This window comes from Brachypodium distachyon, chromosome 1 (assembly GCF_000005505.3).
Source record: "Brachypodium distachyon strain Bd21 chromosome 1, Brachypodium_distachyon_v3.0, whole genome shotgun sequence".
Classification (NCBI taxonomy): Eukaryota; Viridiplantae; Streptophyta; class Magnoliopsida; order Poales; family Poaceae; genus Brachypodium; species Brachypodium distachyon.
This window is the reverse complement of record NC_016131.3, coordinates 68008283-68149018: the sequence shown is the minus strand read 5'-3', so window position 1 is coordinate 68149018 and position 140736 is coordinate 68008283. Positions and strand designations below refer to the sequence as shown.

At 48.2% G+C, this 140736-nt stretch overlaps 9 protein-coding genes, 1 long non-coding RNA gene and 1 other non-coding gene across 25 annotated transcripts; 6 read left to right on the top strand and 5 right to left on the bottom strand.

The window, feature by feature from the left end:
- Positions 1–72848: 72848 nt before the first annotated feature.
- On the top strand, positions 72849–76498 carry LOC100837753. Of its 2 annotated transcripts, none has more exons than XM_024462359.1 (2): positions 72849–74301; positions 74699–76103. In XM_024462359.1, the coding sequence occupies exons 1-2, from the start codon at positions 72989–72991 to the stop codon at positions 74733–74735; spliced, it is 1350 nt and encodes a 449-aa protein (XP_024318127.1). In that variant the 5' UTR covers positions 72849–72988; the 3' UTR covers positions 74736–76103. The 2 variants fall into 2 exon arrangements, with proteins under 2 accessions (XP_024318127.1, XP_003561872.1); XM_003561824.4 differs by lacking the exon at positions 74699–76103 and adding an exon at positions 76128–76498 and having other exon boundaries at positions 72852–74301.
- A 1961-nt stretch (positions 76499–78459) lies between these two features.
- Positions 78460–83332, bottom strand: LOC100820838 (alpha,alpha-trehalose-phosphate synthase [UDP-forming] 6). 8 transcript variants are annotated; one of them, XM_014896849.2, is made up of 5 exons: positions 83024–83320; positions 80317–82864; positions 79664–79937; positions 79236–79579; positions 78460–78811 (listed from the first exon to the last, which is right to left on the bottom strand). In XM_014896849.2, exons 2-4 carry the CDS (start codon positions 82308–82310, stop codon positions 79244–79246), a joined length of 2604 nt encoding a protein of 867 aa, XP_014752335.1. In that variant the 5' UTR covers positions 82311–82864; positions 83024–83320; the 3' UTR covers positions 78460–78811; positions 79236–79243. The 8 variants fall into 8 exon arrangements, with proteins under 8 accessions (XP_014752335.1, XP_010228945.1, XP_014752334.1 ...); XM_010230643.3 differs by lacking the exon at positions 78460–78811 and having other exon boundaries at positions 79106–79579; positions 83024–83101; positions 83187–83332; XM_014896848.2 differs by lacking the exon at positions 78460–78811 and having other exon boundaries at positions 79106–79579; positions 80317–82861; positions 83024–83101; positions 83187–83332.
- Positions 83333–91462: 8130 nt separating this feature from the next.
- LOC100846644 (heat stress transcription factor A-9-like) lies at positions 91463–94213 on the top strand. Its single transcript, XM_014897571.2, is given in 3 exon segments — positions 91463–91992; positions 93117–93962; positions 93964–94213. Coding segments are annotated over 3 exon segments (1212 nt in total). The 5' UTR covers positions 91463–91662; the 3' UTR covers positions 94000–94213.
- Positions 94214–95228: 1015 nt separating this feature from the next.
- On the top strand, positions 95229–95299 carry TRNAG-CCC. Its single transcript has one exon. It is a non-coding gene; the product is annotated as a tRNA-Gly (tRNA).
- A 2929-nt stretch (positions 95300–98228) lies between these two features.
- On the bottom strand, positions 98229–99557 carry LOC100846142 (mitogen-activated protein kinase kinase 9). The gene has a single exon (XM_003558403.4). It carries the CDS (start codon positions 99484–99486, stop codon positions 98464–98466), a length of 1023 nt encoding a protein of 340 aa, XP_003558451.1. The 5' UTR covers positions 99487–99557; the 3' UTR covers positions 98229–98463.
- Positions 99558–102241: 2684 nt separating this feature from the next.
- LOC100846449 lies at positions 102242–108633 on the top strand. Of its 3 annotated transcripts, none has more exons than XR_002960399.1 (6): positions 102242–102898; positions 103013–103089; positions 103280–103385; positions 104095–104556; positions 105359–106437; positions 108104–108633. It is a non-coding gene; the product is annotated as an uncharacterized LOC100846449 (long non-coding RNA). The 3 variants fall into 3 exon arrangements; XR_002960402.1 differs by lacking the exon at positions 108104–108633 and adding an exon at positions 103857–103949 and having other exon boundaries at positions 102250–102898; positions 105359–105629; XR_002960403.1 differs by lacking the exon at positions 108104–108633 and having other exon boundaries at positions 102253–102898; positions 104095–104160; positions 104229–104556; positions 105359–105629.
- Positions 105988–116675, bottom strand: LOC100837451 (cyclin-SDS-like). Of its 5 annotated transcripts, none has more exons than XM_014897608.2 (9): positions 115911–116673; positions 115624–115794; positions 114507–114673; positions 113128–113256; positions 112860–113040; positions 112686–112730; positions 109291–109371; positions 109020–109201; positions 105988–106546 (listed from the first exon to the last, which is right to left on the bottom strand). In XM_014897608.2, the coding sequence occupies exons 1-9, from the start codon at positions 116547–116549 to the stop codon at positions 106426–106428; spliced, it is 1716 nt and encodes a 571-aa protein (XP_014753094.1). In that variant the 5' UTR covers positions 116550–116673; the 3' UTR covers positions 105988–106425. The 5 variants fall into 5 exon arrangements, with proteins under 5 accessions (XP_014753094.1, XP_014753097.1, XP_014753096.1 ...); XM_014897611.2 differs by having other exon boundaries at positions 106030–106765; positions 115911–116674; XM_014897610.2 differs by having other exon boundaries at positions 106030–106511; positions 115911–116674.
- Positions 109683–111868, bottom strand: LOC112268891 (pentatricopeptide repeat-containing protein At5g47360). The gene has a single exon (XM_024455156.1). The coding sequence runs from the start codon at positions 111688–111690 to the stop codon at positions 110296–110298; it is 1395 nt and encodes a 464-aa protein (XP_024310924.1). The 5' UTR covers positions 111691–111868; the 3' UTR covers positions 109683–110295.
- A 3634-nt stretch (positions 116676–120309) lies between the features above and the next one.
- Positions 120310–125287, bottom strand: LOC100845840 (peroxisomal nicotinamide adenine dinucleotide carrier). Its single transcript, XM_003558402.4, has 12 exons — positions 125057–125287; positions 124895–124983; positions 124706–124801; positions 124548–124622; positions 124251–124381; positions 123412–123466; positions 122639–122794; positions 122109–122177; positions 121916–122023; positions 121446–121514; positions 120780–120834; positions 120310–120626 (listed from the first exon to the last, which is right to left on the bottom strand). The coding sequence occupies exons 2-12, from the start codon at positions 124973–124975 to the stop codon at positions 120430–120432; spliced, it is 1092 nt and encodes a 363-aa protein (XP_003558450.1). The 5' UTR covers positions 124976–124983; positions 125057–125287; the 3' UTR covers positions 120310–120429.
- Positions 125288–126836: 1549 nt separating this feature from the next.
- LOC100845532 (nuclear pore complex protein NUP133) lies at positions 126837–134164 on the top strand. Its single transcript, XM_003558401.4, has 8 exons — positions 126837–127139; positions 127344–127468; positions 127568–129340; positions 129850–130565; positions 131406–131564; positions 131750–132068; positions 132537–132604; positions 133296–134164. Exons 1-8 carry the CDS (start codon positions 126964–126966, stop codon positions 133839–133841), a joined length of 3882 nt encoding a protein of 1293 aa, XP_003558449.1. The 5' UTR covers positions 126837–126963; the 3' UTR covers positions 133842–134164.
- Positions 134165–134765: 601 nt separating this feature from the next.
- LOC100844711 (conserved oligomeric Golgi complex subunit 6) lies at positions 134766–140374 on the top strand. The gene is made up of 11 exons (XM_003558400.3): positions 134766–135120; positions 135221–135273; positions 135601–135748; positions 135897–136004; positions 136339–136406; positions 136814–136937; positions 137047–137193; positions 137314–137574; positions 137654–137938; positions 138723–138866; positions 139601–140374. The coding sequence occupies exons 1-11, from the start codon at positions 134905–134907 to the stop codon at positions 140114–140116; spliced, it is 2070 nt and encodes a 689-aa protein (XP_003558448.3). The 5' UTR covers positions 134766–134904; the 3' UTR covers positions 140117–140374.
- The last annotated feature ends 362 nt before the right edge of the window (positions 140375–140736 follow it).

The following is a 140736-nucleotide window of genomic DNA, read 5'->3' as shown; positions in this document are numbered from 1 at the left end:
TGCCTTGAACTTTCGGTCTAGCTTGCGGACCTCCTCCACGTACGGTGCCATCTGCGGGCAGTCGTAGTCCTTGTTCGCCTGGTTGATCACGAGCTGAGAATCCCCGCGAACAACCAGGCGCTTGATGTCGAGGGTGATCGCCGCTCGCAACCCGGCGAGCAAGCCCTCGTACTCCGCTGTGTTGTTGGTGGAGTTCGCGAAGTCGAGTTGGACAGCGAACCTCAACTGGTCCCTTGTCGGTGACTCGATGACGACTCCAGCGTCTGCTCCTTGAAGGCTGAACGCGCCGTCGAAGTAGAGGACCCAGTGGTCCTCGTCCAGCTTGCCGGGCAGGCTGGTCTCCGGTTCGTTCTCTTCCATGCCCGTAGACGTCCATTCCGTGATGAAGTCCGCCAAGGCCGTGCTCTTGATGCTTTTGGAGTTGGCGAAGTGAAGGTCGAACTCCGAAAACTCCATCCTCCATTTGGCCACCCTCCCGGTGGCTTCACGGTTGGTGAGGGCCCGCTCGAGGCAGAACCCCGACACCACCGTGACGCGGTGCGCCTGGAAGTAGTGGGGCAGCTTGCGGGACGCAAGGAGAATCCTGAGAAGGAGCTTCTGTACTTGCGGGTACTTCGTTCGCGCGTCGCGCAGCACCGTGCTAACGAAGTACACCGGGCGCTGCACCAACCGCTTCCGCGGTGCCGAGGCTGCCGGTTCGGGGTGGTCCCCGAGTCCGAGGCGGTTGCCGGGGGCCGCTCAGCCCCCTGCCCCGCAGCGTCAGCCCCCGGGACAGCTTCCTCCCTCTCAGCAACCAGCACTGAGCTGACCACCTGGTCAGTCGCCGCTAGGTAGAGTAGTAGCGGCTCACCCGTCTTGGGGGCGATGAGGACGGGCGGCGATCTCAGGTACTGTTTGAGTTCCCGGAACGCCGCCTCGGCCTCGGGAGTCCAGTCGACTGGACCCTTCTTCTTCATCACCTTGAAGAAAGGCAAGGCACGCTCGCCCAGCCTGGAGATGAAACGTCCCAGCGCGGCAACACAGCCGTTGAGGCGCTGGACATCCTTCACCTTGCGGGGCGCCCCCATCTTCTCGATGGCTTCTATCTTGCTCGGGTTGGCCTGTATCCCCCTGTGTGAAACCAAGAAACCCAGAAGCTGCCCGGAGTTGACACCGAAGGTGCACTTCTCGGGGTTCAGCTTGAGCTTGATCCTACGGAGGTTGTCAAACGTCTCCCGCAGGTCATCAATCAGCGAGTCCCCACGCTTCGATTTGATGACGATGTCATCCATGTAGGCCTCCGCGTTGCGGCCTAGCTGGGGCTCCAAACATTCGCGCAGGGCGCGCTGGAATGTGCAGCCCGCGTTCTTCAACCCGAAAGGCATGCATGTATAACAATAACAGCCAACCGGGGTGATGAACGCTATCTTCTTAATTTGATGGTAGCCGGAGAAAGCATCCAGAAAACTCAGCAAGTCACAACCAGCGGTAGAATCAACTATTTGATCGATACGGGGTACAGGGATGGGATCCTTGGGGCATGCGCGATTAAGATCCGTAAAATCTACACACATGCGAAGCTTATTCCCTGCTTTAGGCACTACTACAGGGTTAGCCAGCCAAGTAGGGTACAAAACTTCCCTGATCGCCCCGGTAGCCTTGAGCTTGTCCACCTCTTGCTTGATGAAATCCTTACGCTCTTGTGCTTGCCGCCAAATCTTCTGCTTGACGGGGCGCGCGTCCGGGCGCACCGCGAGCCGATGCTCAATCACCTCCCTGGCGACTCCGGAAAGATCCGACGGTTCCCAAGCGAACACGTCGGCATTATCCTGGAGGAAGGTGATGAGGGCGCTTTCCTATTCGGTGGTAAGGTTCGCACCGACAGTGACGGTGCGTTCCTTGTCGCCGGCCTGGAGGGGCAGCTTCTTCACCTTGGTGGCCTCCTCCCGGAGCTTCTGCCCCTTGCTGAGGCGCGAGCTCGAGCCTGCTCCTCCCCCGGCAAGCTCTTGCGGGGTAGCACGGGCCTTCTTCGTTACCGGGGCATCGCCCAACAAGTTGTTGCCTCCGGCAGCGTCTTCGTCGCCGGCGTCAGCTGCGGCAGCGGCCCGGACGACTTCGCCGACGCACCAGGCCGCGTCCTTGAGGTTGCACCTGATGGAGAGGTCTCCATAGATGGACGGCATCTTCATCACGCCATAGGCGCAATGCGTGGCCGCCATGAACTTGATCAGCGCTGGCCGACCAAGGATCCCGTTGTAGGGCAATGGGGTGTGCGCCACGTCGAACACTATGTGTTCGGTCCTGAACGCTTTCCGGGACCCGAAGGTGACCGGTAGTGTGATGCGCCCCAACGGGCGCACGATCCCGGGGTTCACCCCCCGGAATGGGTCGGTGGGCTTCAGCTGTTCCACCGGCAACTGGAATTTTTCCACCAGCCTGGCGGACAGGAGGTTAAGCCCCGCTCCATTGTCCACCAGAACCTTGGTCACCGTCATATTGCTAATGATCGGCGAGACGACGAAGGGTATTACCCCTGAACCCAACTGCCGTGCTGGGTGATCGTCAGCGCTGAAGGTGGTAGGCACGTGCGACCACCTCAGAGGCTGTTGCGGCTCCGCGTCCGGCAACAGTGCGCACATGTCGCGGGTGAGGCGCTTCACCGCGGCGTGGGATGAGAGAGCATAAGCTCCCCCATGGATGCAGGCGACGCCGCGAGGCTCCTGGAAGCCCGGCTCGTCGCCTCCAGTGCAGTTGGACTCGCGCTGCTCCTCAGCGTGTGCCCTGTCGCGTCCCCGGGGTGGGCGTTCCCGCCCCGCGCGGGGCTGATTGCGTCCCCCTTAGGGTTCGTCCCTGCCGGCACCGCCGCCGGCAAGCCTCGGTCCCGCTTTGGGGTCGTTCGGGCAATCTCGGGAGAGATGCCCGATGTCACCGCACTTGAAGCAGGCGCCGACAGCGCAGCGCTCTTCTTGGCGCTGCTCCCGCCGCTGCTTGATCCCTTGCAGAACGCGGCAGTTCTGCGCGTCGTGGGTGGAGTTGCTATGGATGGGGCAGCGGGGCGCTTCGCCCTGCTTGCCACCAGACCCGCCACCCGGCGAGGCCTTCTTCGCAGGCCTCGCGGCAGGAGTCCCCGAGTCCGCTGCGAGAACTTGCTTCCAGCTGCGCTTGCGGGAACCCTTCTTCTGCGAGCCCTCGCCAGGGTTCGCGGCAGCCTTAGCTGCTAGCTCGGGCGCTAGGCGCCCTTCCTCGGCCATGGCGCATTTGTGCGCCAGGGCTTACAGGTCCTGCGTCGTCTGGATCCGATGCGTGCTCAGCTTCTCGCGCATCTTGGGATCGCGGACGTTGATGGCGAAGGTGTTGATGATGGCAGCCACCTCCGCATCCGGGATGGAATAGGAGAGGCTGGAGAAGTGGTTGACGAAGGCCTGCAACATCTCTCCCGGCTTCTGCACGATAGTGTGCAGCTCCGCCATGGTTCCCGGGCACTTATAGCCACCCTGGAACGCGCTCACGAACTGCTCGCCCAGGTCTGCCCAAGTGGCGATGGACCCGGTGGGCAGGTTGAGCAGCCAGGTTCACGCCGATCCTTTTAGGACCATCGGGAACCAGTTGGCCCTGACCTTGTCATCGGCGCCGATGGCGTGCATACCCAACGTGTAGGTCGGGAGGAAATCCTTGGGGTTAGCAGTCCCGTCGTACGTACCGAGCGCGGGCGCTCGGAACTTACGGGGCCACATCACCCGCCGCAACTCGCGTGTGAACGCGGTGCAACCGTCCTCCGGGCCCATGGGAGCGTCTTCCTGCTCCTGTGGGCGCTGGCGCTCTACCTCACTCCTGCGCCGGCGCTCCAACCGCGGGCGCAAATCCTCTTGCTGGCGGGCATTCAAGATGCCGCGCGCATCGCCCCCCGAAACGGTGGGTGACGAGTTCGAGGATCCCTCCGGGCCCCCGTCTCCTTGGCCTCCCTGTGGAAGGGAAGGATTCTCCCCCTGTCGCGAGGCGGGTGGCGCGTCCCCGAGCTTCGGGTTCTGCCTGTGGCTGGAGCCTACCGGGGCGCCCTCGCCTTGCGGCTGCTGGGTGGCCAGAGCGAGCAGCGCGTCTAACTCCTCGCCCCACGTCTCATGCGCCGGCGTGCCTTGCTGCGGTTCATACCGCACCATGACGCACGCGGCGATGATGGCTTGCGCTGGGGTTCGTGCGGGGGGCAGCCGGTTCCCCGAGCGGCTGCTTTCCGCTCTGGCCCCGGAAGCGCCCGGGCCCAACGCACCCGGGAACCTCCCTCGGGAAGCGGCTTCCCGGGAGGTGCCCAGGCGGGAATAGTCCCCGAAGCCCCGCTAGCCCTTCCGGGCTGGTAGCTTGCCGGACTGCTCGTAGCCGCTGCCCAGGATGGAACCTTCCCGTGAACTTGGGGACGGGGCCCACGCGTCGCGCAGCGGTGGTACCCCGGGTGCCACTTGTGCGACACATAGTAGTTGAGCGTTACTGATGTATAGGAGCACATCAGTAACGGGCGGCTACGATGCGACCGCCACTGATGTTCTTACATCAGTAAAGGGCGCGTGGCTCAGCGACCGTTACTAATGTTCTTCTATACATCAGTAACGGTCGCATCCCTTATGTGACTGATGCAACCGTTACTGATGTGCATGGGGTATATAAGGGAACCTGCCGAACACTTAGAACCATTGTTGCCTGCGCGTCCTCACGTAACCCGAGAGACCAGCTGCGGGTGTTCCTAACCCTAGCCGCGGAAGCGCCGCCGGATTTTAGCGCCGCCACCGCCTCCTTCCTCCTCTGCCCCCGCGCCTCCCCGTCCACGACCGGAGCCCGCCCCCGCGCCTCCCTGTCCTCGACCGGAGCCCGCCGCCGACGGCCTCCTCCGCCCCGAGCCCGCGCCTCCCCGTCCTCGACCGGAGCCCGCCCCCGACGGCCTCTTCCGCCCCGAGCCCGCGCCTCCCCGTGCACGATCGGAGCCCGCCCCCGCGCCTCCCCGTCCTTGACCGGAGCCCGCCGCCGTCTTCCTCCTCCGCCTCGGCTGTCCCCGAGCCCGCGCCACCGCCAAGCCCGACGCCCCCGCGTCGTCACCGAGCCCGCGCCCGTGCCGTCTCCGTCCTCCCCAGAGGTGCGTGCCTCCTCTGCCTCCTTCTCTGCTGTTAATTTAGGGATAGGATTAGGATTAGGGTTAGGGTTAGGATTAGGGTTAGGATTCTAATAATTTAGTTCACTGTTAGGGTTTGATTCTACATGTTCACTGTTAGGGTTTGAATTAAAGAGCATGATTTGAATTATGTAGCTATATAATTTAGTTCACTATTAAGGCTTGAATTATGTAGCTATATAATTTAGTTCACTATTAAGGTTTGAATTATCTAGCTATATAATTTAGTTCACTATTAAGGTTTGAATTATGTAGTTATATAATTGAGTTAGATGGGCACACATATTGTGAATTAAAGAGCATGATTTGAATTATGTAGCTATATAATTGAGTTAGATGGGCACACATATTGTGAATTTGATATAGGGTTAGTACATTGTAGGGTTAGTACATGGAGCCTTGCTGCTGCACATTAGCCTTCCTGCTTATATTGTTTAGCCTTGCTGCTTATTCAAGCCACCTTAACATGCTGTTTACTGCTGCTGCTATATAATTAGGTTCTTTATATGATGCTGTCATATATATTATTTGTTGCTGTTTATATGTTGCTGTCATATGTATACAAGTGTTAGCTTGCTGATTTGTAAGAGCATGATTTGTAGTTTGTCGTAGTGGATAATTGAGTTAGATGGGCACGCATGAGTATATGCATTATATACATGATTTTTTATATGCTATATACACATGAGTAATGAATTGTGGGCCCGACCATCGTGTCGGGTCATTCGAGAAGGGGCCGGCCATCGTGCCGAGGGGGTACATATGCGGGTGGATTTTTTATGCAGGTTTTGAACTCCTAGTAGAGAAAATTTGCTAGTTTTTTAGCATAGGTCATGCCGAAATTTTCGGCCGATACATATTTGATGGTTTTGATGGCATAGGTATGAAATGGACAAGAGTAGCCAGAACCCAGTTCTTGATCGGGAGGAGGTAGATCGTGTCGATGAAGAGTCTTCATCGGGAGAGCAAATTGCCATCTCTGACTCAGGCCCCTCTAGATCAGAAGAGCGCAACAACGAGAGTAACCCGCAACCTTCTGAAACTCTCGCTAAGAAGCCAAGGAAGAAGACGCTGAGGGGGAGCCACAACTTGAAAGAGTTCTGTTACGTGGTCACCCGGGACTCTGATAGAGGCCGCCCGCAGTCGCCTGAGAGGGCACAGAAGGCCTTCGCAACGACCTGTGGAGCCGTTGCACGCCAGTATTGCAAGATCACCGACGAGTGGGGTGACATCTCCCAAGTCGTTAGAGACATGTGCATCAAGGAGGTTGCAAGGAGGTTCCAAGTCACTGATGAGCGGCGCGAGTGATTCCTAGCGGCTGTCAACATAGCAGTCCGCAATGGACTTGCTAATTGGAAAACCACCGCTAGAAGGTGGATGGACAAACCGTACGAGACCATCTAGAAGAAATGGTCGTCGGTAACTGATGAGGCCGAATGGGAAAAGTTCAAGAAGGAATCGTCTGACCCTGCCTTCATTGCGAAGAGTGAACGCATGAGGGCGCTGCGCTTAAGGAAGCCTTTGAACCACAGGCTAAGGAGTGCAGGGAAAGAGGGGAAGAAGAAGGTCTGGCGCAAGCAGGACCAAATTCTCGAGGCGGCAGGCAGGGTGCCTCCAGTGCATGACATGCTAGAGGACCAACGTGCTAGAGAATATGCACGTCAGCACATGACACCCGAGCAGTGGGCGGGCATTGAGCCAATGCAGCCGCCTGTTCAAAATTTTACGGTAAGGGTTCACGTGCATTTAGTTGTTTTCGGCGTTAATTATGACACTCCTGATCCATATAGACTCACGTCCCGTCTTATATGATAACAGGAAAATGCCCACAAATGGGAGGAGAGCAGGAGGTCAGAAACCTCCGACAACTCCGTGCAGAGCAAGAGGTGGGAGTCGGCTGTGACCGCCGGCTTGCAAAAGGCGGAGCACACGGGCCGTGTTCTAGGAGAAGGCGAAGGGGCCTACTGGGATGATTATTTCCCGCCTGCTCCGAAGCGAAGCTGGGTCTAGAAAAAGCTCCCCGCTTCTTCTAAGCTAATAGAACGAGCTAAGGCGGAGGCGCGAGAGCAGGCATCTATCGTGTCTCAGGAGGTGTCGCGGGAATATGCAGTGCAAGCCGTCCATCATTTGGTGTCGGCATTGGCCAAAGACCACCCCGCCCTTAGCGCCATACTCGGGGGAGGAGTGGAAGGTTTGAGGAACCTCCTTCCTCCTCTTCCCCCGCGAAAGAGCACCCCGCTGAAGAGCAGCGCCGCCTCCGACACACGTATGGAGGATGAAGAAACCTACACCCCAGGTTACAACCCGGCTCCTAGCATGGACAACCCCCCCCCGCTAGCCAACCTTCCCCAAGCGAGGGCAGCCGGGATAACGATCAGGGTCCGAGCGACAACATCCTTGTAAGCAATCTTTTCAAACTCTTTTTCAATCCTTACCTTCATGAATAAAAATCTTACACACATATGCCTTCTTCTTGTTACGCGCAGGCACCAGTGAAGTGTCGTATCCACATTGACAAGCCTGGGAAGCCTGTAGGCGCCATTGGCCGCCTGATGCCCAGACAATCACCGCCACTGGTGCACCGCATTCTCATGAACGACGCACAAGTGAGTGTGATGGTGGACTCCGTCGTCGACGACCATCGGGATTATGCTATCGCGCTACCTTCGGAGGAAGGCGTGGATATCCTAGGCGGTTGTCCAAACTACCGAATTATGTGGCCTAAGAGCTTGGTATCCCTCTACAACCACCGCCGGCCCTCTATGACTCCATCTCCTTCCGCCCAGAAAGGTACTTCTCATTCGCCGCTCGGCCTTTCCCCTAGGATACTTCCTCCTGTAGATGCCGGCGGAGATGAATAGCAGGCAATGTCGATGCCTGCACAGCTCAAAGATAGCCAGACCACAGGGTCGGCACAGGCTGGAAGCGTCCCTTCCACCTTCTCTCTCTTGGGTGTCGCTGAGTCCATGGGTGGCCGCAAGATCGATGACAAGTACAAGACAATATGGAGAGTATCCAACGGAACAAAAATACTCGAGGGGCGGAATTTTGGACGATTTTTGTCTTGTTTTGATGAAAGATGATTTTTGGCAAACCAATTCCAGACTACCAACTCTAGTTCAATTCTCATACCGACTACCAGAATTGGCCAACTCTATTGACTACAAAGGGCCATCACCACAATCCTGGGCTAAGCTATATACTTATTTGGCATGGCAAACATGAAACATGGCCACGTTGGCTTCAATCCAAACATGGCTTCATAGCAGGCTTGTACTCCTCTATGCCACGGCCAGGGATCAGGCAGCTACAAGTGGCGTGGCACTACTACTCCATCGTTTTGTACTCCGACATACACCCCGTCTATCATCACGGGAGCTAAAACTTTTGTCCTCAAAAGTTATGTCCGCGGTCACCTAGCTAATTACTAATAACTTGGCTAATCTGATCAGCCGAGGTCCAAAACTGGTTTGTCGGAGTGAACCAAATGGTTAATTTGCCACGTGGCACTAACATGGACAATGTGGACCCAGCGGACACAACTGTAAATGTCCTTACATGAATTTGCACGGAACCCTACCGCAACATATCATCCGCTTGTTTCACCCCACGCAGCGGACACAAGCATGCTAATAAACCCCAATTCGAAGTGCAATCCTACCCCTGCTGATCTCATCCACATCATCCACCTTTGCCTCACATGTCGGCTAATTTTTTTTTAATAATACTTTTTTTTCATTAATATTAAAAATAATATGCAGTTTGAAATTTTTTAAAAATAATACAGCCTCGGCTTTGACCAAACCGACAGGCACTAGTCGGCCTGGCCCAAGCCGACAGGCCCCTCTCGGCCTCGGGCAGGCCGACCACAGGCGCAGGAACTACTCGGCATGGGCCAAGCCGACTGCCCATATCGATTTAGCCGACATGGGGCCCGTGGGGACAACGCGCTTGTTCTTCTTCAACGCGCGCGCGATCACCTGTTGTGCAGCGGGTTGGGGCTCGTGGGGACGACGTGCTTGTCGTCATCGTCGTCCCCACCGGCGCACGCAACGCCACGAACACCGGCGGTGGACTTGTGAGCAGCTCTGCTGCTCTTGCACCGGGTGTTCGCGGCGGCGTCGAACGCGGCCGCGCCTCTGCCTCTGGCCCTGGGCAGCGGCATCATCATCGTCGTCGCCGTGTGGAGCACCCTGTGATCAGCGCGCCTGGACCACGGCCTCCCGATGTTGCCCGCGCTGTCGACGGCGATGGCGAGCTGCACCACGACGGCGGCAATGGCGAGGCACAGGGCGGCGGCGCATGCCGGCCGCCTCCTCCTCATGGGTACGGCACGTGCACATGCGCAGTCTCTCTGAGCTTGGTTGGTGGGGAGGCAGAGGCTGCCAAGACAGGGGGATGGAGCTTCTCTGCTTCTCTGGAGAGGGAGCCGGGACACCGAACACGCAGCCGTAGCCCGCAGGCAAAAATTCCAAACAAACGGACTGTGGTAGTGTGGTTCAAAGAGCCGCTGCTCGTGGATGCAGTCGAATGGGCTAGTCGGCCTGGCCGAAACCGACCAGGCCTAATCGGCTTCAGCCAGGCCGACTGCAGTTAATCGGCCTGCGGACGTCTGCTGTCGGCTTAGGCGAGGCCGACTGAGCCTAATCGGTTTGGGCGAGGCCGACTGGAGCTAATCGGCCTGGGCCAGACCGAGGCTGTATTATTTTTGAATTTTTTTGAAAACAAGTATTATTTTTAAAAATGATTAAATAATTTGTATTATTTTAAAAAAATAGCCACATGTTGCCCCTCCTTTCCACGTCGACGCACAAGTGAGGCCTCCGATCCTCTTGCACGACTCTTATATCCTCCCATTCTATTCTTCACCTACTTGTTTAATTCCCTTCCCTTATCTCCATCGATCATCGCTTTATGCATGGCCGGAGCGGTGCACCGATGAGGGCAACGTGTCTATGATGTCGTGGCTCCATAACATATTCACCTAAACATCCACACCGGCTGGTGATCGAAACTATTCATTCGTACATATCATTCTGCGCCAAACAATAACCAGATGCACGCAAAATGAACCAACGACATATGTCTTCATCGGCGATCACATAGGGAAAACACAATTCTGAACCTAAAAAGAACACACCTTTTGTCGCACAGTAAGATTACAACCATCGACAAGGTTACATGACGACCATCTCAGTGATCATTGCCGCTTCGGTCGTCGTCATATTGAGCTTTGCCTCTCCAAAGTCGCCTCGAGTTCGTCGGATGAAGGGACTAGAAAGATTAGTCGACTGGTGGATTGTCGGCCACCCAAGGGATTTGATCTGTCTCTGTGTGCTTGATGCTCGGGGTAATTTAAGAGATGGGTCGCAAAGTTTGGTGTAATTAGGATTCGAGCACATCATGTGTAAACTCGCGAGGCCATCTGGCCGGGCATCTCTCCGTGTGGTGAGCCCCCATTGTCCTCCCGAATACCATGTTGTCCAATGGGCAATTAATGGGAGCCCCCATATGTGTGTCATATATGGGTCGTTGACGTGTGGGCCAGGCGGGCAACTTAACACTCCCTACTCTCTTCACTGGGAGGAATGAAGGAGGTGGACACAATTTGGACAAATGGGGGTTCTTCATTGGATCATTTTTCCTCCATGGAGCATCGACCCCCCAATTCCCCTAATGGACAATTTAGAAAGATTTGGGGATGCCCTTGGACCATTTATTGGAGAGGATTTAGGCCAAGTAGTGAGTGTTTCATGCCAAAGTTGAATGACCTGAAGAGAAGCAGCTATTTAGGTGCTTTTATTGATTTGTGTTTTGGTTTTGGACTTGATATGGTTAGAGCATCTCCAGCCGCGCCCCCCATTTGGCGTTCGGCGCAGCCGTTTTTTTGATAGGATTCCGCCGTGACCCAGCCGCGCCCCCAATAAGAACCCCCCCCCCCCATTTAACTAAATTCGGCGGAATTAAATGAAGTAGGCAAAATTTAACTAAACTCGATGGAATTTAATTAAACATAAAGTTTTTTCATTACATAATTCTAAAAAAAAAAGGCCGCCTAGTTGTCGAGGTCGCTGAAGTAGGCGAGGTACGCCTCGTCGGAGTCGATTTCGATCGGCTCCGTCTTCACCTCCGGCGCCGGCCTCTTCCCCGCCTTCTTCTTCTCGGCGGCCTCCCTCTCCGCCTCCTTGGCGCTCCATGCCAACGCCTTGGCGTCCGTCATGGCGAGGCCGAGGCGTTTTGCTCCGCCGCCCGCAGCCCCGGGAACTCCTCGGGGTCACCGTCCTGCCGCCATTCGAGCGCCAGGCGCTCGTACTCCGGCGCCGGCGTCCACTGCGGCTCCGGCTTTGGCCGGACTAGGTGGAGGTGGCCGTGAGGCGGCTTCGGCCCCCGTCGGCGGGAAGAAGACAGCCCCGGCTCCTCCTTGATGCGCAGCGCCGGCGAGGAGGCGCTACGGGAAGAGCCGGAGCCGGGGGAGCAGGAGGCGCCGGAGTCGCCGTACCGGTGCCTTCCCGCCGGTGCCGGTGGGGGTGGTGGGGGTGTCTCCAGGCGGCGGTGATCGCCGGCAGCGATGTGCGCGAGCACCGCCGCCACGTCTCGTCGCCGGCAGCCCTGGTCTCGTCGGCGGGAGGGTTTGGGCGAGGAGAGGAGGCGCCGAGAGGAGAATGCCGAATGGTCGCCGGTGGTCGTCCCTTTTTATATCGCCGAAATGCGAACCGACGGGCGTGTGAACATGGCGATAAACGCGGCCGCATGGCAACCGGCAGGCTACCGCCATTAATTTGCACTCGGGAGCCGAGAAGGGGCCGGTGAGAAACCGGTGAGGCGTTTAATTGGTCGCTGACAAGGCGGGCCCGCCGCAATAACGCGTTGCGCCGGTGCCCCCACTCGCCCCCCCCCCCAGTGGGTTGGGTTCGGCGTTGGGACGCCGGATAACTTTTTGAGCCGCGCCGGATGAAAAAGCAAATTGGAGAGACCGACCGGGTGGGTTTTTGGACGCCGGCGCCCCCAAGCCTGTTTAGGGGGCCTTTAGGGGGGCCGAGTGGAGATGGTCTTAGACGATGCTAATACTGGACACAAGAACACATGAAGTACTACTCCGTCTGAACTTGCAGTTGCAGGACCCATCTCTGTCTGACACTTTGACTGGACCGTGCATGCTCTAGGCTTCGTACGACCAAACCCTGAGGTGCCATAGCTAGGCTCACAGCTACGATGGCGTGCACCGTGCGATTTCGTGATGAGAAAACTCTTGGAGTTGCATCGTGCATTCGTGCAACGTCTCCAACTTCCCGCCTTGTTTTTTTTTTGACATCACAACTTCCCGCCTTGTTGATAATGCCTTTTTCTTCCGGGCATTTGCGTTGCGGGACCGCATTCCTTCCTTCCTCCTCCAGCCGCTAGCTCACCAAAAACTGTCTCCCTAAACATCTCCTAACCTCGCTGTCAAAAAATCCCTCTCAGGGCGCGGCCGCGTTTCTCACCGGGATGGACGGAGACGGAGAAGACGACCGTGCTTGCGACTTGTTGGTCATAGTTTATGATACTCTCCAGGTAATCTGTTGCCTAAGCGACCCGATTAGCATGTCCCATTTCTGCTATGTCATCCCACGCTTAGGCTCTTCATTCGAACGGGTTGCCAAGTTAATCGCCCCCTACGATCTTCCCTGTCTTCTGTACTTCAAGCCATCTCATTGCTCTCGCGGCTTAAGTTTGGAGATGACCGAAGCCACCATAATGCCGTTAGACCGTCCTTCCGTGCCAGCGTCTGTCAGTTGCGGAAAGAGCGGCATCTGGGCTGGTTACAAGCGCAACTGGGTAGCCGTTGTTTCTGGCCATGAGTGGAGTCTGGTTAATTTATACACTGGCGTGACCATCACGGTCCCGTAAATCCTAGATGCTGGGTTTCGGCACACGCCGTATTTGGAACGTCATTATGGATATGACATGGCGCATATCGCCCTCCGAAAGATATATTTTGCTCGTGTTCCAGAGGTGCGCGGCGGCGTGTGGGAGTACCAGCTCATAGCGGTGTTCGACAAGTTCCTCGCCGTGCTAGGTTATATGTTTGAGTGTGACAAGGACGTGAGGGACCATTGGATGGTCCTCAAGCACCCCTGCCTGCTCCGGCAGAGTACCTCGACGATGTCTGCATGGGTAGCAATATCTTCGCGGTCACCTCAGATGATGGCGATGTCTTGCTCTGGAATCCTAATCTCTACGGTTAGTTCAATATGCCACCGTTTATTAATTGCTCCTACGTTTATTAATCTGTGTTGGAGAATACAATGCAAGCTTCTAGAGTGTTCTCAATATTATAAGAAAGAAGACATTACTATGGAATATGCTAGAATATAAAATAAATAAAAGAGGGAACCTTCCAGTGTTTAGATATGTATGAAGAATTATGTAGAAGCTTTGGAATACTCTAGAATAGGAGTTTAAAATAAATAAATAGGAAACCTTTTAGTACCTAGATATTTATGTAGAAGTGTGTGGAAGGGTTTAGATATTTTGTATCAATGACTAAGATTTTGACACATATCAAAGATCCAATGGCCATGTAGTCCTATAAATAGAGGCCCTTGCCTCACACCTTGTGTAGTAGAGAATAAGGAAGTGAAGAAGGTGGAGAACAAGGTGTGAGCAAGTGTAAAGTGTGTATGCTCTCTCTTGTACTAATATTCCAAAAGCAATATAGTACTACTTTGTTCATATAAGTCTCCCGGTTAGGCCTTGTTATTTCTAAGTACTTAGTGCATATAAGTTGTGATTTAACGTGAGCGGATTCGCCCGGAATCACAACGGTCTTGTTTCAACTTGAGTGGCATAGCCGCCCGGATTCAAGACTTGCTTTAACGTGAGTGGCTCTGCCGCCCGGAAGTTTGCACTAAGTAAGTAGAAATAAAAAGGGACTAATCAACTACACCAAAGTAGTTGGTATAGGTGAATAGGCCCTCTCGTAGTGTGTCAGGTCCACCTCGAAATCTCTACAGTTGGTATCAGAGCAGGCGGTCCGGGACCGTCATTTGGAGGAAGAGTTGTAAGCACGGGATGCTTGCTTTGTTCAGTGCAACAAGAAGGCGCTGAGGGGAGACTCTGCTGGTGCACAGTCTGGGACTGTGAAGCTGGTCCGGGACCAAAGCTTACTTGACGCTGGGCGCAAGTCACCATGGCGGATCTTGCTAGCTCAAGCAGCGGGATCAGGAAGCTTAATAGCCACAACTATGGCTATTGGCAGACCTGCATGGAGTCCTACCTACAAGGTCAGGACCTATGGGAGGTCGTTGCGGGCACCGAAGCATTTCCTCCAGAGAAAGCTGATGCCTTGCGGAAATGGAAGATCAAGTCAGGGAAGGCCATGTTTGTATTGAAGACGACCATCGAAGAGGACTTATTGGAGCACATCCGTGATCAGAAGACACCTAAGGAGGCATGGGAGACTTTGGCGAAGCTATTCTCAAGGAAAAATGAAGCACGGCTCCAGCTCTTGGAAAATGAGCTCGCAGGTATCTCATAAGGCAATCTATCCATCAGTCAATATTTTTCGAAGGTGAAGGTTATTTGCCGTGAGATATCCCAACTTGCCCCGGATGAGAAGGTGAGCGAGGCTCAGATGAAGAGAATCATCATCCACGGTCTTAGACCCGAATACAATGGGTTTATGGCTGCGGTGATGGGATGGCCTACTCCACCTTCAGTAGTGGAGTTGTAGAATTAATTGGTAAATCAAGAGGAGTTAGCTAAGAAGATGGGGAGCATAACCATAAAGGAAGAAGAGGATGCACTTTTCACTAAGAAGAAGAGCCCACACCAAAAACAATGGAAGCCCAAGCCTAAGTGGACAGAAGGTGGGAAAGAACATCCAAAGGAGAGAATCAACTCTTCAGGAGGAGACCAACGAGAAAGACAAGGACCAAAATGGTACGAGAAGAATGCAAGAAGACCAAGTGATGGATGCTTCAATTGTGGCAAGGCAGGTCACTTTGCTCGAGAATGCCGATTTCCAAGGAGGTGAAATGATGGATGCTCCAATTGTGGTAAGAAAGGTCACCTTACTCGAGAATGTCGATATCCAAGAAGGCGTTATGAAGGGAATGTGGCCACTACAAAGGAGAAAGAGGAGATCACTCTAGAAGCATCCATGAGCGAAGAAGAATGGGACGCCGAAGCTGGATACTCTCAAGAGGTTGACATAGAAGACTTGGAGGAAGACATGGAGGTGCCAGCCCTTGCAATGGATGAAGAAGAGTTGGAGGAAGATATGGAGGCACCAGCCTTTGCGATGGATGAAGAAGAGTTGGAGGAAGACATGGAGCCACCAGTCTTTGCAACGGATGAAGAAGAGTTGGAGGAGGACATGGAGGCGCCAGCCCTTGCAGCAATCAAGGATCCAAAAATCAACTATAAAGATGATTGGATCGTTGATTCTGGATGCTCCAACCATATGACTAATGATGACAACAAGCTGCAAGATATGACCGAGTACAAGGGAGGAAAAATGGTGCTGACAGCCAACAACTCCAAGCTATCGATTTCCCATGTTGGAAAGACAGCCGTTCCAAGGTATGGTCCTCAACAACTCCAACTTGAGAGAGTCTATCACGTCCCAGGCTTGAAGAAGAATCTGTTGTCAGTACCTCAACTGAGAGCAGAAGGGAAGTATGTTCTGTTTGGTCCACAAGAAGTAGCAATCTTCAGAAGGCTCAAGGTGATCGGCACACCCATCATGGAAGGGAAAAAGAGAGACTCACTCTTTGTGCTCTCTGCTGAGTCAGCATACGTAGACAAGACTCGGAAGAATGAGACAGCTGATCTTTGGCATGCGCGGCTTGGACACGTCAGCTACCACAAGTTGAAGGAGATGATGGAGAAGCACGTAGTGAAGGGGCTTCCTGATCTTGATATCCGTACAGACACGGTCTGTGCTGGATGTCAGTATGGCAAGGCCCACCAATTGCCATACAAGGAGTCGCAGCATCAGTCAAAGGTACCTCTAGAGCTCATACACTCAGATGTCTTTGGCCCAGTCAAGCAAATATCACTTGGAGGCATGAGATACATGGTGACCTTCATCGACGACTTCTCAAGGTACGTTTGGGTATACTTTATGAAGGAGAAGTCTGAGACCTTTATGAAATTTAAGGAATTTAAGGATATGATAGAAGGTGAACTCGAGTATAAGATACGGAGCCTACGCACTGACAATGGGAGAGAATATTTATCCAATGAGTTCACCATCTATCTCAAGAAAAATAAGATAAAAAGGCAGTTAACTTGCCCTAATACTCCACAACAAAATGGAGTAGCGGAGCGCAAGAATCGTCACCTTGCGGAAACTTGTCGGAGTATGTTGCATGCCAAAAATGTTCTTGGAAGATTCTGGGCCGAGTGTATGAGGACTGCAGCTCATGTGATTAATAGGCTACCACAAGTGAGGTTGGGGTTCAAATCACCACATGAGAAGCTTTGGAGGATGAAACCAGCCATCAGCCACTTCAAGGTATTTGGTTGCGTATGCTATATCTTTGTGCCAGATCACCTAAGAACCAAGTTTGAAAAGAAGGCGAAGAGGTGCATCTTCGTTGGTTACGATGATGCTTGAAAAGGATGGAGGTGTTGTGATCCAACCACAGGTAAGTGTCACACCTCAAGGAACATTATGTTCGATGAAGCTTCTTCATGGTGGTCCCCTAAGAAAGAAGAGATTCCTGAATCACCTGACGTGGAGGAGGTTATAGAAGAAGAAAGAGATCAGAAGCTAGAAACCCCAAGTGAAGGAGAAAGGAACTCACCAAGTAAGACCAAGAGTCCGTGGAAGACTGGCATACACCAACCTGAAGAGCCACAAACCGAGGAGCATGATCAAGAACTTCGAAGATCAACAAGACCCAGGAAGCCCAATCCAAGGTACGCTAATGCCGCTCTTGACGATGAGTCTTTACCTATTGAGCCATCTTCCTATGAAGAAGCAGCACGAGGCCCTGAGTGGCAGAAGGCGATGGAAGAAGAGATTAAGGCACTAAAGGAAAACCAAACATGGGACTTAGTGCCAAAGCCAAAGGACGTGAAGCCAATATCCTGCAAATGGGTCTACAATGTGAAAACCCGAACAGATGGCTCAATTGAAAGGTATAAAGCTCGACTTGTGGCACGAGGTTTCTCGCAGGAGTATGGACTGGATTACGAAGAAACATTCAGTCCGGTGGCAAAAATCACAACAGTTCGAGTCTTGCTTGCATTGGCTGCCAGCAAGTCTTGGGAGTTGTGGCAGATGGATGTCAAGAATGCCTTTCTGCATGGAGAACTTGACAAGGAGATTTACATGGAGCAGCCAAAGGGGTTTGAGAGCAAGAAATACCCCGAGCATGTCTGCAAACTAAAGAAGGCACTCTACGGGCTAAAGCAAGCATCAAGAGCATGGTACGGAAAGATCGGTGAGTTCCTAGTACACAATGGCTTTAAAGTTGCTCCATCAGACTCTAGTTTATTTGTGATGGCCAAGGAAGGAAGACTAGCGATAGTTCTAGTCTATGTTGATGACTTGATCATCACGGGAGATTACTCCGAGGAGATAGAAAGGACAAGGGAAAATCTCTCCGTGAGATTTCAAATGAAGGAACTTGGTGAGTTAAGACACTTCCTTGGACTTGAGGTGGAGCACACTAAGAATGGGATATTCTTAGGCCAACAAAAAGTATGCGAAGGACCTTCTTAAGAGGTATGGGATGCTTGATTGCAAACCTATTTCCACTCCTATGGATCCTAACGCAAGACTTTAAGAAGACAAAGGAAAGAACTTGGAGGATGCAACCATGTATCGGCAACTGGTCGGGAGTCTTATCTATCTGACACTTAGTCGGCCAGATATTTCCTATGCCGTTGGAGTGGCAAGCCGATACATGAGCACACCAAAGAAGCCTCACCTTGATGCAATAAGGCGAATACTCAGGTATGTCAAAGGCACCTTAAATTATGGCATCCTATATAAGAAAATAAAAGAATGCCAGGTTATTGGTTACTGCGACACCGACTATGCCGGAGATTGTGATACACGGAGATCAACCACTGGATATCTCTTCAGTCTTGGATCGGGAGCCATAACATGGTGCAGCAAAAGGCAACCTACAGTGGCACTGTAAAGTACTGAAGCAGAATATCGATCAGCGGCAGCGGCCGCACAAGAAAGCACCTGGCTTAAACAATTGATGGAAGACCTTCATCAAACTCCAAAAGATCAGGTATGGATTTTCTGTGATAACTTATCCTCCATAAGGCTAGCAGAAAATCCTGTCTTCCATGCAAGGACAAAGCACATAGAGGTGCACTACCACTACATCAGAGAAAATGTCCTTAAGGGGGAAATTGAGATGGTGCCAACAAAGACAGAAGACCAGACTACAGATATCCTCACCAAGAGTCTTAACAAATCAAAGTTCGAGAAGTTTCGAGAAGCTCTTGGCATGGTCACCAAAGAAGCTTTGCATTGAGGGGGAGTGTTGGAGAATACAATGCAAGCTTCTAGATTGTTCTCAATATTACAAGAAAGAAGACATTACTATGGAATATTCTAGAATATAAAATAAATAAAAGAGGGAACCTTCGAGTGTTTAGATATGTATGAAGAATTATGTAGAAGCTTTGGAATACTCTAGAATAGGAGTTTAAAATAAATAAATAGGAAACCTTCTAGTACCTAGATATTTATGTAGAAGTGTGTGGAAGGGTTTAGATATTTTGTATCAATGGCTAAGATTTTGACACATGTCAAAGATCTAATGGCCATGTAGTCCTATAAATAGAAGCCCTTGCCTCACACCTTGTGTAGTAGAGAATAAGGAAGTGAAGAAGGTGGAGAACAAGGTGTGAGCAAGTGTAAAGTGTGTATGCTCTCTCTTGTACTAATATTTCTAAAGCAATATAGTACTACTTTGTTCATATAAGTCTCCCGGTTAGGCCTTGTTATTTCTAAGTACTTAGTGCATATAAGTTGTGATTTAACGTGAGCGGATTCACCCGGAATCACAACGGTCTTGTTTCAACGTGAGTGGCATAGCCGCCCGGATTCAAGACTTGCTTTAACGTGAGTGGCTCTGCCGCCCGGAAGCTTGCACTAAGTAAGTAGAAATAAAAATGGACTAATCAACTACACCAAAGTAGTTGGTATAGGTGAATAGGCCCTCTCGTAGTGTGTTAGGTCCACCTCGAAATCTCTACAATCTGCTAGTACTATGTCTTTGAGAGGAATCCCTATGGAAGATATCTGCTTTCGTCGGAATGGGTTCCGAAGAAGAACCTTGAAGGGGAATCTCTCTTCCTAGGTTTGAATCACCCACTGAGCAGGCGACTACCTGTTGTTGACCCTTCCCACGGACCACCGCTGGGGAGGCCGAACTGCGTCTATGAGATGCACGACTGCATGAGGCCTTATCCTTACTAGCGAGGTCCAGATTGGTATCGCCTGTGCGTCGACACGGAAACACCTTCGCAAGATTCAGTCGGAGGGTGGTTCAACCCCTACAAGGGCTCGACATGGGAAGATTTCTACTCGTCGTTCTAGTTTGTCCCCCGTCTTCTTCGCTGAATATAGTTCTCGGTCCTGTCGGTGAGGGAGAAAAATCCTCTACGACCTGGGTCGTTCTCCCGATACGGCTGGACCACATCCATCTATCAACGCCTGGCAAACTGAATCTCAAAGCAATCAACCCCCCCTAACCGCGATTCCTGGTTACCAAATGGCTAGTCCATTTCCATGCTTACCTAAATCCCTATTCCTACGTCGGAGCTCTTTCCCAGACCTTTCATGTTCCTGCCCTTTCAGCTCCCCACGACGGTTCGGCAAAATCCTGACGACGACGCGGCAAGATGGCCGTCGAGCAGCAAGACGACGGCACCACGGCAAGCAACCGTGGAACGGACATGGCAGCCTCTGTCTCGGACCCTTCTCTTCCCACGGCTCCTGCACCCATGGTTAGTGCACTAATAGTATACATCTACAATACGTAGTGTCCTAGCTGTCCAAACCCTTCCTGTTCTTGCAGGCTGCTAATCAAAACTCATCAAATGAGAAAAATGTCCCAAGACTTGGGATGCGATTTCTTTCTGAGGAAGAGGCATATAAGTTCTATAACTCGTATGATGAAGCCAATGGATTCAGCATTAGGAGGTGCCACATGAAGCACAGAGCAGATGGGACTTTATCTTTGAGGTATTTTGTATGTAGCGAGTCAGGTCTAAAGGGTACTCATCCAACACATGTAACCAAGAAAGAACAAGCTACTTCGAGGACAGCTTGCATGGCTCGTGTTCAATTTAACATCACTCGGGAGGGTATTTGGAATGTTTAGAAAGTTGTGCTCGATCACAATCATCAGCTAGTAAGTCCAGATAAGAGACACATGCTTAGATCGCAGCGTCAACTCTTAGATGCTGACCGCTACATGATTAAGCAAATGAGGACATCAGGAATTAAACAAGCTGAAATATATGATTTTTGTGAGCAATGGTATGGCAAAGATGGTGTGCCCTTCATGCAAATGGATTGCAACAATTACTTACGAAGTGAGCGCATGAAATATTTAGAATCCAAAGATGCACAAACACTAATGGAGTATTTAAAGAACAAGCAAGTTGAGCACCCTGCATTCTTTTATGCCGTGCAATTAGATGAAGGTGATGGTAAAATAATGAATATCTTTTGGGCTGATGGACAGGCTATCATGGATTATTCTGTCTTTGGAGATGATATGAAGCGACCGCCCCCTTACAAGGGTTCGATCTCTGTGCTTTAGTGCTAGTCCCTGGATCGACTCACTAGCACACACAGTTTCAAGATGTAATATCATAGAACAAAGGTCTCAATATTACAACGAATCATCCAGAATTTAAAAAAAAAGGTACTTACAACTCGCATAACCTCACGGGTTAGCTGGAAAGAAAACAACTGTTTAGCAGCGGAAAGCGAAAGGTACAAGGGCACATCAACACCACGGTGAGAGCGTGTTGGAATGTAGGCCCGTAATCCAACAAACAGAACGTACATCTTACTCGTCGTCGGAGCTTCCTGCATCATTAAAAGATGCAGCCGCTAGGGTCAATACATTGAATGTATTGGCAAGATTCACTAGGAGTTATAACAGAACCTACCAAGTATATGCATAATGTGGCAAAGTGGAGTTCAGGCTATTTGCGTGGAAGCAGAACATAAATTACCCTACTACAAAGGAATGTTATAATAATGTTAACTAATGGACACGGGGTAGACACACCCATGCTCCTATTAACCTAGAGTACATTGAAGTGGATTCTTCAAGTGCTCCTACCCTGTTCAAACCATTCATTTTATTTAAGAAATTGGAATGAGTGAGAGTTTCCTTACAGCTCCACATCTAGTTGCTCAAATTGTCCGTTGCCGGGGACACGGCTAAGTACTTAGTTTTGACGCTCTCGAGAGTTTGTACACATTCCCCACAAGAAACCGACGTGTTAATCCCTTGCTGTCCTCAGGGTAGAGTAGCAACGACATCGATTACGAGATTTTCAGAGGTAATTCCCTAAACCACGAGAGAATCACGCTCCCCCTACACGGCTACCTCAGTACAATTCTTCGGGTTTAGGTTCATACAACTTACTCTTGTCTCGCCAGAGCCCATATAGCATTGTGGTTGTACTAGAAGCTTCTAAATAGGAAACTAGTCCAGTCTCGGTTACCCCAGGTGGCATTCCACATTTGCAACGTAGGCGCTCCCCGAATTCACGGGAGAGTCGTCCATGGACGATCCATTCCTGAATCCACAGGAACTCGACTCAGAGGGACCCATAGAAATGGACCTGACGCCGCTAATCCTCAAAATCCTCAAAACAGCCCACCCAGGATGGTTCATTGAATTAGTTGTTTTGCCTTACATCTAACAAAACATTTCATATAGCCAAAGGCATAACAATATCATAATGTAGTTATTTTCCCCACGATACTACCATAGCTTAGCATTCAAACTACAATCGATGGCAATTTGGTAGCAAGGTAATGTCGAGGGTAAACTATACTACCTGGGATTTATAACTAGCATAGAGGTACGAGTAATAGTCCTATCAATGCATCTCTACCAACAACACTAATGCATAAGTATTTTAAAACAACAATAATAATGGGATATGATCAAAGTGAACTTGCCTTGTCCAAGGTTGTGGTAGTTCTCGCACTCTTCGCAACAACAAGAAATACACTCCACACAATCTAAAATAAAAGATACACACACAATAAACACAACATTCAATACAAAAACCATGCCATGATGCATATGCCAAGATGATGCACACAAAGGTTACTTCTAACGTACAAAGTTTCGTTTCTGTTTTGAAAAGGCTCTCAAAAGATTTGGACAGATTATACAACATCAAAGTGGTAATTAATATGCATGATACATGAATAGGGTTTAAAACAAAAAATTGTGCGGCTTTTGCAACATAGAGCAATATTTAACTTGCATGCCATGATTATACACAAAATAATTTCTTTTCTGGTCCTAATGGATAGAGAATAAGTTTAAATAATTTTACAGTAAGATAACATGTTCAAAACTATTTTGAAACCATTCATTCAAAATTTGAACCATAAACCACCATTCTGTAAATAGCTACTGTCTAAGTTATTCAAAACTGAAAATAAACAGTGCCAAAATATTCTACACGTTGAGACGATTCCAGAAAGGTGTGGATCGTAAATTTTGGACAAACGGTTTAAAAGATATGGGGTTTTGAAGTTGTAGGGGCTTTTCTGCAAAATTTCATTATCCAATTCGGCCGAAATAAAAAAAAAGAAAAATCTGCCACGTGGCATGGCGGGACTGGCCGGTTTCTAGGGTTCCGGCCGGCGGGCGAGCTCGCCGGCGGTGGCGCGGGCAGGCGGCGCGGGTCGGCGCGGCGCGGGCGAGCAGCGCGGGCGGGCGGCGCGGGCGAGCGGCTGGGGCGGCGCGCGCACGGCGGCGGCGGGCGGCGCGGGGCGCGGGAGCGCGCGGGCTCGCGGGGCGGCTGCGGGGGCAGGCGACGGCGCGCGGAGGGGCAGTGACTGCGCGGGGCGGCTGGAGCGGGCAGAGGCGGCACGGCGCACGCGGCGCGGGCAGGCGGCCGGAGGCGGGTGACTCGGGCGGCGGCCGGTGCCGGGGAAGATGGCCGGCGCGGGCGGCCGGAGGCGGCGGCGGCGGCCAAACGCAAAGGTGAGCGCGTCACGGCGTTCGGAACGGGGAGAGAAGAGAGGATAAGGGAGTGGCGCGGGCGGAAGCTCACCGGAACGACGGCAAAACGCGAAGAACGGCGACGTCCGTGAAGAACTTCGGCGAGAAATTAAATCCTAACCGATGCGAAATTGGACGTGGGGTTTGGGGGAAGTGGAAGAGGAGTTCGAGGGCTTCGATATGACGCGCGGGGTTTCGGATTTGGTGGCTCGTGCGCGAAGAAAACGGAGGTGAAGTCTTGGGCAGTTCGCGGGCGTGCGTGGCCGGATTTTTCGGACGGAGGTTGAAGATGACGCGTGGGTCCCACCGGTCAGTGAGGGTGGCCGGCCGGTTCGGGCTGGGCCGGTCCGGTCCGGTTTGACCGGGTCGGTTCGGTTCGGCCGGTTCGGCCGGTTTTTCCTTTTCTTTTATCTATTTTCTGTTTTTGAACCTCAAAATTGATTCGGAGTTCCAAATCACTTCAAATAAAATGCAACAAAATTTGTAAAATCATATTTTCATATGATCTAACTTTTGGAGCAAGAATTTTCTCAAAATAAAATATTTAAAAATACATTTGCCTATAAAATGGCTTTTAGGGCCCTTATGTTATCAAAACAAATTATTTTTCAAAATACTTTCAAAAGCCAATTATGGGATAGCTCTATATATGCATTAAATCCCTTTTTACCACGATACCCTATTGGGTTAAAAATGCAAATACTCAAGAGCAAGATCAAAGCCCAAAATCAAATAAAAGCATTTTTGCAAAAGGGGTTTTCTGGGCAAACTTTAGGGTTTTGAAAGTGATCAAATGCAAGGGTGACATGATGCTTATGATATGCAATGCATATGGAAAATTTTGAAAATTGGGATGTTACATGATATTTCTTTTGACACCACTTTTTCAACAAATAAGTTTCACATGCCATTCGCTCCTCTTATTGGTGTTAACCATCACAGACAAACTATTCTTTTTGGTGCAGCATTGCTTTTTAATGAAAGTGCAGATTCCTTTAAGTGGCTTTTTAGAACCTTCCTACAAGCTATGTCCGGTAAGCAGCCTGAAACAATATTCACTGATCAATGTGCTGCCATTATAAAGGCTATTGGAGAGGTATTCCCGAACACACGACATCGTCTTTGTTTATGGCATTTGTATCAAAATGCAGCAAAACACCTAAGTCAAGTAATCATTGACCATCCTGATTTTCTTAAAGAATTCAAGAGATGTGTGTTGAAGATAGATCAGTGGAACATTTTGAGAACAGATGGCATGAGTTGTTGGCTAAATATGAGGTTCTGGGAAATTCTTGGATAAACAATCCGTACAAGTTGCGTGAGAAGTGGGCTACTATTTATCGTCGATATTCTTTTAGTGCAGACATGACTTCGACTCAGAGGAGCGAAGGGATGAACAATGTGTTCAAGAAAACATTTCGCAAAAGACTCTGCCTTTCAGAATTGATGCAGGCATATGATAAGTGCACTACTCGTCTTCGTAGGACAGAGAAGTATGAAGACTACAAGTCACTGCAAACCATACACGAAATCCCATATTCATGTTCAGTTTGTTCCCATTTAGCAATTCATTTTGACTAGTGTATCTTCAGTTGAAAAACTGAATCTGCCGCTTGCTGTTATTGAGTAGCTGAATTCTGTAGCCTCTACCCGTTCAACCATAGATATTTTGTACATAAATCCTTATTATCTCTGTAGACCAAATCAATATCTTCGAGATAGGTCACTTTTTGCACACGACCAAGTTCATCCACACCTGTACATCATCCGCTGAAAACTGTATTTGCAGAACCCTGTTTGTTGAATAGCTATCTTTGGTAAATCATATCTTTTGACCAGTAGCTCCGATTGGATTGAACCTTTCTGTAGATCATGAAATATGTCTTTTCCTACACATTCGATCACTTTGTTCACAATTTCTATTTCATCTAGACTAGTGAATATTCAATCAAACTCTGTATCTGTTAAACACTGCCATATTGATTAGCAGTATTCGAAAGCCCATACATGTTGATCCATAGATCCAAATCGGTTGATTATTTCTGTGCTCACAAGATTACACCCAACTCTAAATTCTAGATGACCTGATACACCTTTTGGAGTTCATCTTCATCAGTCCATGATCCATAGAAGTCGGTATTCTGTTTCAACCATCTATTCCAACTATTCATCTTCATTTGAACCCAAACCATTTCCTAGCCCTTAGTTATAGACCTAAGTTTTGTAGTATTATGTTTTGGTAATGTTATTATGTCTTCCATTCTTTTGCATATTGTTGTTTCATTTGGAATTCATTTGGAGTTATCGAACTTGTTGTTTATTATTGCTATTCGTTTCTTCACGATAGATTACTCGGAGTGCGATTATAGTGATTGTGTGTCATTTAAGAAGAAGGCTTCAACAATCTTAACCAAGACAAGTTTCACTTTGACCATAAATTCCTACCATTTGTCCTTATTTTAAATCCTTATGCATTAGTGTTGTGTATTTTGCATTGATAGGATTATTACTGTATCTATGCTAGCTATATTTGTCCTAGTAGAGTAGGATACCTGTGCCATTAACTCCCCACCAATAGCCATCGTGTGTAGTTGTACGCTTAGCAATGCTATGATTAATATACGTGGAAGGGAAATCACAATTACCACAATGTTGTTGTACAGTATTTTGGAAATCCTGGCTAAAACAACTTTAATGAATCATCCTGGGTGGGCGGCTTTGAGTTTTTGAGATGTCAAGCGACGTCAGGTCCATTTCTATGGGTCCCTCTGAGTCGTCTCTTCGTGGATTCGGGGAGCGTCCATGGTCGTCTCTCCGTGGATTCGGGGAACGCCTGCGTCGCAAATGTGAAATGCCACCCGAGGTATCCAGAGACTGGACTAGTTTCCTGTTTAGTAGCTTCCAGTACAATGTAACATCCCAAAATTTCAAACCTTTACATGAGCATTGCATTAATAAGCATCACGCCACAATTGCATATTTGAATTCAAATTTGAATCTCAAAAGGGCTTTGGAAAGATTTTTGTTTCATTTTAAACCCTAGGGTTTACACCCATTTGAACTATGGATCTTCAAACCATTAAGGTTCAAGTATAAAAGGGGTTTATTGCATATATGAGCTATCCCATAATTTTTGGATAATTATTTGGAGTTGAAAAAGTATTTTATTTAAATAGTTATATGGCCCTAAAACATTTATAGGGCAAATGTATTTTTTTACATATTTTATTTTGAAGAGAAACTACTTCCAAAAGTTGTATCTTGGTAGAACATGATTTTACAAATTTTCTGAAATTTATTTGCACCAATTTGGAGTTCAAACTCAAAAGATATCAAAGAAATGAGAAAAACAGAAAAAGAAAAGGGTAAAAGAAAAAAAAAAGGGGAGCAAATGGACCGGCCCGGCCATTTTGGGCCGAACCGGCCCAGTCCAACCGCGCCCGACTGTGCGCGCGCAGCCCAGCTGGCCCAGCCGCCCGCGCGCGCGCCTGAGCTAGGTGGGGCCCACCTGTCGGGGTCGTCCCCTACCTCGGGCAAGCGCCCGAAATCGCGCCGCCGTCCCCGCGCGTGACCGCCGCGCGCCATCACCGGGATCCGCTCCTCCGGCCTTCCATTTTCACAGCCGAGCGCGTCCTTATAAGCACCGCGGCCCCCTCCTCGTTTTCCCTCTGCTCGCCCTCGCTATCACGCCGCCAGGCTGCCCCGATTCCTCGCCGAAAAGCTTCGCCGCCGCCGCCGCCGTTCACCGCGCCGTCCCGACCTCACCGGTGAGCATTACCGCCCGAGCTCACAAATTTCTGGAGCGTCTTCCCCTTGCGCTTCGTTTGACGCGCGCCCTCCTCACTCCCGTGCGCTGCAGCGCCCCGCCGACAACCGCCCGTGCCCGCGCCGCCGTCCGCCGTGCCGCGCCACCCGCCCGTCTCGTCCTAGGCGCCGACCCCGCCGTCCCCGAGCGCCACCGCCCGCGCCCCCGTCTCCGCCGTGCCGCGCCGCGCCTCCCCGTGTCCTCCCCGACGCCCGAGGTCCACCCGAACGCCGCCCGCCTCCACGCCCGAGCCGCGCCGCCGCCGGTTTCCGTCGCCGGAACCCTAACACGCCGGTGAGCTTCCCCCGATCGATCTTGTCCGTCCATCCATCTCCAACGGTGTAGATTAGATCGTCCTTATTCACTTAAACCGAACCGGTACCAACGAATAGGAATGCGCCATGTGGCACCCGAGTTATAAAATAAAAATGTAATTTTATTTCCCCGGATTAATAAAAGGCATTTTTGCAGATTGGCCCCCGTAACTTCAAATGATCACAACTTTAAATCTGTTTGGCCAAATTTAGTGATCCACACCTTTTTGGAATCCTTAGGAAGTGTAGAATCTTTTGGCACTGTCCAAATTCAATTTTGAATATTTGAATCACATTCAAATTACAGATTAGGGTTTTATATCATTTAAATCATAACTAATTATCTAGAAGTCCGTTTCGAATGAAACCAGTGCCCAAAATTTTGTTTTATTGTCCTCTGTCCAATGGGACAGATAAATAAATATTTTAAATTAAATTATTCTGCAGATGCAAATAAAATCTCATTTTAGGGTTTAAACCCTAGCTTTTGCTTTTCGTTTAAAATCCTAATTGCATATGCTTAATTTATTTTATGCTTTGGTTCAGTAGATCACCCAAATAAAATAAACCAAAACTCATGTCACATGATTTGCATTGCATCATAGCATACATATTCTTTGTTTGTATGGTGTGTTTTATGTATGTGTATGTTTGCTTGATTGTATAGTTTTCTCGGAGAGCGAACTGTGTGACTGTGAAGAGTGTCTGAATACCAACTACTATCAAGGCAAGTTCACTTTGATCATTCACCTATTACTTTATTATGCACTAGATTTTATTAGTTGCATTGTTAAGATTATTATTGTATCTATGCTAGCTATGATCTGTCCTACTAGTATATGATACCTTTGCATGACCCTCACCACCAATTGCCATCGTAATAGTAAAATGCTATGCTATGATAATATACGAGGGTGGTATTATTACAAATGTGATACTATTGAATTACAATATGATTTTCCTAGTGTATGGCAAAACAAGTAATTCAATGAATCGTCCTGGGTGGGCTGCTTTGAGTTTTCGGATGTCATGACGTTAGGTCCATTTCTATGGGGCCCGCTGAGTCGTCTCTCCGTGTGATTCGGGAGCGTCCATGGTCGTCTCCCCGTGCGATCCGGGGAGCGCCTGCGTCACAATGTGGGATGCCACCCGGGATAACCAGAGACTGGACTAGTTTCCTGTTTAGTAACTTCCAGTACAACCACATGGTATTATGGGCTCTGTCATGATGGATGTAAGAAATATGAACCCGGATCCGAGGTGACATCGGTATGTAGCAGTGTAGGTGGGGCGCGTCCCTCAGGTGGTCTGGGGGATTATGTTCTGAAAATTCCTGTAGTCGATGCCGTTGCTACTCTACCCTGAGGACAGCAAGGGATTAACACGTCGATTTCTTGTGGGTAAAGTGTACCACCTCTCGAGAGTGTGAAACTAAGTACTTAGCCGTGTCCCCGGTTACGGACAATTATGAGCAACTAGATATTGGGGCTGTAAGAAAGGTCTCACTCATTCCAATTTCATAATAAAACGAATGGATTGAACTGGGTAGGAGCATTGATGTTTCTACTCAATGTGCCTAGGTTAATAGGAGCATGGGTGTTTCTACCCCGTGTCCAATAGAATTTAAAACTATTTGCTTAAAAATGATAGGATGAAACAATGATGCTTTTATGCAAATAGCCAAACCCCCACCTAGCCAAATACTGCATGTAGTTGATAGGATCTGTTATAATCCTTGGTGAACTTGCCAATACATTCAATGTATTGACCCCCTAGTGGCTGCAACGTTTAAATGTTGCAGGTGAACCAGGTGAAGTGTGAGGTACGAATTGATAGGGTTGCGAGTTTGCATTCCAACATGATTCGACTGTGGAGTTGTTATGGGTCTCCTGTATCTTCTGCCTTCCGCTGCAAGATTTTATTTTCTTTTGAGATAACCCATGAGGTTATGCAATATGTAAGTTACTACTAAATTCTGGATCAATGCTATGTAATATATTTTTGACCTTTGTATCTTGATATTACATCTTGAAACTGTGTGTGCTAGCGAGTCGATCCAGGGACTAGCACAGTAAGCACAGAGATCGAACCCTAGTAAGGGGGAGGATCGCTTCACACAAGATCTGACAATATATGTTTACCATTTAGCTAGCAGCACATAGTCAAGGGTGACTTGCCCATTTAGCTACAAGTACATAGCAACAGGTTTTCAGGTAACATAATCAGAAAGTACTAAACAAGTAAATAGCACCATTTAGCTGACATGCCCAGCTAACTAGCATTAAGGAATTAACCAACAAGACATATCAGCCCTGAAACCTTGATGAACCAACACCTTCATTAAAATCCAATTGACGAACAGCTGATAGTGTCGTGCCATCTCCATGAGCTTCAAACATTAATCTTGTAAATTCTCCTTGGATTGGTGGAATAAAAACTGAGGGATGCTCTCCAAATATCGCACCCGACTGACCATTAGCCGGCAATATTGTGCCATCTCCATGACCTTGAAATAACAATCTTGTAAATTCTCCTTGGATAGGTGGAACAAATGTCATGGGTGTGGGTGGGTTTATATTATCAGCACAATCAGATCCCAAAGGTCCAGGAGCAAACACTGATTCCTTTGTCGGATGGTTTGTACCTTTTCCTGCACATTGTATGTATATATAAGAAACAAAAGTGAAACCTTGCTATTTATTTGAAGCGATCCCCCTTCGCCAAGGGTTCGATCTCTGTGCTTACTTGTGCTAGTCCCTGGATCGACTCACTAGCACACACAGTTCAAGATGTAATACCAAGATACAAAGGTCAAAAGTACTTTATTACATCGTATCATCCAGAACTTAGATTGTACTTACAAACTTGCATGACCTCTCAGGCCAGCATAAACAAATAATGTTCAAAACCGTGACAACAAAATATCATGAAGCTGCAGCGGAAAAGTAGAGTAAAAGGGCCTCATCTACTCCCAGAGGAGAGAGCATGTTGGAATGTAAGCACATGACCCATGACAAAACGACGAACCTCACTCATCGTCGGATCCACCTGCATTGTTAATTGCAGCCACTACGTGGTCAATACATTTGAATGTATTGGCAAGCTCACTAGAGTTATAAAGGACCTACCAAGTACATGCATAGTTTGGCTAAGTGGGGTTTGGCTATTTTGCATAAAAGCATCATTATTCAAATCCTATCATTTTTAGAAAAATAGTTTTGAATTCTATTGGACACGGGGTAGAAACACCCATGCTCCTATTAACCTAGGCACATTGAGTAGAAACATCAATGCTCCTACCCAGTTCAAACCATTCATTTTATTAGGAAATTGGAATGAGTGAGACTTTCCTTACAGCTCCGATGTCTAGTTGCTCATAATTGTCCGTAACCGGGGACACGGCTAAGTACTTAGTTTGACACTCTCGAGAGGAGGTACACTTTACCCACAAGAAATCGACGTGTTAATCCCTTGCTGTCCTCAGGGTAGAGTAGCAACGGCATCGATTACAGGAATTTTCAGAACATATTCCCCCAAACCACCTGAGGGACGCGTTCCAACCTACACTGCTACATACCGATGTCACCTCGGATCCAGGTTCATATTTCTTACATCCATCCTGGCAGAGCCCATAATACCATGTGGTTGTACTGGAAGCTACTAAACAGGAAACTAGTCCAGTCTCTGGTGACCCCGGGTGGCATCCCACATTGTGACGCAGGCGCTCCCCGAATCGCACGGGGAGACGACCATGGACGCTCCCGAATCACACGGAGAGACGACTCAGCGGGCCCCATAGAAATGGACCTAACGTCACGACATCCGAATACTCAAAGCAGCCCACCCAGGATGGTTCATTGAATTACTTGTTTTGCCATACGCTAGGAAATTCATATTGTAATTCAATAGTATCACATTGTATTAATACCACCCTCGTATATTATCATAGCATAGCATTTTACTACTACGATGGCAATTGGTGGTAAGGTCATGACAAAGGGTATCATATACTACTAGGACAGATCATAGCTAGCATAGATACAATAATAATCCTAACAATGCAACTAATAAAATCTAGTGCATAATAAAATAATAAGATGATGATCAAAGTGAACTTGCCTTGATAGTAGTTGGAGTTCAAACACTCGTCACAATCGCAAGGTTCGCTCTCCGAGACTACTATACAATCAACAAACATATACACACACATAAACACATAATACAAACATGACAAAAGAATATGTATGCCATGGTGCGATGCAAAACATATGACATGGGTGGGTTGGTTTTATTTGGGTGATCTACTGGTCCAAGGCATTGATAATTAGGCACATGCAATTAGGGTTTTTAAATGAATTGCAAAGCCTAGGGTTTAAACCCTAAAATGAGGTTTTATTAGCATTAACCAAATAGATTAATTCAAAACATTTATTTCTCTGTCCCATTGGACAGAGGACATTAAAACAAAATTTTGGGCACTGGTTTCATTCAAAAAGGACTTCTAAATAATTAGTTATGATTTAAATGGTATGAACCCTAATCTGTAATTTGAATGTGATTCAAATATTCAAATTTAAATTTGGACAGTGCCAAAAGATTCTACACTTTCTAAGGATTCCAAAAAGGTGTGGATCATTAAATTTGGCCAAACAGATTTAAAGTTATGATCATTTGAAGTTACAGGGGCCTATCTGCAAAAGTGCCTTTTATTAATTCCGGGGGATTAAAATTACATTTTTATTTTATAAAAACGGGGTGACACGTGGCAGCTTCTGATAGGCGCGTACCGGTTCACTTAAGGGAATTAACCCGATCTAATCCGGGCCGTTGATCAAAGATCGGACGGACGAGGGGAGTTCTAGGGTTTACCGGGCGGCGCGGGCGGCCGGAGTCGGAGGAGACGGCGGCGCGGGCACGGGCGCGGCGGCGCGGGGGCGCTCCGGCGACGTGGGCGTGACGGGGAAGACACGGGGAGGCGCGGCGCGGCACGGCGGAGACGGGGGTGCGGTCGGCAGCGCTCGGGGACGGCGCGGTCGACGCCTAGGACGAAGACGGGCGGCGGCGCGGGCGCGGCTCCGGCGAAGGGTTCCGGCGGCCTGGCGGCGTGCGTGCGAGGGAAAACCGGGGGGAAAAGAAGAGGGGGTCGCGGGGGTTATATAGACGAGCTCGGGCGTGAAAAAGGAAGGCCGGAGGAGCGGATTGCGGCGGCGGGCGCGCGGGGACGGCGGCCGGAATTCGCGGCGGCGGCGCGGGCGTTTCCTTCCGGGGAAGAAGACCCTGACGCGTGGGTCCCACGCGTCAGCGGCAGCGGGCGCGCGCGCACGTGGCTGGGCCGGTCGGGTCGGCTCGGGCGCGGTCGGACCAGGCCGGTTCGGCCCAAAACGGCCGGTTCGGTCCGGTTTTCTATTTTTTTTTCTTTTAGCCTTTTCTTTTTCTGCTTTTCTCATTTCTTTGATATCTTTTGAGTTTGAACTCCAAATTGGTCCAAATAAATCCCAGAAAATTTCTAAAATCATATTCTACCATGATACAACTTTTGGAAGTAGTTTCACCTCAAAATAAAATATGTAAATATAGATTTGCCCTATAAATGCCTTTAGGGCCATATATCTGTTTAAATAAAATACTTTTTCAACTCCAAATAATTATCCAAAAATTATGGGATAGCTTATATATGCACTAAACCCTTTTTATACATCAACCCTATTGGTTTGAAAATCCAAAGGTTACAGGGATGTAAACAGGATCTCTTAAAGCCTTTTGTGATTCAAAATTTGAATTCAAATACGCAATTGTGGCATGCTGCTCATGGATGCAATGCACATGTAAAAGTTTGAAATTTTGGGATGTTACAGACCTAACCCCCTTAAGATGAATCTCGTCCTCGAGATTCGGTGTGGCTAGCAAAGAGGTGTGGGTGGTCTTCTCGAAGATCAACTTCGCGTTCCCAAGTGGCTTCTTCTTCTGTGTGATGGTCCCATTGGATTTTGCAAAACTTGATGGTCTTGGATCGGGTCTGTCTCTGAGCTGTGTCCAAGATCCTGATCGGTTTCTCCTCATATGTGAGGTCACTCTGCAATTGGACTTCTTCTAGAGGTATCGTATCCCTCAGGGGTGTGTCGGCCATCTCGGGGTGACACTTCTTCAGTTGCGATACGTGGAAGACGTTGTGGACATTGGACAGTGTTTCCGGCAAATCCAACTTGTAGGCTACCTCTCCTTGTCGCGACAAGATCTTGAAAGGTCCAATGAAACGGGGTGCTAGTTTCCCTTTTATACCAAATCTCTTTACCCCGCGTATCGGTGAAACTCTGAGATACGCTCTGTCTTCAGCCTCGTAGATGACTTCCCTACGTTTAGTATCTGCGTAGCTTTTCTGCCTTGACTGGGCTACTTTCAGCCGGTCTCGGATGAGTCTAACTTTTTCCTCGGCATCCTTGATCATATCTGGGCCGAATAGGCTACGATCTCCTACACCATCCCATAACAATGGTGTTCTGCATTTCCTTCCATACAAAGCTTCAAACGGTGACATTCCAATGCTGGTTTGGAAACTGTTGTTGTATGAGAATTCTGCATAAGGCAAATTGTCATCCCAACTAGACCCATAATCTAGAGCGCAAGCTCTCAACATATCTTCAAGGATCTGATTTACTCTCTCGGTCTGTCCATCCGTCTGCGGATGAAAGGCTGTACTGAATTCTAGTCTTGTTCCTAGAGACTCATGTAGTTGTCCCCAAAATCTTGAGGTAAATTGAGTACCTCTGTCTGAAACTATTTCCTTGGGTACTCCGTGTAAACACACTATTCTAGACATGTAGCGTTTCGCTAACTGTGCACTGGTGTATGTAGTCTTCACTGGTATGAAGTGGGCAACCTTGCTCAAACGGTCAACCACTACCCAAATGGAATCATATCCTGATCTAGTCCTTGGTAGCCCGGTGATAAAGTCCATGCCGACTTTATCCCATTTCCAGTCCGGTATAGGCAATGGTCTCAGTAACCCTGCTGGCTTCTGGTGTTCTGCCTTAACTCTGCTGCACACATCGCACAAGGCAATGAACTCTGCGATGTCACGCTTCAATCCGGACCACCAAAATGTTTCCTTGAGGTCCATGTACATCTTTGTGTTTCCAGGGTGGATTGAGTATGGTGAATCGTGGGCTTCTTGCAGAATTAACTTTCTGATTTCCGGATCTTGCGGTACGCAAATGCGTCTTCCGTACCATATGGTACTCTGGTCGTCTTCTCGAAACTCTTTGGCCTTTCCAGTAAGCATATTCTCCTTTATTTCCTTAATTTCTGAGTCATCCTTCTGTGCTTCTTTAATCCTATCCAGCAATGTGGGCTGTACTTCCAAGGTGGCTAAATAACCTTCAGGTACTATCTCCAGTCTGAGGTCTTTGAACTGTTCGCACAACTCTGGTGGTAACTCTCCAGCTGTTAGTCCATTTACATAGCCCTTGCGGCTCAATGCATCGGCTACAACGTTAGCCTTGCCTGGATGGTATTGTAAATTCAGGTCATAATCTTTTATCAGTTCTAACCATCTTCTCTGCCTCAGGTTCAGCTCCTTCTGGGTGAATATATATTTCAGGCTCTTGTGATCCGTGAACAGCTCACAATGCTTTCCCATCAGATAGTGCCTCCAGGTCTTCAAGGCGTGCACTACCGATGCTAACTCCAAGTCATGAGTGGGATAGTTGCCTTCGTGGCTCTTTAGTTGCCGCGAAGCGTATGCCACAACTCTTCCTCCTTGCATTAACACTCCTCCCAAACCTTGACGTGAGGCGTCACAATATATTTGAAAATCCTCCTGTAGGTCAGGCAAAACAAGGATGGGTGCGGACACTAGCCTTTTCTTCAATTCCTGGAAACTCTCTTCACAAAACTCATTCCAGGCAAACTTCTTCTCTTTCTTTAACAACTCTGTCATGGGTTTCGCTATTTTGGAGAAATTCTCAATGAATCTCCGATAGTAACCAGCAAGTCCAAGGAAACTACGGACTTCTCCGACGTTCTTCGGTGCCTCCCATTCTGTAACTGCTGCAACCTTAGCTGGGTCAACGGCTACTCCGGCTCCTGACACTATGTGTCCAAGAAAGCTGACTTCTGATAACCAAAATTCACACTTGCTGAATTTGGCGTACAGCTGGTGCATTCTCAACTTCTCCAAAATCATGCGCAGATGCTGCTCATGTTCCTTTTTGCTCTTGGAATAGATCAGAATGTCATCGATGAATACTACGACGAACTTGTCCAAGAATTCCATGAACACCTTGTTCATCATGTTCATGAAGTATGCAGGTGCATTGGTCAAACCAAAAGGCATCACGGTGTACTCGTACAGTCCATACCTAGTGGTGAATGCTGTCTTGGGTATATCCATCTCCCGGATTTTCAGCTGAAAATACCCTGATCGCAGATCGATCTTTGAGAACACTTGAGCTCCCTTCAACTGGTCGAATAGGTCATTGATTAAGGGCAAAGGATACTTATTCTTTATCGTCACCTCGTTGAGTGAACGATAGTCAATGCACATCCGTTGGCTCTTGTCCTTCTTTTCTACAAACAGGACAGGTGCTCCCCATGGTGATGAACTGGGACGGATGAACCCTTTCGCTAACTGTTCCGCTAGCTGCTTCTTCAATTCTTTCAACTCGTCCACAGCCATCTTATATGGTCTCTTGGCTATGGGTCCACTTCCTGGCATTAACTCAATAAGGAACTCCACATCACGGTCCGGTGGCATGCCTGGTAATTCCTCTGGAAACACGTCTGGGTATTCCTTCACTATTGGTACATCGTCCATGCTAACCCCCTTAAGAGCATTAACCTTAGGTTTCTTAAGCTCGTGGGTTGACTTGTACCGGATGCGTCTCTTGTCTGGGGTAGTGAGTGTGACAGTTCTCTGGGCACAGTCTACTAATCCTTCATATATGGTCAACCAGTCCATTCCCAGGATTAGGTCCAGTCCTCGGGAATCTATAACTATGAGATCAGAGGGAAAAATGTGTCTCCCGATACTTAGGGGTAGCTGGCGGCAGTGTCGGGTTGCTAGCATTATTCCACCCGGTGAGTTTACTTTCATAGGTCTACTCATGGTCTCAGAGGGTAATTTGCCTCTTTCTACCAATACTCTTGAAATGAATGAATGCGATGCTCCAGTGTCAAATAGAACTAATACTTCATAAGCATTAATGTGGAAGGTGCCAAGTATGATACCTGGTTCCTCGGTGATCTCTTCCACATCCACGTGATTCACGTGGCCCTTCTGGAATGGATTGGGCTTGTTCCCAGTGCCATCCTGGTTGTCCGGGCAGTTGGTGGCATAGTGCCCCATCTTGTGACACTTGTAGCACTCCACCTTGCTCATGTCCTTATTGGCATTGTGGTTCTGACCATTGTTGTTCTGGCCATTGCCGTTGTTCCTGCCGTTCCCGTTGCCATTGATGGGCCTTGGGCGAGCGAACTGGTGCTGTTGCTGAGGCTGGTGCTGTGGATGGTGCCGGTTCACATTGCCACCATGATGGTGGTGTCCTTGGCTTCCCTGGCGGTGGTGGTGACTATTACCTCCACTACGGTGGTTGCTCTGGTTCCCGTTCCTGCTCAAGGAGGAACTGCCACTTCCGTCATAGGAGGTGCGCTGCTTCTGGTGCGGTCCAGTGAGAGAGCCCCCTTGGTGAAGTCTTTTCTTGCGGCTCTCCATTTGAGTGAGCTTGCTTTCCAAAATAATGGCCTTGTCGATCAAGGACTGGTAGGTCGGGGTGTAAGCAATAGCAAGTTGAACTGACAGCTCGTCGTTCAGACCATCCAAGAACTTCTCTCTGCGCTTGGCGTCGGTGTTCACATCGTCCGGTGCATAGCGGGACAGCTGGTTGAATACTTCTATTTACTCTGACACAGAGCGGCTTCCTTGTCGTAGCCTGTGGAACTCCTTCTTCTTCAGGCTGAGCACTCCCGCAGAGATGTGGGCGGTGCGGAAGGCTTCCTGGAACATGTCCCAGGTGACATCCTCGATGGGAGTGGTGATCTGAAAATTTTCCCACCATGACGCTGCGGGTCCTTCTAGCAAATGAGCTGCGAATCGCACTTTCTCTTCGTCAGTGCAGTTGATGGTGACCAAGTTCTTGTTGACTGACCGGAGCCAATCGTCAGCCATAATAGGCTCAGTGGAGCTGGAAAAAGTGGGCGGGCGCAAACGTAGGAATCTGGTCAGCATATCCACTTGGGATGGGTGGTGTTGCTGGTTGTTGTGGTTTTGCTGGTGGTTGGCATTGTTGTTGGCCAATTGCTGGGTGATCATCTGGAAGAATTGGGTCTGAGCGGCCAATAACTGTTGCATGGTGGCAGCGTTTCCGTCAGCTTCGGCATTGTTAGCCTCAGCGTTGTTGGCGGGGTTCCGGCGTCTCGGAGGCATCTGTTTAGGGTAGCATAGATGAGGAAAACAGATAGAATAGAGCTAAGGATAACTAAACCCTCAAAACCAGGTAGTAACTCAAGCATATATCAATCATACACTCATCAACATAAAAGGTTTTGAAAAATCATAACAAAACACACTTGTTTATGGTGGGGCATTGCCCATAAAGAAAAGAGTACGAGGAGAAAGCAATCGACCTACATTGCCATACACATAGATTGTATGGTCAATGACTAACTCGCACTACCGATAGCTAGAAGAAAAGATAAAGTCTGATAGACATCAATAGATCTACGGGAGTGTGGCTGTCGGTGTGGTCCCGTTCGCCTTCATCTTGGAGCGGGTGTTTGTAGCAGGGGTGTCCATCTCGTGGACCTCCTGGGGCTCCTCCTCCTAAGTCGGCTCCTCCTCCTGAGCCTCCATCTCCTGATCCTGTGGTGGAGGTGGGACCTGGTCTGGCGCCGGTGCGGCAGCTGGTGCTGCTGCGGCTGCTGCTGCGATGAACGCCTGGAACTGCTCGCAGTAGTAGCGAGCCTGGTCCCTCTCGTACTGCAGCTGCTCGATGGTGTCTCCCATATTGAGGACAGTGTTCTCCAACACGGCCTTGTCCTCCAGCCACTGGGTCTTCTCTCCCATCAGAATACCAACCTGCTCCTCGGCGAGGTCGGCCCTGGTCATCTCGTGTTCGAGACAAGACTCCAAGTCCACGGTGTTTATCTCCATGTTCTCGAAGTGGGTCGTCACTGGGGTCGCATCCTCGTCGTTGGTCGTAGCCACCGCCGAGCATGCATGGTTCCGCCTTCCAAAGAGGAGGAAGGAGGAATCCTCGGGGAACTCGTGCCGATAGTCCCGGCACACCTGTGCGAAGGCGCACTGCATGGCGAACTGAAGGCCCTGCTCGAAGGTGGGGTAGCGGCTGATGAAGGTGATATCCGGTGTAGCTGGCGCGATCTCACGCCCCCGGATCTTCGCCTCGATCTCCCACCGTGGCTGCCATCCCTCGGGTGCGGCGGTCTCAACTCGGCCTCTGAACCTGGGTGGTGGCAGGTCGAGGAAAGCACACAGTGCCGCCAAAGGGGCACTGAACAGCTGGTCGTCGTCCGTGGAAGGGTAGTAGACGCGGGTGAACGGCGGTACATTGCCGAACGGTGTTGGGCTTCCCATCTATAGAAAATAAAGAAGGAGATAAGGGAGTATCAGTGACATGATCAAATGGTCGAATGTAAGTAAAAATAAAAGTGGTAGAGTGGGAATCAAGTGATAACATTAATATCAAGGGTGGAAATGTAAATATAAAATTGGATGCATACTAACATGTGAACAACATGGCAACATGATTATAGTGGTGTATGGTGTAAAAATCGAATATGCATCTGTGGTAAAATATATTAAGCATACATATGTGGTAATATACATAGTATTCGGTGTATATGTGGAATACAACAATAAACATGTCATGCATATGTAAGTTATAAATGCAAAGATTTAGATGAATAGGGATAAGGAATAAAATGTATGTATATAGATATAGAACAGAAAGGAATGAGAACATTTCCTAAGGTTTGGTCTTTGGTCTTGTCTTATCTTAATCCAAACTAGGGTCACGTTCCTACAGGCAACACTTTGCTCTGATACCATCTGAAGCGATCCCCCTTCGCCAAGGGTTCGATCTCTGTGCTTACTTGTGCTAGTCCCTGGATCGACTCACTAGCACACACAGTTCAAGATGTAATACCAAGATACAAAGGTCAAAAGTACTTTATTACATCGTATCATCCAGAACTTAGATTGTACTTACAAACTTGCATGACCTCTTAGGCCAGCATAAACAAATAATGTTCAAAACCGTGACAACAAAATATCATGAAGCTGCAGCGGAAAAGTAGAGTAAAAGGGCCTCATCTACTCCCAGAGGAGAGAGCATGTTGGAATGTAAGCACATGACCCATGACAAAACGACGAACCTCACTCATCGTCGGATCCACCTGCATTGTTAATTGCAGCCACTACGTGGTCAATACATTTGAATGTATTGGCAAGCTCACTAGAGTTATAAAGGACCTACCAAGTACATGCATAGTTTGGCTAAGTGGGGTTTGGCTATTTTGCATAAAAGCATCATTATTCAAATCCTATCATTTTTAGAAAAATAGTTTTGAATTCTATTGGACACGGGGTAGAAACACCCATGCTCCTATTAACCTAGGCACATTGAGTAGAAACATCAATGCTCCTACCCAGTTCAAACCATTCATTTTATTAGGAAATTGGAATGAGTGAGACTTTCCTTACAGCTCCGATGTCTAGTTGCTCATAATTGTCCGTAACCGGGGACACGGCTAAGTACTTAGTTTGACACTCTCGAGAGGAGGTACACTTTACCCACAAGAAATCGACGTGTTAATCCCTTGCTGTCCTCAGGGTAGAGTAGCAACGGCATCGATTACAGGAATTTTCAGAACATATTCCCCCAAACCACCTGAGGGACGCGTTCCAACCTACACTGCTACATACCGATGTCACCTCGGATCCAGGTTCATATTTCTTACATCCATCCTGGCAGAGCCCATAATACCATGTGGTTGTACTGGAAGCTACTAAACAGGAAACTAGTCCAGTCTCTGGTGACCCCGGGTGGCATCCCACATTGTGACGCAGGCGCTCCCCGAATCGCACGGGGAGACGACCATGGACGCTCCCGAATCACACGGAGAGACGACTCAGCGGGCCCCATAGAAATGGACCTAACGTCACGACATCCGAATACTCAAAGCAGCCCACCCAGGATGGTTCATTGAATTACTTGTTTTGCCATACGCTAGGAAATTCATATTGTAATTCAATAGTATCACATTGTATTAATACCACCCTCGTATATTATCATAGCATAGCATTTTACTGCTACGATGGCAATTGGTGGTAAGGTCATGACAAAGGGTATCATATACTACTAGGACAGATCATAGCTAGCATAGATACAATAATAATCCTAACAATGCAACTAATAAAATCTAGTGCATAATAAAATAATAAGATGATGATCAAAGTGAACTTGCCTTGATAGTAGTTGGAGTTCAAACACTCGTCACAATCGCAAGGTTCGCTCTCCGAGACTACTATACAATCAACAAACATATACACACACATAAACACATAATACAAACATGACAAAAGAATATGTATGCCATGGTGCGATGCAAAACATATGACATGGGTGGGTTGGTTTTATTTGGGTGATCTACTGGTCCAAGGCATTGATAATTAGGCACATGCAATTAGGGTTTTTAAATGAATTGCAAAGCCTAGGGTTTAAACCCTAAAATGAGGTTTTATTAGCATTAACCAAATAGATTAATTAAAAACATTTATTTCTCTGTCCCATTGGACAGAGGACATTAAAACAAAATTTTGGGCACTGGTTTCATTCAAAAAGGACTTCTAAATAATTAGTTATGATTTAAATGGTATGAACCCTAATCTGTAATTTGAATGTGATTCAAATATTCAAATTTAAATTTGGACAGTGCCAAAAGATTCTACACTTTCTAAGGATTCCAAAAAGGTGTGGATCATTAAATTTGGCCAAACAGATTTAAAGTTATGATCATTTGAAGTTACAGGGGCCTATCTGCAAAAGTGCCTTTTATTAATTCCGGGGGATTAAAATTACATTTTTATTTTATAAAAACGGGGTGACACGTGGCAGCTTCTGATAGGCGCGTACCGGTTCACTTAAGGGAATTAACCCGATCTAATCCGGGCCGTTGATCAAAGATCGGACGGACGAGGGGAGTTCTAGGGTTTACCGGGCGGCGCGGGCGGCCGGAGTCGGAGGAGACGGCGGCGCGGGCACGGGCGCGGCGGCGCGGGGGCGCTCCGGCGACGTGGGCGTGACGGGGAAGACACGGGGAGGCGCGGCGCGGCACGGCGGAGACGGGGGTGCGGTCGGCAGCGCTCGGGGACGGCGCGGTCGACGCCTAGGACGAAGACGGGCGGCGGCGCGGGCGCGGCTCCGGCGAAGGGTTCCGGCGGCCTGGCGGCGTGCGTGCGAGGGAAAACCGGGGGGAAAAGAAGAGGGGGTCGCGGGGGTTATATAGACGAGCTCGGGCGTGAAAAAGGAAGGCCGGAGGAGCGGATTGCGGCGGCGGGCGCGCGGGGACGGCGGCTGGAATTCGCGGCGGCGGCGCGGGCGTTTCCTTCCGGGGAAGAAGACCCTGACGCGTGGGTCCCACGCGTCAGCGGCAGCGGGCGCGCGCGCACGTGGCTGGGCCGGTCGGGTCGGCTCGGGCGCGGTCGGACCAGGCCGGTTCGGCCCAAAACGGCCGGTTCGGTCCGGTTTTCTATTTTTTTTTTCTTTTAGCCTTTTCTTTTTCTGCTTTTCTCATTTCTTTGATATCTTTTGAGTTTGAACTCCAAATTGGTCCAAATAAATCCCAGAAAATTTCTAAAATCATATTCTACCATGATACAACTTTTGGAAGTAGTTTCACCTCAAAATAAAATATGTAAATATAGATTTGCCCTATAAATGCCTTTAGGGCCATATATCTGTTTAAATAAAATACTTTTTCAACTCCAAATAATTATCCAAAAATTATGGGATAGCTTATATATGCACTAAACCCTTTTTATACATCAACCCTATTGGTTTGAAAATCCAAAGGTTACAGGGATGTAAACAGGATCTCTTAAAGCCTTTTGTGATTCAAAATTTGAATTCAAATACGCAATTGTGGCATGCTGCTCATGGATGCAATGCACATGTAAAAGTTTGAAATTTTGGGATGTTACATTATTTGCACATAACAAGTAAAAATACCTCTTCGTCTTCCTTTCTTTGCTCCCTCTAGTACATCTTTTGATCTTCTTTTCAATGGACCTTTTATTCGTTCTCGAGCTTTAAATGACACCATTGTTTTGGCAATATCTTCAGTAGTTTCAGGGGAACTTTCAGAGTCCTCATCTTCATTCAAGTTTAGTTTGCCAAGTAAATCGTCTGCACCCAATGCCAACTTATCAATACCTTCATTAAGGTACGCAAGAACCTCCTTTGAAGTTTTACACTTCAGTGCGATTGACATCATCTTTCGAGTAGTATGTGCGAAGATGGATTCTGCGCTATCATTGATATTCGATTTGGATGTAAAGAATTTTCCTGCTTTGCATATTTTGTCCATCTGTTCATTACGTACTGACTTGGAAGGGTAATTATATTGCAGCAAGTGAAAACCTTATGGCCATGCCTGCATAATATACCTACAACATTCAGAACAAATTTTTATAAGGTAAATCCAAGATTGTCATATAAAAAAATTGAGAGAGCATGTAAAACATACCTACACATCCATACAACTTGCATGAGCAAGAAATCTCCAAAGTGCTTGCGTCAAAAGCCACTATGGCTTCATCAGTCTTGAACTGAAAGGATGTCACCTTGTAATTGCTAAGTGTGCCCTCGATGCCGATCAAAACACATGACAAAGTAAATTGTTTTTGGAATTCCTCATCAAACTCAGAGTATAGTGTCCTGGTATACGATTCAGCTGCAGTCTTCAACAAAGGTAAGTTAGGTACGCGAAGTACTGGGACGGTATGGCGTGACTTGTAGTCTTCATACTTCTCTGTCCTACGAAGACGAGTAGTGCACTTATCATATGCCTGCATCAATTCTGAAAGGCAGAGTCTTTTGCGAAATGTTTTCTTGAACACATTGTTCATCCCTTCGCTCCTCTGAGTCGAAGTCATGTCTGCACTAAAAGAATCTCGACGATAAATAGTAGCCCACTTCTCACGCAACTTGTACGGATTGTTTATCCAAGAATTTCCCAGAACCTCATATTTAGCCAACAGCTCATGCCATCTGTTGTCAAAATGTTCCACTGATCTATCTTCAACACAAATCTCTTGAATTCTTTAAGAAAATCAGGATGGTCAATGATTACTTGACTTAGGTGTTTTGCTGCATTTTGATACAAATGCCATAAACAAAGACGATGTCGTGTGTTCGGGAATACCTCTCCAATAGCCTTTATAATGGCAGCACATTGATCAGTGAATATTGTTTTAGGCTGCTTACCAGACATAGCTTGTAGGAAGGTTCTAAAAAGCCACTTAAAGGAATCTGCACTTTCATTAAAAAGCAATGCTGCACCAAAAAGAATAGTTTGTCTGTGATGGTTAACACCAATAAGAGGAGCGAATGGCATGTGAAACTTATTTGTTGAAAAAGTGGTGTCAAAAGAAATATCATCTCCAAAGACAGAATAATCCATGATAGCCTGTCCATCAGCCCAAAAGATATTCATTATTTTACCATCACCTTCATCTAATTGCACGGCATAAAAGAATGCAGGGTCCTCAGGTTGCTTGTTCTTTAAATACTCCATTAGTGTTTGTGCATCTTTGGATTCTAAATATTTCATGCGCTCACTTCGTAAGTAATTGTTGCAATCCATTTGCATGAAGGGCACACCATCTTTGCCATACCATTGCACACAAAAATCATATATTTCAGCTTGTTTAATTCCTGATGTCCTCATTTGCTTAATCATGTAGCGGTCAGCATCTAAGAGTTGACACTGCGATCTAAGCATGTGTCGCTTATCTGGACTTACTAGCTGATGATTGTGATCGAGCACAACTTTCTGAACATTTCAAATACCCTCCCGAGTGATGTTAAATTGAACACGAGCCATGCAAGCTGTCCTCGAAGTAGCTTGTTCTTTCTTGGTTACATGTGTTGGATGAGTACCCTTTAGACCTGACTCGCTACATACAAAATACCTCGAAGATAAAGTCCCATCTGCTCTGTGCTTCATGTGGCACCTCCTAATGCTGAATCCATTGGCTTCAGCATACGAATTATAGAACTTGTATGCCTCTTCCTCAGAAAGAAATCGCATCCCAAGTCTTGGGACATTTTTCTCATTTGATGAGTTTTGATTAGAAGCCTGCAAGAACAGGAAGGGTTTGGACAGCTAGGACACTACGTATTGTAGATGTATACTATTAGTGCACTAACCATGGGTGCAGGAGCCGTGGGAAGAGAAGGATCCGAGACAGAGGCTGCCATGTCCATTCCAGGGTTGCTTGCCGTGGTGCCGTCGTCTTGCTGCTCGACGGCCATCTTGCCGCGTCGTCGTCAGGATTTTGCCGAACCGTCATGGGGAGCTGAAAGGGCAGGAACATGAAAGGTCTGGGAAAGAGCTCCGACGTGGGAATCGGGATTTAGGTAAGCATGGAAACGGACTAGCCATTTGGTAACCAGGAATCGCGGTTAGGGGGGGTTGATTGCTTTGAGATTCAGTTTGCCAGGCGTCGATAGATGGATGTGGTCCAGCCGTATCGGGAGAACGACCCAGGTCGTAGAGGATTTTTCTCCCTCACCGACAGGACCGAGAACTATATTCAGCGAAGAAGACGGGGGACAAACTAGAACGACGAGTAGAAATCTTCCCATGTCGAGCCGTGTAGGGGTTGAACCACCCTCCGACTGAATCTTGCGAAGGTGTTTCCGTGTCGACGCACAGGCGATACCAATGTGGACCTCGCTGGTAAGGATAAGGCCTCATGCAGTCGTGCATCTCATAGACGCAGTTCGGCCTCCCCAGCGGTGGTCCGTGGGAAGGGTCAACAACAGGTAGTCGCCTGCTCAGCGGGTGATTCAAACCTAGGAAGAGAGATTCCCCTTTCAATTGAGCCATCTGTTCGGGTTTTCACATTGTAGACCCATTTGCAGGATATTGGCTTCACGTCCTTTGGCTTTGGCACTAAGTCCCATGTTTGGTTTTCCTTTAGTGCCTTAATCTCTTCTTCCATCGCCTTCTGCCACTCATGGCCTCGTGCTGCTTCTTCATAGGAAGATGGCTAAATAGGTAAAGACTCATCGGCAAGAGCAGAATTAGCATACCTTGGATTGGGCTTCCTGGGTCTTGTTAATCTTCGAAGTTCTTGATCATGCTCCTCGGTTTGTGGCTCTTCAGGTTGGTGTATGCCAGTCTTCCACGGACTCTTGGTCTTACTTGGTGAGCTCCTTTCTCCTTCACTTGGGGTTTCTAGCTTCTGATCTCTTTCTTCTTCTATAATGTAACATTCCAAAATTTCAAACCTTTACATGTGCATTGCATCCATGAGCATCATGCCACAATTGCATGTTTGAATTCAAATTTGAATCACAAAAGGCTTTAAAAGATTTTGTTTACACCTAATTGAGCCTTGGATTTTCAAACCATTAAAGTTTATATATATAAGGGGTTTATTGCACATATGAGCTATCCCATAATTTTGGGATAATTATTTGGAGTTGAAAAAAAGTATTTTATTTAAATGGATATATAGCCCTAAGGGCATTTATAGGGCAAATGTATTTTTATATATTTTATTTTGAAGAGAAACTACATCCAAAAGTTGTATCATGGTAGAACAAGATTTTACAAATTTTCTAGAATTCATTTGGACCAATTTGGAGTTCAAACTCAAAAGATATCAAAGAAATGGGAAAAACAGAAAAAGAAAAGGTCTAAAAGAAAAAAAAAAGGGGTAAACGGACCGGCCCGGCCGAATTGGGCCGAACCGGCCCAACTCCCCCGCGCGCGCCACAACCCAGCAGGCCCAGCCGCCCGCTCGCGCGCGCCCGAGCCACCGACAGGTGGGGCCCACCTGTCGGGGTCGTCCCCTACCTCGGGCAGGCGCCCGAAATCGCGCCGCCGTCCCCGCGCGTGACCGCCGCGCGCCATCACCGGGATCCGCCCCTCCCGACCTTCCCGAACCGAGCCGCTCGCGTCCCTTTAAAGCCCCGGCTTCCCCCTTCTTTTCCCCTCTAATTGCCCGCACCCGCACGCGCCCACGCCGCTGGTTTTCGCCGCCGCAGTTCGCCCGCGCCGCCGCCGTTCTCGCGCCGCGCCGACCACGCCGGTGAGCCCTCGCGCGCGAGTCTTCAAATTTCTGGAGCCCCTCGCGCTTGCGCACATTTTGACACGCTCGATTTGTCGTCTGATGCACCGTAGCGCCGCCCCCGTCGCCGCCCGAAGCTTCGCCGGAGCCCGCGCTCGCCGCCCGCTCGTCTCCGACCTCGGCGAGGCCCCTGACCGCCCGACCCCACGCCGACCGCGTCCCCGAGCTCGCCGTGCCGCGCTGCTCCGTCCCCGCGCCTCCCCGTCACGCCAGCCCCGCCGGAGACCCCGCCGCCGCCCCCGCCCGCGCCGCGCCGCCGCCGGAGTTTCCCCGGTGGAACCCTAGGTGAGCCCGAGAGTCCCCGTCCGTCCGATCGTGATCAACGGTCCAGATTAGATCCCGATTTTTTTCATTTAACCGAACCGGTATGCACCAATGAGATTGCGACACGTGGCACCCGGTTTTATAAAATAAAAATGTAATTTTAATCCCCCGGAAATAATAAAAGGCACTTTTGCAGATAGGCCCCTGTAACTTCAAATCGTCATAACTTTAAGTCTGTTTGGCCAAATTTAATGATCCACACCTTTTTGGAATCTTAGGAAGTGTAGAATCTTTTGGCACTGTCCAAATTCAAATTTGAATATTTGAATCACATTCAAATAACAGATTAGGGTTTATACCATTTAAATCATAACTAATTATTTAGAAGTACTTTTTGAATGAAACCAGTGCCCAAAATTTTGTTTTAATGTCCTCTGTCCAATGGGACAGAGAAATAAATGTTTTGAATTAATCTATTTGGCCGATGCTAATAAAACCTCATTTTAGGGTTTAAACCCTAGGCATTGCAATTTATTTAAAAACCCTAATTGCATATGCTTAATTTATTTTATGCTTTGGTTCAGTAGATCACCCAAATAAAATAAACCAAAACTCATGTCACATGATTTGCATTGCGTCATAGCATACATATTATTTGCTTGTATGGTGTGTTTTATGTATGTGTATGTTGCTTGATTGTATAGTTTTCTCGGAGAGCGAACTATGTGACTGTGAAGAGTGTCTGAATACCAACTACTATCAAGGCAAGTTCACTTCGATCATTCACCTATTACTTTATTATGCACTAAATTTTATTAGTTGCATGGTTAGGATTATTATTGTATCTATGCTAGCTATGATCCGTCCTAGTAGTATAGGATACCCTTGGCCATGACTTCACCACCAATTGCCATCGTAGTAGTAAAATGCTATGCTATGATAATATACGAGGGTGGTATTATTACAGTGTGATACTATTGAATTACCATATGATTTTCTTAGTGTATGGCAAAACAAGTAATTCAATGAACCGTCCTGGGTGGGCTGCTTTGAGTTTTCGGATGTAGTGACGTTAGGTCCATTTCTATGGGGCCCGCTGAGTCGTCTCTCCGTGTGATTCGGGAGCGTCCATGGCCGTCTCCCCGTGCGATTCGGGGAGCGCCTGCGTCACAATGTGGGATGCCACCCAGGATAACCAGAGACTAGACTAGTTTCCTGTTTAGTAGCTTCCAGTACAACCACATGGTATTATGGGCTCTGCCAGGATGGATGTAAAAAATATGAACCTGGATCCGAGGTGACATCGGTATGTAGCAGTGTAGGTTGGAACGCATCCCTCAGGTGGTTTGGGGGAATATGTTCTGAAAATTCCTGTAATCGATGCCCTTGCTACTCTACCCTGAGGACAGCAAGGGATTAACACGTCGATTTCTAGTGGGTAAAGTGTACCACCTCTTGAGAGTGTCAAACTAAGTACTTAGCCGTGTCCCCGGTTACGGACAATTATGAGCAACTAGATATTGAAGCTGTAAGGAAAGTCTCACTCATTCAAATTTCCTAATAACATGAATGGTTTGAACTGGGTAGGAGCATTGATGTTTCTACTCAATGTGCCTAGGTTAATAGGAGCATGGGTGTTTCTACCTCGTGTCCAATATCCCGCTGCTTGAGCTAGCAAGATCCGCCATGGTGACTTGCGCCCAGCGTCAAGTAAGCTTTGGTCCCGGACCAGCTTCACAGTCCCAGACTGTGCACCAGCAGAGTCTCCCCTCAGCGCCTTCTTGTTGCACCGAACCAAGCAAGCACCCCGTGCTTACAACTCTTCCTCCAAATGACGGTCCCGGACCGCCTGCTCTGATACCAACTGTAGAGATTTCGAGGTGGACGAACACACTACGAGAGGGCCTATTCACCTATACCAACTACTTTGGTGTAGTTGATTAGTCCCTTTTTATTTATACTTCCTTAGTGCAAGCTTCCGAGCGGCAGAGCCACTCACGTTAAAGCAAGTCTTGAATCCGGGCGGCTATGCCACTCACGTTGAAACAAGACCGTTGTGATTCCGGGCGAATCCGCTCACGTTAAATCACAACTTATATGCACTAAGTACTTAGAAATAACAAGGCCTAACCGGGAGACTTATATGAACAAAGTAGTACTATATTGCTTTAGGAATATTAGTACAAGAGAGAGCATACACACTTTACACTTGCTCACACCTTGTTCTCCACCTTCTTCACTTCCTTATTCTCTACTACACAAGGTGTGAGGCAAGGGCCTCTATTTATAGGACTACATGGCCATTGGATCTTTGACATGTGTCAAAATCTTAGCCATTGATACAAAATATCTAAACCCTTCCACACACTTCTACATAAATATCTAGGTACTAAAAGGTTTCCTATTTATTTATTTTAAACTCCTATTCTAGAGTATTCCAAAGCTTCTACATAATTCTTCGTACATATCTAAACACTAGAAGGTTCCCTCTTTTATTTATTTTATATTCTAGAATATTCCATAGTAATGTCTTCTTTCTTGTAATATTGAGAACACTCTAGCAGCTTGCATTGTATTCTCCAACACAGATTAACAAACGTAGGAGCAATTAATAGACGGTGGCATATTGAACTAACCGTAGAGATTAGGATTCCAGAGCAAGACATCGCCATCATCTGAGGTGACCGCGAAGATATTGCTACCCATGCAGACATCGTCGACGTACTCTGCCGGAGCAGGCAGGGGTGCTTGAGGACCATCCAATGGTCCCTCACGTCCTTGTCACACTCAAACATATAACCTAGCACGGCGAGGAACTTGTCGAACACCGCTATGAGCTGGTACTCCCACACGCCGCCGCGCCCCTCTGGAACACGAGCAAAATATATCTTTCGGAGGGCGATACGCGCCATGTCATATCCATAATGACGTTCCAAATACGGCGTGTGCCGAAACCCAGCATCTAGGATTTACGGGACCGTGATGGTCACGCCAGTGTATAAATTAACCAGACTCCACTCATGGCCAGAAACAACGGCTACCCAGTTGCGCTTGTAACCAGCCCAGATGCCGCTCTTTCCGCAACTGACAGACGCTGGCACGGAAGGGCGGTCTAACGGCATTATGGTGGCTTCGGTCATCTCCAAACTTAAGCCGCGAGAGCAATGAGATGGCTTGAAGTACAAAAGACAGGGAAGATCGTAGGGGGCGATTAACTTGGCAAACCGTTCGAATGAAGAGCCTAAGCGTGGGATGACATAGCAGAAATGGGACATGCTAATCGGGTCGCTTAGGCAACAGATTACCTGGAGAGTATCATAAACTATGACCAACAAGTCGCAAGCACGGTCGTCTTCTCCGTCTCCGTCCATCCCGGTGAGAAACGCGGCCGCGCCCTGAGAGGGATTTTTTGACAGCGAGGGTAGGAGATGTTTAGGGAGACAGTTTTTGGTGAGCTAGCGGCTGGAGGAGGAAGGAAGGAATGCGGTCCCGCAACGCAAACGCCCAGAAGAAAAAGGCATTATCAACAAGGCGGGAAGTTGTGATGTCAAAAAAAAAACAAGGCGGGAAGTTGGAGATGCTGCACGAATGCACGATGCAACTCCAAGAGTTTTCTCATCATGAAATCGCACGGTGCACGCCATCGTAGCTGTGAGCCTAGCTATGGCACCTCAGGGTTTGGTCGTATGAAGCCTAGAGCATGCACGGTCCAGTCAAAGTGTCAAACAGAGATGGGTCCCGCAACTGCAAGTTCAGACGGAGTAGTACTTCGTGTGTTCTTGTGTCAAGTATTAGCATCATCTAAGACCATCTCCACTCGGCCCCCCTAAAGGCCCCCTAAACAGGCTTGGGGGCGCCGGCGTCCAAAAACCCACCCGGTCGGTCTCCCCAATTTGTTTTTTCATCCGGCGCGGCCCAAAAAGTTATCCGGCGTCCCGACGCCGAACCCAACCCACTTGGGGGGGGGCGAGCGGGGGCACCGGCGCAACGCGTTATTGCGGCGGGCCCGCCTTGTCAGCGACCAATTAAACGCCTCACCGGTTTCTCACCGGCCCCTTCTCGGCTCTCGCGTGCAAATTAATGGCGGTAGCCTGCCGGTTGCCATGCGGCCGCATTTATCGCCGTGTTCACACGCCCGCCGGTTCGCATTTCGGCGATATAAAAAGGGACGACCACCGGCGACCATTCGGCATTCTCCTCTCAGCGCCTCCTCTCCTCACCCAAACCCTCCCGCCGACGAGACCAGCGCTGCCGGCGACGAGACATGGCGGCGGTGCTCGCGCACATCGCTGCCGGCGATCACCGTCGCCTAGAGACACCCCCACCACCCCCACCGGCACCGGCGGGAAGGCACCGGTACGACGACTCCGGCGCCTCCTGCTCCCCCGGCTCCGGCTCTTCCCGTAGCGCCTCCTCGCCGGCGCTACGCATCAAGGAGGAGCCGGGGGTGTCTTCTTCCCGCCGACAGGGGCCGAAGCCGCCTCACGGCCACCTCCACCTAGTCCGGCCAAAGCCGGAGCCGCAGTGGACGCCGGCGCCGGAGTACGAGCGCCTGGCGCTCAAATGGTGGCAGGACGGCGACCCCGAGGAGTTCCCGAGGCTGCGGGCGGCGGAGCACGCCAGCGAGCGCGAGGCCGAGGAGGCAAAACGCCTCGGCATCGCCATGACGGACGCCAAGGCGTTGGCGTGGAGCGCCAAGGAGGCGGAGAGGGAGGCCGCCGAGAAGAAGAAGGCGGGGAAGAGGCCGGCGCCGGAGGTGAAGACGGAGCCGATCGAAATCGACTCCGACGAGGCGTACCTCGCCTACTTCAGCAACCTCGACAACTAGGCGGCCTTTTTTTTAGAATTATGTAATGAAAAACTTTATGTTCAATTAAATTCCACCGTGTTTAGTTAAATTTCGCCTACTTCATTTAATTCCGCCGAATTTAGTTAATTGGGGGGGGGGGGGTTCTTATTGGGGGCGCGGCTGGGTCACGGCGGAATCCTATAAAAAAACGGCTGCGCGGGACGCCAAATGGGGGGCGCGGCTGGAGATGCTCTAACCATATCAAGTCCAAAACCAAAACACAAATCAATAAAAGCACCTAAATAGCTGCTTCTCTTCGGGTCATTCAACTTTGGCACGAAACACTCACTACTTGGCCTAAATCCTCTCCAATAAATGGTCCAAGGGCATCCCCAAATCTTTCCAAATTGTCCATTAGGGGAATTGGGGGGTCGATGCTCCATGGAGGAAAAATGATCCAATGAAGAACCCCCATTTGTCCAAATTGTGTCCACCTCCTTCATTCCTCCCAGTGAAGAGAGTAGGGAGTGTTAAGTTGCCCGCCTGGCCCACACGTCAACGACCCATATATGACACACATATTTGGGCTCCCACTAATTCCCCATTGGACAACATGGTATTCGGGAGGACAATGGGGGCTCACCACACGGAGAGATGCCCGGCCAGATGGCCTCGCGAGTTTACACATGATGTGCTCGAATCCTAATTACACCAAACTTTGCGACCCATCTCTTAAATTACCCCGAGCAGCAAGCACTCAGAGACAGATCAAATCCCTTGGGTGGTCGACAATCCACCAGTCGACTAATCTTTCTAGTCCCTTCATCCGACAAACTCGAGGCGACTTTGGAGAGGCAAAGCTCAATATGACGACGACCGAAGCGGCAATGATCACTGAGATGGTCGTCATGTAACCTTGTCGATGGTTGTAATCTTACTGTGCGACAAAAGGTGTGTTCTTTTTAGGTTCAGAATTGTTTTTTCCCTATGTGATCGCCGATGAAGACATATGTCATTGGTTCATTTTGCGTGCATCTGGTTATTGTTTGGCGCAGAATGATATGTACGAATGAATAGTTTCGATCACCAGCCGGTGTGGATGTTTAGGCGAATATGTTATGGAGCCACGACATCGTAGACACGTTGCCCTCATCGGTGCACCGCTCCGGCCATGCATAAAGCGATGATCGATGGAGATAAGGGAAGGGAATTAAACAAGTAGATGAAGAATAGAATGGGAGGATATAAGAGTCGTGCAAGAGGATCGGTGGCCTCACTTGTGCGTCGACGTGGAAAGGAGGGGCAACATGTGGCTATTTTTTTAAAATAATACGAATTATTTAATCATTTTTAAAAATAATACTTGTTTTCAAAAAAATTCAAAAATAATATAGCCTCGGTCTGGCCCAGGCCGATTAGCTCCAGTCGGCCTCGCCCAAACCGATTAGGCTCAGTCGGCCTCGCCTAGGCCGACAGCAGACGTCCGCAGGTCGATTAACTGCAGTCGGCCTGGCTGAAGCCGATTAGGCCTGGTCGGTTTCGGCCAGGCCGACTAGCCCATTCGACTGCATCCATGAGCAGCGGCTCTTTGAACCACACTACCACAGTCCGTTTGTTTGGAATTTTCGCCTGCGGGCTACGGCTGCGTGTTCGGTGTCCCGGCTCCCTCTCCAGAGAAGCAGAGAAGCTCCATCCCCCTGTCTTGGCAGCCTCTGCCTCCCCACCAACCAAGCTCAGAGAGACTGCGCATGTGCACGTGTCGTACCCATGAGGAGGAGGCGGCCGGCATGCGCCGCCGCCCTGTGCCTCGCCATTGCCGCCGTCGTGCTGCAGCTCGCCATCGCCATCGACAGCACGGGCAACGCCGGGAGGCCGTGGTCCAGGCGCGCTGATCACAGGGCGCTCCACACGGCGACGACGATGACGATGCCGCTGCCCAGGGCCAGAGGCAGAGGCGCGGCCGCGTTCGACGCCGCCACGAACGCCTGGTGCAAGAGCAGCAGAGCTGCTCACAAGTCCACCGCCGGTGTTTGTGGCGTTGCGTGCGCCGGTGGGGACGACGACGACGACAAGCACGTCGTTCCCACGAGCCCCAACCCGCTGCACAACAGGTGATCGCGCGCGCGTTGAAGAAGAACAAGCGCGTTGTCCCCACGGGCCCCATGTCGGCTAAATCGATATGGGCAGTCGGCTTGGCCCATGCCGAGTAGTTCCTGCGCCTGTGGTTGGCCTGCCCGAGGCCGAGAGGGGCCTGTCGGCCTGGGCCAGGCCGACTAGTGCCTGTCGGTTTGGTCAAAGCCGAGGCTGTATTATTTTTAAAAAAAATTCAAACTGCATATTATTTTTAATCTTAATGAAAAAAAAGTATTATTAAAAAAAATTAGCCGACATGTGAGGCAAAGGTGGATGATGTGGATGAGATCAGCAGGGGTAGGATTGCACTTCGAATTGGGGTTTATTAGCATGCTTGTGTCCGCTGCGTGGGGTGAAACAAGCGGATGATATGTTGCGGTAGGGTTCCGTGCAAATTCATGTAAGGACATTTACAGTTGTGTCCGCTGGGTCCACATTGTCCATGTTAGTGCCACGTGGCAAATTAACCATTTGGTTCACTCCGACAAACCAGTTTTGGACCTCGGTTGATCAGGTTAGCCAAGTTATTAGTAATTAGCTAGGTGACCGCGGACATAACTTTCGAAGCCTAAAGTTTTAGCTCCTGTGATGATAGACGGGGTGTACGTCGGAGTACAAAATGATGGAGTAGTAGTGCCACGCCACTTTTAGCTGCCTGATCCCTGGCCGTGGCGTAGAGGAGTACAAGCCTGCTATGAAGCCATGTTTGGATTGAAGCCAACGTGGCCATGTTTCATGTTTGCCATGCCAAATAAGTATATAGCTTAGCCCAGGATTGTGGTGACGGCCCTTTGTAGTCAATAGAGTTGGCCAATTCTAGTAGTCGGTATGAGAATTGAACTAGAGTTGGTAGTCTGGAATTGGTTTGCCAAAAATCATCTTTCATCAAAACAAGACAAAAACCGTCCAAAATTCCGCCCCTCGAGTATTTTTGTTCCCTTGGATACTCTCCATATTGTCTTGTACTTGTCATCGATCTTGCGGCCACCCATGGACTCAGCGGCACCCAAGAGAGAGAAGGTGGAAGGGACGCTTCCAGCCTGTGCCGACCCTGTGGTCTGGTTATCTTTGAGCTGTGCAGGCATCGACATTGCCTGCTATTCATCACCGTCGGCATCTACAGGAGGAAGTATCCTAGGGGAAAGGCCGAGCGGCGAATGAGAAGTACCTTTCTGGGCCGAGGGAGATGGAGTCATAGAGGGCCGGCGGTGGTTGTAGAGGGATACCAAGCTTCTAGGCCACATAATTCAGTAGTTTGGACAACCGCCTAGGATATCCACGCCTTCCTCCGGAGGTAGCGGGATAGCATAATCCCGATGGTCATCGACGACGGAGTCCACCATCACACTCACTTGTGCGTCATTCATGAGAATGCCGTGCACCAGTGGCGGTGATTGTCTGGGCATCAGGCGGCCAATGGCGCCTACAGGCTTCCCAGGCTTGTCAATATGGATACGACACTTCACCGGTGCCTGCGCGTAACAAGAAGAAGACATATGTGTGTAAGATTTTTATTCATGAAGGTAAGGATTGAAAAAGAGTTTGAAAAGATTGCTTACAAGGATGTTGTCGCTCGGACCCTGATCGTTATCCCGGCTGCCCTCGCTTGGGGAAGGTTGGCTAGCGGGGGGGTTGTCCATGCTAGGAGCCGGGTTGTAACCTGGGGTGTAGGTTTCTTCGTCCTCCATACGTGTGTCAGAGGCGGCGCTGCTCTTCAGCAGGGTGCTCTTTCGCGGGGGAAGAGGAGGAAGGAGGTTCCTCAAACTTTCCACTCCTCCCCCGAGTATGGCGCAAAGGGCGGGGTGGCCTTTGGCCAATGCCGACACCAAATGATGGACGGCTTGTACTGCATATTCCCGCGACACCTCCTGAGACACGATAGATGCCGGCTCTCGCGCCTCCGCCTTAGCTCGTTCTATTAGCTCAGAAGAAGCGGGGAGCTTTTTCTAGACCCAGCTTCGCTTCGGAGCAGGCGGGAAATAATCATCCCAGTAGGCCCCTTCGCCTTCTCCTAGAACACGGCCCGTGTGCTCCGCCTTTTGCAAGCCGGCGGTCACAGCCGACTCCCACCTCTTGCTCTGCACGGAGTTGTTGGAGGTTTCTGACCTCCTGCTCTCCTCCCATTTGTGGGCATTTTCCTGTTATCATATAAGACGGGACGTGAGTCTATATGGATCAGTAGTGTCATAATTAACGCCGAAAACAACTAAATGCACGTGAACCCTTACCGTAAAATTTTGAACAGGCGGCTGCATTGGCTCAATGCCCGCCCACTGCTCGGGTGTCATGTGCTGACGTGCATATTCTCTAGCACGTTGGTCCTCCATCATGTCATGCACTGGAGGCACCCTGCCTGCCGCCTCGAGAATTTGGTCCTGATTGCGCCAGACCTTCTTCTTCCCCTCTTTCCCTGCACTCCTTAGCCTGTGGTTCAAAGGCTTCCTTAAACGCAGCGCCCTCATGCGTTCACTCTTCGCAATGAAGGCAGGGTCAGATGATTCCTTTTTGAACTTTTCCCATTCGGCCTCATCAGTTACCGACGGCCATTTGTTCTTGATGGTCTCGTACGGTTTGTCCATCCACCTTCTAGCGGTGGTTTTCCAATTAGCAAGTCCATTGCGGACTGCTATGTTGACGGCCGCTAGGAATCGCTCGCGCCGCTCGTTGGTGACTTGGAACCTCCTTACAACCTCCTTGATGCACGTGTCTTTAACGACTTGGGAGATGTCACCCCACTCGTCGGTGATCTTGCAATACTGGCATGCAACGGCTCAACAGGTCGTTGCGAAGGCCTTCTGTGCCCTCTCAGGCGACTCCGGGCGGCCTCTATCAGAGTCCCGGGTGACCACGTAACAGAACTCCTTCAAGTTATGGCTCCCCCTCAGCGTCTTCTTCCTTGGCTTCTTAGCGAGAGTTTCAGAAGGTTGCGGGTTACTCTCGTTGTTGCGCTCTTCTGATCTAGAGGGGCCTGAGTCAAAGCTGGCAATTTGCTCTCCCGATGAAGACTCTTCATCGACACGATCTACCTCCTCCCGATCAAGAACTGGGTTCTGGCTACTCTTGTCCATTTCGTACCTATCCCATCAAAACCATCAAATATGTATCGGCCAAAAATTTCGGCATGACCTATGCTAAAAAACTAGCAAATTTTCTCTACTAGGAGTTCAAAACCTGCATAAAAAACCCACCCGCATATGTAGCCCCTCGGCACGATGGCCGGCCCCTTCTCGAATGACCCGACACGATGGTCGGGCCCACAATTCATTACTCATGTGTATATAGCATATAAAAAATCATGTATATAATGCATATACTCATGCGTGCCCATCTAACTCAATTATCCACTGCGACAAACTCCAAATCATGCTCTTACAAATCAGCAAGCTAACACTTGTATACATATGACAGCAACATATAAACAGCAACAAAGAATATATATGACAGCATCATATAAAGAACCTAATTGTTCCCGGGTGCGTTGAGCCCGGGCGCTTCCCGGGGGGCCACTTGCCGGGACAGAGGGTTCCCGGGCGCATGCCCCCGCCTCAAGCGTGGGGCCCAGTAGGCAGATCAACAGCGCCACGCGGCCGCGTGGCGGGCGTGGGGTGCGTGGCCCCACCGGGGCAAGGAGTAAGGCCAACGGCTCATTAAATGAGCCGACAGGAGGGGCGTTACCCATCCAAGTCAAGTGAACAGTGGCTGTCCAATCCTACTCTAGGGTTTTAGACCCCTAGCTGCGGAGGTGGCGTCCATGCGCGCCACCAGCTCACGGAGGCAGAGCTGTATGCCTCTCCGCTTGACATTTGTAGCCCATGCACCGTGGCACCTGTGGCATCCCCTTGAGTATAAAAGGAGGACCCTCGCCAACGGTCAAAGGGTTCAGGTTCTGCTCAGTTGAGGTTCCAGTAGGTTCCAGTTCCAGTAAAAGGCTCCACGTTCGTAAGCTTGGTTACCTCTGGGTAGCAGGTAGCGTAGGCAAGGGAAGAGAGAAAGAGAGCCCGGGGACCTTCCCCCAACAAGGCATAAACGCTTAATCTGCAATCAATACCAACTCAGACAAGCAGGACGTAGTGTTTTACACCTCCGGGTGGCCCGAACCTAGGTAAAAACGTGCGTGCAGGTGTTCTTTGATTAGCGTGCACTTCTAGTACGTCATTTTGTCGGCCCCGCAGGGCTCATCGGCCGAGCCCGCGATCTCCGGGGTGAACCCCGACGCCCCTACCGAACCTAAAAGGGGGTCGTGACCGCACGCCCCCGATGTCGGAGCACCGTGCGACGACATCTGGCGCGCCAGGTAGGGGGCGCGGGAGAAGAGCTCGCCGGTGGTCGCCGGCAGCATCGTTTGCATCTACGTCGGCCTCGCCTTCTTCGCCGACGAGACTAGTCACCATGCCTCCCAAGCGGCCTGGCGATCCTCGCATAGACTCGCGTGAACCCCAGCGGCGCACACGCGGTCGCATGACGTGCGGCCCAAGTCGGGGGCTCAGGAGAACCCCGAGCCCTCAAGGGTACAGCAAGCACAGCTGCCTCCCCCTCCTCCTCGGCCGTCTGCCGACAATCGGCTGAGGGGACCGGCTGACCCCAGTGCCTGGGCCAGTCGCGCGAGCGCGCGTGGTGCCGCCCGCGCCGGGCAGCGGGTAGAGTCGTGGGACGAGGATGCTCAGCGACAGCGGCACCAGGAGCATACCGCGTCGCGGGCGACCCCCGGGGGCTCGCACACTGCGCACCCGGAAGCGTCCGGGGCCAGAGCGGAAAGCAGCCGCTCGGGGAACCAGCTGCCCCCCGCACGAACCCCGGCGCAAGCCATCATCGCCGCGCGCGTCATGGGGCGGTATGAACCGCAGCAAGGCACGCCGGCGCACGACACGTGGGGCGAGGAGTTAGACACGCTGCTCGCTCTGGCCGCCCAGGAGCCTCAAGGCGAGGGCGCCCCGGTAGGCTCCGGCCACAGGCAGAACCCGGAGCGCGGGGACGCGCCACCCGCCTCGCGACAGGAGGAGAATCCTCCCCCTCCGCAGGGAGGCCAAGGAGACGGGGGCCCGGAGGGATCCTCGAACTCATCACCCACCGTTTCGGGGGGCGATGCGCGCGGCATCTTGAATGCCCGCCAGCAAGAGGATTTGCGCCCGCGCAGGAGTGAGGTAGAGCGCCAGCGCCCACAGGAGCAAGAAGACGCTCCCATGGGCCCTGAGGACGGTTGCACCGCGTTCACACGCGAGTTGCGGCGGGTGACGTGGCCCCGTAAGTTCCGATCGCTCGCGCTCGGTACGTATGACGGGACCGCCAACCCCAAGGATTTCCTCCTGACCTACACGTTGGGTATGCACACCATCAGCGCCGATGACAAGGTCAGGGCCAACTGGTTCCCGATGGTCCTAAAAGGATCAACGTGAACCTGGCTGCTCAACCTGCCCGCTGGGTCCATCGCCACTTGAGCAGACCTGGGCGAGCAGTTCGTGAGCGCGTTCCAGGGTGGCTATAAGTGCCCGGGAACCATGGCGGAGCTGCACACTCTCGTGCAGAAGCCGGGAGAGACGTTGCGGGCCTTCGTCAACCGCTTCCCAAGATGCGGAGGTGGCTGCCATCATCAACACCTTCGCCATCAACGTCCGCGATCGCAAGATGCGCGAGAAGCTGAGCACGCACCGGATCCGGACGACGCAGGACCTGTATGCCCTGGCGCACAAATGCGACATGGCCGAGGAAGGGCGCCTAGCGCCCGAGCTAGTAGCTAAGGCTGCCGCGAACCCTGGCGAGGGCTCGCAGAAGAAGGGTTCCCGCAAGCGCAGCCAGAAGCAAGTTCTCGCAGCGGACTCAGGGGCTCCTGCCGCGAGGCCTGCGAAGAAGGCCTCGCCGGATGGCGGGTCTGGTGGCAAGCAGGGCGAAGCGCCCCGCTGCCCCATCCATAGCAACTCCACCCACGACACGCAGAACTGCTGCGTTCTGCAAGGGATCAAGCAGCGGCGGGGGCAGCACCAAGAAGAGCACCGCGCTGTCGGCGCCTGCTTCAACTGCGGTGACATCGGGCATCTCTCCCGAGATTGCCCGAACGACCCCAGAGCGGGACCGAGGCCTGCCGGCAGGGACGAACCCTAAGGGGGACGCGGTCAGCCCCGCGCGGGGCGGGAACGCCCACCCCGGGGACGCGACAGGGCACACGCTGAGGAGCAGCGCGAGTCCAACTGCACCGGAGGTGACGAGCCAGGCTTCCAGGAGCCTCGCGGCGTCGCCTGCATCCATGGGGGAGCTTATGCTCTCCCATCCCATGCCGCGGTGAAGCGCCTCACCCGCGACGTGTGCGCACTGTTGCCGGACGCGGAGCCGCAACAGCCTTTGAGGTGGTCGCACGTGCCGATCACCTTCAGCGCTGACGATCACCCAGCACGGCAGTTGGGTCCAGGGGTAATACCCTTCGTCGTCTCGCCGATCATTAGCAATATGACGGTGACCAAGGTGCTGGTGGACAATGGAGCGGGGCTTAACCTCCTGTCCGCCAGGCTGGTGGAAAAACTCCAGTTGCCGATGGAACAGCTGAAGCCCACCGACCCGTTCCGGGGGGTGAACCCCGGGATCGTGCGCCCGTTGGGGCGCATCACACTACCGGTCACCTTCGGGTCCCGGAAAGCGTTCAGGACCGAACACATAGTGTTCGACGTGGCGCACACCCCATTGCCCTACAACGGGATCCTTGGTCGGCCGGCGCTGATCAAGTTCATGGCGGCCACGCCTTGCGCCTATGGCGTGATGAAGATGCCGTCCGTCTATGGAGTCCTCTCCATCAGGTGCGACCTCAAGGACGCGGCCTGGTGCGTCGGCGAAGTCGTCCGGGCCGCTGCCGCAGCTGACGCCGGCGACGAAGATGCTGCCGGAGGCAACAACTTGTCGGGCGATGCCCCGGTAACGAAGAAGGCCCGTGCTACCCCGCAAGAGCTTGCCGGGGGAGGCGCAGGCTCGAGCTCGCGCCTCAGCAAGGGGCAGAAGCTCCGGGAGGAGGCCACCAAGGTGAAGAAGCTGCCCCTCCAGGCCGGCGACAAGGAACGCACCGTCACTGTCGGTGCGAACCTTACCAGCGAATAGGAAAGCGCCCTCATCACCTTCCTCCGGGATAATGCCGACGTGTTCGCTTGGGAACCGTCGGATCTTTCCGGAGTCCCGAGGGAGGTGATTGAGCATCGGCTCGCGGTGCACCCGGACGCGCGCCCCGTCAAGCAGAAGATTCGGCGGCAAGCACAAGAGCGTAAGGATTTCATCAAGCAAGAGGTGGACAAGCTCAAGGCTGCCGGGGCGATCAGGAAAGTTCTGTACCCTACTTGGCTGGCTAACCCTGTAGTAGTGCCTAAAGCAGGGAATAAGCTTCGCATGTGTGTAGATTTTATGGATCTTAACCGCGCATGCCCCAAGGATCCCATCCCTGTACCCCGTATCGATCAAATAGTTGATTCTACCGCTGGTTGTGACTTGCTGAGTTTTCTGGATGCTTTCTCCGGCTACCATCAAATTAAGAAGACAGCGTTCATCACCCCGGTTGGCTGTTATTGTTATACATGCATGCCTTTCGAGTTGAAGAACGCGGGCTGCACATTCCAGCGCGCCCTGCGCGAATGTTTGGGGCCCCAGCTAGGCCGCAACGCGGAGGCCTACATGGATGACATCGTCATCAAATCGAAGCGAGGGGACTCGCTGATTGATGACCTGCGGGAGACGTTTGACAACCTCCGCAGGATCAAGCTCAAGCTGAACCCCGAGAAGTGCACCTTCGGTGTCAACTCCGGGCAGCTTCTGGGTTTCTTGGTTTCACACAGGGGGATACAGGCCAACCCGAGCAAGATAGAAGCCATCGAGAAGATGGGGGCGCCCCGCAAGGTGAAGGATGTCCAGCGCCTCAACGGCTGTGTTGCCGCGCTGGGACGTTTCATCTCCAGGCTGGGCGAGCGTGCCTTGCCTTTCTTCAAGGTGATGAAGAAGAAGGGTCCAGTCGACTGGACTCCCGAGGCCGAGGCGGCGTTCCGGGAACTCAAACAGTACCTGAGATTGCCGCTCGTCCTCATCGCCCCCAAGACAGGTGAGCCGCTACTACTCTACCTAGCGGTGACTGACCAGGTGGTCAGCTCAGTGCTGGTTGCTGAGAGGGAGGAAGATGTCTCGGGGGCTGAGGCTGCGGGGCCGGGGGCTGAGCGGCCCCCGGCAACCGCCTCGGACTCGGGGACCACCCCCGAACCGGCAGCCTCAGCACCGCGGAAGCGGTTGGTGCAGCGCCCGGGTAAGAATCTAACCTGCAGGAAAGGGTGGAATTTTGTGCGCTGTGATGCCCGTGGGCTGCCCACAGGTCACGGCATGCACCGGTGCCTTGTGGTGTGGGACGACCGCAACACAAGGGACTCACCGCACTCCAAGGCTTCTGACTCGAGAGGGCACCGCCACGTGTACCACAGTGGCTTGGCATGCATGGTGGCGGGGACTGTACCGCATTTCAAGGGAGGGGTGCACGGGTGCTGCGCGGATCCATCGCGCGCGGTGGCAAATCCCCCTCCCGCGCCTATAAAAGGCATCCCCCAGCCACGGAACGGCTCAGAGCGAAGCCAAATGAGGGGCCGTTAAGGCGGGCGGTGCCGCGGAGGCGCGATGGTGGTGCATTCCATCCGCGCTTAGCACCGACGGGTGCACTGCCGCCGTGCCCTTGCCGCATCACCCCATCAAGCCCGCCCCGAGGGGCGTCGCAGAGGCACGGGTGCACTGCCGCTGTGCTCCTGCCGCGCCTCCTCAAGCGGGAGGCTCCTGGGCGAGGGTTGCCGCGGAGGCACTGTGGTGGTGCATCCCATCAGCATTCGGCGCCGACGGGGTGCATTGCCGCAGTGCCCTTGCTGCATCCCTCCACAAGACACCTCCGCAAGGAGCAGGGGCTGCCGCGGAGACACTATGGTAGTGCATGCCATCCGTGCCTTGCGTCGACGGGTGCACTACCATAGTGTCCCGACCGCATTCCCCTCAAGAGATCCTAATTTCGGGCGCGGGTCGTTGCGAGGACGCTGTGATGGCGCCGGTGCCGGCGCCCACCGCCCGTTCCTGCCACGTCCCTGCCACGGCCCTCGAGCAGTTTTGCTCCTGGGCAACGAGGGCTGTTACACCCCTCGGGACGAGCTCCCCAGAAAAACCAGGTCCCCCCAATTGTGGGGGCTGTCGTCGGGAGGCTATAACTTCCTCGCCACCCGCGCCCGCCGCTCAGGGTGGGGTGCTGTTGGCGGTGAGGACGTTATAGCCGTCTTGCGGCCGCTCCCGGGGCGGAGTCCTCCTAGGCCAGGGTTCTTCCCTGAAGGCGAGGGTTGCCGCATGGGCGTGGTGGTAGCATCGTCGTCAGCGGTTGCCGCTTGCGGCGATCCTGCCCCTGCGTTCCTGCCACATCCCTCAGAAACTGGTTTCCTTGAACAGGTACCCGGGTCGGGTCTCTACCAAGGCAGTGCTCCAGGTGCACTTTTCCAACAAGCGCCACGAGGCATCGGACTGAACGAAAAAGCTAAGTGCCCGAAAGTGAACATTGAACTCACTAAGAACTGAACGAAATTGAGCACTGTCTCGTTGGGTGTGGCCCCAGATCCTGCGCGTAGCCGGAGTGTTAGAAGGACACTTGCGGGGGGAGTGCGCTCCCCGCGTGGCTTCCCGGGTCCGTCCTGGAAGGGCACGGCTTGGAGTAGTTACCCCGCAAGTGGAGTGGCTCCCCGCTACCGCTTGACCCCAGGTCGGCACCGTGGGTCCGTCCCGGGTCCCTGGTCTGGTCAAGGGTGAGGCGCGCGAGTCCCCTGCAACACAAGGCAAAACACGCAAAGGCTTGTAGGGCCGCCCCGCGGGACAGCACCGAGAACAAAGAACTAGAAAATGAACATGTTAAAAAACTTGATTGGCTAAGAGTCGAACGATTACATGGACTAATCAGAGAATAATTGTTCAAACGGCGTTGAACGCCACACTTGCAGGAAAAGCAAACAAAAGAAGATACATCAGGAAGCAGTAAAGTGGCTGGGGGCTGCGGCAACTAGTCGCTGGCATCTCCGGTCGGGGGCTCGGCGGGCAGGTCGGGCTCCGGCTTCATCTGCATCCGCTCGACCACCTCGTTGACGAACTCACGCACTGCTTGGGTGTGCGTGGGCTCGTCCTCGCTGTCGGACCAAGCGTCCAGCAGGGAGTCGAAGGGAAACTCCGGGTCCCGGAGATGAATCCGGGGGAGGATCGTCCCGGCAACCTCCCGAGCGCAGTTGGCGACTTCGTTGGCGCCGTACTGGGCGATCTAGACGTCGAGCGCACCAAGTTTCCCCACCAGGTCGGAGAAGAAGGGGATCAACGTCGTGACGTTTGTGCCGTCCACCTCCGCTGCCTGCAGCTCAAACTTGCGCAGCAGGTCGCGTAGCGACTCGGTGATCTTCAGCAGCTTCTCCGTCTCAATCTGCCGCTGCCCGCTCAGCGTGCCGTGATGGAGTCGAGCATCGTGCGCAGCCTTTTTGGCTTTGCGGATGTTGCCTTCCATCGCCGCGAGTTCCGCGGTCTTCACCGCGATCTCGTTGCCGGCCTTGGTGAGCTCCTCCCGGACGGCGGCCAACTCGGTCTCAAGACCAGCCGCTCTGTCCTTGGCAGAGCCAAGTTGGAGCTCGTGCCAGGCTGCCGCTCCCACCGCATCTTCAGTGGCCTTGACTTGCACCTCCAGCATGACGCGAAGGCCCTGGATTTCACCGCAGTAGTTCGCGATCAGGTCACTCTTCTCGTCCAGCCGGGTTTGGGCCGTCGCGACCACCTCGGCATGCTCCTTCCTGGTCGCCTCGAGGGTGGCCGCCATCGAGTCGAGCTTCCCCTGGAGCTCCATGCGCTGGTCCTCCAGCTGCCGGTGGAGCTCGGCTTCCGGGACCACTGGCTGCCGAGCGTCCTCCAAGGCTTGTCGGGCCAGCCGCGCCTCCTCCTTGGCGAGGCGCGTCCCCTCGCGCAGCTGGGACAGTTCTCGCCGCTCGCTCTCCACGGCCTCCCGAACCTCGCCAAGTTGGTTCTTGGCGGCGGTGTGATGCTCCCTCACCTCGTTGAAGGAGGTGACGAAGGCTAGTTGCTGGTCCCTGACGGCGTCCAGGAACTGGTGCCCCCGCTCGAAGATGCTCGGATCCCAAGTGAGGGGGTTCCAAGCGACCCCGGCGAGGGTGCCGAGGTCGGTACCGGGGAGAGCAGCCGAGGACGATGCAGCCCCCGCTGCCGATGTAGGGCTGTGTGCGGGGTCGCCAGCCTGCTCCCGGGGATCTTGCTGTCCTTCCCCGGCAACTTCCTTTGCGCCTGCGCCCGGAGACCCCGGGGCTATGCAAGTCTCCCCGCTCCTGGCGGGTGCTGTCCCCTGCTGGGCGGCAGGTGAGCCCGCACCGGTCGCGTCCGCAGCTGCGAGCGCGTCGCCGGACGCCGTCCCAGCGGCGACGGTGTCCACCGCTGCAACTGTCTCTGTCGCGGCGGGGCTTGACGTGAGAGCCGGTTCAGGCTCCACCTCCGCCCCCGCGACTTTGACGACCGGGTCAAGATCGACCACGGTCGCGCCTGTTCCAGGTGCGGGCGCACTTGTGCCTGCGACGATGAGAAGCATGAGGTTCGGCGAGTAATGGAGCAGTCAAAGACGGACAAGGGTGACCAGGATGGTTACCTTGCGCGGCTGTCGGGTTGCGGGGGGAGCCTCTCCTGCCTCGCCTGCGCCGGCAGGAGCCTCCAAGAGGCTTGCTGCGGGCGAACTGCCGCCCACTGCAGAAAGAGGTACGTTCATGAGTTTGGCTAACAACAGAAAAAAAATGCAGCTGCGGAGAAGTAAAGAAGACATACCGGTTGCCGGCCCTGCCTCCGTGGGGGCTGGGCCGTCGTCGGGCGCGACCGCGTCGCTGCCGACCCCTGCGGCAGTGGGGTCAGCGGCGCCGCTGGCATCGGTGCGCACCCTCTTGCTTGGCGTGTCGGGCGGGGAATCGCTCCTCGCCCTCTTGCTGGCACCCGCCGGCGAGTTGGACTTCAGGGGGTTACGCCGGAGCGCGAAGCCCCGGAAGACCCCCCGAGCGGGCGGCGCCGTAGGCGCCCGCGGGGTCGTCGCGGCCCGGAGTGTCCCGGGTGTTGACGGTGATGCCGCCGCAGTGCCGGGAACCAACCCTGGAGAGGCTCACATTACTGGGGCGAAGACTGTTGCCGAGACTCCGGCGACCCCTGCGGATGCGGGCACTGCCGGAGTGCCGCCGGGCGCCCCGAGAGCGGCTGCCGCCACGGTGCTGGCGGCTGCCGCTGAGGCGGAGGCCGCCGCCGAGGCACCCGCAGCCCCTGTGGCCGCGGATGCCGCCGATGTGCCGACAGGCGCCCCTGAAGTGGCCGCCGCCGCAAGGTTGGTGGCCGCTGCCGGGACGGACGTCGCCGTCGAGGAGATGGCTGCGGCTGCTGCAAACGCCCTCGATCTCCTCACGATCAGGGGCGCGCTGTCGCTGCTTTCGTCGTCGTCGTCCACGGGGACGACCTCCGGGGACGCAGCCGCCTGGCCCGCCTCGTCGTCCAGAGACTGGAGGGACGGCCAGCTGGGCTCAGATTTGCCCCCGCTCTCCTCGAGCACCTGCTTCTCGCGGGGTGCTTGCAGGGGAGCATGCGAGACCCGAGTGGGGGTGTCTTCCATCAACCCCCACTCGTTGCAGGGCGGGAAGGCGCCAACGATGTCGCTGAGCACCGTGACGTTGGCGTGGAGAGAGAAAACCCCCGGCAGGAATTGCGTTGATTGGAAGGTTTCGCCAGATATTCCCCTCACCCACGTCCTGAGGGTTTCCAAGTCCATGCCGTCTTGCTGGAGGCGTGTCCTGTCCCCGGGACCTGTGTACATCCACACGGGCCGGGGGCGCAGTTGAAGCGGCGCTATACGCCGGTGAACGAAGGTGCGCGCCACATCCACGTCGGTGAGCCTCGCTAGCCACAGCGCCTTGATCTTCTCCACGATAGGGAGGAGGCCGGTGTCGCGGTGGTACCTGTCCTGCCAGCCGTTTTGGGGTTGCGGCAGCTCCGTCGGCGACTGGATGAACTCCTGGGGGTCCTCCACTCGGACCCAACACCAATCGCTCCGCCACTCCTTTTCGATCTTCTTCCCCGACCGGATGATGAACTCGGACTTCATCTGGTCATGGGCGCGGAACACCACCCCCGACGACATCGCCTTCGCGTTGTCAATGCAGGGGTAGAAGTAGTGGCAGAAGAGCCCCACCGACGGCATCACCCCCACGAACACCTCGAAGAGGAACTGGAAGGTGGCGAGGAGGAACAGCGACGTGGGGTGAAGCTGCCCCACCCGCAGCTGGTAAGACTCCATCAGTGCGTGGAGGAACAGCGAGAAGGGCGGCACCAGGCCGCACAGGAGGAAGCGCGCGAACACCCGGAAGTCGTTGTCCTGGTGCTCGACGCCTGCCGGGAAGATCAGCGTCTCCCCGTGCTCGTTGAAGTTGGAGGCGACGGCGTGCCGGACCTTCCCCAGCGCCTCACCGTAGTAGCCGGGGCGGAAGAAGGCGACCGTGGCCCGCATCTCCCACCTCTTCTGGTCCTTGGCGGCGGCCGCCGTGGTTGCCGCCTCACTCTTGCTTGCTGCGGCCTTCTTTGAGACCTGGACCTCCTTCCCCTTTCTGGTGATGGGGGCACCATGGAGAGCGAGGGCGAAAGCTAGCAGGAGCGCTGGGATGCGAGATGCGGAAGCGCATGAAGACGAAGGCTATGGGGGCAGAGTGGTTTTTCCCTTTTGGCAATAGTAATAGCTTTATAACGCCCGGCCGTTTGGTAACGGCCGGTTCCGTACCCTACGGGTGCGCGGGGATAACTCCTAATCATTAGGAGCAATGCGGGGAGTGGCCTTAACTTCCCTATTTAGGGGGGGAGTTAGGGCGGAAATCACGCGCCCACTACCCCGTCTGTAACGGCGCCGTACACGGGGCAACGAAGGGACGCGGGCCCGCGGCAAATCGGGGCCCACACGTCGGTTGAGGGCGTAGCCCGGCAACCGACCTGCGGAAGACTCATCCGGGAACAGGTGATGCCGGCCCACGCCCAGGGGCTACTGTCGCACCAGTAGCACCCGGGGTACCACCGCTGCGCGACGCGTGGGCCCCGTCCCCGAGTTCCCGGGAAGGTTCCATCTCGGGCAGCGGCTACGAGCAGTCCGGCAAGCTACCAGCTCGGAAGGGCTAGCGGGGCTTCAGGGGATATTCCCGCCTGGGCACCTCCCGGGAAGCCGCTTCCCGGGGGAGGTTCCCGGGTGCGTTGAGCCCGGGCGCTTCCCGGGGGGCCACTTGCCGGGACAGAGGGTTGCCGGGCGCATGCCCCCGCCTCAAGCGTGGGGCCCAGTAGGCAGATCAACAGCGCAACGCGGCCGCGTGGCGGGCGTAGGGTGCGTGGCCCCACCGGGGCAAGGAGTAAGGCCAACGGCTCATTAAATGAGCCGACAGGAGGGGCGTTACCCATCCAAGTCAAGTGAACAGTGGCTGTCCAATCCTACTCTAGGGTTTTAGACCCCTAGCTGCGGAGGTGGCGTCCATGCGCGCCACCAGCTCACGGAGGGAGAGCTGTATGCCTCTCCGCTTGACATTTGTAGCCCATGCACCGTGGCACCTGTGGCATCCCCTTGAGTATAAAAGGAGGACCCTCGCCAACGGTCAAAGGGTTCAGGTTCTGCTCAGTTGAGGTTCCAGTAGGTTCCAGTTCCAGTAAAAGGCTCCACGTTCGCAAGCTTGGTTAGCTCTGGGTAGCAGGTAGCGTAGGCAAGGGAAGAGAGAAAGAGAACCCGGGGACCTTCCCCCAGCAAGGTGTAAACGCTTAATCTGCAATCAATACCAGCTCAGACAAGCAGGACGTAGGGTTTTACACCTCCGGGTGGCCCGAACCTAGGTAAAAATGTGTGTGCAGGTGTTCTTTGATTAGCGCGCACTTCTACTACGTCATTTTGCCGGCCCCGCAAGGCCCATCGGCCGAGCCGGCGATCTCCGGAGCGAACCACGACGCCCCTGCCGAACCTAAAAGGGGACCATGACCGCACGCCCCCGGTGTCGGAGCACCGTGCGACAACACTATGCGACCATTACTGATGTGCTGCTGTGCTTCTTGGGAGTTGTATTTCTCTAGTATTTGGGCATTTCTCTAGTACAAATTTGTATTCATGCATTTCTCTAGTACAAATTTCAATTCATGCATACAAATTTCAAAAAATCCATCACATGCATACAAATTTCAAAAACTCCATCACGTGCATACAAATTTCAAAAAATCCACTTAGTACAAAGTTTGCATTAGGATTCAATACGAGTACATTTTTACAACGTGACTACTAGTGCTTCTTCTTCCTTCGGTAAGTCATAACTTGACTCCTCGCAGAATTGCTTCCAAGGTAGGGTTTTTGTGGTATTTTCTCGCTGTCGCTCCCATCACTTCTTCTTTTTCCCTCTTCTTTTCCTCGTTAATATCGTGCGTTCCGCTTTTTCGTCATCTGCGGCGGTCGTCGGATCATGGAAACCTTCATAGTCTTCTTGTGAAGTAACTCCGTCCACTCCAACAATGCTTCTTTTCCCTCTTCTTACTACGACGCGGCCTTTATTTGCCGGGTCGTCTATGTAGAATACCTGCTTGCGTTGTTTAGCAAAGACCCATGGTTCCTCTCTTGCCGGGATTTTTGTCACGTCAACTTGTTCACGAGGGATTTCGGGAGGTAGCACCATCGTCGTGAACCTGTGACTTTCTTCTTTGTCACCTTTGGTCCATCTTACACGGAACATTGGGATCTTTGTGATCGAGTACTCCAATTCCCAGATCTCCTCGATAACGCTGAAGAACGCTTTGGTTTTGCTGTTGTCGTCAGTCGCGGTCTCAGAAGTCATGACTACACCACTAATTTGATACGTGCTTTTACGGTCCTGAGATGCAGTGTAGAAGTTATAGCCGTTGATCGCATATGATTGCCAAGTAGAGACGTGGAAAGCAGGTTGCCGTGACAAACATGCAACCGTCTCTTCTGATACATTGGTCGTCTCCCTGCCGTACTAATAATTCTTCAGCCACGCTGCGAATGTTTTATTGTGCTCCCAGTGGATCCAGACTTCTCCTCTTTTAGGGTTTTCATTTCGCAGTTGTTCCATGTGCATTTCCTGATAAGACCAGCAACAATCGACGGTTTGCAACACAACCAAATGTGCTCTTTCAAAGTCAGCTTCCCTTCCTCTTCCATAGACATTAAGGTATGTATGTCCAAGGCCACCTTCGCCATCGAGCTTGCCCTTGTGCCGTGATTCCAAAACACCTATTGATTTCTGATCAGCCAACCAATCCGTGCAGAACTCGATGCACTCTTCTGCCCTAAAGCCTTCCACGATGCTACTTTCCGGACGCGATCTGTTACGAACGTACCGCTTCAGAACCCCGTTGTATCGTTCAGGGCCATACATGTTATGCAGGAACGAGGGCCCTAGGGACAGGATCTCATCGCATATGTGGATCATTAGATGGACCATGATATCGAAGAATGATGGAGGGAAGAACATCTCGAGCTCGCACAGAATCTGTATCATACTATCCTTCAGTATCTGGCATCGTCTAACGTTGATTGACTTCTGCGAGATGCTGTCAAAGAAGTCAGAAAGCTTCATGATTGTCTCCCTTACGTGCGGCTCCATGATACCTCTGATTGTGACTGGAAGTAACTGAGTGAGTATGACATGGTTGTCGTGAGACTTCATGCCAAATAGCTTGTGACTCTTGATGTCAACTAGATGCTTGATGCTCGACGAGTAGTTCGATGGGACTTTAATGCCCTGCAGGCACTGGCACATCCTATGCAACTCGTCTTTGTACGGGTTGTAACATGCAAGATGACACCGCGTGGTCACCGTCACGAAACCATTCTTGTCGGCTGCCAACACTTGATCTTTGCCCCACAACTCTTTCCAGATAGACATGAGTTCCAGGTCCTTCCGTGCGTTGGGTCCATCTTTCGTCTTCTCTGGATTGTTCATCAGCAACCCCAGCATGCTGTCGCATACATTTTTCTCCACGTGCATGACATCTATGCTGTGGCGGCATTCTAAATCTGCCCAGTACTCCAGGTCTCAGAATACGGACCTCCTTTTCCACACGATGCCTTCAGGTTCCTTATATTTCTTCGCAGCAATCTTTTCAAGGACAACCTCAAGATCATTCACAATTTCGAGGATTTGCATACCAGACTTCTCCTTCGGCGCTGTCCCGTGCTCCGTCTTCCCATTGAACCTTTCCTTGTCATCCCTCCAAGGGTGTTTAGCATCCAACCACTTTCGGTGGCCCATGTACACAATTTTGGATGAAGCGGGCAACTTCTCCGATGTCGTGTTTTCCCCGCACTTTGTACAGGCCTTGTAGCCATGTGTCACCTGGCATGAAGTATTTCCATTCGCGGGGTAGTCATGCACGCACGTCAGAAGCGCTGCTCTCATCGTGAAGTACTCCCTCCTGTTTGCGTCCCAAACCACTCTGCCAGGGTTCCAAAGCTACTTCAACTCATCCTTCACTAGCTGCAGATACACATTTAGGTCAGCTCCCGGCTGCTTTGGACCCTGTATAAGCATGCACATGTGGATGTACTTTCTCTTCATGATTAACCATGGAGGAAGGTTGTAGACAAACAAGATCACTGGTCATGTGCTGTGCTTGTTGTTCATGTTTCCGAAAGGATTTATCCCGTCAGTGCTGAGACCGAGCCTCAGGTTTCTGGGCTCTGCCCCAAAATCTGGAAATGCCGTGTCCAAGTTCCTCCACTGAGTCCCATCGGCAGGGTGTCTTAGGACCGCAGCCTCCTCCACACGGTAGTGCCCGTCAGGATCGAATGCAGCCTGCGCCGGATCGTGATAGACGAGATACCTCGCATCCTTAACGTTCTGCATCCAACGCTCAACTCAGCCACCTATCGTAAGATACCAGACAGTCTTTGCCGGCCTGCCCTTCATCACTTCTTTCCCATGGTCTTCGCCAGCTCTGGCGTTTTTCTTCTTGTATCTCGATGCACCGCATATGTGGCAGCTCTCATGGTTCTCGTACTCTCCAATGTATACCATGCAGTCCTTTGGACATGAATGATGTTGACAGGTGGGACCCACGAGTCAGCGCCAACGTGGCCAAGCCACTTGCCACGCGGACGGCGTAGTGGCACAACGGCGCGGGTCGGGCCTGCAGGCGGACAGCGCGCGGCGGGCGGGGCGGTGCAGGCGGAGGGGCGTCGTCGGTGCGTCTCCCAAGTGAGCTCGAGGTCCCGGGTGCTCGCGAATGCGGCCATGGCAGCCACGACGTCGACGGCCATGCCGTTCCCACGAGCTCCAGCCACATGGCGACGAAGGTGACTCCCTTCGTACTGGTTGCGGAGTTTTTGACCAAAATTTAATCTATTACTCTGTACCATGTGGCACCGTACTTAATTAGTGCTCATTCGTCTCATATTAATTGATTTTTTATCACATATATCTAGACACTTTTTACACATAAATACATAAATATTTGGGTAAATTGGAGTCACGACGGACAAAGTACATGTGAGCCAGCGATGTCTGTTTTATGCCATGTCACATGGCGACGAAGGTGAGCGGGGACCACGGCACCGACCCGGCCACCCCATGCGCCACGATGATCTGGAACGTCGGCACGCGCACCACGTCCTCGGCCTCGCGAGTTGTTCGGCCACCGAGGCCGTGGTCTGCGTAGACGACGGGCCGCTTGCTGGGCCTGCGCGGCCCGGGCGCTGATCAGTATTTCCGGAGCGAGTGCCCCAATATCCGTGCTCAAGCCCAACCAGAAAAGTAGAAACGCCGTTCTCTCATCCTCGAGGGACAGAAAGAACGAGAGTGAGGGGGAAAGAGAAGCAAGACCTAGATTAGGGATCCGCGCTGCCGCCCGACCCCCATCCCACCCCCTCCCCGCCGGCCATGGCTCTCTTCCCTGACTGGGTTATGCTGGACCGCTTCGTGGTCCGCCGGGACGACCTTGACGTGGACGACTCAACCGTGGCCTCCGGCAGCGGCTCCGGGGAGCACGTGTTCCACGTCGGATTCCAGCTCCACGCGCCGCCGCGGGTGTCCCGCATCCTCCTGCGGGTCGACGCCGGCGCGTCGTCCTTCAACAACTTCCGCGTTGTCGCCGCCCACCGCGACGCGTTGCTCCTTCAGATGTCATACCTCATCGAGGCGCGCCCCGGCCGCACGCTCCGCAAGTACGGGATGATCGACTTCTTCCTCTACAGAGCAGCCGGTACCGATGGCTCGTCTCGGCCGTCGCTCGATCTTCTCCCCGCTGTCGACGGCACCGAGGCCGAGGTCCGGACCCGGATCGAGGCGGAGGGCTTCGTCTGGACGAACCAGCGCGAACGGAGGGCCAAGGGCTTGGATCTCGGCGTCGTGCGCCGTGGCGAGAAAGAGTTTGCAGTCGCCGAGCTCCAGGTCAGCTGTTCTAAGGAACCATCAGAGCTCCACGTGTTTTGCCCGACCAAATCGAGCCAGTGGGAAATCAAGCAGCCACCGCTCATACCTGTGGGTTGTGCGGACGATTTTTCCTTGGAGCGGTTGCTGTTCTACTGGAATGCGGACAAGGTCGTCACATTTGGGAGCTCCCTCTGCTGGATAGATTACTGCTATGGCATCATTTTCTGTGATGTGTTCGATGACACCCCAGTGCTCTACTACAAGGAATTCCCTTCAAAAGTGCCCAATCTGTATGACAACTGTCATGGTACTGGATGGGTTGATGCCTACCAGACCGTCGGTGTTACCAGCTGCGGCTCCCTGAAGTACGTCACAGTTGTGCGCGGTGATGGCAAGATTACCGGAGAGTTCACAGAGTCTTCTGGTTTCACCGTCACCTCCTGGACTCTAAAGAGAACAGAAGTGAATAAGATGGAGTGGGAAAAGACTGACGAGGCTACGTCCGATGATCTCTGGCGTCTTGATGGTTTTCAGAATCTCCCGCGCATCCCGTTGCGGTTTCCTCACATCAGCATTGACGACCCCAATGTTGTTTGCTTTGTGTTGAGGAGGAGGGTTGAAGGGAAGTGTTACCACGAGACTTGGCTAGTTTCTGTTGACTTGAGCAGCAAGGCAGTTAAGGCTTCCCACCCATATAGCAATCCAGAATTAGAAGAAACGGATATCTCTTGCGAGACTGACTTTTCAAAATCAAAGTACTGGTACTTCGAGTCTTTTCTTCCCACCGAGTTCACCAAGTACATGAATCTGCTTAGCACCAGGTACCTTCTTATTCACAGTATAAGTGGTTCAATACATTGGCATGGTTTTCAGAGTAATACTTTTACCATAACGAATCTAGTATTTGAATTTAATGTTGTCAATGTTGGTAATTCTTGTTCCACTTGAATTGGTTTTATAGATTGGTATTAGTGGAACCAGATTCTTGTTATTTCTGCAGGGTCTCATGTTTGAATTCTTTTAGTTGCACTAATTATGTTTTACGCGTCATAGAAAAGTGAGTATGCTGTAGTCAAAGTGTACATGATGAAAAACCAATTTAAGTCAGAGCTTATGATCTTCATACTTACTGGTGTATTGACTCATTGTTCTGGTAAATGCAACAGTCTTCTCTTGATCACTGACTGGCGACTGTCGTTCTTTTGATGTAATCTGTAGTAAGGGGGAGTGGGTAACTTCAGAGTGCCACATATGAGGAACTTAAAAATGCACAATATCAATGCTAGGTATGATAATGGGTTGGCTACAGACGCCTCTATTTTCTTGGGTTGAGTTTAAATGTACAATTGACTGGATTCAAACGGATTGAGAGGCACCGCACGAGGGATAGGTTTGGTCGCATCTGCTTCTACTTGGTTGGTTGGGTGGAGTATTTTTTTAGTTAATATCTGGGTTGAGGCTCTTGTTTGAATGTTGGTAATTCATGTTCGACTCGAATTGCTTTTGTAGAATGGCATTAGTGGAACCAGAATCTTGTTAATTCTGCAGGGTCTCATGTTTGAATTATTTTGGTTGGGCTAATTATGTTTTACGCATCATAGTAAAGTGAGTAAATCGTAATCAAAGTGTACATGATGAAAAACCACTGGTCTGAACGTTGGTAATTCTTGTTCTGCTTGAACTGCTTTTATAGAATGGCATTAGTGGAACCAGAATCTTGTTATTTCTGCAGGGTCTCATGTTTGAATTCTTTTGGTTGCGCTAATTATGTTTTACGCGTCATAAAAAAGTGAGTACATTGTAGTCAAAATGTACATGATGAAAACCAATTTAAGTTAAAGCTTATGCTCTTCATAGTTAAGCTGAGTGAGACAATCAACCGAGTTTGACTGATGTGTTGCCTCATTGTTCTGGGAAACGCGACAGTCTGCTCTTAATCTCCGACTGTTGTTCTTTTGATGTAATCTGTAGTAAGCAGGAGTGGGTAACTTCAGAGTGCCACACGAGGAACTTAAAAATGCACAATATCAAGGCTGTTAATGATAATGGGTTGGCTACAAACACCTCTATTTTCTTAGGTTGGGTCTAAATGTACAGTTGATTGGAGTCAAACAGATTGAGGGGTGCAAGGGATAGGTTTGGTCGCGTCTGCCTTCTTGTGGGTTGGTTGAGTCGAGTATTTTTGTAGTTAATATCTGGGTTGAGTATCTGGTTTGGGTTCAATCTCTGTTCCCATGTGTTACCTGATATCCGTCACCGTACTTCCCTCCTTCCCTGATCTATATTGATTCCTTCTCTCTTAAACATGAGCAGTTAGGTTTATTCGTTGGGTCTGATTATTATGCGATCTATTGTTGTCATTGTGCAATCAACTGAGTCGGTTGGGTCAGGAATTTCATGTGGGCTGTAAGGTGTATAGTTTCAGCTTATCATACAGAAGGTGTTCATATGACTGTAAACTATTGAGCGTTGGTCCATTGAAGCATGTACCTCTACCGGATAACTTGTTCGCAGGCACATGTTTTTACATCCTACATTTAGGTCATATGGACAGTCTTTGGTTCATATTGTTATTTGTACTATACCTATTTGGACTGAGCAAAGGATATTCTATTGACTGAACAGTGTGCTTAACACTTTTGTGCAGGACCGACCTTCTTCATGGTGAGCCAAAACCGAGAAAGAGGAAGTTCATGGAAAGTAGCAAACCGTTAGAGCTCACAGGATAATGTAGGGCGATACTCCCGCAAACATCCAGATACTCGATGAAGACAAACATCAAGACTGCATGCATAATCACTGCAAAAGCTGAAATTGCAGTTATGTTTTAATGTAAACTTTATATATTTTCCACTTGGCAATGTATGCGAAATGAAAATGTTTAGGTTTGTCTGTTTATTTAATAAATTAGTCACTGAACTTGATAGAGATTCCATCACACTAACCAAAAACTTATGGGCTGCACCATGCTAAGAAACACCTCATGAATATCATTATGATCTGAAATTTGGTTTTCCATCTGCACAGCAATGTCATAGGAATAGGATTTCAATACAAAAACCATATTTGGCCCACTAACACTGTTGTAGCTGAATTTGGTGTTTTTGTTGTTGGATTTGGTATTTTGAGAATAATTGGTGTATACATTTCCCATGTCGTGAACTTCAGAAATCCGGACAAATTTCGAGGGGTGTTTGCGAGTTTTGGTCAAGACAAAACAATTGTGCTCTGATGTAACAAAAATTATTTACTTTCATTTTGGAACATGGGTTTGTTAAATGAGAAGGCTAGATGAATACAGATAGGGCTCTGTGTGGTCTCAGATTTAATATATCATTGTCAGATTGCCGTTGTTTGCCTAATGGTCTTTTCATCTTGTGCATGTTAGTGCCTGCAAACATTGCGTGCTAGGCTCAGCAAGTAAGCTCCTCCAAATCTATTTTCCGATCAGCTGGTGCCTACTAAGCACATGCCGCTACCTTAGTACACAAGAAGTATCAGGGCACTGCCATCCTGCCTATTCTCTGAAGAAACAACAAACAGTTTCAAGTCTCCGACATTCAGTTATCCCACGGCTCCTATCGCTCCAGAGCTTACCCTTCCACTCTACGGCTGTGATTGACCAACGTGCCCAATGTTTTTCTAAGCCATCACGGCAACTATGTTGCTTGAATTTTTTCCGATAAAAAGAATATATTAATGCCAAGAAGATATCAATTACACCCAGCCTCTCCAACAACAGGATGAATATGCACACAGCCGAAGAAACCAAAAAACAAGACTCGCCGAGCCAAACGAAGACTTGCAGCAGCAGTATCACAATCAGTGCCTCTTGCCTACTCTCCAGGGTAAGGGGCTATTTGGTTTGAAACCATCCTTGCCTTGCTAAAAAATAATTTAGCTAGCCATAGTGTCGACCAAGATTTCATTTCCTCATAAGTTGGTTAACCTTGGCCATAAAAATGAACCAGAGCTGCAAAGTAAGCATTAATACGCCAAAAAGTTCCCATCATCCAAACAAAGATCGAAAAATTTGCTTGGTACACATTGGCAAATAATCTCGATATTTAAACTTGGTCCTATAAAGTGGCTAAATCTAGGAATACAAAACAGGGAAATATGATAACATATGAATAGGTTGGTGTTAAAGTAAAAAAAAAAGTCAACTGAAAACCTAAGGAATGGGCATTGTTGTCTCCTTTGTTTCAAACACCCCTACAAAAAGAAAAGATAAAGGCATAAGAAGCAAAACCTCTAAAATTCCTTTCTTTGTTCCAAAAAGGTTCTTGCTTTGGCAGGCCGTGAGCGTGTGCTGCCCATGGTGAGATGGATGCATTGACGCCACGGAAACGATCAAAAGATATGGAGTAAATTTCACAAAACCACTTTCGCGCTAGGATTTCAACGAGGCACAACCAATAGGGTTTTCGTCGGTCTGCCGCTTGTTTTGGGGTAAGTTTTTTACTTAACACATATCAACCAGATTACGAATCATAGTGAATATATACCGTTGAGTGTATGTGTGCCAATGTTTGCCTGAATGTATATGGCAGAAAATATGTGGATTTTGGTCCAGAAATTGAACATACATGGCAGATTTTTTAAGCTAACAAACAGACTGACACATATAGTTCATATGCTCCAGAAATTGACTATACATGGTAGATTTTTGAAGCAAAGACACAAAACAAACACCTGTAATTCATCTGCTCCAGAAATTAAACAGACATGGCTGATTTTTGAAGCACACGAACAATCAGGCACCTGTACTTCATATGCTCCAGAAATTGAAAATACATGGCAGATTTTGAAGCAAAGAAACGAACAAAAACACTGTATTTCATATGCTCCAGAATTTGTATGGTCCAAATAGATGTAAATCATTTTGAAGCAAATCATCTTGTGCTTCATGGCAGAGTAGGTGCATACAAAGAAACACCATCATGGAAGATTTTGGAAGCACTGATAAAATCAAAAGGTCATATAATAGACTTAAATATATCAAGAACATTCATCCATGGTAGACATACGGTTCAAAGAAAGTAGAGAACACTGAAAATGGGATATATGGTTCACATGAACTAGAAAACATTCAGAGTAGGATAAACTTGAGTGAGATAGTACATCTCCCCCTAGAGCTTCTTCCATAAAAAACAACAACATTCTGTCCGAATTTATTTTCATGTGCTGCCCTCCTTGCTCGGCTAGTGGCACCAATATTTGAACTGGATGCTTGACTTTCTTGTAACTGAAATGCAGATGCTGTTTTCCTCCCCCTACCTGCTCCATTGGTTTGTCCCCTCCCAACTACATTAGGGGCAGAACTAGTACCTGCATGGTTAGGGGCACAATTAGCATAGTTGGATAAAACAAACACACTTCTCATAATTTTACATCTGCTTCTTCATGGTCAGAAATCGCCCCCTAAACCAAATCACCCCAATCATAGGCGAAGGAATAGCTAGAGGAGGCAGGATACGTCAAATTTGTGGAAGAGTGAGCCCCGCCCATCAGAAAACGTCAGATTTGGGGAAATATTAAAAGGCGTAATTAGTGGCAAATGTTTGCTTAAATGGGGTATAATTTTGAAAATTTCCTTAAATGGAGTAGATTGTGTCAAAAAAATTGAAAGAGGGGGTAAAAAATGGAATTGACTCCGATTTTAAACAGAAGGCACGACACTTTAAAACAAGTTCTAGTAATAAATCACTGACAATACAACAATTCCCTGAATCTGAAAGCATTGATCATGTACATCTAAAACTACTCTGCAAAAGCCTCAAACTGTGGCAGGGTTTCCTCCCGCGCGAGGTTCCCTGAGGGAGGCCGCTCCGAGACACATGCCAGGCCCTGCATCAGCCTCACGACCTCCGCCGTGTCGTCGAGGTAGTACTTGGCCTTGCTCGGCTTGCGGCCAACGGTACATGCGAAGACCTCCGCCGTGGATGCGAGCGAGTCACCGCAAGGCGCGCTGTTGATGAACTGGAACATGTCCTCGTCGGACTTGTCATCCCCGATGCAGAGCACGAAATCAGGGCGCATGACCCTCTCCTGCAGCGACGCCAGCATACGCCGTGCCACCAGGCCTTTGCTCACACCCTGTCAAAGGAAGAATTCCATGAGCGATGAAGCTTGATTGGCGTTAAGGAAGTGAAGAAATGAAACGAGAATGAGAGGCTTCACCTGCGGTTTAGCCACAACAGAGTGTAGGGTACTCTTCACTGAGACCGGTTCGTTTGTGAGCACGCTCTCGAGATGATCGACAAGCTCCTTGGCTTGGCATGACCCGAAGTCAGGGTCTGCATCCTCATAGTTCCAAACAAGCACTGTTTCCCTCGTCTCGATGGTTGAACCGTCAGTTGTCTCGGTGTAGAGTTCCATAACCGGCCGGGCAATCTGCATCCAGCTGCAGTCTGCAGCTGGAATGCAAGTTTCCCATTGTGCGTCCCTCTTCAACCTTATCCAGTAGAAAACATTTCAGGAATGAGACATCCTAGAAATGAGGAGTTTTAGAATGATGCAACGACAGATCTTAAACGTAGGAATTGTCCACCATAGCAACAAAATATCATGGCAGAAAAGAAGAAGAAAAAGCGCATTCCACTTCGATTTGAATATGAATTTTACATACTGGATTATTTCTCCATCCTTTGAGGCTAAGTTTTAACTTGCTATGTTTCTAGCTGATCCTTATTACTGTATATCTTCGAAATAATTTAGCAAGTGCACTTCAACAAGAAAATAAATCATGGCCTTCATCTGTAATTTTGAATGTTGAACATTGAGCTAAGCTTTGAAGAATAAGCTTAGGAGGGAAGCAAACCGTAAGTTCATACCTCATGAAGTAGCCATGCTCCGCTGCCAAGCCAAGATTCTCAGAAGGAAACCAATCATCGAGAGTGTGCCGTTTGAACCCACTGCAAAGGAACACTGCATTTTTCTTGTCCCGGCACAAGCTGTTCAGTATCTGGACCGATTGGTCTGTTGGGCTCTTATTGATCGCCTGTGGCATCAGCGTACCGTCGTAGTCCACTAGAATCGCACGCGTCTTTGACCTTGTGTACGCCTGAACAATGTGCTCCATGGCAAGCTTCCTAAAGCTCAGGTCGAGCGAGACCACTCTAAACCGCAGGCCAAACCCAATTCCCCAGCACCGCCGTTGCGAGTGATCCTTGCAGGTCCTCTCAAGGTCCTGAAGGAAGCTATTAGCCCAGTATCCGACATCATGCTTCTCCACGTAGCGGTAGTGCTTCTCATGGCGCATATTCTTTTCCTTCTCAGGCAGCGCAAGGGCACTCTCCATAGCATCAGCCACAGCCTCGATGTTCCATGGGTTCACCCTTATAGCGCCACTCAGCGATGGGGAGCATCCGATGAACTCAGAGACCACCAACATGCTCTTCTTCTGTTCAGGTTTGCACAGCCGCAGTACTCTGTCCAGCTTATCATTGCCTTGCCGAGATGCAACATACTCATAGGGGATCAAGTTCATGCCGTCACGGACTGCAGTCACCAGGCACGCCTCGGCAATGACATAGTAAGCGACGCGTTCATAAAACTGCAATGGCTGATCGATTAACACGACTGGCTCATACCCCGGCGCACCATATGCCTCATTGATCCTCCGCACCATAGCATACGTCTCCTCCTGCACATCGGCAACGTCCTTACCCCGGCCTCGTGCCGGGTTTGCGACCTGCACCAGCACCAGCTTGCCCCGCCACTCAGGATGCTGACGCAACATTTCCTCCATGGCGAGCAGCTTAAGGCTGATCCCCTTAAATATGTCCATGTCGTCGACGCCCAGCATGACAACCTTCCCCTTCCCTGTGTACGTCTCCATCAGCTCCGCAACCTTCGCCTCGGTCTCTGGCAATGCGAGCACCGTCTTGAGCTGCTCCATGTACACCCCGACCGGCAGGATCTTGATGCTCACGGTCCGGCCATAATACTCGAGGCAAATGTGCCCTCGCTTGGACTCATAGGGAAGCCCGAGCATCCGGCCGCAGCACGACAGGAAGTGACGGGCGTAGTCGAAGGTGTGGAAGCCGATGAGGTCCGAGTTGAGCAGGGCGCGCAGCAGCTCCTCGCGCACGGGCAGCGTCTTGTAGATCTCCGAGGAGGGGAACGGCGAGTGCAGGAAGAAGCCGAGCTTGATGCGGTTGAAGCGCTTGCGCAGGAAGGTGGGGAGCACCATGAGGTGGTAGTCGTGCACCCACACGAAGTCTTCGTCCGGGTTGATCACCTCCAGCACCTTGTCGGCGAATATCTTGTTGGCCGAGACGTACGCTTGCCACAGGAGGCGGTCGAAGCGGCCGCCGAGGTCGGGGGAGAGCGGCAGCATGTAGTGGAACAGCGGCCAGAGGTGCTGCTTGCAGAAGCCATGGTAGTAGCGCTCGGCGGTGTCGGCCGACATGAACGCCGGGACGCAGTTGTACGACTCGAGGAGCGCCTGAGCCACGGCGTCCTGGTCGGCCGACGGGACGTCGTTGCGGAGGCAGCCGATGTAGATGAATTCCATGGAGGGGGAGGACGAGCTCTTCTGGAGGTGGCGGAGGAGGGAGTCCTCGTCCCAGGAGAAGGTCCATGGCTCCGACGGCGACGCCGGGGGGTGGGCCCGGATAGGGAGGTGGTTGGCGACCACGATGGTGCGCGGGCGCGGCGCCGGGGACGGCGTGGAGGGGGACGCCGGGGAGTCGTCGATGAGCCCCGGGGTGGTCACCACGCTCGGGAGCCGCCGCCGGAGCGCGCCGAGCGCGGCCGGCGCTGGCGGCTGGTCCGCCGCGCCAGTGGCCAGGTCCAGGAGGTTGGAGTAGGAGCTGGACACCATGGATTCCTGGTGCTTGCGAGGGTTAGGGGTAAAGTCTCAGACGAAAGATTTGGAATTTTTTGGTGGAGAAAGAACAGTTCTAGGTACGGAACCAAAGAACGGCGACGAATTGGAGCGAAATAGCGCAAGAATTGGGGGGCGTCGGTGCTTCAATCGGCGAGGAACGGAGACGATATTTTGGCTCGCAGTTCTCTCGCACAACAGTTGCAAACTCGAATATATCAGTGGTTTTTGGCAAAACCTGTGGACTCAACAAGCATCCACCTGAGGATGCCTGCTCACTGCGTCCTGGAGTGGCTTTCCTCTTTCCTTCTTGGACCGGTAGAGTGAGAGGAGTGAGGTAATTGTAGAGAGAGAGACAGAAAGGACCACTTTTTTAGTACTTTTAACACGAGGGAAAACACCTTTTCCTCTCTTGCAAATCGGTGGCGATGTTCTTCTATCCTGGCAAGTGTATAAGCTCACTCCTCAGAGCCGAGCTATTTGCAGCAGAAATCCAATCTATTTCTCAGCTTGTGATGATGCTGATTTGATCTGCTTCAAACAAGGTGCTGCTGGACAAGGAGGAAGGGAATATCAGAAAGAAAGAAAAACGTCGAACAAAATATCAAAAGATCTATCGATCTAGCGCCTGCTGCCACTGGTCTACGAGAGGGAAGGCGCAGCAAGACCTGCAAGGAAGGGACGGATTTAATAGCCGGAGAAGAGCTCACCTCATGGCGGCGTCCTCGAATTGATCACACGACCGGGACAACTGGACAAGAGGGCGACAGAGACCGCATATATTTTTCCTGATTCTTGCAGATGCATCAACGGTGAGCGAGGAGGAGAGTAGGAGTGCTACGAGAAAGGAAAGGGGGCAAAGAGAGGACTGACTGGTTTATTCGGAGATCAAGAGGAAGGCTGGTGTTTGGCCGGTGGTGCCTGGATCTTTTGGCAGCTCCTCGCGAGACGGCAACGGAAGGCAGACAACAGCTGCTGACACAACGGGGGAGCGAATTTACGAACGGGGGAGAGATTTGTGGCCGCCTGTTTCTATCATTTATTCGCTTTATACCACGGGACACTGCAAAGAGTGTTCAACACTTGAACTGGCAAAGGAGCGGACGACGAAACATGTGAATAGTGTCATCGGCGGCTTCTGATGAGAAATAAATGATGAGCTGGACGGTTATAATTTCATAGATGAATCACCATTTTCTTGGCCAGATGCATATCTTGTGATCGTCTACGCACTTTTCGATCGGAATGCGGATTAGGCGATCTTGTCCGGTCCGAATGCGGATCAAATATGGTCATGTGACGTTCGCAATAAAGTGCGTACTTTTGGGTGGTTTCTCTTCCGAGATCGGATGAATACAAAAGAAATATTTATTGCAAAATGATTACTACCTGATGCCCGTTGTGACCGATGTTTGTCGTTTGTTGAAGACCGAGGTGACCTCTTCCTCTCATGGCTGGATTCGTCATTGTAGCTCTTATGGACGTTCTCCATTTCACACGACCTTTCATGTTGATGATCATACCATGACGTATCTGGAACCAGTGGCGAAACTAGAAAATATTGCCATGGGGTTCACCGTATTATATAGATGGGTTCAAACTAATCATAAAGAGCAAACATATAACAATTCTAAATAAAGGAGTTAGCTTAATTTCATTGGGGTCAGCTGAACCCAATGCCTATGTGCTAGCTCCGCTTGACGCTCACGGTGCAAAAGTACGTATTCACAAACGAGGATGTTCATCTATCCTCATTTCTTGCTATAATTTTTGAAGACTTTACTCCACAGACTTTTAGATTATGCGCAATGATAAAATGTTAGCCTCTGACTTGTGATGTGACTAGCTTTCTTCCTCGAAGGAACGAGTGCAAAATTCAGCCGTGACAAGTTGAAGGAAGAAAAGAAAGTGTGGGAAGTTAATAAAGGAGTGGTGTGACCGAGTAGAATAAGTGTGAAAAATAAGCGAGGGCGGCTCACTATCATTATAACTTGACAAAGAGGAAGATCAACGTCCCATGCGGTTTAAGGGATGGCCATCGGAGGATGCTCAGTCGATGATGGGCAACACCGTGAGGCGGGTCTATTTCCTCTCTAGCCTGGAGATGGACTGTGCTAACGAGGTGGCATATGTGATACCATAAGCACTCAAGTTGAGGAGTAACAAGAACGAAATGTTGGTTATGAGATACGGGTATTTGGCAAGATGTGGCTGTGTGGTGATTCTAGTGAGCGTGTCAACGGTCGGTGGAGCAAAAAGAGGCAAGAGCGAGCAAGTGCGGTGGTGGATAAATTAAGAAAGGGAGGATATGAAAATAAAACGGCCGAATAAGGATCAAAGAGGTAGAACATGAAGAGAAGGGGTGATAAAATTGCATTTACTTATCAGGTCTGATCATTGCATTGTAGTTGTCATTGTAGTATACTTGCGAAATTTTTATTCTTCTTCTTTTGTTTCTGTAAGGCTTCCATCGCCAAATAAAAAAGGAAAAACATACATGTATACACACACCATACATCACATGTACCACAACGACCGTGTCCAACAAGGAATGACTCAATTGAACGAATCTTGTGAGAAAAATCCACGTGTATTTTCCGCTGGTTTTTATCAGGTTTTTTAGATGTCATTAAGGATGACCTAATACGAAACCGCGGACTCCATGGATTACGTTGTCCTCTGAAGTGGGAGAGAATATTGCTTGATAAATTAACTAGGAACCTGGTAACCAGATCTATCCCTTCTGTAGCTACTTCCAGTCTTTCATAGTCACCGATTAAGACACGATCCTCCTCACCTCTCACCAAAGGAAAAAAAAAACTAATTTAGATTTAGATTAGTGCTACGGAATCTACATCAATGCTCGCACTCTATCCCGGTCAAAACAAGGAGATGCACCCGCGCGCAATTTGGTTGGAGGCGCCGCATCGGACATATACTCGGTGCAGGCGGGCTCTTTTGTGCTTCCGGAATGTCTAATCCAAGTGGATTCCAGTACACAGATGCTTTGATGATATACCCAACCCCTCGAACTTTACCTTGTTAACCCAGACAAGATGACACGAGAGATGCCTGCGCTCTACAGCTCCTCCCCGCGTCGACAGCGACGCTTCATCTTTCCCGACTACGTGGCACGCCGTGGTACGTCGGCCGCCTCGTTGGAGAGGGAGAAAGACTGAAAGAGTAGTGGTCAATTTTCTCCGTATGTGATAAATCAGCGTATCGCACCGTGCTTTGCACTTTTGTGCTTGTGTCCTTTCCGGCCCTTGTAGGTGGTACACGACACGGCCGAGAAGTGTGCCTGCTCATAAAGTTGTGACATTACTTACGGAGCAGGTTATTTTGATGAACTATCCCTAGATGTCATGAAACTTCGGTAAAAACGTCCCAGTGTATTATCCAGACACTCTGGAGAGCCAAATCAATTAATTCTTAGATCTGAAGGAATGTGGTACACCGTGTGTTCTTAATCAAAAAGCAGAGTCTACATGTCTGAGAAATCTCGTACGGAGTATTTTTTAACTAGGGGAATTTCCTCCGTATCAAATGTTCATCGCAATCCACACACCGTTCTAGATAAGCAGGAATTGAGCTTTGAAAGGATATGGACAAAGCGTAAAAGGAAGCATTTGCCTTTATAACTACATCTGGAAACATATTGGTCGCATCGATATCCATCTCCCTCTCAAAACAAAAAGAGTCAGTAGTATACGTGATTAGACACCCTTGTCCAAAATAATAATAGTACAACACTATTAGTACGCTACTACAATAGTACAGGACTGAAATGCAAAACGCCCATTATCTTGTCCCCGCGGGGTCAACAGGACCAAAGCGATAAGGTCCAGATATAATCTCGTTTAGTAGACGTTTACCCGTCCTTTTTATCTGGGGCTTCGTGCCCTAATTTGGTTGACAGTGGGTCAAGCAAAGCGTCGTGCATGCGCTCCTGTGGCCACGAGCGCCGCCCAAAAAAACCGCGAGCACACGACACGCACCTTATTACCCTAGCCTCCCACCACCCTGCTCTCGTTCATCTCGTTCAGAAGAGAATACTGAATACACATGTTAAAATATCTTATCATCATGGCCCGGGAGAGACGGCGGAACCTGATCCAACAAAAGGAATCGATCCTGCTCGTCTAGCTGTTGCTCACGGCGGAGATCTGGAACGTTTGCTTCCATGTCCAACTCTGATGACCAATGCGTCAACATCGTCGGTAGGAAGGGGACCGAAGAAACACGTACCATCATCGCGACGTCGACTCGTCGTCATCGTCACGACAGAAGAAGGCCCGGCTGGCAGGGTTTTACTACTACTCCGTGTTGGTTGAACCAACTGTAACCTGCAGTGTAGCCACTCGGATCGGGACGCTGCTGCACTGCCGGCCGCTTCTTGTCACGAAAGGGGGAAAAGGAATCGCACGGGAGCAACTGGGCGTGGCATGCGAGCACTGGAGCACATGTGTGTGTTTTCAGTGGAGAGGGGCGATTTTCACTGTGCTTGGGTTGGTCTTTTAGCAGCAGGCCGGTTGGGTCTCGGGTCAGATCGGGCCAGTTGGTGCAGCTGACTTTCCCAATTTTTGTGGATCGCCATGGACAGAATCGTCTTCTCTCGTTTCCCGGCAATCTTTGGTGCCGTCAACAGTCAGTCCCGTGGCGTGGCCGGGTGCGAACGAGCGGTGCGAAAATTGCAATCAACCTAATTAACCAGCTTTGCTAGCCCGGCAGGTCAGGAGTCGTGGTCTACTGGAGATTCGGTAGCGATTGATTTCTTCCCCGGATCTAGTGGGCAAAGATTCGCATCCTATTGCTCCGATGTCTCCGGCTGCGGTGTTCTTGAATGCCTTGGTTGGTGTGCACGTAGTAATTTCGACGGTTAGATGTCGTCAGGGACGGAAGAGATCCTCGCCTGTGTCTGTGTGGCCTTCGTCCGGACGGGACGACGGTTTTTCGTCTGGGCCACACAGTCCACAAAATCCATGGCGTGGTGCCTTAATTGTTTGCGGAGAGAGAAGTGGCGGCATTGTGCAATGGGCCGGGTACACGGCACCGATGCTAATTGCTAATCGGATCTCACCCGTGACAGCAACCTGTGACCGATCGCATTCTTGCTACGAGACCAACAACACGACAAGGTTCGAATTTAACAGCTTGCAGTACTACTTCACAAAACCTTTGCTTGCCATTTTGGCTACGTACCTACAGCTACAGTCACGTTCCGGGCGTTTTCAGGTGGTGTACGGTTTATTGTACGCTTGTTCTTCTTCTCCCTGATGATTAGAGTTTTTCGTACTGCTTGGGCAAGGAAAGCCAAAAGCAGAACAAAACGGTTGGACAGGACTCGTGGGGCTCCTTGGTTCGATGTCTTCTCGAGGAAAGATTCCATTGATTCCTCTTCGTCGCCATTTTTGACCTCGGCTGAAGCTGTGTCCTGTGTGTAGGCAGTTCAGCAGTTGCTTGTCTCTCCTTTTTCATTATACGGGAACGATTGATTTGAGTATTTTAGTATGCACGAGAGAAGATCTTTTTCTTCCAAGTCTACATCAAGCATTTACAAATGAGCACCCCTAATCTCCTTTCCCCAATCATAATCATACAGGAGAAACTCGAGTACATTTACACTTCGTTCGACAGCCCTCGCTTCATTTCATTTGATAGGAATAAAGTAAATTAAAATTTTGATATAACTTTATTTGATGGAATTTTTATTTTTAAAATCATGTTTGTCTGGCACGCAGATTTGTAACATACGAAACAAATCTAGAGGTAACGTTTTAGAGCGGAGTTAGGTTAGGTCAGGAGTGCTTTTCACGGCATTTTGGTCAAATTCCTGGGCTCAATTCTAACCCAATCAAACAACCCTAGAATTTAAAATGGGTTCTAGATCCAAATGATATGAGCTAAAAGAACGGTTAACGTTTGCGTGCAAACCAAACAGTTGTGGCCATTTTCTTTTCTTATTTTTACAAGGGTGTCGACAAACAGAACAACCGGCACTACTCACAGACAAAAGCTCAAAATAGGATGAACCTGTGATGGAAAAAAACATGAACCTGTATACTGATTTTACAAAGGCTGATTCAACGTCCAACCTGAACTGAGGAGATAATAATATCTTGCGGAGGCCCGGGAGGATGCAAGGATGCTTTGGTAGCATCAAACTTGGCAAGATTCAATGAACCGCACGCGGTGACAGCAATGCTCCATCAGATTTTTTGTATCTAAGCACTGCCAAGATAATTTTATAAAATAAAAAATCTATACAAATCGCTACCCTGCAGTGGGCTCACTGACGAGCATTTCTGCATCTCGCATAGTCCCACACGGAAGCTCCTATCCGCGGGGAAAATCCCACACAAGAAAGAAATCAGATAGGGACTTGGATTGTCGCCACATAATTCAATATTTTCAGAGGCGATGTACGTATTGCCGCCGCATTTTCTGTACATGTCAAGCTAAACGGTGAAAAGTATAATAGCCAAGAATGCTTCCCTTCTTGTTTACATCCGGATAGTTTTACGCGGCAGTTGTCTTATTTTTTAGTACATCCGGATGTATAGTGTGCTCGGCATTAGTCTCAGTCGTGGTACGTACATGGTTACGTCAAACTCTGCGAGAGACTGGTCATTGAACAAGCTTCATTTCTTGATTTTTCCATTAAACGTACAGTCTCGCAAAGGCAAATACTCCCTCCGTTTCTAAATACATGTCGTTGTTTTAGTGCAAATTTATACTAAAACAGCGACAATTGTTTAGGAACGGAGAGCGTATTTGCTATCGGCCTATCTCCATGTAACAAAGTTGTTCCGTTCCGTGGCTGGGAAGGAAAAGAACAACAAGCATGGTTTAGCTGGCCGCCTGTTGACGTCTGATGGCGATGTGTAATACGCCTTGCGTATGTTTCCCAGGAGTTTTGCCCCATAATCATCCAGCATCCGGAGCCTTTGTCTGGCATTCTTCATATTTTACTCTGTAAACTTCGGAAAATATTTTACTCCGTACATTAGTTTTTAACACTTAACTTTCTTGCTTCTACGAGTTTCAGTCACACAAAAAAATCAAACTTGCAATATAGTATTTCTCTGATTTTAAATTCTTGACTCAAATTTGTCCAAATATGAATGTATCTATTTTTTAAAAACGTTTAGGTACATGTAATATTTCGACAACAATTTAGGATCGGAGGGAGTAGGGATGAAAAAAGAACCACTGGCCGGTGGTGGTGCTACGTGGGCTTTGGCGCCGCTTTGGTTTGTAAATTACTTAAGTCGTTGTCTTGTCTTGGTTAAGCCATATACACCCGCACCTCTACCTCACTGGTCTGGTCGTTTCGTGGCCACCTGGGGCAGCGCTGCAGAACCAACGGTAGCGCATCTGCGTCCACTTCCAGTCTCGGAGATGAAAAAGAGGCCGAACGAGCCAGACAAACGAAATTATCATGGATGCATCGTCATGCTCGCCGAGAAGTCTGAGATGGTACTTAAACTTCAAAAAGTTCTTGAGATTCCTTCCCTCCAGATGAAATTAAGCTACAAAAGTACTTGTATCAAATTACCTGGTTTGCTTTCTGTCAAGCAACAGAGTCCTCAGGTCGCCGCACAAAAAAAAAGAATCCTCAGGTTGCAGAGGTAATTAATTCTCCATCCACACAGAGGTCAGTTAACAAATCAATACTGTATGAGCTAACCCAGCCACTATATAGTTTACGAGCAAGTTGCACGGTTGAATGATGCTCCCTATCCAAACGATACGAGGTCTAGGCTTAATTTAGTGAGGCGGCATGTGCCGTGCATGTTCACAAGGACGAGAGCAGCGAAAAGAAAAAATGAACTCCAACGAACCTTTGCTGTGCCTGAATAATCAATCTTGACATCTTGTTTTTGTCTGTGAGCAATGAATGGTTCGTACCGCCACCAGCGCAGTGGATAAACTGATAAGCTCCCCTTTCGTACGAGCTGGGACTATTTAATCCGTTGGGACTTGAGAAAAGAGTGAGATTAACGATGATGGGCAGCAACACCAAGTTCCCAACATTTTGCAACTATTTTTAACTTTGCCGCGTAGCATCTTGGGGGGTGGACGGATTTTGGTGTCGCCGGCTTGCCATGACGACGAGCGTCGGGATACATAAGAAAGAACAGGTACCGTAACCACAACATTCTCCTTCCAACGTAAATCGGCGTATGCATGCGTGACAAAGCCCGAATGGATTTTTTTTTTCGAGAGACTAAGCTTTCCCAACTTCCAAGGGGGAGAACGTGTCGATTCTCCATCAAAACAGAGTGAGGATATTTCTTTTTCTTTCGAGTCGAACATTGTCTTTTGAAGCCTTGAAGGCGAACAAAGTGAGAAAAGCGGCCGACATATCATGGGCTGTGGGCTGTAAAGTTGTCTGGGCCGGTAGAGAACTTTTGGTCAGTTTGTTAGACACACATATTGGGCCTGAGCACCCCCTTCTGACTAGCTAGCTTACCCGGTCCAAGTCAAAGTTCAAAGAACTCATCAGCTCACGTGTCAGAACGCAGGATCGCTCGCTAGACAGCCTGGCCGGACTAGATTATTGACTGACTAGTGGGGGCCGACGAAGAAGAGACGAGAAAGCGCGTCCATGTGTGTCCAAACTAGTTTGCCAACTGTACTTCTACGCCAGACGGCCAGAGAGAGGAAACAATGACGTTGGGTCGTTGATGACTTGGCTTTCCAGTTTCCCTACGACTATCGTGCTTGTCATTTACCGTAGTCTCGGACCCAGACGTCAGTCTCAACAACGTGTGGATTCTGTCTACGTCATTGAAGGCGTTGCTACTTCCTGGTAGCTCCTACCAGCCCCTGTCCCACCAACCAGTTCTCTGGGCACAGCACACTGTACCCCACTTGTCATTGAAACAAAGCGTTACGGGAGAATTCCAAACGTACTGTAGCCGCCCGGTGGACCATGACGCAACCACGCCAGTCCGGCTCTTCTGTCCCACAGAAAAGCGCAAAATGTGGAAAATGCCCGCGGTAGTTCTCTTCGAAAGCAAACCGCCGTGGGTTATGCTTTTCCACCGACAGGCGGGCCCTCGTCAGTGTTGGGCCGACTTGTCATACTAATAATTTTCTGGGCACGCGCCTTCCGTGATCTGACGCACAAATATCCTCGACTCTAGTACAATTTATTTTCTTAACCCAGAAGGCAAACGCAAACCTGAACCCCCCCTACACGCCCAAAATCATCTGAATCCAAACCAAAATCTCCTCGCAGATACATCTTCTCCTCGCCTCTGGAATCGTCTCGCCCCGTCTCGTGGCCGCCCCAATCTCGAATCCTCGAGCAAGGCTAGGGTTTCCACCTCCCCGCACATCTATGGGCTCTAAGAAAGCGTCGCCTCCGCCTTCCGGTGCCGCCTCCGCCTCCCGCGCCGCCGGCTTGAACGAGGCATCCAGCGATGTCGGTGCCTCGACCGGGAATGGAACGGCGCCGGTGGGGGCGGTGCCTAAGCCGCCAGATGTGCCGCCGTTTCTGACCAAGGTGTACGACATGGTCTCCGACCCGGCGACCGACAAGGTGATCTCGTGGACCCAGGCCGGCAGCAGCTTCGTGATATCGGACTCGCACGCCTTCGAGCGCGACTTGCTCCGTCGGCACTTCAAGCACAGCAACTTTAGCAGCTTCATACGCCAGCTCAACACCTATGTGAGATTCCCTCATTCCGTCTTATCTTCAGTTGGTTGGATGCAAATTGTAGGGAACAAAATGTTTTAGTATTATAAATGATTAAATTATTATCGCGGCTAGTTAGGAATTTGATCTGCAATTGTCTGTTTGGATTCTGGAGTAGCTTCTGATGAAACTGGGACAAATCCTTTATTAAATTTCTTACTAGCTGTTCCTTTGTCTAATTTGGTGCTTGTTGTGTTGAGAATGTGTAGACATTTACTTGTGATTATGGGTTACTTCAGGCCTGTAGTTCCGCAAAAGTATGTAACTCTTATATAGCCAGGAAAGCTGTTCGTGATATCATATTCTTGTGATGGCCATAACGTCATTGCATATAAGTATAACACATGACTTCTGGGATTGAAGCATTTGTGTCAAATAAGTGCATGTTTTTGTAGTCAGCACTAAAAGTGCTTCATGTACTGATTATATATATGTACCTAATAGCCAGTACGATTTTTTGGATCTTATCTGAATTTATCTCGAGCTGTATCAGCAGAAATCCTTTCTATATTTTAGTTTCTCGATATATGATATCAATGCATAATATTAAGAGAAAGCATGCTGCTTTACCTGGTGTCCTTGTGTCATGTTGCATTATCCTGATTGTTGCTTTTCCTGCCGAAAATTAAATGTTTGGTCTGTGTTGACATCATACTATTAATATGTGAGCAATTTTTTACGTGCACTGAAACTTGTTCTACCTACCCCAAGGTACATGATGTAGCCGTGCTTTTCACAAATGTATACCAATCCATTGTCAGGAACTAAATGTCCATTTACTGAATGTGAGAAGTAACTTGTTCTTGCTTACTGGGTTGTGTGCCTCCTTTTATTTTATTTTTCTGTAACCATATGATTGCTCTTGTCTACATATATTTGTAGTAGAACTTCTGCATGAAGCATGTAAACCTTGAACGCTGCAACAAAATCAGTAGAAGCATCAAACGATCTGTTATTTACTGTTCAGTAAGCCCATGCATAAATAGGTCTATTGTTTGGTTTGGGTGCTCTCCGTGTTCTACCTTCAGTTTGAAGCATTCCAAGATCTCTTATAGTCTTATTACATGAACTTATCCATGCTTCTTTTTATTAACTAGGGATTTCGTAAAGTTGATCCTGATAGATGGGAGTGGGCCAATGAGGGCTTTCTTAGGGGCCAAAAGCATCTTCTGAAAACCATCAAGAGAAAGAAGAGATCCCCTCAGGAAGCGGGTAGTGAGTTGGAGCAGGCACCTGTCAAGACTCCGCCTGGTACTGAAAACATTGAAATTGGAAAGTACGGTGGCCTTGTAAAGGAAGTTGAAACCCTCAAGAGGGATAAAGCTCTTCTCATGCAGCAGCTTGTAGATCTCAGGCACTACCAGCAAAGCTCGAATCTTGAGGTGCAGAATTTGGTTCAACGCCTTCAAGTAATGGAACAGAACCAGCAGCAGATGATGGCACTTTTAGCAATCGTTGTCCAGAACCCTAGTTTTCTCAATCAGCTTGTGCAACAGCAGCAGCGCAGGAGCAACTGGTGGAATGCTGATGGAAACAAGAAAAGGAGGTTCCCTGCTCTAGAGCAAGGCCCAGTAACTGAGCAGGAGACTTCTGGTGGAGGGACAGAAATCATTCAGTATCTTCCTCCTGTCCCTGAAACTTCTGGCCAAGGAATACCGGATGAAGCATTTTGTTCAGCCACCGCACAAACAACCTCAAGTCCTCCACTTGACATGCCCATGGACATTGACACCAAAACTACCTCAGACAACCTCGATAATGTCGGTTCTTTTGGGGATTTTTTGACTGACACCCCTGCTGATTGGGACATAGAGCTGTTCTTTGATGATGATGGTGAACCTTTAATTGCACCACTTGAGAACAATGGTCAAGTGGACCCTCCTTTGAGTGTTCAAGATTATGATTTTCCACAATCAGAGCAGGATTGCCAAATGGAAGCACAAGCATAACTACAGAAATCCTCAATATGGTATTCACTAATTGTTGTACGCCTTATGTCTCTTTTTTTTTTCTGACAAAAAGGCATATTGTCACTCTATATAGCGTCGACTTTGTGTGTGCATGTTTGACGTCAAATGCCATACTGTGCACTTCATATGCATAAGTATGGATCATTGGATTGATTGGCTAAGATTGGACAAAACGATATCGTACTATTTCCTTCCTTTAATATATCAGTGAAGTTAGACGACAAGCAAAGCAATGATTTTTTTTCGTTTGTCTAAATCAAAGCAGTGAGAACGGTTAAGCAAATCATCTAGTTCAGGACTTAATTTTATCACACTAAGACATAAGCATGTGTGTCATATTAAACATAAAATTTCATCCTATTTTTAATTACAATATAATTTTCTGTTACTCTTTTAGTTATTCTACACAAATTTGACTCACCTTTTGATTCAGCTGATTTCATAACTCTAGTTATCCGAATTGACCTTCATATATTGCTTAACCTTGTTTTGGTACAACTGTCATCTGAAGAGAAACTGGCATCAACTGCATTTAATTATGGGGTTATCTGCTTAGCTGATATGAAGGGATTTAGCAAGAGTCAGGCCTTGAACTGCCGACTAGTTTCACCACGAGCTGAAATCAGTTATTTTGTGAGCCGTTCCGCCTACTGATGCATTTCCAATTTGTTTAGTTTCCAGGTGATCAAAAGTTTGGGGCATGCTGAGAGGAGCCAGTTTGGCGGTTGCGCTCTGAGCTCAGAAAGACCTTAACTTCTGTTAACCATACATGATTCTTTGGTTCCTTCAGAGCGGTAGGACTGGGATTTTTGTGTTCCCCTAGACCCCTCGTCCTCTCCTGCATACTGTAGGAATAACTGCTAGCATCGAATTCACGTGTATATTACCGTTGTTGCTTTGTGCGCCCTTGCAAACCGGCTATCTTTCTACCTTAGCGTTTTTGTACGAGCACTTTGTTGTGTAAAGGTGCTGCACTGCTGGTAGCCTGGTACAGGACACCATCGTAACTTCGTAGGACTATGTACCCTCATTGGGGGTAGCTTATGTACTTCCATGTCGACCGCGACATTCTATAAAAACCGAATGCCCTCCCAGTCTCCAGATACCAATAAGAAATTTCTGTGCAGATTGTATGTCGAACGCATTTTTCTGAAGGCTAACCAGGTCGTTGAAAAGTAATAATGTAATGCAGACGCTTGCTCATATTAGTAATAAACCAGGTCTCATTGAAGCGTGTTAGCGCATCTGGTGTAGTGGTATCATAGTACCCTCCCACGGTACTGACCAGGGTTCGATTCCCTGGATGCGCAATTTTTATACTTTCCTCAGCTGTCGCGTGCAAATGCACGGCACTGAGTGCTCGTTTTTTTTGGTGAATGCGCTAAGTGCTGGTGCATGTTTTTTTTTTACCAGTAAAATATATAAAAATTAGTGCTCGTGCATGTTCACATCGTTTAAAGTGGTTGTTTGTAGTCTTTGCTGGAATTGAAAGGACTTGAGGCCATAGGGAACCAAAATTTAAGCGCAGTGACCAGCACGGCAGCATGCCTAGCCAAGTTTTGAACTGCAGCGCCGCTTGCTTCGGTTCTTCGCCTAGACAGAAAGCCATAATTTGGCATCTCACTCGGCTGTCAAGTGTCAACACCTGAGCAGTCGGTAATTGTATGAGGAGGCTTGCAAGTTGCAAGGCATACGTACATGGGCCGCCCGGTCTGGACCGTGGTCCCGCGGCGCGAGTTGGGCCACCAAATCTGATGGGAAGAGCCACTCCGGGAGGCCCCAGCGAAGTGAACTCGCATGCGCTGGCTGTTGACCTCAGCCACTCGCGGCGCTGTGCTTTCCACTCTGCTTACATCGCTGCCAGCTAATTGACGGTGAACATCAACCGCCGTACTCAGTGTGACAATCCATCGGCGACCGACCGACCGAGCAGTCGTGTAGTCTGTCTGACATGTATGCGATCCTTGCGTGACTACTGACTTCCCATTTCAAAGGTCAGGCTAAACACATGTGAAACCAAGCCTGGAATCGGTCGCTAGCTAGTCTCGTGGGGTTCCACTTCCGCGAAGCACCGGCCTGTTCGGTGCATTACTCGGCCTGCTGCTGCACAGCGGCAATCCCGGGCAAACACGTAAACTCATTCGATCCCTGCAGCTGGCGCACCGCGAGCACGCCGCTTGCGAACCATCTCCGATGATTCCGTACATCCGTCGTTCCAATCCTTTCCTGTGTTGATTGGGACCGATCTAGCTTGTCCGTATTGTTGCTCCCCCATGAATTTCCAACTTGACAAAATGGAGACTCCTCCGGGTGTCCTGTTCTGGGGAATTATGCAGCTCTGATACGTACGTGCACCGGACCTGTTGCTTGTTTTTGTGTCTTTGTGATCGCGTCTAAATCGAGAATGACAAGCCGGAGCGAGACCGATGGATAGCTGCAAAAGGGGAGTAGTTTTGGTGGTGTGCGTGTCGTTTGAAAGAAAAATAGAAGGATTATGCACCGAAGTTTTCTGTACTGGTCTGATTGGTAATCTGACACAGCATGGCTGTGCTCAAAGATGATAAGTACAACAAAAGCGAATTCCGAAGCACCATTAGCACATTCACAACGTGGTGGTCTGGTGGATATTGCTGCATAAGCATGGTTAGTTTGTTTGCCGGCCCGTCACCTAATGGAATGAAGTACAAACAGCGTGTGCCGTCTGATCTAATCGAAATATTTTGTCCTCCCGGTTGTTAGAACTGAATTATCAACAGAACACGACTGGTGGTGTCTGCATCCTTTTTCTTCATGTTTAAGTGATGTCATTGCTTACAAATTGACCTGCTACGAGTTGGTGCCCCAAAAAAAAAGTTACTAGTGAGCTATCTCAACAGTCTGCATCCCTTTTGTTCGTGTTTTAAGTGATGTCATTGCTTACAAATTAACCTGTTACTGTCAACCTGTCCCAACAGTTCTGTATACGACAAAACACAGATATACTCCCTGCATTCCATAATTCTTATCTTAAATTTGCAAAAATGGATGTACTATTCCTAAAAAGTGTGTAGATACATGTAAAATTTCGACAAGAATTATGTAACGGAGGGAGTAGCTCGCATATTCGCCTACACTGTTTGATCACCACAGTCCAGAAGCTCCTACCTGAACTTCAGTTTATTTGGTCCACTCGTATCGCAGGATCATCAGAGTTAAAAAACCTTGAATTTCATTTACACCTCTGACAAACAACTAATAGCAAATGACATGTATCTCGTAGAAAAATTGTCAATCAACAGTGCTGCCATCTTCCGTCACAAAGAAATATTTGTTTTCCGAGTTGTTCATTTTTTGCAGGTTACCAACAGGGCCACTGGATTGATCCGTCTTTGTCTTTCCTCCTCCCTGTGGACAAGCGGGGGGTTTCGGCTTCTGAAAGCACCAGGCTGGAGACGGTCGCACGGGATGTCTTCAACCAGTTTGGCTGGCGGCCTGATGCTAGACTTCAGAATGAATAGACGTCTTCAGGATTCTTATTTATTTGGCTTATTTTTGTTTTGACTTTGTGTTTTCCATGATTCATGTACTGAGAATTTGAGATGACATAACTTTGCAATAAAATGGCAGTGTGCATCGCTCCGATGCAGATGATGAGGAGCTCCCCTTTTCGAAAAAAGTTGAAGTCGCGTTGTTTTTAAATTAGAGATAAGTCAATGTGCTTGTCCGTTGGATCTTAATCCAATAATAACACGTAAGAGATGCGGAAGCAATGAATGTCATCCAAATCTTAATTCAACTGCTACGAAGCATTACTGAGATTTAAGCCATTTGCTTAAAAATCATGTGTCTGTAATATAGCCACACCTGAGAACGTTTTTTTTTCTCAATTTACAGTGCTCGTTTTTGGTATATGTTCTGCCGAGCCCAAATCGAAACCATGAAACGATCTTTAGTAAAACCATAAACAGATTTATTTTTTTTGCGCAAACATAAACAGATTTTATTGCCAGACGTTTTAGAGTTCAACTAGAAATGCTTGACAATCCCTTGAACCTACTCCAAAATAGTGCCAACTCTACACACACGGACAGGCAATTGTGACAAGTCTTATGTTGGAGATGCTATGCACGTGTGGACAGTGTGTTTGTGAACTGTTTTCCCCCTTTCACCGGACATTTTAGTGATCGGCTAGCTTGATTATCGACAGGAGCTAAACATTTTGGGGGGTTTTGTTTACGTTTCACAGATATGGTCAGATAATTCCATTAATTCCTTGTCACTCCTCTTGATGATTTCATTCCACAAAATTGTCTCTTGCAATTGACAAAAAGAAGCCAACTAAAAACGAACGAATCCATGGATGCCGAAAAGAAAAGTGAAAAAAAGGCAAACGCCACATGGGACAGGTTATTCCTCCCCGTGGCGAATATTATGTACACATCAGCTCGGATTGGTTCCTAAAGATCTCCTAATTAACCGGGGCGGGTCGTTTCGCCTACAAGTCCCCGAGCTCCGCCTCCGCGACGAGCGCGGCGAGGGCGCGCTTCGCCTCCTCCGCGTCGCGCTCGGCGATGAACGGGTGCTCGAGCAGCTCGGCCACGGACGCGCGCTGCCCGGCCTTCTTCTCGAGGCACCGCGCGACGAAGTCCCTGAACTCCTCCGACGCCGCGGCGGGCGCCTCGGGCGCGTCGCCGAAGCATATGGCGCACATGAGCGCGGCCCAGTCCGGGCGCTGCCCCGCGGGGAGGAGCGGGAAGTGGCCCAGGTACAGCTCGAGGATCGCCAGCCCGAGGCTCCAGACGTCGGCGGCGTACGGGTCGTAGTCGCCGGAGTAGGCCTCCGGGTCGAACCGCTCGGGGGACATGTAGGCGGCCGTGCCGACGTAGGACGCGCAGGGGTCGAGCCGGCGCCTGAGCACCTTGCCGGCCCCGAAGTCGGCGATCTTGACCTCGCCGTGGGAGCCGAGGAGGAGGTTGGAGGGCTTGAGGTCGCGGTGCACGACGCGGAGCGCGTGCAGGGCGTCGAGGCCCAGGAGCGCCTGCCGGGCCACGGCGGCGATGGGCCGCTCCCCCATCGACCGGCCCAGCCTGCGGAGAAGCCCCGCGAGGGAACCGCCCGGCAGGAGCTCGAGCGCCAGCGCGGCGGGCGGCGGCTGCTCCGCCCCGGCCGCGGGGGACGACGACGGGACCACCGCGTGGAGGCGCACGACGTGCGGCGCGTCCGCGGCGAGCCTGAGTATCTCGGCCTCGCGGGCGGCGGAGGGGTCGCCGGCGACGAAGAGCTTGAGCGCGACTGGGGGCTGCGCGGCGGCGCGACGGTGGCGCGCCTTGTAGACGGTGCCGCCGTTGCCCTGGCCGAGGAGTGAGATCCGCTCGAAGTCGGAGAGGCGGAGGCCGGCGGCCTCGGAGGAGGTGGACGCCGCGACGGTCGGCGCGGGCGCGGGCGGCGGGCGCAGCGCGAAGTGGTCGAGGGGGAGGGTGAGGTGCGGTAGCTGGCGGCGCTGGCGTACAAGAGCCATGGATGGATCTCTTGTGTGGGTGGGTGAGGTGAAAGGAGGAGGCAAGAGGAAGGACTAATGATAGAGTGCGAGAGGGGTGTGCGTATATATGGAGCGGGGAGTGTGGGACGGAACGGAAGGCGACGGGTGGCGGGTGAGTGGGCGCGAGGGGAGTGCGGGTGGAGGCACCGGCAGGTGAGTGATTTCAGTTGGATCTCCATTTCTCCTCTGCGTCTGCTGTGCTATGCCTATGCGGCTGGCCCCGCTGCCCTTAGTCTGCGGCTTGTCATCTTTCATGACTGGTGCATGTCATTTTTAAGTATTTTTTCACCTAAAAACATATTTCTTTGCAGCTAAAATAAACTGGTGACCGGAAATGCGTGGTTTTCTGCACAAATTAGCAAAAGTGGTGCATGCGTGAGAAAACTGACCAATATGTGTGGTTTTGTGAAATTAAATTTTATTAAAATGATAAATTGGTGCTAAAACCCGTAACACCCTCGTCAAACTTTCTTTGTATCAGAAGATCGTCCTTCGTTATAAATGATGTGATGCAATAGTTGGTTGGTCGCCCTTCCCTTCTTCCTTCTCCTCGTCCTCTCTTGCCCCATTATCCACATTTTTGTGTCACATGAATTACGTGAGATTCATTGATTTATCCTCGATCTCTGTCAATTATAGCGTGTAATTAGGAGATGAACTTGTGTGCGTTTCCACATGTGTAGTGGTGTGTTCTCGTGACCGGAGCATATATATAAGAGCAACTCTAACCGTTATCGAAAAACCTGAACGAAAAAAAAACGTATTCGGAGTACCGAATTAGTGTTTTTCGGTTTTAAAAAAACACGGCCAGAATAGAAACCGAAAACTGAACTGAAAACGAGCAGGCGGGCAGCGACGTGCGGTGGGCGGGCGCGAGCAGGGGCGGCCGCGGCGGCGCAGGCAGGTGCGGCGGCGCGAGCGCACAACGCGGCCACGGGCGTGGACTGGCGGCGCGAGAAGGGGCAGCGGCGGCCAGGGGCGCGCGAGCAGGCGACGGCCATGCCGGGGCTAGCAGAGGAAGAAAGCGTGGGCTGAAATTTCAGCCTGCTCAACCGTTTTATGAGATGTTCGGAACCGAGAAATCCTGAACTCCGTCCCAAGTACGTTCGGATTTTTGCCTCGCGAGATCGTTTCACCGAAAAGAAAATTGGGTTAAGATTGGGTTTATGGTATCTGTTCTGAGCCGTTTTTTCCTCCTGAACCCTTAAAGTGAATTTTTTGGTTTTCCCTGTTTTCAGCATCCTCTAGAGATGCTCTGATCACAAGAAATAAAACTGCTTTCATATGAGGGTTGTTTGTAGTGTTGTACATCATTAAGAAAAACTATACAAATTGATATTTTCACGAATGTCAGACGGATTTGAGATGCAAACTATCAGCTGGTCAAATTGAAAAGGTGTACGCTATTATTTAAACCGTGAAGATTGTTTGTATATCATGGAGTTCAAATATCCCAACAAGAATACTCTGTACAACTATTAATTTTTGTTCAAATTTTAGATCATAGCTAGTTTTGCATAACGCTACGATTTTGTGCTCACGAGTCACAATGACAGTCTCAGCCCGCAGAAACATAAAAATAGACGTACGACTCAAGTAGACAGGTCCACTATTTATAGTCTGCTACAAAATTCAAACCCGTACCTCCAATGCCACATGTCGCTAGAAATTTGAACCATGCCAAATTCAAGGGGTTTAAGCCGGACGGTTGAACTTTGGGCCCTCGACACTGCTTTGCCCGTTCATCCCTGCTCCGAGCAAAAATATTTTGCACATGTTATATAGCTTTGTGCACATGTGTGGTGGCACTTGCAATAAAGCCGCACGTCACGCAGTAGGCAGATTTTAATTAATAAAGCTGGTCACGCAGTTTAGGCAGCCGCATGCTGGTAGATAACCTTGTCCTTTAGCTACAAATTGCCCATTACTCCGTACTTATTCTTTCGTTCAAAATCTAGCTCCAAATTCACGTGGCGGATCAGGCCATCAGCACATGCCAGGAACCAACCGCGGTCTTCCGTAATCACGCCAAAGAAAATTAGGCCCCTGGTTCGGGACCGGGCGCAACTCCTTTCCGCTTTTCAGGTCTCAAGTAATACGAGCTTTGTGATAAGCGCCACTTCGCCATCGCGAGAGGTGAACCGAGGAGGAAAGGTGACCGGATCCAGCGAACGTGCGCGGGCGGCCGAGATCTGATCTTACCGAGAAAGCCGGCGAAAACCGATGGGGACAAAAGGAGGGCGGTTTCGTGATGACGGCGGCAGAGGGGCTCGTCACGAAGAGGAAGAGGGGGAGAACTTTCTGGCTTGCGTGGGAGGTGACGGCATCGTCGCTGTCGCGCGCGCTCCTTGTTTCCATTGGCTGCGTGGCGCAGTGGCGCCGTGCGGCGAGTGTTTTCGTCTTTTCGGTTTGTTCCTGTGGAAATTTTGGGTTGGTTTTGATCACTGCTGCCACTGGACAAGTTGCATGTTAGAAAAGAATTGCGCAGCTAGATTTTATTGCCCGTTTTAGTATAGATCTAGTCTTACGGATTGACAGCTCTGCAAATAAAGTTTCTAAATGTTTGGATATGGAAATTGGCGTTTCAAATTTACTCCCCGTTTTGTACCGCGATGAAGGATCTCTGCCACGAGGTGCAATACCGAAACAATTTTGCCCTTTTAGCTGCAAATAGTCAAGCCATTGCTTGGAAGTCGGAACAGCTATATTTAGGTTGGATTCAAGTTTCGTCTAATCTGTTTTGTGCATGGGCACTTCCTAGTCACGCGAAGTGCTCACTTCTCACGGTCTCGCTCGCTCTCAACCTTATCCACTCACAGGACCATAGCTCTCCTTTCCTTTCTCTCTCTTCTGCTGTGTCTCTCTCACCCCAGCACGCCTTCTTCCTCCCCGCCGCCGCACCCCCTTCCACGACCTCCCCCACCGCCGTAGGTGCGCCTCCACCCCCGGCCTACCCCACCGCCTGCGCTCCCCACCCCTGCTTCGCCGCTGGCTCGCCCCACCCCCGTACCCACCTCCGGTCAGGGAAGCTGGTGGGAAGGGAGGGAACTGGCCAGGTAGGGGTGATTGAGGTCCAGGCCGCCGCCAACGAGCGGCGCGCCGGGGATGGTGGGGTGCGGGGCGCAAAGAAGTTGGGGCGGTGCCGCGGAGCTGCGGATTCAAAAGCGCCAACGTCGGCGACGGGTCCAGCACCGCCTGCTGCTAGGACGCGGCCATGGTGGGGGCCAGCGCGAGGAGGCGGCCTGGCATTACTGCATCTCCAGGCGGTTGTGGCCCTTGCCGCCGTGAAGCCCACCCCTGCTTCCTCCGCCACCTCCTCTATCGCCCTATCCACATGAGCAGCAACTTCCAATGGTGGCGGGGAGGCTGGAAACAGGAGAGGAAGAAGAAGGTCCATTGGAATACTCCCTCAATCTCAACTTGTCCCAGATCCCTTATTGCCTGCTGCTCGAGGGCCATCGCCGCCTGCTGCTCTTACCTTTCTTGATCCCCTTGTCATCTTCAGGCTGCAAGTCCTCGAGGAGGAGGTGGAGGACTCCAACCCAATATTGTTGGATGTAACCGTCGATGGATATAACATTGGTAAGTTTTCGTATACTTCTATGTTGTTGGATGTAACTGCATTTACTTACATTTGAATGAGTGAGATGTAGCGATTCTGCTAGATGTAGTTTCAACAGATGTGAGTTACATTCATGAGAGCCAACCATACCTTGCATTGCCGTTTGTTTTGCTCTTGTTTGTTGACTTGTTGTTCCTCTACGGTGCGCAGACGACACGGTACTAATCCCAGGCATTTGGATGTTGTAACTAAGCCCCATATTGCAGATTTCTGGCCATGGAGCAGCGTCACTGTGTGTGGCATGGTGGAAGTCAGGGTACTTATTCTTATCTGATCATCGATTCTCAAGAAAAAAAAAGTCGATTTTTCTCTAGGACTTTGAGTAATTAAGGCTAGATATATGTGGTGGGTATTTTCGGTGCTCTGAAGAGTATTTATGTACATATAGGATGCTCCAATTATGATTAGTTTAGTTTCAGTTCAGAATCTTGTAATGCATGGATCATATAGTTTGACTGTTACAACCAGCAACTGCAACATCTTCTTGCTTATGTATCTAACAAATAGATCTCTTGACGAAGTGAAATATGTAGTTTATTTGTGGCCAGAAGGACACACTGTGCTTGATCTGTGCCTATTCTTTTGTGCAGAAGTCTTGATCGTTTGGTCTTATGGAAAATTAAGTGGCAGTGGCTATTATATATGCGCCCTTCATTTCTGTGACAAAATTACGAACGAATGTTAGAAATTTGTAGCTTACGAGCCCTCATTGCCATATTCGATGTAGTTGGCATCACAACTAAGAAGGCATCTGGATTATGAGGGCATGTGCTTCCCAACTTGTTCTCATGGATGTACACAACTACACATCTAGTATTAGGTGCGCAGAATGTAGATTCACTTACGGGCGTATCATTTTTCATGAGTACTCATGTAATCTCTTGCATGGTTTCTCTTCATCAGAAAGTCACAAGGTGTTTGATGCATTTGTTATCTCATCTTATAGAAATAATTTTCCGTTGTAGGTCACTATGTGCAGCCTCTCCACTGATACACACCTAAGTACCATTGCCGATGCTGCTTCCACATATGTAAGTTTTTTATATACCTTTCAAATCACTTCTGTTAATTCTATGGAAAGATAATCACTCAATGGTAGTACCTGTGTTTTTTTGTTTCGTATACAATGGGCTTATTTCCCATGCGTGCAAGCTCCCTGCTCCTTGGTTCCAAATCCGGGCGACGGTTGTTGCTTGGTTGACGCTGCAGGCGTGTGGAGGAGCTTGCCGGCAAGGGTCTTCGGCAGCAGGTAGACTGCATGTACTAAGAGTAGATTTTTTTTATGTGCGCTACATTTAGGGTGAGATTCCCGGTGAAGATCTCTACCTCTTCTTTCTGCTATTCATCCCATAGCTCGGTGGCCCATACCCTTTGCAATTTGTTCATACCATGGCTTCAATCGGCATCACGGTTTTCGTAGGTCTCAGGTGAGTATGTAATTGTGATGTAGTTTCAACACATGTAGTTACTTTCATGAGTTCAGTAGATGTAGTTTTAACATATGTAGTTACTTTCATGATTTCAGTAGATGTAGTTTTAATGTTAAGAGTTACTTTCCTGATATTTTTAGATGTAGTTGTGATGTTAAAAGTTACATCTACTTGTGAACTCGGACAAAGTAAATTTTAGTAGATGTGTACTTTTCAAGCTACTAGGATTACTTGTACATTTTTCTATATGATTCATTGGATGTAGTTTTTTAGTCAACAGAGGTAATTATGTGTGCACACGATGTAGTTCTTTTACTCAGATGTAACTTTTTAGTTAGTCTGATTTTTTCTGTGTTTTAACTTTTGAAGCATGGCTAGTGATATTGAACTACCATGCTCTGCTTGTGGTTATAAGTGAACTGCCTGAAGTCTAACATGCATTTTGTTGCTCCTTGCACTTTATATATGCTTTTCGATGGATGTAGTTCTTGTAACTGTTAGAAGTAACTTTTTGGTTAAGTTCAAGTTTGGGTTATGTCCAGTTATTGTTAGCCACTTGAAGTGTAAAAAAGTACCGAGCACAACAACAAAGTGTTTTTCATACATAAAGGCAGATTGTAACCTATATTGTTCCGTTGTTTTTTCAAATTCTTCTTATTTGAAACACATCAGATTCTAAATTTTACATCCTAATACTCTAGATTATGTTCTAGAATGATCTTAAATTAAGTTTTGTTACTCTCTCCGCAGAACCTATATCTTCGTGTTACTAATTTTAGGGACCTAATTTGTTTGCCAGGTTTCAACCCAGGTGGTTGCACTGGACGGGTAGTAGTCTAGTAGAGCTATGCAGAGTTTTGTATTTTGTATGGACAAAGGAGGCCCATGGAATTTAGTTCTACATGGTCACGACATTGGTCTATATCAGGTAGTTCATTACATGATCGTTTAGCTCAGCAATCTGTGTTTTTATGCTGACTGTGCATATGTGAATTAAAAATCCAGCTATAGTAACTTTTGGAGGTGTACATGTTCGTCTTTGTGATTGAAGTAAATTTTGTTGCTGTTAAGATTTTTTTTTGTAGTTGTAACCGTGGCATATAAACCCTGAAAAGTGGGAACATGCCGTGTGGATGTGTGTGCCGAAAGGCCGTGCGGATGTGTGTGGCCAAACGTGTGAACGGGGGCGGATGTGTGTGAACGGCCAGCAACCCGGCCACGTGGATACGTATCACGTATGACTGTTTTTGGAAATCAGAAGCAACGTCGGGAATTCCTTTTGTGGGTTGTCGGAGAGCACTAGGGAGTGAGCGCGCACTCCCTAGACGCGTCTTCAAGTTTTGCTAGAAAATGAAACAATTTTTTTTGCCTATTTCTATGCACAATTTTTCCTTTTTGCGTACGCAATACGAACATGAGTATGTCACATCTTTAAATTTTCTCCGCATAACAACTGAATCATAACCTCCATACCAGTCACACAAGTAAATCACTTCATTATTAGCGACACTAGACCAGTGTCAGTCTCATCTCCCTTTCCTAACGGCATTAACAAAATCAGAATGACGCACACATTAATTGTGACAAGATAACTATGACTCACCCTCCGCCCCCTGTCTATTTTAGGCGCAAGTTGGCGCCCAACTTGTCACTTGTACCCATCTGTCCACTCCATCTCAATCAACTTTTCCCTTGCCTTTTGCTGCTTGCAGAGGAATATAAAAACGTACCTTGGGAAGTAACCAAGGTGAGGTAACACGTGACGGAATTTTGCACCTTCGTAAGCACGAGACAAGCGGGGTGGCGGAGTCGATGCTTCTTCTGCCTCCCATTTATTAGCAAGTGGATGCTTCCTCTGCCTCCCATTTAGCATTGCCAGTAAGTTCCTCCCGGCTTCCTTGCAGCCTTACACCTGGAGTTTACTGTGTGTGATTGTCCGTCCCGGCTGGCATCTGGAAATGTGCACAACGGTTGCAGGATTGGAGCCCTGAGCGTAATCGGAAACAGATCGTCTGATTAATGTTACTACGTCCATTTCTGTGATTTAGTGAGATGCCGCGAAATACTGCTATGCACATCTTAAAATCCATCTACATGTTGGCTCGTTTGTTTTTTACTTGTGTGACTACTGACTAGGAAAATCTCACGTAGGTTTGTATGTGGTCTATTGTATCAAACCGTAGTGACTTGGCTGGAATTGTGGTTCCTGAAAAAATCAGTCACGGAATATAGAACAAAATTGTTTAACCAAATATGTAAAATAGAAAAGACCAATTTTAAATAAAATATGAGATCATCCTAACCCACTGCAATACAAACATAGACCTAGGGAGGGAGTATCTAACAATAATGTTTACATGCCACTAAATCATGAAGTGATTAAAATCTAACTTAGAAACATGTGACTATGAGACTCATCTCTCTTCCTTCCACACCACCGGTTATCATGTGTGATTTCGTTAAAAAAAGACTAACACCCCAATTGTATACACTACTAGGGCACATACCACGTAGGATAATTACTAACTTGGAATTGAAATAAAATAAAGGTTGTTGATTTCTCTTAACTAAAAGATGATCACTTTGTAAAAAGAAGAAGATAAGATAGCCTTTTCCATTATACTAGGTTTCATCTCTGTATGATACGTTTTCAAATTAATGTTATTCAAGGGAGCATTGGTTGCAAGATATGATATTAAAAAACAACCTGCCATGTGTGTGTGTGTGTGTTTTGTTTTGTTAAATGATGTGGAACACATAAACAAAGATTTACAACATTCTCTACCAATGTACATTGTCCTTTTGTGGGTAAAAATACATATATCATCCTTACCCCCGTTTTGCAATTTCTCCGACCTGAGCTCAAAAGGAAGACGACTCCCCGACAGGCCAGTGAAAATTATGGCAAGTGCAAGCAGGCTGAAGGAGAGATGCATGCTATTCCCTCTATTCAGGTTTATAAGGTCCTCACGGAAATTTTATCAAAAAAATTCTTAGCCCCAAAATTTGACAAGATTGGGATTGTGAGGTGGATTAGCAACCCTACATACAGGGACTGACTACATAGGCAATATTTCGCAACCAGGCAAGCAAAGACCGTGTTTGGATGGTGACCAACATCAGACATGCGATTATTTTGGTCATGACCAAAATTTTGGCTCTTGTTTAAATGGTCGCCAATATTTTGGTATGTACTACATGGTTTCTTAATTAATGCTACTCCCTCCGAAATATTACATATATACATCCATATTTGAGCAAATTTGAGACAAGTAATATGGGTCGGAGTGAGTAGTTTATTTTTCTTGCCAACATTGACAAAAACAAGAGCAACCATTGGCAAGCCAAATTTTGGTACGGTTGGCTAAGCCCCAAAGGCCCAAACCAAACACACCAGAAATCTTCAGTCTGCCAAATTTTTGATAGTACATACGTAGACGCAAACCAAACATATCCTAAAACTGCTAATGGCTGGCGCATGCACGTGAACATACGCACAAGGATGGCTCAATTGGCAAGCATTTTCCTCGTTTATTGTGTGCAGGAATTCCATCCCAAGTGGCTGAAGCATCTTCCCTAAAAAAAAGTGGCTGAAGCACCTGGTGCGGCCGGGGTCGCCCTCGCGCGTAAAGGCTCGTGAAACCAACTGATCGTTCCATCCTTTCAGTTTGGAAAAGACAAGGGAAGAATAGAGGTTTGGTCCGTGAAGGAATCCGTATGCGATCGAACAAGCAGGATTGGTGCTTCTCTGGATATTCAGTTGGCCAAACATATTCGTTCTCTGCGATCTTTCCATTACCGGATGGCGGATGGGCGGTCACATTCGATTTGAAGGTCTTGCATGATCATAAGCAAATGCCAGACGTACACTAATTATCAACAAGATCATTGGTTGAAGAAAAAGAAGTTGAGGAATGCACATCCAACCTAAACTGTCGCTACACAGCGAACCAAGTTGTACAAACAGCCGACCCCAACAGTTGTCCCTAAATGCGACAGCGCGATGCCAAAATTTGGTAGAACCTGCTGCCCTGCCTTTGCCCTTTTTTTACGTGTACAAAAGAATTTGCCAAACGACTGCTACCCTGCTTTACTTGGATTCAGCTGAAGACTAGTACGATGCATGCATAATTGATCAGCCATTCAACAACGTGCATGAAAAGGTTGCACATGAGTTGCCGTGGCACCACAGAAATCAGCACATCTGTTGCTGTAAATCGATTAAAGCACAAAAAGGACATCAGTTCATGATGTCAATCAGAGCGTGAGGAACCATTAAGTATTCAGGCAGATTGTCATTATACGTCCTCAAGTGAGTTGCGTTTATACAAGAGCAAGCTGTTAGGCGTGCGTTTCCAGTTCTTTTTAGGATCATTGCGGCTTATAGCCTTATCTAAGTTCTGAAAAGAACCAGTGAAAATAAGAATATATGTAGGCAAGCGATGGAGGTCAGTGTTTACCTTGATCTATTACCAAATGGCAGGAGGGCTCTTTTTCTGTGGCATAGCAAGCAAGGGCTACCACGGGTGAGGGTCAGAAAGAGAGGTGCTTTATGGCATAGAATTGAGAGCAAGGCCAGGTATTTTGCCAGGTCCTTGACTTTGTCATCTGATTTTGGAGCCTGAATATGTTCAGACAGGACCTGCAAAATCAGAAAAAAGCAAACCGTTCATTTGTTAAGTTTGGCACGGACAAAGATGTAGAAAAGAAGTAGCACTGAAAGCTGAGAACCTCCTGAACAAGCCAATCCATAGCGCCAACCTCAATTCGGCTGTAAGTAACGATACCAACTTGGAAGATACCTGCAGGATACTGAAAGAGATAACATAATGAGCACATTGTCCTGAACAGAAACAAGGAACATGAATATGCTGAAAGAAATAACATAATGAGCCCATTGGGAGCATCTAAAAAAAAATGAGCCCATTGTCCTGAACAGAAGCAAATAGAACAAACTAAAAAAAAAAATGAGTTCTGCCGTGATACCGCGGTGTGCTTCTGCAATGCAAAGGAGTTGACTGGTAAAAAAGAACATCTCATATCTTAAGTGTGGACTGATTCTGAACAATACACAGTGCCACGTAATGAATATACTTTTGTTTAAACTTTTAAGTGTTAAAAAGTAAGCATGATAAGAACCACTTGAATTCAGGCTCAAAAACCTTAACACAACCACTAAAAAAGTCCCTGATTTCTCTTGCAGAAGTAACCATATGAAACCAAAAAGGTTGACACGGTAGGTTTACTTAGCAAAAAGAATAGCCACTAAATCGTGGTGAACTGCCTGAAGCAATTAAACTGAAGTCTGCATCTTATGGCACCACTCCTACAATTGATTAGCAGTGTTGCAAGCACATCTATCTGGGAGGCATGGTGATGATCACCTGAGTCCTGAGAGGCCTTCGTAATGGTAATTACATGGCCTAAGTTTCCACTGGATCTAAAGCAAGTTCTTTGGCAAAAGCATCAAGTAGAAGTACGTAAGTACTTCTGTTGCAGCGAAGCAAGTCTTTCTGTGCGGCACCCAAAATTTGATCACACTAGTCTTTCTGTGCTGCATCCACCGATTATCTGTTGCAGCAAAAGCAACTTGACAAGAGATATCCTTCCTAGCTGTATCATTCGGAGCCAAACATGGTCCTTGCTTCAACTAAAACAAACCTTTTTTCTTCTTCATTACCATGTTGCAGCAAAGCAAGGATTGGGGAAAAGGACCACACATTGCTCAAAGTGACATCACTCACGAGTCCTTAATCCTAATACATATGATGCTAGCTCCTCATTGCCATGTTGCTTCAATAACTGCACCAAACAATCAGCCCAAGAAGCCTCCATGTGTATCCCCCTCTCGATGACCTTCCTCCCCAATGCTGAGGCCTCAAGGACATGCCCGTCCTCGCACAGCCCCAGCAACAAACCAGCAAAGACATCAGAGTCACACAGCACACCGTTCTTCTCCATCATTCCCAACAAGTGGCAAGCATCCAACCACCTCTTCCTCCTGCAAAGCTCCCTCACCATTGCACTTGCCGCGAGCGGGCTGAGCTGCACCTCTTTCTTCATCATCCTGTGTGCAAGTCCTTCAGCTTCCCCTGACATCCCCGCCCCACACAAGCCAACCAGAAGAACATTATAGCATTGCTCGCTCGACAAAGTCCCGTCACCGACAACACGCTCCACCACATCATATGCCTTGGCAACCAAGCCAACCCTCCTGTCCGCGCAAAACCCATCGATCAGTGTCCGCAGGAAAACTCGGTTCGGCATCACCCCTCTAGCTATCATCCTATCCAGCACGCTCAGAGCCTCCGCCACTCTCCCCTTCTCGCACAGGCATTTCACCAAACACGTGTACGACACGACATTGGGCACACACCAAGCACCCAGCCCGCCGTCCTCCATCTCTTTCAAAAGCCCCACCACGGCATCGACGTCCCCGAAAGCGCGCATCCCGTCGAGCACGGCGGTGTAAACCACCACATTGGCCACGCACCCGAACTCAGGCATTTTGTCGATCAGACGGCGGGCGTCCTCGAACTCGCCCGCGGATGCCAGCTTATGCACCGCTGTCACGACCAGGGGGACGGTGGGGTCGACGCCGGCACCGGACATGATGTCCAGAACGACGGAGACATCACCAGGCGAGCGCGCTGCGCGGAGGGCGGAGTGGAAGCTGGCGGCGTCGGGCGTCAGGCGGGAGGATCGCATGTGGCGGAGGACCGCGACGGAGGCGGGAAAGAGGCCGGCATGGGCGGAGATGCCGAGGAGGAGGGCGTAGTGCGGGAGGGGTAGCGGGTGAGGGGAGGAGGAGAGGAGGAGGGGCGCGGCGGTGGGGAGGTCGGGGAGCGAGGCGGCGAGCGAGGAGAGGATGTGCGGGGAGGGGAGCGGCGGGGAAGGGGGCATGCGCCAGAGGAGGAACTGGAGCGAGAGGAGCGGGGACGGGAGGAGCGGGAGGAGGCCGGGGAGGGTGCGGAGGGGGAACGCGTCTGATGGGGACGGGAAGGCGCGGGAGAGGGCGTGCGGGAGCGGCGTGGATGGGGGCTGCGGCGAGCGGAGGACGGCGAGGAGAGTGGCGAGGTTGGGATCGCGGCGGGTGGAGAGGCGGCGGACGAGGGACGCGCACGCAGGCATCTGGTGGTGGCGTCCACTACGGACTACGGAGGTGATGGTCTCTGCCTCTCTGGTCTGGTGGTCTGGTACTACTCTGGTCTGGTGCCGAAGGAGAAAAAACGCATTCCCCTGCAGGTGTAGACTCAACCATCTTCCGCTATTGTTTCGCTCCAAAAATCTTCAGCTATTGTTGCTTCGGAAGGAGTTGTCGAAGTTTTTTTTTTTTTGAAACTGAGGAGTTGTCTAAGTTAACGTATCTGCTTGGCACAGCTGCGAGCTGAACCTGGGAGGGTTGGGCCGACGAACGAAAAGAGTAGTGGCAGACAAGACCGTGTAACTCCCTAAAAAAAGAAAGAAAAAAGAAGACAAGATTGGGTCATGATCAGAAGTAACCGGGCGACAAATCACAATCGTACACTAACACTAAACAAGTCCTTATAAACAAGACCGTTGATCATTGAAAAATGGAAGTTGAGGAACACAACAGCATCCAACCTTGACTGTTCCTAAAGAGCTATAGTAACCCGGCGAAAAATAGCAATCATACACTAACATTAGCAGGCTCATTAAACAAGACCGTTGATCTAAAAAAGACATTGAGGAATACTACAGCATCCAACCTTAAATCCTTAATTGTTCCTAAAGAGCTAGCTGCTGATGCAAAGACAGACGACCACAACGGTTGGCCCTACAGTCATAAACCTGCTGCCTTGTCCTTTTTAGTTATCCTGCTGTGCAACCAGATGGCATGTACGCTCTTTTGTTGTTGCTAAACGACTGCTATGCTGTGCTGATCAGCGAAGGTTAGATCGAATGCTCAATTCTGGGGGCCCAGGGTACTACGAAGCATAGTTTATCAGCCACTCGAGACTCTGCACGAGAAGTTGCATAACATAACGAATGTTAGTTGCCGTGGCACCACAAAATTGTACTTCCTCCGTACATCAGTTACTGCAAATAGTGAACAACACAGTTAAGTTCATGCCAGGTATCAGAATGCGAGTGAGGGGCCAAACCGTTAAACATTCAGGCAGATCATCGTTCTTCGTCCTCATGTGAGTCTGCGTTATGCAAAGAGCAAACAGTTCGGTGATTCTAGTCTTTGTTAGGAACAGTACGTCTTATCAAAGTTCCAAACGACAGAAAAGATAGAGAAATGTATAGTTTTGGTTAAGGATTTAAGTATTTACCTCCATTACCAGTTGGCAGGACGAGTCGTTGTCTGTGGCAAGGCAAGCAAGGGCTACCACTGCTGCTGCGACGGTCGAGGGCCAGTAGGAGAGGTGCTTATGGTCCAGAAGTGAGATCAAGGCCAGGTGCTTTGCCATATCCTCAACTTTGTCATCCGCTTTCGCAGCTTTCAGATAGAACCTGCCAAATTAGAACAAAGTCAGCTGTTAGCTTCTCGTTCGTTTTGTATGGCTTGGCACAGATAAGAATGCAGGAAACACGTAGTACCAGAGGAAATGGTGGACTGTCGTGAGAAAGCATTGGAAGTCGAGGACCTCCTGAACCAGCCACTCCATGGCAACGACCTCGCTTTGGCCATAAGTGTTGATCCCTACCTTGAAAGATTTTTGCAGGATGCTGAAAGAGATAATATAGTGAGGTTCCTCATCACACATTTTTTGAACAGAAACATTAATGAGGAAACAAATGTTGATCCCATAGACAATAAACCCAGAAGTTCAACAATAATGCTGCAGTGCTCCTGTTGACGTTAATCTTAAGTACTCTATTGTTTCTGCATATATAGTACTCCCTCCATTCCTAAATACTTGTCACTGTTTTAGTGCAAGTTTGCACTAAAACAGCGACAAGTATTTAGGAACGGAGGTACTACTGTGTGACACATAATGATTTATTATCTTCAGACCTGCTGTTAATAATAAGGAAAGATCCACTTGAATTCAGGCTCAAAAACTTTAAAACAACCACAAAAAGGCTCTGATTTCACTTGAACAATCATGTAAGTATGCACAATCAAAAAGTTTGGACCTTATGCTACCTAGGATCACTCGTACAATGGTTCAACTCCCTTCAGTGGGGATAACATATGAATGGATTTTGTGTTCTAAACTGAAGATGCTAGCTGACCACAGGTAAATCAATTAAGAAAGTCAATTTCTGAAATGCTCAACCCATAAAAATGGAAGTTGATTAATGATCAATTTGCAAATACTAGCATGCAGTGATAGCCGATAAGCCTGCAATGAGATAAGTAAACACCGTGTATGAACTATTGTCACATGTTTCTATGGAGATCCATCATGTGATTAGACGATGACAGTTCCAACAAACCAAGGCTTCCCAAGGATACTTGCTAAGGTCTATCAAGTTCCCAATTAAATCATACTGCAATGAGCTTTAGCAACAGAAAAGCAAATACCACAGAGAATAGCTTAGGTAGGAACTAACAGTATTATGTACTACAACCATGTCACAATGTAAATATGTAATACTCCCTCCGTCCAACAAATGATGTCTCAACTTTGACTAAATTTGAATGCATCTATACACTAAATCATGTCTAGATACATTCAAATTTTGACAAACTTGAGACATCTTTTTTGGACGGAGGAAGTAGGAAACTACGTTGAACTAAGATCTGAATTTAGATGAGGAGCTTCTTTGAAGCATTATTTCATTTAGCAATGCATCAGTTAAGAGGGTACACACTTCAAATGACACAATCTGACTACTGTATACCAACAACCTACAGTAGTATACTGAAAGTGGGGACATGAAAATATACCATGAGCTTTATCCTCAGAAAATATAGCATGCACCAATTTTACTGAAACGGAATGAACATGTAATGCAAGGGCACTCATTACCAATTGTATGGTTGGTTCTCTTCAATGCGGGTGGCCAGGGTGATGCAGGCAATGCCCAGCAATTGCATATTCCTTGTGCCCTTTACGTATCCACGCGTCAAGAAGCGATCCATTAGTCCAATCCCCAAGAACACTGTCTCTGGCTGCAGATCGGTAACATGCCCATGCTAGAAAAATTCATGGGAAACAGTCAGTATTTCGTCAGCTGTAGATGAAATTTTATCTGAAAATAAATCTTTGCTCCAGGAATCATAGTACAATGCTTTTCAGGAATATTACAGTACAAGGTGGAAGACACCCAAATCTTCAGGTGGAAGACACAGTGGTGTCAGTATTATCAGAAGTTCTTTCCAGTCTCAATGCAATATCAAGTGCATAGACAAACTAAGATTTTTCATAGGAGGCTAAATAAGTGATTATACCGAAGTACTCATGAATTGCATATGTACATAGAAATTATGCAGATATCCTAATTGCTACTCCTATAATATGCTTTCCAGACACACGAGGCGTCGAGGCCACATGCGGATGACATGTCAAATGGCTCACTGAATAACTTCTCAGCATAACTGAACTATCTATTTGTCCATTCCTTTTCAAATAGTAAATGTCAAAGGTCAAAACAAACACCTGCTAAAACATCCTAGCACTGATCTCTTTGACTTGGATGGTCTAACAGTCAAAATTGGTGATCAGAGTCCTTTTGAGTACTGCAATAAGTATGGCCTGGTCAACAACAGTTCCAAAAAAAAAATGGGGATCCTTCTGTTCAGCGAACAATGTCAGTTGCGCAATCTTCTTATCAGAATGTTGTACAACAAATTCTTAGATAGTACACAACTTGCCGCTGCACTAATCACGAAATCGCATAGCTAAATCTGCTGCCTCACTAGGCCAGCACAAACATCTACACCAGAGATCAGCTTATTAGCGCAGTCACAAAACTACCGTGCTTTCAGAGCATATTGGACACTCGGACTCAGACAAACAAAACAACACAGAATTTAGAGTACTACGTGACTTCCATTGTATGCATGTATTTTACTGTAAACCTGAAGGCACGCTTCTACCACAAAAATCAAACGAGCCAGAGTGATAATCGCAGTATTAAACCGACCTCGATGATCCAGTTCACCATGACAGCACGCTGCTCCACGACGGCACGGCCATAGCTGCCTGGCATGCAGATGTACACTTCGGTGTAGTCACACGCCACCACTCCCCGCCGCTCACGGCGCCGGAACCGCTCGTAGGTCTCTTCGTCGTCCAAGTCCTCAAACCGCTTCCCCTGTCACAAACATTCCCACCAAGCCACCTAATCGGATGAAACACCGCACCGACACTTGCAAACAGACCCAATTTCAAACAAATTTAGAACAACTGTGTAGAAATTAACCCGCTCACCTCTGGGATCGGAACGTCGGCGACGGCGTGCGCTTTGGTGTGCGCGCAGGGGACGAATTGCTCGGCGAAGGCGAGGAAGAGGGAGAAGGTGGGAGAGGGGGCGGCGTCATCGTCGTCGTCAGACGAGGAAGAGGAGTCGATCAGGGGGGTCAGGGAGTACTCGGAGCAAGGGCTGGGAGCACTGAGAACCTCCTCTTCGGCGTCTGACTGCGTCAGGTCATCGCGGGCCGAAGAGTACTCAGTCGCCTCTGCATCGTCGGCGAGCTGCTCGGGGCAGGCAAGGTCGGACTCGAGGACGGAGCCGAGGCAGGATGACTCGGAGACCTCGACCTCCGCGGCGCGCGCCCTTGCGCCGCCGATGACCTCTGAACACTCGGAGGCTGCGGGCCGCGCCTCGTCCGCGTCCTGAAGCCGAGGCCTCTTGTCCGGGCGCTGGGCTGCGGCGAGGGCGGTGGAGGAGGTGGTGGAGATTACCTCGCTGCGGAAGGAGGAGGATGCCGATGTGGACGACTCCGCGGGCCGCTTCGGCGCCGCCGCTGCTACGATCTGGGCTGGGAGCGGAGCAGCCGCCCCTCTCCGCCGGCGGAAGGGGTTGGAGCGCGGCCTCGTGGGCACCGGTGCGAGCATGGTGGGAGGCATAGTGTGTGTTCGTGTGCGTGTGTGCTTGTGTGTCGCTACGGGCTACGGCTAGGTGAATTGCCTTGCTTATATAATCGCGCCTGCGAGGCCGTCGAGACTGGGGAGGAAGGGGGAATGGGAGGACGACTCCTGCGGTCCTGCCATGATGAACTCACAGCCCGACCAGCACTTTTTGAATTTTAAATTCATGAGCTTGGCCAGGAAATCACGAGCTCCCAGCTGCGCCGGGTGCTCGTACACCGCTCCATAGGACCCCGCTTGCAGTGGGTGCGGATCCCACGGCCCAGGAAACACCGGTGTACGAGCGATCTACCGGAACGATGGACCGACGGTGACGGTAACGACAGGTCAACAGCCTCGGTGTTCCCCGTTTCCAAACGAGACGGAACACGGAAGACGGCTGCTGCAGGATTAGGAAGCGCACATGCGATCACTGCACACGATAATAAAAGTCGGTATCACACCGCGAGCGTGGTTTTGAGGAGTCAGGTTCTGGTAATTTCGCTGATCAGAGTTTCTTCTCACGTCTTCTATGTCTCTTTTTCTTTTGCGAGGAGAACAAATCTTTTGGCAAGAGTTTTTAAAGTTTTACAAAAATTCATTATGGTTTTACCATATCTAAGTTGCCTGATTTTTAGTTATCAGTGATTTGATTTCTCAACCATTAGATTTGATTTTTCTGTAAGATTCAGAACGAACGATGGAAAGAGAAGACCGGGATGACATGACATCCAAATAATTCCAACGGTTGTGATACAACTGAGATTTAATCCTTGTTTTTAAAATAGTCACACCCTATTATTGTAACAAAAAAAATCAGACATATAAAGTGATGATCAGAGGTTTTTCATGGCGACGACAACCTCGTTCATCCTCCACATTGGCAGTGCGGCAATAGCTGAGCCTATGGTGGAGGGTGACCAACAGGGCCAAGGGCCCGCCTAACACGTGGCATTTACTTGTTAACTACATGAAAAAAACAAAAATTTCGTTTGACTCTTTTAGTCGGCTCCCCTCGACGTCAAAATATTTGAATTTCTACCTCCGCTGGTGGCTGAAGCTCTTGGTCTTCGGAATGGGCTTAATATTGGTTGATAATATCGGATGCAGCAGAATTATGTTGAGTTAGACTTGAAGTGATGAATTCCATGACTTCCGCTGAGGCAGTGTTCGGGCCAGCAACGACAATCTTCACAGAAATTTCTCGGCTTCGAGCCTCATCGGCGATGACATTTGGACCTTGTGTCCGAGAGGCAAATTGAGGTACTCCCTCCGTTCTATAATATAACGTACCCACGTATTTTGATGTCTAACTTTGACCATCAATTACACTAATAAAATTAAAATAATATGCTATAAAAATTATACCACTAGATTCATATTTGGAAGAGGTTTCCAATGGTATACTTTTATAATACATAATTCACTTATTATTGGTCTAATTGATGGTCAAAGCAAAATTTCAAAACGAACGGAGGGAGTACACTACGGGAAAAACATTCTTTGCCGGCGGCCTGGGCCTTTGCCGGAGGCTAAGACTTTGCTGACGGCAAAAAAGAAGAGGCCTCCGGCAAAGAATAAAAAAGGCCTCCGGTAAAGAAAAGCCTCCGGCAAAGAACAAAAAGGCCTTCGGCAAAGAAATGCCTACGACAAAGGAAGGGGTCCCACGTGGACTTGACCGGCGCCTAACGGGGAGAAAACGGACGGGATTCTTTGCCGAAGGCCGGCCGCCGGCAAAGAGTTTCTCAATATTTTTTCTTTTGTATCCCTTTCCTCTCTTGTTTCAAATTATGATGTAAACCACCACTTTTTGAGTTGAAACTTTTACTGTACTTTCATTTGACATTGATGACGAGTAATGTGAATTAAAATACTAACTTTTTATGTAAAAATAATTATTTATCATTTTCTATATACGTTTAATAGGGAAAAATGAAACAATATTAAACATTTATAAAAAATTCAGAATTTTTGGCATGGTACCATGTTATTGGTATACAACACAAGGATAAAATTTACAAGTAAATACACAAAATTAAAATGGTACATACTTCACAAAATGAACGATCTCAAGAGTGAACCTCCAAATTTGAATTCCGAACTAAGTTTTGCATTAATTTGACCCAGTTTTGAGTTGAAATTTTTTCTGTGGTTTCATTTTTCATTAATGATTACTAATATGAATTAAAATCACCACATTTTATGTAAAAATAATTACTTATCATTTCTAGAGCCGTTTAATAGGAAAAAATGAAATAATACTAAAATTTTGTCAAAACAGAACAATTTTTGGCATGGTGTCATTTTATGGGTATATAAACTTGGGATAAAAATTACAGGTCCATACACAAAATTAAAATGGTGCATGCTTCACAAATTACAACATCTTCGTATAAGTTCCCGAACTTAGCGCTCAAACGTCCAATTTGTGTCCCAAACCAAATTTTGCCATAAGATTTTTCCTTTTTGAGTTGGTTTTTTTACTTTGGTTTCACTTGGCATTAGGGATGACGAATGTCAATTAAAATGAACAAAATTAACACCTTGTATGTAAAAATAATTACTTATCATTTATTGGAGACGTTCAATAGACAAAAGTGAAATAATACCTAAACTTTACCAAAAATTAATAAGTTTTGGCATGGTGTCATGTTATAGGTATCTAAACATGGGATAAAAATTACAAGTCAAAATAACAAAAATAAACTGAAAAAAGTCTTTGCTAAGTATACACATTAAAAAAACAAAAAATATGTCTTTGCCGGCGGCCGGCCTCCGGCAAAGGCATATTTGCCACGTCACCGATCCGCGTGACCGAGCCACGAATCGATGACGTGGAACCATCCAAGCTGCACATCTCTGTCTGCCTTCTTCCTCCCTCACCCAGCGCATCTTTTCTTCCTCCTGCCTTATCTCTCTCGCTTCTCCTCTTCCCCACCAGCAGATCTTCCAGCCGCCTACCCAGCCCGCCGCCGGCGACCTCCAGCGCCCCTCTCTCTCCAGCGCCTCTCCCTTCTTCCTCCCACCCCGCGCCCTCTCTTTCAATTCTTCCTCCCTCCCCGCCCTTCTCTCTCCCTCTTCTTCCCTACTGCAGGTGCATGCCCTTCCGTCTACCTCCGTCAGTGATGTGTCTGTTACTTTTCTTTGCCGGCGGCCTCTTTTTGTGACCTCCGGCAAAGCCTTTGCCGAAGGGCCCGAGATAAGGCCGTCAGCAAAGAGGCCTTTACCGATAGTGTTTCATGCCGACGGCCTTTGCCGGCGGTCACGTGGAAAAGCCTCCAGCAAAAGCTTTGCCGGGGGTATTAGGATCTTTGCCGGCCGGCAAAGAATGTTTTTCCCGTAGTGGTAGCTCATAGCATGGCTAGATAGGCATTTATATTTTTTTCAAAGCTTGTTGTAACAAGAACAAAGTCGTCCTTCCCTTGAAAAAGAAAAAGCCAAACCAATCAATATATAACGATTATGAGCTACCAAAATCGGTACAATTTGCTGCTTCCGGTCAAGTGACTGGGCCAGTCACTTCTTGATGCATGTCTGTCAACTGCCATTGCACCAAACTGGGAAACGGTGACTTTCTTTAAAAAAAAACTGGGAAACGGTGACAACCCAAGTCAACAGCCAGGCTGTATGTCTGGTGGCATCAGGCAAACCCCGCGCTAAGCATGTTCTCTTTTAAGATGGACTTGGATTATGGATTTATGAAACACATAAATATTTTCTCGAACATGGTTTTATGGAGGCAGTAGAAGAGATGGGCACCAACAAAAAGAGCACCAGTAGCATTTTGAGATATTTCATAACTAATAAAGAATTGAAAGAGCAATTTCAAACAGGATATTACGCGTAGAGACAATTAAATAATTCTATCACAAAAAAAGACCTATCCTTTTTTATTTCTAGTAAGAAGCAGAGTCCTACTCCTGGCAACTAAAAGAACTACAAACTTAACCAGCTCCTCCTTCACCATAAAAAGGACCGAAGCGGCAAAAACACTCTGTACAATCTTTGTACCCATTCCTTTGTAGAATCCGTGCAATCCCTCGTAGCGAATCATCTTTATTATCGCATCTATTGTACCTGTTAAATACAGGTGGTAGGTTTCGCGTTACTTGTGAACAATCATGATATGAGGAGGCAGCAGATCACGCAAAATAAGAGCACACTGGCTCAGAAAACCATAAAAAGGCAACATGTTTGACTAGTTATGGTTAATTCCTGGTAAAAATATACCTGTGTATCTGGACATCGCATTCCTGCCAATTTCTTGTTTTGCTTGCAACCTAGACTGCAGTAGATAAGATACATGATCAAAACAGGATGAACAACAATAACCTTTCTTCATTAGCTTGTGTAGTCACATGCATGCTTGATTGCATGTAAGGGTATAACATCCACAGCAGATCTAGATTCGAGTCTTCCTGAGTGGAAGTTTGATGGTGTTGTGGAGTAGATGATAAAACTATAAGTTCATGATGTCAATGTTATGCATCAGGAAACAAAACAAAATAAGTGAGCCTACTGAAGGGGATGTTTTGTGCAACACTGCAGTGTGCACAGCAGGAGATCAAGTAGTATTTCTTTGGTGGAAGCATACTTTATGACATTTGCTAGGGCAGAGAAACAGAGTAGAAAACAGAAAAGGAACACCTTACATCTGAGACTACTTGGAACTTCAACTTAGTACAATCTACTAAAGTAGTCTCTTCTTGACAAGTTCACAAATACCATATGTTTTAGGTTTTCCTGAATTTTCAAATTAGGCACACCTTTCTACCACGTTTCTTTTTCATTGAAAAGTTTGTTTCAGAGAAATATGGGTAGGGCAACACATTGATGCTAAACGTTTGCAGGTTATAAGGTGATCAAACTGAAAAGTAGTCTCTAAATAAAATTTACCTTAACCACTAGCAATGGGTAGGTCACAACAGTAGCTCCCAGTTTCGCTATTGCACCTAATAAGAATACCTGCTCAAGAGGAAATACCGAGAATGGAGTATAGAAGTTTATGTAAGAAAAATTCCAAGAGCTTGTAGTCTTACTTAGCTTTGAATCTGAGGTACGAACAACCAAATCTGGGATGTGGAACGAAACAAAGAGAAATAATAAAGTGGCTTTTATCTATGCACAAAAACGTGGCTTTTATCTTTCACTTTCGTCGGGTCGTATAAAATCGCAGAACTAATTGTCTAATTGCAATAGCAGATACACAATTGTAATTGTACCAAAAGAGAGCAAGAAAGAAAATAAGGACCCTCCAGTCCCACAATTTTTGGGCGACAAAGCTTCTAGGAAGACAGTGCGTAACCATTGGCGATTGAACAGTCCAAAGTAGCATATGTTCGCAAATACAAAGACATGAGTTATACCTCCATAGCAGTGATGTTCTTCTTGGGGAGTTGCTTTCTGGACTGCTTTGACCGGAGACGCTTTGCCAATGTTTCATATATCATAAACTGAATTGATGGATTACATACCTGACAGTTTACATGGTTCAATCTGTGGAATTACATATATATCCACTAAATTTTGGTTCTGATATTCTCGAAACAAATAACTAACCATGATTAGTGTCGGAACAAGTCCTTTCCAGAATCCGCTTATGCCTGATTCACGATAGACCTCCCGAATCTGTTTAATACTTATAAGTGTAAGTAAGTATGATTTTCATGTATGGCAATTTCATTTGCTAAGTAGAAAGAAAATTAGCATGCTGGACACTTCAGCATTCAGATGCCCGCCATTGTTTCCAATATATGCAAGCGAGCAAGCTTATGCAGGAGAAATTTACAATTTCGAGCACAGTAATTAAGCCTACAAAAACAAAGCAATTAAAAAAAATGCAATTCAAGCCTAAATATTGGTGGAGTGGATCTAAATGTGGGCTCGACCTATCAGGTGACTCTAGGCTCCATAGATAACATTTATGCAACAATTCCAGAATAAATATCATCAGTAATTTCTCCTAAAATCATATATGAGCTTTGCCACTCAGGAAAGGCAGTTTTATTTTCTATGTTCAGTATTTTTCTGATATAGTAATTAGATATGCAAAGAACATTTGAGAACTTTGAGAAAAAAGGAGTGCTCACCGCTTGAAGTGTACCATATGGAAGAGGTTTTTCAGAATCAAGTTTAGCTAACCTATCCTTGAGAACTGAAACATCCATTGAATTGGACCTAGATATTTCCTTCAGCAAAAGCTCCCTCTTCGAATCTATCATCTTCCTTTCTGCCTGCGTATGTGTCTAAAAAGTAGGGGGAAAGTCATTTACTAATTTGATACGGTAAATTTATCAGATATAAATAAATGTTATTTTATTTGGAACAGCTTGCAAATATTGTAATTTTGGTGGTTGCATTATCAATACAAGCCTGGCAACAACAGACTGTATGGACTTCCAATTAATTTCACAGAAGGACGATGCACGCTAGTAAGTACTGTGCTTTGGTAATGAAAGAGATCCAACCTCGTGGATTCCTTGTCGTCATCAAAGAGAAACTCAATACACAGTGCAGGGGCGGAGGCAGAATTTTTTTTCCAAGGAGGGCCAGAACGACAAATAGAATCATTAGGTGGGCCAAAACGATAAAACTCACAGCTATGCTTATAGTAAAGCAAGGACCTAAAAGCAATTTCAGGATCTTAGGGGGGGCCAGGGCCCCTGCTGGTCCCCCCCTGCCTCCGCCACTACTATACACATATACTGAGAATGATGGCAACCGTGAAACTACTCGACTTCAGTATGATTTACTCATTAACCCTGTCTCAAGGCTTGTAGCCTTTTTGAAACTCTTTTGTTCAATGGAATTTAGTGGTTCTCGTGCTATTTTTTTCAAAGGAATGTCATTTCAGAAAGTTCACCTGCATACGTGTCACAAGAACCCATATCGGAATAGTAAGAAGAACATTGATTGACCTGTGAAAAAAAGAAGTTTCCATGAGCATGCCTAAAGATAAATGACCCAATATCTCATACAATTAATAAAAATATATTCATGGACATGCTTTAGTTTTGACCAATGAAACTAAGATAACTGCCACAAACTCAAACACGAGTCACCAACGTTCATGATTAATTTGAAGGTGGATAATCCAAATAGATACAGCCTGGATGAAAGGACTGCAGTGCTCCAACTGAGGTAATGAAACTAGATGGCTGCAATATTAGGGAAGATAAAGTTTTGTTTTCCTTATTGACTATTCCTATTTAATACTCAGCTTATAACAAAGGGGTGTAGAGGTAATTGAGTATGAGATATAAATAAATTATGATTCACCAGAACAGAAACAGTCTCAGCTGGAAAGTGTTACAGGCTTAAAACTCAATGTGAATCATTGCTTCGGTCAGTCACAGTCAGGATCAGGACAACAGTCATAGCTTCCCATACAATATTATCAATTGCATATTTATCTTCTGTTATCCACTTCTGACTTCTCCAGATGATTTAAAGTTTCGACAGTCCGTAAACATTTGCATGCTCATGCCAAATTCAAAGCTTCCACAAGCACAAAGCGCACAACTCTGTCGTCAAAGGTATTGCTGGATTGTATTCACGCTGTTGGGATGCCCTCTTAGACAAACACTAATTGATAACTGAACAGACAAATAAGTGATGTGGTCTGTTGAGCTAATGTTGAAGCTTCTGGTGGAGTTTACATATAACTGATGTTTGATAATTGCCGTCTAACAGATAACTTACCCAGCAACAGCCGCAATAACAAGCCAAGAAAACATCCCAACAGTACCATCCCCCAGGCCCTTCTTGCCGCGATCAGCTGCTACACCTTCCACCTTGTTCTTGAGAAGCTGGTAGAAGTAGTAATATATTCCCTGCAACCAAAGAACAACAAGCAGGATAAGTTAAAGCAGACCACATGGACTTACCCAAGTGTCATCGTACCGCGGCAAACAAAACACCGTAGGTCCAAAAATGTTACAAAATAATGTTGCACAACTAGAGAAACATAGCAATATTACAAAACTAGTGAAATTTTACCTGAGAGGCAGCCGTGCCAATAAGTGAGGGCTTGAGACCGCTGTACAACCCACCCCAGCCTTCCGTCTGAATCAGCTGCAGTTACTTGATTCCACAGTTAACCATTAGGACATTAGCAGCTGCGACTCTGAATAAACCACAAGCCTGCGAGGAATCACCTGGAGCATCTGGAAGAGGGTTGAAGCATCGGAGGCAGCGCCTCCACCGGCCTTCTTCTTCTTCGTTGACCTCTCAGTCTGCTGCCGAGTGTTCACCTGCTCGAGCCATCATCAAGCAGCGAAGGGAGTGAGCTGATTAGAGGTGACTGAGGGAATTAGTTAGAGCGGGAGGGAGGAGAAAATCGGTACGGTCTGGAGGGGGTAGGTGATGATCTGGGCGATGATGCCGCCGCCGGCGCCGGCCAGCCCATTCACCACCGCGCTCGACATGCGCCGACCTAACAGTCAGGTGGAATCAGCAGGTGCAGGACAGCAGATTACTGTGAGCTAATCGCGCAAAAATGGGGTCACCTTGCTAGTCTGCTACTGCTTGTTTGGCGGAGATGTCCACCGGTCTAGCTGCCGCCGCTGCGCGGATGCAACAGACGGCGCCGAGTCGTGTGCCGTGGCGAGCCCGGTGGCGGACTGGGAGGGAGAGCGAGGCGAGGGAAGCAAGTGGTCCCGTGTAGATCGAATTGGGAACCACTGGCGGAGGAGAGGGTGCGCCCCGCGATTTTCCACATTTCCCTTTCCTTCGTGGCCTCGTGGGATGGGATTAGGGGAAGAAAATCGAGCCGTAAGCTATCCTCTCGTCTGTCTCGCATTTAAATTCCACTTTCCAAATACCCCTCTTAACTTCCAGTTGTGAAATCTATGCCCTCGTCATTTTGACTTTATGCCCCGTTTGGAATGCAAAAAACAAAAGACATAAGAACAGGAAAACTCTGAGAAAAAATGTAATGCATGTGTAAAACGTAGGATTAGAAATCACAGGAAAAGTTTCTAAGAAAACGCTTGAAACACAGGAAAGACAAATCAGAGGAATCCATTTTTCTTATACATGTTATGAGTTTTAGAAATAATTTAGCAAAAAACAATCTGTGTGGTACTTTCATAAACTAACGACACAATGTATTCCTTATAAGTCATTAGATTGAGGATCACAAGTCATAGGATGCGCACACACAGAGAAACTGTTACACATGTTTTTTTAGGAAAAATAGTAGCAATGTTTTGTAATAAAATTTGGTTTGTAAGTTGGGACCCACCTAATGCATCTAAGCTTGTTACAAAATGCCATGGCAGTGGTTAGAGGCTACGTTAGCTCTACTTTGGGCTCCACATTTGAGTACAAGGAACATTTATCCCTCTTATAATCTCCCCCTCTCAATTTTATTTTATTGTTATTTATCATTTTAGAGGTTGCCTCTAAGGTTTAGAGACATGTATAGACGCAGTACGACTTTTCCAACAAATGTGGACACTCTTGGCGGTTTTCATTACCAGTGACGCAATCACCGTTTCCTCATCTCTTTGTCTCTCTTTTCTTGCATCCATTTACTCCAGTATATTTATTACAATCTTGTAATCTTTGTGTGTATCATCGCCCCCAACAAGTGTTGACTGGCGCAAAGATCTTTTAGAACAGGGAGCACCAAAATACATTACATTATCCAGTGAAGTTACATTGGCTATCCTCATGGTACGAACAATGCATAAACTTGCAAAGGGAACTCAATCGATCCCCCTTTAGTTTTTTAAAGATGCAAACTAAATTTCTTACAAGAAAGGACTCACTAGGACGATGAGTGTGCAACCTTGTACTTCCTCCGTTCCATAGTTTTTGTCTCAAATTTGCTCAAAAATGGATGATCTATTTCTAAAAATTGTTTACATACATGTAATATTTCGACAAGAATTATGAAACGAAGGTAATATAATTTAACTAAATTTGAATTTATTTTCATATTTTTTTATGCTAGGGGGTTGCCTTTATAATATTTTGAAGTTATCCCTATAAATTTCCTTCAAATAAAGATATACGAGGAAATCAATATGGGACCCCTTTGGATTTAAGGACTTCCTTACGATACCCTTTTCTCACTAAATAGTTTCTAATTCAAGATTGGTACTCGTATGATAATTTGTGGTTATGATAATCAACAAGAAAAAAACTTAACTTTCAGGTTAGATCTCGTTTCGAATAGAGAAAATAATAGAAATGGAACTTTTTTTTGGGAGAAAATGGGATTTCGCAAGGAGCTCTTTCATTATGAGCTTATATTATTGTTCGCAAGGGGGTGTAAAACGCAAAAGAGAAAACTCAAAACACTAGTAAAACCCTAGCCTACCGGAGAGAGCGCCGAGACCGAGAGGCCTGCTAGTCGGGGAGCCTGCCCGCGTGAGGTGGCTACAGCAGAGCTCTTCCGCCGCCAAAAATGTTCTCGCCGGCGATCAGGAAGCCCCTCCACCTCCACCGCAGGGACAAGGGGGGCGCGACCCCTTCACCTCCTCCGGCTCCCGTCCACTCCCCGTCACCTGGTGGAGCGGCCCTCTCCGACCGCCCCGCCACTGGCACCCCGGCCCCATGGACCTCCTCCTCCCTCCTCGCTAGGTGCCCCTTTCTTATCACATGCCTTTGATTTCATCAGAATCACCGCATTTCATCGCATGGTTGCATCTAGTTGAGGTACTGGAAGGGAGCGATGCGCAGGAACTCTCGTCTTTCTCCCTGTAGTAGGCTAGCGTATTTACAGTTCACCGCAGATCACCAAGCTGTCATGTTCCTAAATTTCGTTTCTCCATTCGATTTTTTCAGGATTTCGACTTCGAAGCAAATAGACAGGGCTGGCGATTCGGACCAGATCCAACCAGTGCGCGTAGCAGAGTTTCCCCAAGTCGTGAGGAATGCACAAGACAACCTTATACAGAAGAATTTTTCTGGTAACTGTTTTCACTTGGTGCCCCTGCTCATTTTTCTTCTTCTAGTATTGGCTAGCTACTTAGCCTTAAACGGTAAATACCTTCTATTATCCCTTGTAGGCAAGACCATGCTTGCTGGTGGCATTGACAAAGAAACATCGCTTGCATGGATGATATGTGGAAATGAGCTATTTATCTGGAGCTACTTGGCTTCTGTTGCAAAAGATTGTCGTGTACTTGAGCTCCCATCTTCCCTTATGGGAACCAAAGATGCAAGACCCCTCTGTGGGAATCAGTGGATGCTGTGCATCATTAGATGTTGCAGTAGTGATCCATCAACAGGGAACAATGGGGATATGTTGCACGGAAGAAGTTCGATCGGTGTTATCCTCTGCAACAGAAGAACACAAGCTATTGCATATTGGCCTGATATCTATGACAGTAGCAAGAGTCCAGCTCTTAGTTTATTTGGCTACAGTGGGGCATCTGCAAGTGATGGTACATCTGGATGTCATACGTTTAACTCACTCATTGCAACTTCCATTCCAGGACGCATTCAGGAATGTATTGTGATAGCTTCTGAACCGACAGGCACTTTATGGCTGTTTCAGTGTTCACCAGTAGAAATTCATCGAAGAGAAGTTCATCAGGATACATCAGAAGATAATGGTACAGATCATTCTCAGAAAAATAATGGTGGGAGATCATTGGCTTGGCTACCATGTAATGTATCATCCGAGGCTGATGAGCAGAAGTTCTTTCTGTTGACTGGCCATGGGATACAATGTTGGAGCATCTCACTCTTGCATGACATCAATGTAAAAAAAATAGGGTCTCAGGAAATTGTTGGCAGTGATGGGGAGTTGGGCATAAAAAAGGACATAGCTGGGCAGAAGAACATCTGGCTTTTGGACATGCAGATAGATGAGCACGGAAAGGAATTTAACATTCTTTCTGCTACCTTCTGCAAAGATAGGGTGAGTGGGTCGAACTATACTCAGTATTCTCTTCTGACAATGCTGTACAAATCTAACCAGAAGTTTTCATCCCAAGAGAATGTGGCCAAATGTGAAAGGTTTTTGGAGAAAAAAGCTCCTTCTCAGGTGATAATTCCTAAAGCTAGAGTGGAGGATGAAGAATTTTTGTTCTCCATGAGGCTAAAAACTGGTGGTAAACCTTCTGGCTCAGTGATCATCCTATCAGGTGATGGAACAGCAACAGTGGCCATCTATTGGAGAGGTTCCACCCGACTTTATCAATTTGATCTTCCTTGGGATGCTGGAAAGGTTTTGGATGCTTCCATTATCCCATCCGCTGATGATAGAGATGAAGGAGCTTGGGTTGTTCTGACTGAAAAGGCAGGAGTCTGGGCAGTACCTGAAAAGGCTGTATTAGTTGGTGGGGTTGAGCCTCCGGAGCGCAGCTTATCACGAAAAGGTAGTTGTAATGAAGCAATCGCTGAAGAGAAAAGGAGAAGTCAGGCATTCAGCGCCAGTGTTGTTCCCAGAAGAGTTAGCTCTGAGGCTTGGACTGCTGGAGAAAGGCAAAGGCCATCATTAACTGGCATAGCTCAGCAGGTTGTGGTTGATGAAGAGGCAGAAATGTTACTCAATCGTCTCTTTCATGATTTTATTTTGTCTGGTGCAGCTCATGAGGCACTTCAAAAGCTTAGAGCATCAGGAGCATTTGAGAAAGAGGGTGAGATGAATGTATTTGTTCGGATAAGCAAATCCATTGTAAACACATTATCTAAGCACTGGACAACAACTAGAGAAGCTGAATTTCTTGCTTCGACTATTGTTTCTTCCCTTGCTGAGAAGCAGCAAAAACATGAGAAATTCCTTCAATTTCTTGTCTTGTCCAAGTGCCATGAAGAACTATCTTCAAAGCAAAGTATGAATTCCCTTGTTCCATCATTATGTTTATTATTTTGGACCAATATTATCCTTGTTATGATAAATCAGACCCTCTGGTTTCTTTACTGTCAGAATACATGACAATGATTACATGTTAATTGGAGTTAGGAACCTGCTGTAGATCACATGAATAAAAGAACTACTTAGTTGTTCTTGAAGCTGAGTACAAGTGCATCTTTTTTCTTACCTGTCTGCCACATGCACATTGTTGTCAAAACTGATGATTACCTAGGCTCTTGTAATCTTTCTACTATGCTATGTTGTGTTGGCTATAGTATATGCTGTAGTGCTCATCATTAGTCTTAGAACACCTTACCCATTTCACCCCCTTAAAATTAGTAATAGTGATAGTGTGATATGGCCATAGGGGACTACAATATTGACTTATAGCCATACATGGGAGATGGTACTGTTGAGTTTATTTGCCACCGAGTCATTTTCATTATGCTTTTGTTTGATGCAATAAACAACTTCCTCATTCTGTAGGAGCTGCAATGCTAAGTGTCATGGAGCATGGAGAAAAACTCTGTGGAGTGATCCAGCTAAGAGAATTACAAAATGTGCTTAGCCAGCAGCGTTCAAGCACACATTTATCACCTCAGTCAAAAACCCAAACTACTGGGGCACTTTGGAACCTCATCCAGTTGGTTGGTGAGAAAGCTCGACGAAACACTGTTCTGTTAATGGATCGTGATAATGCTGAAGTGTTCTACAGTAGAGTTTCTGACATAGAGGATCTATTTTACTGTTTGTCTCATCAACTTCAGTATATTATAACCGGAGAAGAACACCCGTCTGTTCAGATGCAGCGCGCACTTGAATTATCAAATGCTTGTGTGACCTTAGGGCAAGCAGCATTGCACTACAGAGAGGAGCACAAGGACTGGTATCCTTCTCCTGAAGGACTGATAACATGGAACAGTCAGCCTGTTGTGCGGTCTGGAATCTGGACCCTGGCATCATCTGTGATGGAGCTTTTGAGAGAACCAGGAGCTGCAGGCATGTCGATGAAGTCCAATCTATGTTCTCAGCTGGAAGGACTTACAGATATGCTATTGGAGGGATATATAGGTCTGTTAACTGCAAAATTTGAACGTGGGGAGGACCATGGTGTGCTAGCCCAAGAGTACTGTGAACGGAGAGACAAACTTCTTGGAGCCCTTTATGACCTTGCAAAACAAATTGTAGAGGCAAAATATCAGGTTTGATCTAACTCCAGGTCACTATTTGCTTAATGTTTTTCATTACTATGTGTTTATCTTTTGCAAGCTCATGCAGTATATTTGATAGCCATGGTTGGTCCTTCATTCCCTCAGAAAATGATGTGGTTGCTTCATAACTCCATAGCTTATTTAATTTCATGTCATACATATGCAATGACTACAATAATTCTGGAACACATTGTTATTTAGAATTTTAGATAGCAACACACCCCTTCACTATTGAATTCTGATTCTCCATTGCATCAACATGCAGGTGAAATTTTGATAGTTTGTTGCTTGGTTGGTTTCTCCAGTTGACATCTCTAGTGACCTATTCATTGTAGTGAGCATGCACTATATATGCATTGATAAACAATCTCATCATAATACAAGTATTATTTTGGCCCGCTTCTATAAATGTACGCCCTCCGTCTCAAAATGAATGTCGCAATTTCTAAACACGTTTCATTGTGTAGATTCGCTCATTTGAAAAAAAAATATTGCGGCACTTACTTTGGGACGGAGGGAATAAGTCTTATGTATTACTATTGTATCATAGCAGTCGATAATAGCTCGTCATTAAGTAGCAAAATGGCACTTTCCTCTTGAATGGTATTCAAATCACAGAACACATGAGACAGGTTCATTTGGACAGTAAGCAATTTCAGCAAGACAACATTTTCTAGATTATCCATTCATCTACTGCTGTTAACAGTTTCTATACATCGTACATTCATACTTGGCAGTTAACATGTAGATGTGTATGGCTGGTGTCAAATTTGCCACTTTGGTATTACTTTTGTTATGGAATACTAAATACCTCATGTGTGAATCTATCAGGAGTCGAGAGAAGGTGATGACAATCTTGATCTGAAAGAATCTATATTTAGAGAGGTTACTTCTCCTATTTTAGCAACAGCTAAACGGCATGAAGGGTACCAAACGTTGTGGCAGATTTGCTATGATATCAGTGATACTGTTCTCCTACGCAATCTAATGGTAAAATAACATGACTATATCCCCAGTATCTTCTGGATCATCTTTCTACTGCTTGACTGTTGTGTGCGTTATGCAGGAGATACCACATTGTTATTGTTTTTCCCGATGACCTAGCATATAAGATTAGATTATTCAATTTTACCAAATCTGTTATAGATGTTTCTAAGGTTGATCTTCTGATGCAGCATGATAGTGTAGGACCTCGCGGGGGATTTGGTTTCTATGTTTTTGAACAGCTGACCAATAGCCGCCAATATGCTAAGTTGTTGAGGCTGGGAGAAGAATTCCAGGAAATGCTAGCTAGTTTTCTTAAAGACCGGACTGATCTTCTGTGGCTTCATGAGATATGCTTAAATCAGTTCTCAGCTGCTTCAGAGACTCTTCGTACATGTGCCTTGCTTTCGACTCCCAGGGAAAATGCTGATCTCACAAGTAATAGAAAGCCGCTGTCATTTGTTGAAAGAAGGCGTCTTCTATATCTCTCTAAAATTGCTGCAACAGCAGGTTAGCTATTTCTTCTGTTATACTTTACCTTAGGTTGAGGCACCAAAAACAATAATTTGGGATGTTGCATACTTATATGTCGTGCTTGATAAAAAGGCGCCGAACATTATATGGGTTTATCAAGTTCTAAGTTTAGGTGAGGAATTCCATGATTGCCTCCATCATTGAAGTTTTTTCACATGCTTAGGACGTTTACAATTATTTTTCTCTCTGTGCAAGCTCTTTCCCAGTCTCTTGTGCAATGCTGCTCAGCAATTTATGATAACAAAAATTATGTCCTGATCCACTGAACTTTCCCAACACAGGATATGCTCAAATACTGATCGTGTAGAAGACTGTTTTAGTGAATGGAAATAATTTGGACCATTTTTTTATATTATTTCATATGCAGTAGATGACATGTATTGTTTAACCCCTCCCTCCTCTTGATAAATCGACTGCTGATTTGTTGCAATTACTAACAAGCAGGTAAGGATGAAGATTACGAAGTGATAGTTGCAGGGATAGATGCTGATATCCGGATTCTAAAACTGCAGGTGAATTGTTTTGGAGCTTGAATAGATTTTTTTCTGTTTTCTGTTAAATATTTGCCCCTGGTCTTTGATATAAAACAGGCATGTTCTTGCATACTTCTGCCTTTACAGCCCAAATCCATTGTTGGTAGCACTAGGGGCTCCAACATCTACCCAGGGTGCATCCCTGTCCTCATGACCTCATACACTACATACTGCCTCCGTCCCTTATTATGAGGCACGCATGCGTCCCAAGATCACAAATTTAACTAGCAAAATATAAATTATATTTTATAAAAAATACTCCCTCCGTTCCATAATTCTTGTCGAAATATTACATGTATCTAGACGCTTTCTAAGAATAGGTACATCCATTTTTGGGCAAATTTGAGACAAGAATTATGGAACGGAGGGAGTATATCATTAGATTTGTAATCAAATGAACTTTTTAATGATATATTTTTTACGTCATATAATTTATATTTTGGTAGTTAAATTGACGATCTTGGGACGCGTCCGTGCCTCGTATAATAGGACGGAGGGAGTATTTTCCAACTCCTAGAAAGTTATAATGTTTTGTCTTATTTATCCTTAATGAAAGTAGCTGTGCAAAAGAGAACCCTGCTAGATGGCGTGTGGTGGATGTGCTGTCAATTCTAAGGGAAGTTGGAATCTGTAGCTGACCAACTTAGTATTACCTTTCTTTTCTTTACAGGAAGAGATTATTCAACATGATCCAGAATATGCGCAGGGTAAATATACAAACAAGCTGCTTCGTCCATCAGAGCTCATTGAGATGTGTCTGAAGAGAGGCCGAGACCTTTCTCTCAAAGCTTTTGAAGTATTTGCTTGGACAAGCTCCTCGTTTCGAAGTTCCAACAGAGGCCTTCTAGAGGATTGCTGGATGAATGCAGCCAACCAGGATGACTGGCTCAAGCTTTCACAGTCATCCACATCACAAGGCTGGAGCGACGAAGTCACCCAAGAATCTCTCCATGGAACGGTCCTCTTCAACGCTTCCAGGCTATGTTATGGCCCAGACGCAGTTGTGCTTGGCGGTTCATTTGAAGAGGTGCTGCCTTTGAGGAAAGAGGATGTGCATGCGAGAGGTCTGGAGGGCAAATGCTTCTCAGTGGAGGAAGTGCTGATGCAGCACGATGTTTTCCCGGACGCCGGTAGATTGATGATGACAGCAGTGGTATTGGGCAAGGAGCTATCTTTTGATGTTCCAGCAGATGAACCTGTGGAGATGGACTCGTGATAATGTCGGAGAGGAAAAGTGTTGGGCAGACTCCCAAATCAATGTTCTTACTTTGACTTTGTGATGAGCATCCAATAGTCTTATAACTACAATCAGAATTATTTTAGTGGAATGGAACGTGGAGTGCATGTTGTATTTAGTGGCAAAACCATTTGTAGAGACCGCAACATTGCTAGCTCCTGCCTTATTTTTAGGTCGAGCTCGGTTTTGAGAGTTGAAATAGGCTGTTTTTCTCTTTGTCTCAGTAAATAAGCTGATGATGTTATGGAATCGATGCATGAACTGGGGATGCAAAAACCTCGCCGCGTTACTCTTTTTCTTCACAGCGAGGCTTTTTGTACCAGATTTTTTACATTCTTTTAGTGGGGTTTTATAGTGATTGAGACTCAGACTGGATGAAATTTAAAAAGAAAAGGAATATGTCTTTGTTAATACGGAAAATCAAGCAATTTAGAACAAAGATCCCTCATAAAACAACGAATTAAACTCGATACTCTTTGAAGTCAAAACATCCAGATCCGTAATTATCACCTTGTAGAATACTAAACTTGCGCAGCTTAAATTAAACTGCATGAGTTGGAAGATTCAAATAGTGTTAAACCAAGATTGTTTTCCGAGACGTTTGCAACGCATATTGCATACCCATTGTTTCGTTCCCGAGCCAAAGAAAAAAATAAAACCGCGAAAACAGCAAGCTTTATATCAAACGAGCCCGAATGTTTTTATTCCGTACCATGTCGTCTTCGAGCAAAACTTCAGCGGTAGGATTGGTGGAGGCTTCCTCAAAAAAAAAAAAAAGCGGGTGGGAAGCGAGCAAAATATAGCGAGAATTTGTTTCAGTTCGGTGAATTCGCGAACGGCCCATTTGTCAATACTACAGTACTATCTGTCTACCTGCCGGGCTACTGATGGGCTCTACGCGATGACGGGGGCTACGGCAAGTCGCAGACAGCCACGATCAGCAACCCCCTCAGGCGAAAGGAGGGGGAGATCACGTCCGAATTCAGATCGCGAACTCGGTGGCGTTGCGTGCGCCGGCGGAGCGGCTGCCAAGCGCGGCAGGATGGCGGCGGCGCTGGCTCCGGGGGTGTCCCGGAAGCTGAAGAAGGTGCTCGAGACGCGGACGGACAACCCAGATCTGCTGGCCTCGCTGGGCGCGCTCTCCACCTTCTACGTGCAGAACACCCCACAGGCGCGTCGCAACCTCAAGTCCTCAGTCGAGCAGCGCGCGCTCGCCATCAACCGCCACTTCCTCGACGCCTCGCTTCCGGCGCACAAGGTGCTCGCTGTTGGCGAATTGCTGCCGACCTCGCCATCTCACATGGTCTGTTAGTCGTTTGGTATGTGATTGCTTGGGTTTATTTTCCTTTTGCCTGCAGGCTTTGGATCGCGTCGAGGGGGAAGTGCACGCGCTGAACGACTCCTGGAAGAAGTGAGTGTGTTATCCATTCCAGCATCTCGTTCATCTGCTCCCCGTGCTCGGAAATGCAACTTTGGCTTATTTTAGGATATTTTAACACTAGGTTGAACTAAGACTTGTGTAAATGTTGAGGAGCTCTTACATCGTACGAATACATTTGGCTCAGTCCTTACCAGTTTGGATGTAGAGCCTGCAATTAGCATTTTATTGTTGGTCCTAACCAAGACATTTGAGTAATTATAGATATAAAATCATATAATGTTAGACAGTAGATGCAAAATGTGGCAACCAGGATCTGCCTATTTAACTTTGATTTTTCTTGCTTCATATTTGTGTTAGGATTGAGGAAGCATTGAGCAGTTGCAGTGCAAGTACGGGGGATATCATCAGTACAACAGAGAGATTGCAACAAGAACTTGAGGTTATTACTCAGCGCCAAGAAATTGTATCATGTTTCCTGCGGGATTACCAACTATCAAATGAAGAGGTACTATTCCCCTATTTGAACAAAATCAATAATTTCAATGACGCTCTGGTTGCTCTGCTGTCATGCCTTCCACATTTTGTTAGGCATGGCAGTTTTCAAATTGAGTATATTTTCTCATGACCTTTATCTTCTGTTCTTTTGTTGCTAGATACATGCACTCCGGGAAGAAGATATAGATGACAAATTCTTCAAGGCACTGTTGCATGTCCAAGAAATCCATTCGAACTGCAAGGTTCTATTGCGAACACACCACCAGGTACTTTACTTTTTCCTTGAGTTGTTTTCTTGCCTTAATTTTTTAGACCATAACAACATTCACATTTTTTATTATCAGTCCTTCAACCCAACAGAAGAATGAATTTTTAGTTGTCTGTTCTAAAAGTGGGCTGTCTTAATTGTAAACTTTTAACTTTGAATTTTTTAAGCTGAGGGTTTTAATTAATCCAATTATTGCCAAGAAACTATGTCAAGCCCCCCTCCTTGCATTTGGTTTCATGTACCTGAAGAGATGCTTTGACGCTATGAGCTTCTAATAGCTGATCCCCTAGAGGTAGTTCTGTTAATATCCTATTTTTTGTTATATTATTCAGCGTGCTGGTTTGGAACTTATGGATATGATGTCCGTGTACCAAGAAGGAGCTTATGAAAGATTATGCAGGTACTCTCCATCTTTCTTTTGTTATTCCTTTTACTTAAACTGGGCCTCTTGGTTTTTTACACCATAGTGAGACATGTGTTCCACTCACATGCTTTTAGTGCGAATGACAATATGGTATTTTGATGTTCCGTTTGGCACCTTGTAACGTTTGTACTTTGTAGTTCTCGAATATGCTCTGATTTTACCTTATAGATAGTATCAGAGCAAAGGATGTTTAAGCTAGTGTCATTAAACTCAACTGCTCTTCATTTCATTCACTAGGTATTACAGAAAAATAAGTTATCAGGACAAGTACTGTTGAATAGACCATTCCTGAATAAAATTTGCTATTGCGCTCTGTCTCTATATTACGCGATTGTTTGGCATTTGATGCTCAAGTGTTGTAATTCGTCTTTCCTTGTTATCAGGTGGGTTCAAGCTGAGTGTAAAAAATTAGGTGATACTGATAATCCTGAAGTAAGTGAACTTCTGAAGAAGGCCGTTCGCTGCCTGAAGGAAAGGCCCGTTCTATTTAAGTATTGTGCTGAAGAGGTATGCCAACCTCTTAAATAGTAATGTCACCTTGAGTTTACATGTTACATGACATAGTAGTGTCGTTAATTCAAATGGTATCTGACAGTTGATTGATTTGCATCCATAGGTTGCCAATATGAGGCATCATGCCTTATTCAGGCGGTTTATAAGTGCTCTTACTAGAGGTGGACCTGGAGGGCTCCCAAGACCAATAGAAGTACATGCTCATGATCCTCTTCGTTATGTAGGTGATATGCTGGGGTGGCTACATCAGGTGCTTTCTTTTCTCTATCCTTATACATACTGCAGGAACCAATATGCATTGAGCTAATTGGTGTTTGTTCACCCCACCCCAGTCGCTACCTTTCTAAACTTCTGGCTTTAATTTTTGAAGGCACTAGCATCTGAAAGAGAGCTTATAGCTGCGTTGCTTGATCCGGACTCAATAAGTGACAGTGGTCCAACTAATCGTCGTCATTCTGTAAGAGAAGCTGATTCGTCCAAAGGGGAATCTGATATCACTTTTGTTCTTGATAGAATATTTGAAGGGGCATGCCGACCATTTAAAGTTCGAGTTGAACAAGTTCTGCAGTCACAACCAAATCTGATAGTTTCTTACAAACTTAGTAATACCCTAGAATTCTATGGTTACACGGTGAGCCTGAAATTCTAGTTTTTCCTATTTAGTAAATCTAAGACATGTTCAGTTCACACATGATCCTTTTCTATTCTAGATATCAGAACTGCTGGGTGTAGACACTGCGTTATGCAATACAATATGGTCACTTAGAGATGCAACGCAGCGGACATTCTTCAACATACTAAAGAGTCGTGGAGAAAAGCTATTGCGCTATCCTCCACTTGTTGCGGGTGACCTCTCTCCCCCACCAGCAGTGAGGGAAGGAATTTCTTTGTTGCTTGAGCTCATAAATACCTACAATAGCATGATGGTTTCTGCGTCTGGAAAAGGATTAAACTTCGATCCTGTCATTTCTGCGATACTGGATCCTATAATTCAGGTGAGATCTCTGTGTTTGATGTGCTCTGTAGTTTGTGCAGACATCTAAATGGTGTGGCCGACAAACTGAAAGATTATTGTTCGATCTGACTAATTTTGCCCTTGTGCATTTTTGCATTGTTATCCTATCCAGTATTCCACTAAACACTTCTATAGTATTATTTCTGTCCTCATGATAGGATTTACCACCCTATCCTCTATGCCTACTGTAATGTCATGGGCCAATTCTTGGAATTAGCAGCATTTCAGCGACTGTAATTCTTTATTCACTATCAAGTTGTGTCTCATCCTTATGCATCAATTGCATTTATAAGTAATGTTGATGCTAAAAAACGGTTTGGCAAGAGAAGACCAGGAGTCGGACAGGGTGGTTATGATTCTGGCTGGTTATGAGAATGATAATATCATAGGCGGTCTGGATGGTTAACGCATTGTAGAAATATTTGTTTTTTGGGTAATTGTATTGCATAGAGTAACACAAAGTAGCAATTTTTGTACCTTGTACTCATTTAGCATCAGTGTATATGATTTGTAGCAACTAATATATTAATATGTTTCAGTGTAGCCCTTACTACAGATGACCTGTGCTATCTGTGCAAAACGTGATCCATACTTGCTATTTTATACCTAGATATATCTCCGTCTTTTGTATAAAAAAAATAGTCCTACAAAATTTTTCTTGCCGTAGAATAGTGTGATGTTATCTGCAGTCTTGTTTATACAAAGTCATTTACATGTGGTACTGTTACTGCTCTTCCTAACTTCTAACCTCCTTTTCACTCCAGATGTGTGAGCAAGCTGCAGAGGCACAAAAGTCAAAAGGTGCACTTGCACGCCGTGGTAGAACTAGTTCTGATCCTAGTGGAAATAAGAGAGATTCTATCTCAGTTGATGCTATTTTATCGAAGAATTCATCTACATCTGTCCTGGTTAGTAGCATAATTATTTTGTTTAACGTTTACCATGTACAGGATGACTGGGATATATATTGAATAATAGGACACTACTGTGCTGATCATGGTATAATTTATTATATACTATGTAACGTGAATCACGTAGACATGTTCCTATTATGGAGCACCTTAAAACACCTGTTCTGGTCATGAATTGAACTAGTAAAACAAACAACATTTTGTTTCTAGGTCAAAACTAATTCTGTCGTCAGTCACCACTGCAGATCACTAGTAAAATATGGATTCTGACATGCTGTACATCGAGAAATTTCAAGAAGTTCCTTCACTTCCTTGTAGCTGCAATATTCAGGCAGCTTCTTATAGTTCATTTCTAATTATTTTACTAAAATCATTATTCGACATGGGAAATACTTATGATTCAGTAATTGATTAATCGCTCTTACATATACTGATATACACTGTACTAAAAAAGAGTACTGATATACATGCAATTCGAATTTGCATTCCTTAATACTAGCTTTATGGTATCAGAATAAAAAGAATCCTGGCTTGATGAGAAACAGCAAGTGTTGTAAATTTCATGGTTGATATGATTGGCTTTGAGTTCAGTTTTGTTTCATAATATTTTGGACACTAAAATCAGATTAAAGAATTTGTGATTTCTGATGCTGCAGTCGGAAATCTTTATTTTTGTGTTAATCCCTTGTCCGGGTAGACTTAGCTCACTTTTCATTCCATGCAATTTGCAGAGTGGTGAATCTTCGGCGAAAGTCTACCTTATTAACTGCTTATCAGCTATTGAAGAACCATTGATGGGCCAGGAGGTAGCTACAAGCTATGTTAACAATCTTCGCTCTATGATTGAAACACATGTCCGTGCCCTAGTAGATAAAGAAGTTGATAGTATTCTCACGAAATGTGGATTGTCGAGTAAGATGTCATACATAAAGGACTATAGCTCTACTGGCAGCAAGGATGACACAAGACCTCTGGCAGATGCTGTGGAGACATCACCGCAAATGCTTCTGGAATGCTTGAAGGCATTCTATGGTATTGTGACCGGAACAGAAGGTTCCTTGCCTGAATTTGAGCAGCTGCAGGTTCCAAGGTTACGTTCAGATGCATGCTACGGTTTGGCAAGGGCTCTTGCAGAGGCTTATGAGTTCATTTACAAGGCAGTGATGGATCCAAAGAACTCTTATCCTGACCCGAGGTCACTGGTTAAGCATTCACCTGAGCAGATTAGAACTATACTGGAAATCTGAGGTCTACACGCCATACCTTTTGATACAATGTAATGAGAGGACAATCGTGCTAAGGAATTGCTGTGAATCTGTGATGTATATTTTCTGGTAAATGCTGTCGTAGCAAGTTCGTGAAGAAATATTGTGGTTACACCTTTACCGAACTGTTGTATCATATTGCTGGCCCTGTATTCAGTTTTCGTTTTAAAACCGCTTGAACCATTGTCAGATTAATTATACCAGTTCTGTCCGAGAGAAGAGAAGCATTTATTTTGTCTATTCAATATTCAAGGGGTGAACAGCCCTTCTTTTCATGATGCATAGCGTATTGGGTTTGGTTAAGAGGACGAGGCTTCGTATTAGGTTTGGTTAAGACGAGGAGGCTTTGACAAAGGTCTACTTTGTTATGGTTTGGCTCTTTATTTTCTATCCTTTTGCAAACCAATCAAATTATGATCTTCAAATTTGACTTGTGAATTTAAAGTTTGACTTATAAGGGAGATCCAAGTGGAATTCCCCTTGCATCCCTATCCACATAAAGTTGAAACTAAGAGTTATACCTCCTGTGCATCCTTAAATTGCACAGTGCACATTTTTTTTCCTCTTATTTTTTCATCTGGTTTTTTCATAGTATTTCCAGA

Coding starts and splice junctions, on each gene's coding strand:
- LOC112268891 (XM_024455156.1), bottom strand. CDS start 111,690: ATGCCTGCGTGCGCGTCCCTCGTCCGCCGCCTCTCCACCCGCCGCGAT.
- LOC100837451 (XM_014897608.2), bottom strand. CDS start 116,549: ATGCCTCCCACCATGCTCGCACCGGTGCCCACGAGGCCGCGCTCCAAC. Junction 115,795..115,910: donor CCGACGTTCCGATCCCAGAG/GTGAGCGGGTTA, acceptor TGTTTGTGACAG/GGGAAGCGGTTTGAGGACTT. Junction 109,372..112,685: donor ATCTGCCTGAATGTTTAACG/GTTTGGCCCCTC, acceptor TATCTCTTTCAG/TATCCTGCAGGTATCTTCCA.
- LOC100837753 (XM_003561824.4), top strand. CDS start 72,989: ATGGCTCTCTTCCCTGACTGGGTTATGCTGGACCGCTTCGTGGTCCGC. Junction 74,302..76,127: donor ATGAATCTGCTTAGCACCAG/GTACCTTCTTAT, acceptor ACTTTTGTGCAG/GACCGACCTTCTTCATGGTG.
- LOC100820838 (XM_010230643.3), bottom strand. CDS start 82,310: ATGGTGTCCAGCTCCTACTCCAACCTCCTGGACCTGGCCACTGGCGCG. Junction 79,938..80,316: donor GAGCATGGCTACTTCATGAG/GTATGAACTTAC, acceptor CTACTGGATAAG/GTTGAAGAGGGACGCACAAT. Junction 79,580..79,663: donor CTGTTGTGGCTAAACCGCAG/GTGAAGCCTCTC, acceptor TTCCTTTGACAG/GGTGTGAGCAAAGGCCTGGT.
- LOC100845532 (XM_003558401.4), top strand. CDS start 126,964: ATGTTCTCGCCGGCGATCAGGAAGCCCCTCCACCTCCACCGCAGGGAC. Junction 127,140..127,343: donor TCCTCCTCCCTCCTCGCTAG/GTGCCCCTTTCT, acceptor CGATTTTTTCAG/GATTTCGACTTCGAAGCAAA. Junction 127,469..127,567: donor TATACAGAAGAATTTTTCTG/GTAACTGTTTTC, acceptor TATCCCTTGTAG/GCAAGACCATGCTTGCTGGT.
- LOC100844711 (XM_003558400.3), top strand. CDS start 134,905: ATGGCGGCGGCGCTGGCTCCGGGGGTGTCCCGGAAGCTGAAGAAGGTG. Junction 135,749..135,896: donor ACCAACTATCAAATGAAGAG/GTACTATTCCCC, acceptor TTTTGTTGCTAG/ATACATGCACTCCGGGAAGA. Junction 137,194..137,313: donor TGCTGGGGTGGCTACATCAG/GTGCTTTCTTTT, acceptor TAATTTTTGAAG/GCACTAGCATCTGAAAGAGA.
- LOC100846142 (XM_003558403.4), bottom strand. CDS start 99,486: ATGGCTCTTGTACGCCAGCGCCGCCAGCTACCGCACCTCACCCTCCCC.
- LOC100845840 (XM_003558402.4), bottom strand. CDS start 124,975: ATGTCGAGCGCGGTGGTGAATGGGCTGGCCGGCGCCGGCGGCGGCATC. Junction 121,515..121,915: donor AGAACATCACTGCTATGGAG/GTATAACTCATG, acceptor CCTCTTGAGCAG/GTATTCTTATTAGGTGCAAT. Junction 120,835..121,445: donor ACCCATTGCTAGTGGTTAAG/GTAAATTTTATT, acceptor TATCTACTGCAG/TCTAGGTTGCAAGCAAAACA.